General features: G+C 42.8%; 1 protein-coding gene and 2 long non-coding RNA genes across 10 annotated transcripts in view; 2 read left to right on the forward strand and 1 right to left on the reverse strand.

Moving 5' to 3' along the window:
- Window positions 1–6,646: 6,646 nt before the first annotated feature.
- On the reverse strand, window positions 6,647–110,750 carry LOC111090294. 7 transcript variants are annotated; one of them, XR_005371478.1, is made up of 7 exons: window positions 110,579–110,750; window positions 74,899–74,990; window positions 71,528–71,595; window positions 70,670–70,863; window positions 69,170–69,342; window positions 68,422–68,613; window positions 17,853–18,483 (listed from the first exon to the last, which is right to left on the reverse strand). It is a non-coding gene; the product is annotated as an uncharacterized LOC111090294 (long non-coding RNA). The 7 variants fall into 7 exon arrangements; XR_005371479.1 differs by lacking the exons at window positions 17,853–18,483; window positions 68,422–68,613; window positions 69,170–69,342; ... (2 more) ...; window positions 74,899–74,990; window positions 110,579–110,750 and adding exons at window positions 26,316–26,507; window positions 28,080–28,149; window positions 34,240–34,462; ... (2 more) ...; window positions 41,118–41,212; window positions 49,919–49,960; XR_005371480.1 differs by lacking the exons at window positions 17,853–18,483; window positions 68,422–68,613; window positions 69,170–69,342; ... (2 more) ...; window positions 74,899–74,990; window positions 110,579–110,750 and adding exons at window positions 26,316–26,507; window positions 28,080–28,149; window positions 34,240–34,462; ... (2 more) ...; window positions 41,118–41,212; window positions 42,957–43,100.
- Window positions 106,482–108,141, forward strand: LOC111090295. 2 transcript variants are annotated; one of them, XR_005371485.1, is made up of 3 exons: window positions 106,482–106,630; window positions 107,215–107,283; window positions 107,757–108,141. It is a non-coding gene; the product is annotated as an uncharacterized LOC111090295 (long non-coding RNA). The 2 variants fall into 2 exon arrangements; XR_005371484.1 differs by having other exon boundaries at window positions 106,483–106,630; window positions 107,760–108,141.
- A 31,605-nt stretch (window positions 110,751–142,355) lies between the features above and the next one.
- The window catches only part of DUSP26 (dual specificity phosphatase 26), a 9,263-nt gene continuing 7,439 nt past the window's right edge, over window positions 142,356–144,179 (forward strand). The window contains exon 1 of the mRNA XM_038560135.1: window positions 142,356–142,477. The gene's annotated coding sequence lies outside the window, so the exon portion shown is untranslated. The remainder of the gene's footprint in view (window positions 142,478–144,179) is intronic.

The raw sequence follows: 144,179 nt of genomic DNA on the forward strand, positions 1-144,179 counted from the left end.
TTGACTTGTGTATACATTCATTCATGAATTTATTTCTAAAATATATGCATGATTCATTGTGCTAGTGGGCTGTAAAATATATGAAGATAAATCTGAATATTCCTGAGTACAAAAGAATATATGAAGTAACATGAAATAAGTGCCCAAGTAACTATCGTGGTTGGTTGAAGAATTAAAAGTAATAATAATAATAATACAAAATTGCAAAGAAGTTCAAAGGAGGGTGAGTTGACATCAGATTGAAGGAGACAGGGTTGAGGGATAATCACAAATCATTACTTTTTGTTTTAAAAACATGTAAAAAAATGTGTTTATATTTCAGCCCTTTTACTCATATTTCAAGTTTCTGCCTAGTTAAAAGAAGCTAACAGCTGGATTCATGATCACTGGGCCATTCTCTTCTGGCTCCAAATTGTGTTGTTTTGGGGTTTTCAAACTAGAAAGAATTTCATCTCCATTCCAACCCTACCATGACAGAGAACTACGCAGCCTTAGGCATTGCAAATACAGCACATTTTGATAGGGCAAAGAGACTGATTTCTTGCAAAGGTTTTACCTGCCCAAAAGCCTGTAGCCAACCCTGCATAATTTATATGCACCTCTGAGAACAAGCCTGCAAAGAAGCCAGTGCTAATTGACTGAATTGACCATGTCAGCTGGCTTCATAGAAACCTGCTCACACATCCAATAAATTCACTGAGGGCGATAAATTAAAAAACTGATTATCTGATATTGTGTTGCCTATTCCCTGCTGTCCACTGCCTCTCCAATCCCTTCCCCTCGATTCTAAATGGTTGTTGGACTAAATTTTTCTGTTTTCAATTCATTTCACTGGTTCTCTGTTTCTATAACCTGTTAATATCCTGTAGTCAGCGGAAGGTGTGTTCGGTTGCCAAAAGAGCTTTAAATATTCCTGAAATATGGACATGAAGACAGAAACAGCATGCGTGTTCTACAGAGGGGCCTACAAAGCTAATGGCATTTTTCCCACTTCATATCCCAGCATCCAAGTGTTCCATGGGACACACTCAGCAATCATTGACATTTCCAAAATGGAAACTCTAGTGATATGAAGAGTCCCTCTCTTGTGAAGGTGCTGGTGATTTTTAAGCCTGGGCACAGATTCTTGGCCCAGTAGAGCTACATTCACCCTTATTGATGCAAGAGTTTATAATAATTAGGTTCAGGACCAGTAGCAACTGCTGCCATGAGAAACTTGTCTTCCAAATGTGTACACAAGGAGAGTCCAATTGCTCACTGAAAGGATTAGATCCATGCACTACTCTGAATCATGGGCACTGTTTCAACCTTCCCCAAATCATGTGAATCTGTAATAAGGAAAGGTCTGAAACATTGGCAGAGTAGGTATGAGTTGGGAAAGCAGAACAGATGAAAGTTTACACTGCCTATTTGAAACAGTTCTTTCTTTAGGTTGTTTACAAGTTCACAATTGGTGAGATCACATCACCCCACTGCACACTAGGTACAGCTTTAAGAAATTATTTCCCCGGGGATTTTAATAGAGACTATAGAGGACACACATGGAGCCAAGGCTCTACAATGCTCTTATGATGGTTAATTCCATGTGTGAACTTGATTGGGCCATGGAATGCCCAGATATGTGATTAAAGAGTATTCCGAATGTGTCTGTGAGAGTGTTTCTGAATGAGATTAACATTTGAATTGGTAGACTGAGTAAAGCAGATTACCCTTCCTAAAGTGGATGAGCCATAATGGTAAAGGCCTGAAACAGAACAAAATGGCAAAGGAAGAGAAAATATTCTCTTTGTCTGGCTGTCTTCAAGCTAGGACAATGGTCTTCTCTTGGCTTTGGTCTTGGACTCAGAATGGAACTTCCACTTCAGCTCTCCTGATTCTCAGGTCCTTGGACTTGGATACAACTACTCCATCAGCTCTCCTGGGTCTCCAACTTGCCCCTATAGATCTTGGGACTTCTCAGTCTACATAATTCCATGCGCTAACTCCTCATAATGAAACACTCTCCATCCTTCTATTGATTCTGTTACTCTTGAGAGCCCAGACTCACACAGCCTATTTCATACAATTTCTGAATGAGGACTCCATTTTTGATAGTGTAGGCTTTCACATGTTTGTTCAGCAACTAGAGATCATAACCACTACACTCTAAAAAGCTCTTTATTTTTTTTAAATAAATAGTATTTTTGTCTTTGAAAACTGTTACTGAATAACATATATGTCACTCAAGTGCAAAGGACCTAAAATAGCCTCATTTAACTGCCCCGCCTCACAGCATCATTGACACAAACAAAATATGTAACTCTCAAACCTATTAAACCAAATCCCTCAAGTGTTTGTTTCATTCTTTTTATTTTTCATTTTAATCTTCCCGTTTAATGTGCACAAGTCTTGACCTAGTCTGGTCTGACCCACTTCTACAAATCATTAAGCAATTGAGATTCACAGTCACCAAGAAACAGGGGCTAAGCCTTATCACTGAGCTTTCCAGAAAGGACAGTTTGAACAGTGATAGATCAACACCTTCATGGACAAGAGTATTATGAAACTAAAAAAGGGAGAATTTTAAAATCTATACAGGGGATTCTTGTTTAAATCAAAGTTGATTTGATAGAATATAGCTTTTAAATATATAAAATAGTATTGCTAATCTTTCCTTTTCTCCTGAAATGAAGATATAATAGGTGGAAATAAAATACTCATGTGTGAATTTCAAATGTTTGGCCATAGAAACCTTCTAGAAATAAAATATTTCTAAACTGACCTACTTGATGAAGTGGGTAAACTTTGTTCTCCAAGTAGTTGCCTTGCCCTTCTTGCCACAAATACATCCCAATGCATTCCTACCTTACCTGCAGTGGGGTCGGGGGTTGGGGGGGGGGCAGTATCTTTATTTGTTAAACTCAAATGTCATCTCTGGTATATATGACTGAAAGCACAAGTAACAAAGAAAAATATAGATAGATTAGACTTCACCAACGTTAAAAACTCTTGTGCTATGAATGATGAAAAATCAAACTTCACAATGGGAGAAAATATTTGCAGATGTCTTATAGAAGGGATTTGAATCCTACGTATATAAAGCACTCTTAAAACTCAATAATAGAAAGATAAATAACCCAGTTTTAAAAGGGACAAAGAATCTAACTAGACGTATCTCAAAAGAAGATGAACACATAGCAAATAAGCACAGGAAAAGATGCTCAACATCATTAGCCATTAGAGAAATGTAAATCAAAACTAGATTGAAATATTACCTCCTCCCTCCCCCATAATGATTGATAACAAAAAAAGACAGACAATAACAAGCAGTAGTAAGGATATGCAGAAATTAGAACTCTCATACACTGCTAGTAAGAACATATATGGTGCAACCACAGCTTGGCGCTTCCCCAATCTAGTAAGCAGAGAGTCACCATACAACCCAGCAATCCCACTTCTAGTTATGTACTCTACATAAATGAAAAGATGTGCCCACATAAAAACCAGCACACACCTGTTCATAGCAGCATTATTCATAATAGCCAAAAAGTGGAAACAACCCAAATGCCCATCAACTGATGAATGGATAAATAAAATGTGGTCTATCGGACAATGGAATATTATTTGGCAATGAAAAGAATGAGGTACTGACACATGCTACAACATGAATACACCTTGAAGACATTATGCTAAGTGAAAGAAGGCAATCACAAAAGATAGTGTATTATAGGATTCCATTTATACGTACTAACCAGAAGGCAAATTTAGAGACAGAAAGTAGATTAGCAGTGGCCAGGGACTGTGGAGTGCTAATGGACATGGGGTTTCTTTTTTGAAGAGATGGAAATATGCCAAAATTGATATGGTGATGGTTGCCCAACTCCGTGAATATATTAAAAACCATTGAATTTTACACTTCAATTAGGTAAATTGTATGGTGTGTGAATTACACCTTCATAAGCTGTTGTTGTTGTTGTTGTTGTTATTGTTGTTGTTGTTTCTAAGTCATCTCAAGATCAAATACTCTATTACTCTGTGGGTACTCATCAGAATTGTGAGTTGGGGAAACACTGCAGGAGAGTTCAGAGGGTTTAAATCAGCATTTGTGGAAGTTTGGAGGAGGACATGTGTGAAGTCTCCCGATATTTCTAACCTAACCTTTCTTCCTTACCATTCACTCAGAGAAGTTTAGAATCACTTACACAAAAACAGGTATGGGAAGAGCTGCCCAGAAATACCTGGAAGTCCTTTAATTTAAGACACAGTCAGAGGTAGGAGACCTCTGTACTGTGTGGCTGTGATTCTCGGAGTACCTCATGATTTTGACAGATGTTTTCTCTCAACAGGATGCTTCCCCCCATCACCCATCCAGTCTGACATGCTACTGTTGATACTCTCTCAAACCAGGAATGTTCACTAAGTCTCAGAAAATATTATAAGAATACAGTTTCCATTGATTTACTACTCCCAATTCTCACCCAAAAGTCAGGATCAAAATGTGTCCCCATTACTTGAAGCCACCCTAAGTAGCAAGGTGAGTATTTAAGTTAAGTTAACCCCAAGGACTTTCAAATGTCAATGCGCTTGCTCAGAGAGTCAAAATCCTGAGATGTTTTGCCACTGCCCCCATAGATTCGATTTAATTTTCAATAGGCATTGCCCCACCTCTCTTGTACCTTACAAGGACTCCTACTGAGAGAATAAATTGAATTATCATTTTCATTTAGTATATTGAACACTTACACAAAGTGAATGAAATCATTGCAAGACTAGGTTTTTCTTTTTTTTTTTTTATTTATGTACTTGAAAGAGAGTGAGAAGTGGGGAGCAGAGAAAGGGGAAAGCAGACTCCCCACTGAGCAAAGAGCCCGACATGGGACTCAATTCCAGGACCCCGAGATCATGACCTGAGCCAAAGGCAGACACCTTAAGCAACCGAGCCACCCAGGCACCCCGAGATTAGGTCCTTTTCTAAATGTTTAAATGGGGAGAAAGGATTTAATGTTCCTGTCCGGGTAGCAACATTTGATTTTACTGAAATTCATGAAATATTTTTGTAGTTCTTTATCTGCTGAAATATTCACAGATAAGCTAGATGATAGATATACAAGAGGCCTTCCTCTCCACAGCCCTCTCCCCAAATCTGGGTCATGGTTGAAGGAAACCATCCCAGGAAGACTTTGCCATCTGAAGTGTGGGCATACCTGCCACCCTGAGAACAGGAGGAAGGCACAGTGACTTTGGCAGAAACAGACCTTAGATAAAGGCAGCATTCAGGCACTTGATGGGGCAAGCAAAGAAAACCGAGCACTGCGTGTCTTGCTGATGAATCCTGGCAAAGCAGAGCAGTCGCTGGCAACAACAGGCTCAAATGAGAGTTAATAAAACACAGAATATACATTGCCCATTTACATTTATTGCACATTAAACTTCCTCACATACAAAAGATAATGACAGATGCAAAACAAGTGCTGAATAGTGCAGGTCTGTCGGTGAGGAACGGGCAAGGCGCCAGCTCCCCAGATTAAACCTAAGAGGCAATTTTGCACCGGGTCCTGGGACTGGGGAGGGTGTGAATCCAGGGCCTCTGGGCTGTGCTGAAATGGACATTTCCCTGAACCAGGAAGTTCAGGTCCCTTACTGGGACCAGTCTCTGGCTGCAGCTGTGAGTGGGGCAGCCCCCAGAATGTCGTGCACCTCACTTAGCTCTCAGATAGGCTCCAGATGGTCCGCATGGTGTGATTTGGCATTTTTGTGGCACATCTTCTGCAAAATTTTCAATCTAGACCAGGTTGCCTATTGGATGCAAAGTTCCCTGAACCCCAGAAAGAGCAGTAGCAGAGCTGGTACCTAGGGCAGGGGCAGGGGACAGTCTACCCGCGGGGGTGGATGCTGTGAGGCAGCCCAGTGCACTCCACAGAGAGCCCGCCTGAAGAGGTCTCTCACGTGGGTCCCTTGTGACCCCTCTTACTTCCCCACCTGGTGCTGCTGGTGGACTGAGTGACCTCTGGAGGTTCGGGAGTCCTTTCTCAGGCCCACTTCCTCAAGCTCTCTCACCAGCTTCCCAACGCCTCCCATCCTGATGCAACATTCCACACGGGCTTGCGATGCTGGGCTAGTGGGACGAGCGGAGGCTACTGAGTCACTCGGGGGGCTTCCCCTTTATCTGCAACTTTAAGTCCCCGTGATGCGACACCATCCGAGGTGCGCAGGCTCTGAAGCAGCTGCCACAGTCACGCTGGGGCCAGGACGGGGGGGGGGGGGGGGGTGGACAGGAAAGCCCTCCAGCCCCCCTCTCAGCCCTCTCCCTCTCGCTCTCCTCTCTCCCTGCGTCTGCACCCAACAGCAGCTCTGCAGGTACCCACACGGGGGGCCCTGATAACTCAATCCTGCTCATCAGAACCAGGGGTGCCCCCTTTCCTACCCAGCTGCCACCTCCCCTGGGCAGCGCCTGCCGGAGTCACGTTGCCATCCCCGACACTTCTAGAAGCTTGCAAGCTTCTGCACAGCTGGGAGCAGAGCCGCAGCCTCCTCAGCTGCTGCGGAGGAGAACAAAAGCTTCCAGGGGCTGAGAGATAATGAGCTCCCCGTCGCTCCCACCCGGGTCCGCGCCAGCCACGCCCCACCCCCGCGACAAGTGCAAAATCGCCCAGAAGCTTCTCCTCGCCTCCCCGGCATGCATTTATTTATTTATTTATTTATTTATTTATTTATTTATTTATTTCCTCAGGGGGGTTGATGGCGTTGCTTCCCATGCTCTTCAGAAGCTGAGATGCTTTGGCAGCCAAGAAGGCAAGGGTCTGTCTTAATTGTGCCCTCCCGGCGGGAGCCCAGGAGCCGGGCAGAGAACGGCTCGCCTGTTTGCGGCCCGGGCTGTTGTGGTGGCAGAGATAAACGGCCCAGCAGCGCGGAGCTGAAAGGAAATAGAGAAGAGGGGATGGGAGTAGTTTAATTACTTTGAATGGCTTTTTGTGTTCTGTGTGATTGCTTCCTATGATACAGTAGTTTCTCATTCTCCATGCAAGCTCTGTGTTTCTATTCATAAGAATAAGATTGAAGCAGGAAATTGGCTTTCAAGAGGAGGAGAGAGAGGGAGAGAGAGAGAGAGAGAGAGAGCTGAGAGGTGGGCTGTTTCCATCAGAGGAAAGCCAGGGTGGCGAGTTCCCACAGAGGCTCAACTCCACCAGGAGCTGGTCAGCTCCCAAACACCTGCGGTGGCTTCCTTGCCCTCGCTTGCCCTGCCCTGGGGCGCAGCTGACCCGGGCCCATGGAGAGTTACCCACTGGGGCAAAGATGGGGTGTCCCAGAGCTCAGGATGGGTCAGAGCAGGGTTGAGGAAGGGCCCGAGCAAAGTCAGGATCGTTCTAGGGCTGCAAGGCCAAGGCCATCCATGCCTCCTTCCTATCTGAAAAAATAGAGTGTGTGCATGTGCGTGTGTGTACATGTATATACATGTGTGCATGTGCGTGTGCATCTCCAATTCCTTTCAAGTTATCTACCATAGGAGAGATTTTAGGCTCTGGGCTGGAACCAGGGACGACGCTGCTTCTTCCCTCCGTTGTACCTATCCTTGCACAATTTTCATTTGCATAAACTGAGAGCTTGTGGTTCATAATAATAACAAGCCACCTTTCTTTTTTTTTTTTTTAAGATTTTATTCACTCATTCATGAGAGACACAGAGAGGCAGAGACATAGGCAAAGAGAGAAGCAGGCTCCCCATGGGGAGCCCAACACGAGACTCGATCCCAGGACCCCGGGGTCACACCGTGAGCTGAAGGCAGATGCTCAACCACTGAGCCACCCATGTGCCCCAACAAGCCACCTTTCTATATGACATAACTCTAGGATCAAAAAAGATACCCCCAGGCCATTAGTCACTAAGAGTTAAGTCTTATTCTACACAATCAATATGACTCTTAATCAAATTCACCTGTTTTTTTCCTGTGTAAATTATGTTGCCTTGTAAGACAAAAATAACTTGAATACATCCAAGGAGTTTGCTATCAAAGGAAGTCCGGTGATAAATCCTTTTGTAATACAAATAATATGTGCCGTAAATTCTAGCTTTATGTATTGGATTTTCTTAAATTACAGTAAATCTGTACCGGGGACATTTGAGTTAAGGACTGAGATTTACAAGCCCATCCAGAAAATTGAGTGTCCATTGTGTGCAGAGCATTCTTCAACAAGAGCGTGAAGTTCGGAAAGCAGGAATTAATGGCATCTCTACTCCTCTACTCCTAAGTTTACGATCATAAGAGAGGTAGAACCATCAGGTGCTTGGAACCTTTGCCCAAGCGGGCGGGCTGAACAGCTGCACGAGGCTGGCCCTGCAGACACACTTACCATCTTCAAAGTCCTATACAGATGATAACATCCACCATTGTTATTACAAGATTCTCATAAATGTAGAGATAAGAAGTTTGGGTAATAAATTCTTTGAGGCTCAAATGCTTCCCATAGAAAGAGCAGATACCAAGCCCTGAAATACTATGTAACGCACCCTGAATGCAAAAGGAGTCGACGTTTGCTTCACACTCAGAATCCCAAACAGCCTAGGCAAATGAGAAGAACATCAAAAGCCAGCAACAACCGGTGGGGAATTAGAGTTCACCCGGGGAGACTTGTCTGGGACGATGTGACACAGAATCACTGCTCACTGGTTCAAGTAGCAAGGTGTCCAAGAAGAGTGTGGCAGGAAGCAAAACAGGAGAAGCAGGGGGAACAGGTTACAAAACTATCAAACCAAACAAAATGAGGAAGAAGTGAACCAGAAACCGGGGGAGGAGAGATGTTATACAGAATGAACAACAGGCAGCAATGTGGTTCGGGGAAGAGCTGCCTTCTGCGGTGCTCTCCTCCTCGCTGTTCTCTACACACTCCTCCACCCACTCCTCCCTCCACCTGCTGTGCTCATGCTAATCCCGGCAGAAGTTCTACGTCCAGTCACCTTGACGGTCATTTTCCTCCCGTGCTCTCCTCTGAGAGGAAAGGACTAAAGAGGGAGATCAAAATGACAGAGTCGTAGCCTCTGGGCAAAAAGTGGATTCAGACTCCTATATGGACGGGACGCCCGGGTGGTTCAGCAGTTGAGCATCTGCCTTTGGGTCAGGTCGTAATCCCAGGGTCCTGGGATCGAGTCCCACATCTGGCTCTCTGCAGGGAGCCTGCTTCTCCCTCCGCCTGTGTCTCTGCCTCTCTTTCTCTGTGTCTCTCATGAATACATACAAAAAAATCTTTTTAAAAAAATAAATAAAGGCACACAAGAGATAAGAATTTGTTTAAAAAAAAAAAAAAACAGAATTCTATGTGGAAGACCAGCCGCAGCCCAGATCAACACCTGAAAGCAATAGATAGTAGAAAAGACCTCTCTGCCCAGAGTCATCTTCCCCGTAGTCGTGATTTCCACAGGTACACAATATTCACTTTTCCTATAACTGTCATAAGAGGAAGAGAGAGGAGAAAAACACAAATATGGGGTCCTGGGTATCTCAGCTGGAAATCGAATTTCCGATTCGAGTGCTACCTTCAGGGTCCCATGGCCACAGTATGCTTCCAGAACAGGAAGTCTTGATACAGGAGCCACGTAACAAGTTGATGGGACGGAGGGAAGGAGCAAGCAGCAGAAAGGGGTTACAAAAGTACAGTCCATCAAGGTCACACTGGTGTATCCGGTGACCCGAGGCAAGATGGGGAGCAGCACCACGCCCCTGGGTGTTTGGGGAGCACAGCCAGGAACACCTTCACCAGAATGGGAGCCAGAATGGAGAATGGAAAAGTGCTGAAGACTGGACTCTTGATATTTTTTGACCATGAACTTTTGACCACATGTAGAAAATAACAACAACAACAAAAACAAGAGTTGTCAATTTGCCCTTCGGCATTTGGAAAAAATGCTGGTCTGAGTCCAGTTCTAATCCAGACCTGTTATGCACGGTTAAATGATCTTCGCCTGGGGAGCCTGGGGTGGCTCAGTCGGTTAAGCGTTTGCCTTCAGCTCAGGTCATGATCCCCAGGTCCTGGGATCTGGGATCAAGCCTCACATCAGGCTCCCTACTCAGCAGGGAGCCTGCTTCTCCCTCTCCCCACTGTTCCTGTTCTCTCTTTCTCACTATCTCTCTCAAATAAATAAATAATCTTTTTTTAAAAAATGTTAAACAGTCTTCACTCTTATTATCTAAACTAATGGATTTTGTCAGGCATCTCTGTTACAGCTGTATGACTTATAAAGATTATATTTACCTTTTCTCCTTTTAAGAACCTAATGAGACCAAATTGGCTGCCTGTAATCCAAGTCTCTCTTTAATAATGTGATCTGACTTCTTTAAACCAGACTTTCTTCAGCCTATGGTAAGGGTGGCTTCTGACACTCTCTGATTCCATAATTGCTTTTGCCCTTTACTATATGTTGTTCTAGACTCGTTTAGTCTGGTCTAGGTGAAGGAAACAGACTTGCAGAGCAAAGGCTTGAATAAATAAACAAGTAACCAGAATATTGCTCTCCTAGTGGGATAGCTTGAAGAGAAGGTTTCACAAACCACCTGGAGGTCCAAGGTCTTGGGATATCAGCCACCTGGAAATGTAAAGACTAAAGAGGAAACATTGTCTCAAGCTATAAAATCTTCCATGGTACAAGTCAGGTGAAAACAGATTTATTTGCAAATCTCAAAATACTAGTATGAGGGGACACCCTTTGAAACTCTACAGGGGAAGTTGTTCTCCCAAACGGTAATAAACTTACCAAATGCATTATGCAGGCAGGTGGTACAGGAAGAAGATAAATGTATAAACGGCTTCCCACATGGTTTGGGAAGGTCTTATGAATGGCCAAGTCATTACAGAGGACTGAAAATATGGAAGGTTGACATCTGGGAAAACAGTAAAGCTGTCCCGCATCCCTAAGGTCCTTCTGAGTCCTATTAGAAAAAAATGAGTTCAATGTTCTACTTCTGAAAGGGCAGAAAATGTTTGTTGTGGCAAAATGGGAGGAACATCCTAACAAGGAAGGGATTCGCTCTAGATTAAGGGCAACCAAACAGGGTATAGACTCACAAGACGGCACTGACGTGAGGCCCTCGGGCCAGCAATGTCATCATGTGTTTCTATGTCTTTGGGGGAGACAATTGACAGGTACCAAATTCTAACTGGGTAATATCAATCCAGGTTGTATTTTGTGCTGGCTCCAAAAGGAAAATAACAATGTGAGTCCAAAGTATTTACTTCAGCTCTTGAAATGAACGAACTCATACTTTTTCTTCACAAATGGGGGGGTGGCAGTGGTGTCACCTAATCTCTGGTGCCACAGCGGTCCCCACTCAGCACACTCATGCATACAGAGCCCTTGAGCCCAACCCTACACTGTTGGAAAACTAAGCAAAGAACTCAGCCCTCATTTGCTGAGACGTGTGTCTCAACCCAGCTCGCTGTACGAGCTGCTGTTCTTAGGCTGAAAACATGTTAATGGGTGCTCTGCCTAGGTAAGGATTTTCGAAATGGGCTCTGAGTGCATTTACTTTTCTCCTTGCATTTGTAATCAGCCTGTCATTTCATTATCTGCATTCTGTGTTGGCTGTTTGGGATCATTAGGCAAAACCTAGCTATTGCTGCATATTACTCAGTACGTTTGCTCTAATAAGCTTTCGTAAATAAAACCCGAAGAGATGAAAAAGGCCAGTGTCTGATTACATGCAACCAATTTGGTCTCATTAGGTTCTTATAAGGAGAAAAAGTAAATATAATCTTTATAAATCATACAGCTATAACAGAGATGCCTGGCAAAATTCATTAGTTAAGATAATAAGAGTGAAGACCATTTAAATGTGTGTAACAGTTTGGTTTATGAAGCTGTTAAGTACTATTTCATCCATTATAAACTTTTACAAAACTCAAAGACATAATCAGGCAGAGGAAATCATATATTCTTACATGATTCCCTAAGGTTTGAGCTTAATAAATTGCTATTAAAACAATGATAAAAACTAATGCTTGTCTTGAATCTTTCAATTCAAAGACCCCCAAGTCTCTCTCATGCAACATTAATCTATTTTCCCTAGATGTTCAATGCCTGGACAAAGTTTGTTCAACCTATTTTACAGAGGGTACCATTAAGGCACAAACAGATCAAATGATAAACGAAAAAACAACTCCCAAACAAAACTGAAAGTGAACAGAGAAAAGGCTCTAAGGTTATTGCTTCTCAAGTCAAGGTAAAGTCAGAACTGTCATTTTAAAACAAACAAAGAGGAGGGCTGCTTTTATTAGTTTGCCCCTAAGCATAGCACTTTGATTTGATTCTGGGGTAGCAAGTAAGGCAAATGTTGATCAGTTAGACTTGAATATTATTGCTTCCCAATGGAGGAATTTGTTCAGGAAAATAATAAAGAAAACCATACCTAGTGAGGGAAGACCTTGGAGTTAAACAACCATCCTAAATTTGTGACCTTGAGCAAAATCACAGAAGTGAACCCAGCATCATCTTCGGTGAATTAAGAAAAACAATGCTGTGAGGAGGAAATGAGATTATCAGCACCAAGGGAAAAAAAGTCCCTACAAACTTTTTCATGCTTACCCACAAGGTACCTATTTTCCCCTGCGTCTCCTCCTCTTGTTCATTACATGCTATGATGTTTTAAGAATTAGATCTTATCTCCAGAAACTATTATTATTATTTTATAAATACCCTTAATACTGCCCTCCAGTCTTTGCCTATTGAATCAGTAGGATGCCCTGTTTCCTCAGCTGGGGAAACTGAGGCAATCCTAATGTGTGAGCTCTTCTTCCTTCCACCTGAACCTCACCACCTCTAACTAGATGTCAGAATGTAATTCTCACACTTGGCCCAAGCCCATCAGTCCAGGAGGAAACAGGTTTTCTAGACTGCCAGAAAGAAAGGAATGGGAGAAGCAGCAACTGGCTTCCCTCCCATCCTTTTTGCATTTCAGCCAGTTTGCCATCCTCCCGGTCCCACCACTGCCAAGCTGCTCCTTTCAGCCCCGGCTCCACTCCTAACCAGTGCCTCCCTAGAGGCCAAGGAGCCACTGGGCCCTGGCACAGTGTAAACGTCATGGAAGGGAAGACTGGGAGGACTGGAGCAGGGGTGGCAAAGTAGAGAAAGCAGCTAAGCTCTCCAATGATCTCTGAGCTTGCTATGTCCCTACATAGCAAAGCAAATAAGGGAAACACCGATTTTAAATAAATCATTTGAGAATAAATAACATACGGTGTCCTTGGGCAGGACGGAGGAGGTGTGCCTACGTAGAGCAGGTTGTGATGTTAGGAGGTGTGGGGGCAGGCAGGGGGGAGTTGGATTTTTTTTTTTTTCTTTTCTTCTTTCTCCTCCATCTTAAATAGCAGGGATGCAGCTAACCAAAGTGCAGCATCTGCTACAATAGATACCACAGTGCCACCTAGGGACCAAGAAGCAATTGTCCTCCCAGCCCACGAGAGGCCAGGACAGAAAAACATCATCCCCGGGGCCCCAGCAGGGCCTAAAGGAAGCTTCCACATCACAGCAGGACTGGGCTTGATGGCTGCTTCACCCACAACCCGCAGCAAGACTTGGAGTAACTGCTTGCAAAGCCAAGGCTACAAGGACTGTCTTTGCCGACGTTGGGCAGCCCACGGCAGCTCCTCTTGAGTGTAGTTCCAAAACATAAAAGCAGAAAGGACCTTCTGGATTATAGCCGTGGAGCCTCCCCCTCCCCCCCCCCAACCAAAATGCAAATTTCCTTGAGTTTTTCCTTCCTGTGTCCTATTCTTTGCATGTTAAGATAATTCATGCAAATTTTATGCATTTCGCTCAGAGGCATCTAATTAGACAGATTAGCTCGTCGACTCAGTAACCTTCTATTTTATTCTTCTGAAAAGAAGGTTATGTCAGTTAGGAACCTCTCACTCTTAATAGGCATCAGGCACAGAGTGTGTCTGTGTATGAGCAAGAGCTCACAGAGTCTTGTGGGTTTGGAGAACGTAAACACCCGCATTTTGTGTGTATGTGACCGTGTGTTTGCATCTGGGGGCTTGGAATGGCTTCGTGTCCCAAGTCCAACATAGGTACATGGGCACCGGTGCAATCAAAGTGCACCCCTCCCCGAGAAAAAGGGAAATGAAAAGTTAGCTCGCAGAGGTCCAAGAAGTCTGAACATCTGACTGGCATAACAGCTGAACAAAAGAAATGAAAGAGGAAAAAAAAAAAACATATATACGTTTCCTCCTTTGTTCAGAAAATGGATTTCAATTCTTGTTGGCATACTGCCAGTCTACATTCCCGAAGAAAAGAAAACTCACTTATCAGGGCAAGATAAACCGGAGACGCTAACAAGCTCTCAAATTGACAAAAGCATTGTGGGTTGCCATGGAAAGAGATCTTTTAAACTGTGAGGGTCATTATCCCCTGCCTCTAAAAATCTACCAGGTGTACCAGCCGAGGATCTAATTAGATGAACCAGATTCCTCACAGCAGCATCTGGGACGCCTTCCTGACACTCTTCCTGCTGTGAAGCGTCCCCCGATTCCCAAGAGCCATCCAGATGTGTGTTTAAGTCAACCGCTGTATAAAGCTCCCTGAAACAGACACCAGCTCGCCCAGCACGCAGCTGTCAGTGAAGCTTCTGGGTCGAAGGGGACGACTCAAATACCTGCCTGTGCCATCTGATTGGGCCCAGTTAGTGGGGACAATGGCAAGCCCAAGGACTCTGCTTGCCTGTCTGCAAAGAGAAGCCATGATTCAATCCTAGCCAGCTGTTGCCTGGAGGAGAGGCAGGCACACTCTTGCTAGGTTGTTTTCAAGAAAAGCCTGCAATCTCAACATGTTTGTGAAATCTCCCCATTTTTAAATATTGGCGGCAGCTCAAAAAGAAATTTAAAACCTGTGCTAAGCCAAACAAAATGTGGCCAAAGACCTGATTTGACCCAGAGAAGAACAGTGCAACCCCTGCCTTGGGTCATTCACAGCCCTTAAAATTCTGTGTTCAGACCACACCCAACTATTAATGCCTCCACTGTATAGTTAGGGCAAAAACTTCCACTCCTCTGAGTCTTTGTTTATCCTGTTTTCATTTGTCTGAGTTGGTCTTTTCCTCCAATGTCTGCTTGTCAAAATCCGGTATCAGGGGCCAACTCAAATGTCAATTCGTTTGTGAAGTCTGCCAGCATCACTGCAGTCAAAATTAATCATTACAATAACACTTGGTTTTTATCTCTGTTCTTGCACTTAGCGGAATCTGCCTCCCAGGAGGAGTCAGTGGTGTTGGTATGAGTCCCAGTTGTGGGTCCTTGAAACCTAGTAATGTAGCCAATACACATGCTCTCTCTGCCCGGCGCCCAGCACAGAGCCAGGGTTGACAGTTGCTCTGAATCTACATTGAATAAGTTACAAAGTGGGAAGCAATGCACGAGCTTCGTGGGCTTTTAAAATACGCCGGCACTAACCTGAATCCCAGCCTTGCATTGAACATGTCAGGTGATCAGATGACAATGACCAGGTACTTCTGAAATTGAGTCTACACGATGATGATTAAAACAACAGCTATTTGAACAAGATGTGTCTCTCTGCCAGACTCCAGGAATACGTTATTACTATCAGGCTATATTTTGACTTCCTACAGGGCAGGGTTCTTTCTTTTTTCCATGTTTTCATTCTATGTACCTACCACACTCTCTGGCACAGAGAAGGGATTCAATAAAGCACTGTGGAGTTTAATCATCATCAAAACAAGTCTATAACGAGCACCTACCTTGTGCAAAGAATAGCATGTTTTGTGGGGTGATGTGGTAAAAATGCCCTGGGGTAACTACAGTCTGGTAGGAAAGCAAAACAAATTTAAGTGAAAAAAAAAATTAGTTGCCCCATCAATACACGGTAAATGCTGAAAAGTGTTTTTTGAGCTCCAGCTCTGTGGCATGTCTCCTGCTAAGTGCTAGACCTCCAAAGAGAAGAAGAAGCAGCACTCATCCTCATGGAGATCAGGGATCATATGGGGGACTTTGAAATGGGAAAAACACTGTGGGCTCAGTAGTCCAAAAAAGTGCCACTCGAAATCCGAGGAAGCAGGAACCTTAAGAAGTTCTAGACGGAAAATGATCCTATTGTTTTAACACTAGGATGTTAATGGGGGAAGGTGTTGAATAAATTGAAATGTTACTAAAGGAAAATCTTCTAAAACAATTCTATTCCTAGATCCCAGTGGGCTTTCTGGAATCTAGGTATGTAAAATTCCCTAGCTGTCAACCTTGGGATCACACTCAGTTAAGAACTACATTGAAAGGGGCACCTGGGTGATCAGTCGGCTAAGCGTTTGCCTTCGGCTCAGGTCATGATCCCAGGGACCTGGGATGGAGCCCCGTGTAGGGCTCCCAGCTCAATGGGGAGCCTGTTTCTCCCTCTCTCTCTCCCTACCACTCTGCATATTTGCGCTCTCTCTCTCTCTCCTTCTCTGTCAAATAAACAAATAAAAAAAGGAAGCGGGGAGGGGTGGACTACATTGAAGCTCCAAGGAAGTAATGGGTCATGAGCACTGAGGGTCAGGAGAACTCTGCCCTGTGCCACGGTATCCCAGACTCTGACTGCTTCTGGGAACATCTGTGCTGTTGGGAAGAGATAGTGAGACAAACTCTCTGTTCTACCCCAGTGTCATCCCATTCCTCCTTTTCCTATCCCCAAAACACTACTCCTTATATGTTTTTTTCATTTGTTTTTATTAAAGTTTGATTTGCCAACATATAGTATAACACCCAGTGCTCATCCCATCAAGTATCCCCCTCAGTGCCCATCAACCAGTTGCCCCATCTCCCTACCCACCTCCCCTTCCACAACTCTTTGTTCATTTCCCAGAGTGAGGAGTCTCTCATGGTTTGTCTCCCTCTCTAATTTTTCCCACTCAGTTGCCCTCCTTCCCTTATAATCCTTTTCATTATTTTTTATATTCCCCGTATGAGTGAAGCCATATGATTATTGTCCTTCTCTGATCGACTTACGTCACTCAGCATAATACCCTCCAGTTCCATCCACATCGAAGCAAATGGTGGGTATTTGTCATTTCTAATGGCTGAGGAATATTCCATTGTATACATAGACCACAGCTTCTTTATCCATTCATCTTTCAACGAACACCGAGGCTCCTTCCACAGTTTGGCTATTGCAGACATTGCTGCTATATACATTGGGGTGCAGGTGTCCTGCCGTTTCACTGCATCTGTATCTTTGGGGTAAATCCCCAGCAGTGTAATTGCTGGGTCATGGGGCAGTTCTATTTTTAACTCTTTGAGGAACTTCCGCACTTTCCAGAGTGGCTGTACTGATTCACATTCCCACCAGCAGTTTAAGAGGGTTCCCCCTTCTCCACATCCTCTCCAACATTTGTTGTTTCCCATCTTGTTAATTTTCCCCATTCTCACTGGTGTGAGGTGGTATCTCATTGCAGTTTTAATGTGTATTTCCCTGATGGCAAGTGATGCGGAGCATTTCCTCATGTGCTTGTTGGCCATGTCTATGTCTTCTTTGGTGAAATTTCTGTTCATGTCTTTTGCCCATTTCGTGATTGGATTGTTTCTTGGGTGTTGAGTTTAATAGGTTCTTTATAGATCTTGGATACTAGCCCTTTATCTGATAGGTCATTTGCAAATATCTTCTCCCATTCTGTAGGTTGTCTTTTAGTTTTGTTGACTGTTTCTTTTGCTGTGCAGAAGCTTTTTATCCTGATGAAGTCTCAATAGTTCATTTTTGCTTTTGTTTCCCTTGCCTTCATAGATGTATCTTGCAAGAAGTTGCTGTGGCCAAGTTCAAAAAGGGTGTTGCCTGTGTTCTCCTCTAGGATTTTGATGGATTCTTGTCTCACATTTAGATCTTTCATCCATTTTGAGTTTATCTTTGTGTCTGGTGTAAAAGAATGGTCTAGTATCATTCTTCTGCATGTGGCTGTCCAATTTTCCATTAACTCTATGGTCAACTAATATTTGACAAAGCAGGAAAGACTATCCACTGGAAAAAGGACAGTCTCTCCCTATGTTTTAGTCTGTGTGAGCTTCTACCACAAAAACACCATCAACTGGGTGGTTTATAAACAACAGAAATTTATTTCTCACAGTCTGAAGTCTGAAGAGCTCAAGATCAAGACACGTGCAGATTGCAGGTCTGGGGAGGGCAGCCTTTTGCACTGACAACCATCACTGGGCAAAAAAGACAAGCTAGCTCTCTGGGGCCTCTTCTTATAAGGGCATGAATCCCAGTCATAAGGGGTCTGCCCTGGTGACCTAACACCTCCCACAGGCCCCACTTCCTATGCCATCACCTTGGGGGTTGCAATTCCAACCTGTGAAAGTGAGAGGGACACAAGCATTCAGACCTCAACAGGTAGAAACTCCCAACTCTCTCTTGGATCACCTCCATCTATGCACATACTTTACAATCCACGTGTACAGCTTCCCCATTGTGAGTAGCGAGACGATCACAACCATGACCATAGTTCACCTCTTCTTTTGGCCACCTTGAATCTGGTCAGCTGGTCTGAGAGAGCAGTGACAAAAAGAGAAAGAACACTGGTCTCAGGGTAAGCTTTGTCTTCCAAATGGGGAAAATAATATCATGAACTCTAGCTGTGACCCACGTAGCCCACCACGTAGAACAACCCAGCCACGATACATGAGAGCGTACTTATAACTGCCCTGTAAAATGGAGAAAACCTAGGGAAGGAATAAGAAAGAAAGGAGGGGGGAGGGAGGAGATGATTATGGCAAGTGAAAGTTAAAATGGGGACTTACTGAGAGAATCTGAGGTGGATCTGGAGCTTAAGATCAAGAATTGCTGGAGATAAACATAGAAGAACGGGGAAAAGAAAAAAATAGAGTCAAATGTCTGCTTTGCGAGCTCATGCTCTGCCAATAGTTTATCCTTCAAAAAGTAAGAGGCAGAAGGAGATCAGAAGACAGGAGAAAAATAATCAACAGGAAAGTGGAGGTGTCAACCTGAACAGATTTCAAACGGAGACAAAGAATTTATATGATTAGCTACAATTACACGGAGATATATAAACATCTTGGGCCAAATGGTACCGAGCAGCACTCTAGCACTTCACGGTGCCTTATGTATAGCTTAGTCTTTTGATACTTATTTTGCACTCTGCCAGCAAAATTTTTGTCATATCTGATGTGTTTTGCCAAGTCTTTTACTTGGGATGCTTCCTGATTTAAATATTTTTAGCTGCAGTGGTCTTTTAATCACGAGGGTATTGTTTCAAAAGCAATTATTTTATGTGCATCTAAAAGCAAAACTGAAGCCCGATCCAAATTCATCTGAGATCATCCGATAACTGAGGAGCACTGAAGGAGAGGGCAAAGACTGCCCTTGACCATTCTGTGAAAGGATCTCGGATTTCTCTTGTAAAATACGGTTAGTGGGGTGACCTTTGCGGATGTCTCCCGATGCTGTTGATTGGGAAGGGCAAATTGCAACTTCATCTGTGTTCATCAGAAAATGAGGTCCCTTCGCTCCTCCCACCCCCAACTCGAGCCTCTTTGCAATCAGCCAGCCTTCTGAGTGGCCTACAATTTGGATAAGAGGAGTGTAAATGGGTGACTTACTCGAAAGAAACGTAATGTCTTGCCATGTAATTTCTAAGGAAGGAAGCAGTGCCGCCCAGGTTTGGGGTTTAAGGCTTGGAACGAAGCACCTGGAAGGAAAAAGAACTAAATCGACCAGGCTGACCTAGTTGTGAGCCAATCCCCTGGGTGGGAGTCTTCCTCCAGAGCCCACTCTGCAGGGCTAGGAACAAGTGCATCTGTTCCCCAAGGTGGCTGCTGACGGTTTTCCTGCACCACTCAGCCTCACACTTCTTTGCCACACAAAAATTATGGAAAAGACAGAGTTGAGTGCTTTATGGCCGAGCAGGTGCATGTACAACTGTCAGGGAATAGAGAAACACACCCCTTCAAGCCTTGCCTACAGAGACATCTTGATTTCTCAGGTCCAACATGTTGGCATTGGGTTGCTTCTTTCAGAAAGTGCTTTGTTCCTTGTATATTTAAGTCAATCCAAGAAAAACATGGTTCAGAGAGGAAATGTGTAGGACAGCCAACGAGATCACTTCTACAGCAAATGAATCATGGGCCCGAAGAACAATGAGAAGTCTCTTTTCCAATTATCCGTCGGCGTGTGTTCATCCCAAGCCATTACCCCATGTGTCTGTCAGAGGGACTCTCTGCATCAGCCGTAACGAGGCGCGTTAACTTTCCGTCCCCACCGAGCGGTCTGCGCCCTGGCTGGGTGACAGGTCCAAGACCCAGGCGGGGGCTGCTGCAGACCCAGCGCTTTCCGAATCCGTAGCCAACCCGGCTGCAGTTAGTAGAGCGGCTCCAAAACCCCAGGCAAGAAGGAGAGAGCGGGAGTCAACCGAGAAAGGTCCATCTGGGAAAGGCCCTGCTGCGAGGTGCCTCCTGTGGGGATGGGAGAGAAGCTCCTGACCCCGCAGCGGGGCCTCCAGAAAGCCCCGGAACACCGGCCACCGCAGAAAGGGGGTGAGGAGGGGAAGCCCGGGTCCCACCCAGCACTTCCCCGCCTGCACCCGTTCTCCCTCCGCCTGACACTACGTCGGACCCAGGGCTGGTTTGCTCCCTCGTGATGTCACGGCCCTGCTCCCAGCCCCGCCTGGCTCCCACTGCCTCGGGAAGCCAATCTAAATCCCCACCCGGAGTTCTTAAGAACTGGCAAGCCCGGGCACCGCCAGGCCCTTCTGTGCTTTCCCCTCTGGGCCGGAGAGCTTCCGCGGCCCCCCCGGATCCCCAGGGGCTTTCTCCACCAGCTCTCCTCTGGGGCAGGACCTGCAGGAGCCCCACCAGCCCCCAGGGCCCCAAGGGTGGAGACCAGGGTTGGGCTTGGTCAATGGAGGGGGGGGGGGGGGCAGGCAGGTGGCCCAAGCGGTGAAGGCGGTCACAGTGCCGGCTCCCCCCTGGGGGGTCCTTGAGGCCAGCTGTGCCCCCCACCCAACGGGCACTGCTCCCCGGGAGGCGGCTTCCTCCAGGCTGAGCTTGCTGGTCCTGCTGGGCGTCCTCTCCCCTCAATCCCGGAGGTCTGAGGATGATGATGTCCCTTTCTCTCCCCGTAACCACCACGGCTCAGGGGTACTGCGCTATTACTCGTAAATAAATCCTCCTCCTCTTATTTAGACTACTCCATCCATTTCCCACTGAAACTCTCGTTCCCTCTTTCTACCTCCTCCTTACGGATGAGAAATTGTGAAAGCTAAAAGTAGTAGGACCAGGATTTGAGCCCAAGTAGTCGAGCTCCAGAAACTTCTCTCGTGGGATCCCTGGGTGGCGCAGCGGTTTGGCGCCTGCCTTTGGCCCAGGGCAGATCCTGGAGACCCGGGATCGAGTCCCACGTCGGGCTCCTGGTGCATGGAGCCTGCTTCTCCCTCTGCCTGTGTCTCTGCCTCTCTCTCTCTCTGTGTGTGACTATCATAAATAAATTAAAAAAATTAAAAAAAAAAAAAAGAAAGGCAAAGAGGCATTAAAAAAAAAAAAAAAAAACTTCTCTGGTAGCCCGAGAGCAATATGCACCGCCTCACTAACACGGGGCTAGTGTTGCACTGTCGCTTCCCTGCTCAAATCAAAATCCCCTGATCCCAGCAGGTAGCAGCCAAGCCACCCCTTGTTCATGATACATCCCTATCCCTCCATCAGAAGCTCAATCTCCAGTAAGCAGAGTGGCCCTGCCATCGCCTTGTACACACACCACATATTGCAAAAACCAATATTCTATCAAGATTCGTGGGCATATTCTTGTTTCCCTGAGGAATGGAAAACTTCCAGAGAGAAATTGTCGTTCCATGTAATCTCTGTTGTCCTTAGCCCAACCGCAGTGAATACAGTGGCCTCATCACTCAGCTGAATGAATGAATGGGAAGGAATTTCTATGGCTGTTTATATTGTCTGTCAAGATGAATAATTGCCCCTGTAATTTATGAATTCTTATTAAATTTAAAACTTAAAAAAAAATTGAACAGTGGAAGCGAAAGGTGGCAAACTCTAAATAAGTAACAGTTATCTAGAAGCAATTCTAGCATTTCCTTTCCCAGCAAACCTTGCTTAAGAGTCCTATAAAAGAATCATCATATACTAACTGCTGCTGAAGAGCCGTTATAGCCTGGTGGCTTACAAAGAAAATCCTGCAGCTCTACTGTCGGGATTCACATCCAGGTTCTGCTTGCTTGATAGCTGTAAATCTTAGAAAACAGCCATTTCATCTCTCTGCAGCTCAGTTTTCTCATCTACAAGATGGGGATAATGGTACTGACCCACTTCATGCTGTGAGGATTCAATGAATTAATACACATAAGCACCTAGCTCGGGACCCGGATGCACTGTGTGCAGCATGCGACCGTTACTATTGCTGAATATCCAACAGTTACTGGTTAGCCTGTCCTGCCAGCGCTCTTCCCAGGACTTCCTAACACCTGGAAGTTTCCAGGGAAGGCAAGATAATACTCTCTATCGCTTATTTACAACAATTCTACCGCAAGGAGTTAATAAGCTCCACAGATTTCATCTCATTCTGGAGACTAATGTGCTGATGAAGTATTTTCATGTATAGTTGGAAGAAGGAATAGGGACGCTATTTTTAGGATATTATACTATTTTACAATAGTAAAATGAGCCATCAAAGGCACAGGGGAGACTAATTAACTTATAAATGAGTCTTTACTTGGCACCTACAATGTACCCAGCTGTGTAGTCAAAGAGATGGAGGAGGCAAATAAACTGTACAGCACCTGTGTAAGGTGACCCAGTTGGTCACCTTAGTGCAATGTAGAGCCCAAGAGTCGTGACCAGTTTGCTGCCACGCTGTAGAGCGCTCAAAGGGCCAGGAGCAGCTCTGATTTTTGAGAACTAGCTATTAGTCTCTCGAGATAGAGAGTGGGTTTCCATCAAAAACACACACGCACACAAACAAACCTAACAACACTGGGGACACTGCAAATTCATCTAATAATCCATCTGACCGTCATTCACTCTTCTGATACCTGCCTGCCGCCAGCCAGTCCCCCTTCCCCATGTGCCGCAACGGCCGCGGAATGGGAAGAATAGGGTGACAGGAGAGCACAGAGGAAGCCTTCCTTCCTTGATAGGCCTCATTCTCCTTTATAATCTTACCTTTGTATTGCCTTTATTAAGCATGGCATGCACAGAGGGCCTAAAAAAGGAGCACGAAAGAAACAATTTGAGTGTGGGTTTTGCAGCAGCTCTCCCTCCCCTGAGAACTGAGCTTACACACATAGTTTATTACCTTCTCGTGCTCCTGAACACTGCTTAAAGCCATATAATATCTTTCGGTGGGTAAATGAGTAGCAGCTCTCTCTCATCTGTCAATCAAGTCCATTTCCCCCTTGAATAAGAGAAGTTAACATCTTACCCCTCTGACACTTGAGGGAAGTGAGCTTCATCTTGCTCTCTGCCAGGAATTTTATGGCAGGAGGAGAGAGGAGAGGTGCGTCCTGGCAGTCCAGGGGTGCCTTGGCTGTGCAGGCCACTGGGATGGGGAAGGGTCTCTACACGCTCCCCTGGCAGCACTAGCTAGACTTCAGCTGCTCAAGAGAAAAATCACAGCAACTCTAGTATTTCCTCGGGAGCCACAGCTTGGCCATATTGGTCTGATTAAGACAGAATCCAGATGGCAATGGGTTAGAGAGCGAGATGTGAATAAAGGAGTGAAGGAAATAGATTTTAAAAAAAAAATCTATCTCCTTTTCTGGGAAAAGCCACCCCCCTCCCCTTGCTGATGAAATGTTAGGTCATGTTTAATTCAATTCATGTCAAGAATGATTTACTAAGCCACTACTATGTATAAAATATTGGACTAGATTCTTGGGAGGACAGATACAATGGCAAACAAATGTGCTAACCATCTCTCCATGCTGAATTTGGGCCTCACCTCCTTCAGGGCTTGCTCAGACCTCACCTTCTCAGTGAGGGCCACACCAACCACTTTTTTTAACACAACTGCCCTATCCCCACCCCCTAGCCTTCCTGATGCTTCTTATCTCTACTTTAGCTTTTTTTCCCCATAACACATATCTCCTTTTGACAAACCTTCTTATTTACTTACTTTGTTATGTTTATTACTTATTTTCAGTTTCCAAACACACAATCCACCCCTAGGACAGGAATCTTTGTGGGATTTATTTCCTGATGCACTTTAAGTGCCTACAACAGTGCCTGACCCATAGTAAACGTTCAATAAATAGTTGTTGAATGAGAAAGAATTGTTTCTCCCAGAGCCCAGATACATTCTTAACTACTTCCTGAGGAAGCTTCCTGGATTTGTTGAGAACCTATAACAAAAATGGTCATTTCCCCCAGTGAGTGCTCCCGGGAGTGAAAGCAGTAGAAAGGTTTTGGTGAGTGAGTGGAGGCATTCTTGTAGCTCACTCATCTCATTGTGCAGCTGACTTTCCAGGAATCAATCAATATATCCCATGTTTTCCTTCCCAGGTCACCCCTCAATCACTATACAGCTGGATTATCCATCAGCTGGGTTCCGATGTTCCTTCTGAGACCAATGCACTACCTTTCCTTTTTGTATGTAAGTAAACTGGCAGTACGATACAGAGGATTTATTCCACTGCATGCCAACAAGCATGAATTTCAAATATATGTAATAGCCTTCAACATATTAGACAGTTTAGCTATTATTAGACTCCTACAGTCTGGCTCCATATGATGCCATAAATATCCACCACTCCCCCGGGCCCACCAGCCAGGTTCTAAACAAAAGACAGCTCCCATCCCCACCCAAATACACTCATTGACTAGGGCAGACACCAAATTGCTCCTAACCAACACCACTCACGCAGGCAAGTCTCTGAACTGGCACATCCCAGCCTCATGACAAGTTCTAGAACACCCATCCAGAAACTGTGGCAAGCAGCCAGATATTTATGCTTTATGATAAATAACCTGAAGTTTCCATATATAAAAAGGTTCACTCACAGTCACAAAACTGGCTCATGACAGTGAAAAGAAATAATGTTTCCTACATTGCTGGATTTCACAAGTGACCCCAACAACTCGGTGCTACCACAGGCTTTGATTTTTCAATCTTTCTTCTTCTACTGGTGCCCTACCTTTCATTTATGAGGGGATTAGTCCTGGGATGAGTAACGCCAGGAAAAATAGTGTCCCACCTGGCTGATGCTCCTATTTCCTTCTATAACTCCTCAAAGATTAGAGCTCTAACATCTTTATCTCTACCTTTCTAGAAGAAAATTTATGTAATTATGAAATTCTCTTGCCACTATGATCTGCCTTGCTTAGGTCCTAAAGCCATAGAGATGCACCTGCTTTGCAACATGCCTCTCTGTTTCTAAAGAGAAAGGATACCAGGAGAGGTAAAAAGCACTAATTCTCTGCACTGAAGAAGCATCATTCAAGGCCAGGTATATTTGCTGCATGGCCCTACAGTGAAAATACCTTTTAGGCTAGACCGGGTGATTGTAATTATGAAACCTTACACTAGCAGATGCTAAAATCAACGAAGTCCTTTTCTCTCATTATTTAACTCTGCTCACATATATATCAGAAGCTAGCTTGTGCCATGAAACAAACCACTCCAAACTTGGTTGCCATTTAGGTCATGCAATTTGGACTGGTTCTTCTAGGCAGCTCCTATGGTGCTCGTGTGTCTGAAGTCAGGGACTCAGCTTCTAAGTGTGAGGCTCACTGGGGCTCTGGGGCCACCACGTGCCTCTTATTATGCTTCAGACCAGTCAAGTCTTGCTCACATGACGGTTTAGGGTCTCAAGAGCAGCAGGGTTTCATTGTGCAAACATTTTTCAAATCTGTGAGTGTTTCATGTTTGTTGGTGTCCACTGACCAAAGCAAGTCACAAGTTTGGTTCAAGAGTTATGACTCACTTTTTAAAAGCAGCTACAAAGTCACACTGCAAGAGCATGAGTACAGAGAGGGAAAGAAATTGTGGCCATTTTTTGCAATACTCCATCAAGATATGTGTGGAAGGATTGAACGATATGTAAGTTCTGATAGAGGAAGAAGACTGGGAACTCAGCAATCACTAAATTACCTAGTCACACCTGCTCTCCTCATATGACTTTTGGCTTAGGGCACCTTATACACTCATTCATTCAGCAAGTACTGATTGAGCACCTCCTGTGTGCCAGCCTCTATTCTAGACACTTGTGATAGAAACACACAATGTCCCTGCTCGTATTAAGCTTAGAAACTAGGAGGGTACATTCAGACAATAAGTAAACAAACATAACAGATATGACTGTAAGTGCTATAAAAAACTAATAATAGTTAAAGGTGAGAATAGTAACAGGAATGCGATGTTATTTTATTTAGGGTAATCATGGATGACCTCTCTGATGTTGTCTTGAAGGAATCCTTGAAGAAGGGGGGGGGGGGGAGCAGTTGATATGGATGGCTGGAAAGGAGCATTCCAGGCAGAGGAAGGAGTAAATGCGTAGCTGAAGTAGGATCATCTCTGCTTCTTGAGTAACAGCAAAGAGGCTGATGTGGCTGGTGGAGGGTGGGTGAGGGGAGAGAGAGGATAAGAGAGAAGTGTCAGTGAGCCAAAAGGTATTGTGAAGGATAAGCCATGATAAGAAGCTTGGATTTTATTCTGAGTGAGAAGGGAATCCTTGGCTGGTTTAGAACACAGATGTGCAATGATGTGATCGCTCTGTTAACTTTATCCAAAATACACCCTGGGGAGTCAAGGGTAGAAGCAGGAAGCCAGCTGTGAGGTTGGTGCTCTGTCACACTGGGTTCCCAGGCTATATGGATCAGAGCTAATAAATGTATTACTCGGTTCTGTTTATGCTCTCCTATGTTGGATTATGGCTGAATTTGGCAAGATGGCCAGGGGAGAGAAATTCTGCAAGGTTTTGCTCACAAAGGAAGATATGAGCTTCTCTACACCCACCTGTTGGTGGCTGAGGAATAGAAGGGGGAGGAAGAACATGTCGGTCTGGACTCTAGCTATCCGGCCACTTAAGAATCTATCTCTGTCTCCTTCCTCCATTGAGTGGACCATGAGAAGCATGGTGGCTGATGAGCAGAAAAGGAAGGATTGGAAAGGAGTCACCACCATGTGAGGAAGGCCAAAGCAAGACAGATGGCTCAAGGTTATTGGTATTTATCATAAGGCAAAGCCAGTTCTGGCCTTTCAAGGCACAGGGAGCTCTGAGGAGTAAAAAGTCAGTGGGACTGACCCACAAGGAGACTGGCCCACTGGACCAGAGGAAGGAGTCGGTATCTATGGCCTGCTGCCTGTTTGGAAGCTGGATTTCACCAAGAGACATGACTAAAGACCAAAACATGTCTCATTTTTCCAAAGCTCACATCTTCCATCCTTCTGCTTCCATCTCTCCCCACATCCCAGTGCTCTCTGAGCCCCTTCACCTCAGGGTTAAAGTCAAGAAAAACTCATTGGGAACTGAGGACTTTCCATTCTCTTGTCAACTGGGTCCAACCAAATGGCATTCTCTCTACTTTCCCAGATCCCTCACCCTTTGCTTTTTCCTCTCCTCTATTGTCTCCATTTCTAACTTCAGGAAGGTCCTAAAGTGGGTTGCAGTTTCCAAATATGGGAGAAATGTCATCAACAGGAGGAACTGTGATGGACCCCAAGCACCAAACCCATCATTCCATCCCCACCCCATGTGAGGCATGCCTATCCCAGGCAGGAGTGGGAAGGCATGGAGTTTTTGCGAGTTGCAGTAGAACACACTGATCAAGAATATGGGCCTAACAGGGGTGCCTGGGAGGCTCAGTGGGTTAAGCATCTGCCTTTGGCTCAGGTCATCAACTCAGGGTCCTGAGATCGAGCCCCACATTGGGATTCCTGCTCATCAGGGGGTCTGCTTCTCCTTCTCCCTCTGCCACTCCCCACCACTCATTCTCTCTCTCTCAAATAAATAAAATCTTAAAAAAAAAAAAATGAATGTGGCCTAGCAGTCAGCGGGGTGGGAGGGTTTTACCTTACTTGGTCCCTTCCTGAACACTTACTTATAGTATAACCTTGGACAAATGACTTAACCTTACCAAGCCTCAGTGTTACATTCATAAAATGGTAATAACACTACTTACCCCACAGGGTTTTGGTGTAGATTAAATGAGAAATTACATATAGCATGCCTTTGGCATAGTATCTGACACACTGTAAAAAATGAGATATATTATTGTCATTAACATTATTTTATTAAGAAAGGAGGCTGGTATCCAGCTGCCTCTGCACAGAATGCCAATAAATGAGTGGTTGCGTGACCAAGAAATATGAATTGGCAGGTGCACACAATGTTCAGAGTGAGTTTGCTGGCAGTGAGTTAGGAAGTGAAGTTTATCTTCTCACTATTAAGTTCATTTAAAAATGAACCAGGGGCACCTGGGTAGCTCAGTTGGTTAAGTGTCCATCTCTTGATTTCAGCTCAGGTCATGATCTCGAGGTCGTAAGATGGAACCCCACATCCAGTGCAGACGCTGGGCGTGGAGCCTACCTAAGATTCTCTCTCCTTCTCCTCCCTCTTCCTTTATCCCTCCCCAATCCCTGCAAGTGTTGTCTCTCTCTCTCTCTCTTTCAAAAAAGAAATATATATGTATACTTATGCACATTTTTTGGTGACATGGTGGCAAGTGGGATCCCAATAACCAAAACCTTTCTCTGGTGGCCCTACCTATGATGGGTGGGGGTGGCAGGTGGCAGAGGGATGGGCTCCACAAGCAACCGCAGCAGCACTGTGCAGTAACCACAGCCTCTCATTCCCTGACCTTCCATCCTTCTTTGATTCTCTTCAGGTGGGCCAAATGCCACTACTCATTACAGTAAATGTCTCAAGATCCTTTTAAGAAATGCTCACAAAATGATCCTCCAGGATTTACTTCTGATGGCCAAATTAGGGGGTTGGAAGCTTGAATGAAGAAACTAAAAGGCCCCGAGGCCAGAGAACTAGAGAATCAGAGAAGCCACAATGCCGAGTTGTGGGACAGTTGCCTGCCTGCGCCTCCTCTACATGGTCTGGGCCGTTGGAGAGAAGCCTGCAGGAAGCTACCAGGCTGCCTAGCTCCCAGGCCCCACACTGCCACCAAGATGCTGGTTGGCTGAGGGCATCATGTCCTCTCATCTTTAAAAATAAAAACATTTTTGGGGTCACTGTTTTTCAAATGAGACACCTACTTCAGAATCACCTGGAGAGTTTGTTTGAAAATGCAAAATATGGGGCTCACTTGAAACCACTGGAGTTCAAGAAGCTGGATTGCAGGAATCTGTATTTGTCATTTTCCCTTCACAGTCAAGTTTGAGACTCGCTAGCCTGTGAGGGAGCTCTGAGACACACCACCGCTGGTTGTAACACCTCTACCCACTTGGAGGCAGACTCTAACAAGCTTTGTTTCTCTTCTCGGCCATGTGCAATCTAGGAGAGGCAGATATAATGGTGAGCCTAGCAGCAAACATAGGTAACGCCCAATCTTTTCTCCATGTTCTTCTCTCCCAGCCAGGACTTCCGTGTGGGTCACAAAAGCTGGCTGACTCTGGTAGCCACTGTTCCTACGTAACTCAAGTCCAGCTCCTACTGAACATGGACCACATGCGCAAGCTCACACACATGCACAAAGCAAAGGTTTATGGAGTGCTCATCTCGTGGCAGTCTCTCACAGGTATTCCTTAATTAACCATCACCACAACCCTGTGAGGCACATACTATCTTGTCTCCATTTTAATCATGACAACACTGCAGCACGAGGTTCAGTAATGCCCTCATGATCACCCAGCTGCAAAGGGGAGAAGCCAGGATTCCAACGCAGACAATAAGATGTCAGAGTGAGTGCTTTTATGCTCCCATCCATAACTTAATCTCCGCTGGTGGGATTTTAGGCATCCATTTTATGAGAGAGTCTTAAAGGATCACAAATCCCTACACTTCATCTGTGAAATAAGAATTGGATGCACAGATTTTAGCTGTTCTTTTCAACCTTAAAAGTCAATTAAACTGAACAAAGTTTGGTGACCCCCATTACCCAGGCCAATGGATCTCCATGTGGAGTAAGCAATCTGGAAATGTACAGGATTATTTTAGGTTGTCACAATGACTGGGGGCCAGCAGCATGAATGGTCTGCAGCTGCTAAATGGTCTGCAGCTCTCAAGCCAGGTTTGCCTGAAGAATCACCCTCCTGGGGCACCTGAGTGGCTCAGACCATTTAAGCGTCAAGCATCTGCCTTCAAGCTCAGGTCCTGATCTCAGGGTCATGGGATCATGGGATGGAGCCCACCTGGGGCTCCCTGCTCCGTGGGAAGTCTGCTTCTCCCTCTCCTCCTGCTCTCGCCCTCCCTACTTCCCCCCACTGCTCATGCTCTCTCTCTCTCTCTCTCTGTCTCTAATAAATAATCTTTTTTAAAAATTTCAAAAAAAAGGACTCGCCCTCATGCAGTGACAGCATCCACAGAGGAACTCCCACAGGCAATGGAGGTATGGTGTCCGGTTAAGGAGTTCTTTTTTTTTTTTTTTTAAGATTTTATTTATTTATTCATGAGAGACACACAGAGAGAGAGAGAGAGAAAGGCAGAGACACAAGCAAAGGGAGAAGCAGGCTCCATGCAGGGAACCTGATGTGGGACTCGATCCCGGGTCTCCAGGCAGGACCACACCCGGGGCTGAAGGCCACACTAAACCACTGAGCCACCTGGACTGCCCAGTTATAGAGTTCTAATCGTGCTCCCCCAAGACAGGGAGGATACTGAACAATCAGAGTCTCCTCCAGCCCTCTCTTACAGAGGAGTTTCAGCAAGTCAGACCATTCTTGTTACAAGATTCTATTTTTTGAGAACTTTGGCGATTTCAGACAAGGTTATCTCTATCAGGAAAAAAAAATCATACTGGCATTTGGGTGTCATCCCATCATCTACCTGAATTATACTGAATGTCTTTTTGTCAATGATGTACGTGGATAACTGGAGCATGAAAGATTGCACCAGCATAAACAAAGGCAGGATAAAAAATATGCTCCTTCTTTGAGCCTGCACCCAGTAATGGTTATATTAATCACCATTATCATTATAGCTACCCTCCCCGGTATCATCAGAATCAATTCAGCAACTGTTTCTCATGGTGACGTCTCCTTATTACAACACGGTATTAATTGTATCTGAGTTGATTTTCTGCTCCTACTGCTGAACAGCTGTGTGGGAGTAAATATCCTTCAGTGAAACACCAGCTCAGGCTGCCAGGACTCAGGAAATTGATCCAGATGTGAGCAGGATGGGGGGGGGGGGGCAGCTGTGGAATAGAATACCCAGTGTCTGTGCTAAATTTAGTAATCAGTGCAGCCAATAAAGAGTTAACAGCTTGAGTTTTGCTTTTTATTCGTTTAATCTAGGTCAGAAACATTCATCCTGAGGAACCTTGTCTAGTGCCTTCTTTATAAAAAAGGAGAAAGTACAACCATCAAGAGAATAACCACATGGATTCCCTAACCATCTGATTAAAACTATAACTATCCCAAATTTCTATTGTGGTTATTGGGAAACAAAGCCATCTCAGCACTTTGATTTTTTTTTTTAAGTACATTTCCACACACTTTAGTTTGTGACTTCTGCAAATTAGAGCTCTCACACTTTTTTCCCTAGATAGACTGAGCCAATTACACACCAGAGCAACAGTAATTTTGTTGCCTCCCCTTGGAGTCTCTAACTGGCCAGCAAAAGCACCAGAAGACCTGTTGATTTGTATCTCTCTTGTTGCTTCTTATCAGCTCCATTGCCTCTGGACATCACAAACTGTGTTTATTTTACTTTATTTTGTTTTAAGGATCTGGCAATGAGCTAAGACTCAGATTACTTAGCTGCCCCCCTCTTAACTGCTTATTTCTCCATGTGAGGTTGCCTGGACCACCATTTCTTCATCTTTTAAAAATGGCAGCAATACAGGGAGCCCAGGTGGTTCAGTCTATCAAGCGCCTGACTCTTGCTTTAGGCTCAGGTCATGATCTCAGGGTCCTGGGATAGAGCCCCCCTCCTTGCTCAGCAGCGAGTCTGCTTAAAGATTCTCTCCCTCTGCACCTCCCCCAACTTGTGATCTTTCCCTCTCTCTCTAAAATAAATAAGTCTTTTAAAAATTAAAAAAAAAAATTTAATGGCAGCAATTCCACTTCTAGAATATCTATCTGAAGAAAATGAAAACACTAATCCAGAAAGAGATATGCACCCTTATGTTCATTGTAGCATCATTTACAATAGCCAAGGTATAGAAACAAATGTCCATTGATAGGATAAAGATACGCTGTGTGTTTTTGCATTCCATATATATATATATATATGGACTACTCAGCAATAAAAAAAAAAAAAGAAAATCTTGCCATTTAGAACCTGGATGGATCTTGAGTGTATGATGCTAAGTGAATAAGTCAGACAGAGAAAGACAAATACCCCATGATTTCACTTCTAAGTGAAATCTAAAACACAAAACAAAACAAAACAAAACCCAGATTCATAGATACAGGAAAGAGTGGTGGTTGCCTGAGGAAAGGGGTACTGGGGGGAGGGGGTCAAGAGGGTGTAGGCATAATGGGTGAAGGTGCTCTAAAGGTATAAACATCCAGCTACAAAATAAGTCATGGGGATGTAATGTACAGCACGGGGAATATAATCAATAATATTGTATTAACTTTGAATGAGAACAAATGGTAACCAGACTTGTAGTAATCAATTTACAATGTATACAAATGTCAAATCACTAGGCTATATACATAAAATTAATTTAATATCATATGTCAATTGTTTTTATTCAATAAAAAAATTGTTAATTCTAATTTTAAAAAAGAAGAAGAATAGCTGGTCTTTGCTCACTAGATGAGCAGCAATAAGGCAGGCAGGAAATACCATAGGGCTAAGCTCAGTGTGATAAGCCCACTGGAGTCTTCTGAGAAGGTGTGGAAAAGCTTCTGGAGGTCATCTGCAGTGCATGGCAGGAGCCTTACCATGTTTCTTTCAACCCTACTATCCTCCTTCTAAGAAAATGTCCTAGGAAAGGCTGTAATGATGGGCTCACAAGTCTTTACATACAAATGCAGTTTGTTTCAATATTTACAATGAAAATTTGCAACAAATTTAAATATCAGCAATATAAGATTAGTTAAGAAAATTATAAAATATTATATAGCCATTAAATTATGGTTTTCAAAAATTTGGTAATGCCTTTGGAAAAACTCAAACAACTAGGTTTAAAACAAAAGTTTAGAAATCATTCTTTTTTCCAAAATTTGGCACAGCCACACATATAGATAATCATAGTGATGTGTGTGCATGTGTATGTATAACATGTATATTGGTATAAAAGGAGGGAAGGAGAGGAGGAAATTGAGAGAGAAATACACCAAAAATATTAAAATTGATTATCACTTGATGGGCTCTTCTGTGATTTATGTTCTTTATGTTTTCAATTTTCCTAATTTTCTAAAATTACTTTTATAATCAAGAAAAACAAATACTTTAAAGCTAAGTTTGTGTGAAACTATTTTTTCTTAAGATTTTATTTATTTATTTGAGAGAGGAATAGTGCACACATGATCCAGGGGAGGGGCAGAGGGACAAGTAGACTCCCCACTGAGCATGGAGCCTGACACAGGGCTCAATCCTAGGACCCTGAGATCATGATCTGAGCTGAAGTCAGACGCTTAACCAGCTGAATCACCCAGGCCCTCCTGTGTGAAGCTATTAAAATTATATTTTAAAATAGTTTCAAGATGTGGGAAAATGTCTATACAAAAACTCAAGGTCAATTCTTGTTTCATTGAGTGATGTACATTTAAGTCTCCTCTATGCCTTTTCATGGAGGATAAATTCTTATGGTTGCAACTCTATCGAAAGTCATGAATGAAAAAAGTAAATACCTCAAAATATTAACATTGGTTATTTCTGAATGACAGGATTGGGGTGATCTTAACTTCTTAATTTTTTTAAATTAAAACACACAAACAAAAATATGTTTTCAAGAGTTAAAAAATCGGAAGCCCTATTATTGGCAAAAATGTGCATTTTTAAAATTTGATATTTTAGATATTAAAAATATTTTTAAAGACTTTTGTGTACCCAGTTATACAAATTCCCTTTTCATAGATTATATATATACATATATATGTGTATATGTATTCTAATATATGGAATGAAGGGACTTTCTGAACCAAGTACCATGTGCCAAACAAAATATCTCAGAACCCCAGAGAATAACCAGCACAACCATTGCCCCAAATACCCACCTTGCAATCCAGCCTGGACGTGAAGCCACCACGCCCATCAATGCCAGTGAAGCTGTGAGCTGCTGCTCCTTACTACATCAATACCTAGAGAGACTGGTTGAAGCTGACAAGTAAGAAGTGGAGTATTCAAAGGTTTCCTCTCAAGATCCGGCATCAACTATTCCCAAGCCTGTTTCTAGTAGCCTCTTAACATTGCCTCATGTCAATGGTGTGGAAAATCAAGCTGTTATTAATTAAACATATAATTCCAAATGAGACAAACATTACTTCTGGGCCTTGAGAAATGTTACAGAATAGAACAATCATTTTAAGAAACATATTTTTTAAAAACAACTGAATCCTGGGGACATATGAGTCATTGCCCACACTCTGTAGAATGTACCTGTCCTTGCAATCTATAATCCAAGACTGCACATGCATACATTTGTACCTAAATTGTAAGTTTTAGACAAATGGGTATAAATTATTCATATTTGTCCAATATGTATTTTTGGAAGGAGAAGGAAATGACAAATTCTATTAAAATTGAAGTTGAATTTTAACTGTAATAAACATTTTTGAGATTTTTTTTTAACCTGTACAATGATATAGGGAGTTTGTTTTTTTTTTTTAGTCTTTGGGTTTGTGCCTCTGTCTTGCCTGTAACAAAGGACTTGGACCCTCTCAATCCCTAGCTCCTCACCCCAGTTCAGGCTGGCTCCTGTGGTCTTGGGTCTCGCTCTTTCTGAGCACAAAGACAACTGATCACTCCATATGTGACTGGAGGAGCTGTCTACCCAAAGCATATGTATTTAATCAACTTTAATACCCCTGCAGTCCGGAGGAAATGAAATGCCTGGGACTGGGAATAATTATCATTTCCATTACATTAGCAAGGTTTGCTGGAGTGCCAGAGGGGCAGGCCCCTCTCCATCACTCTGCTAACACTGCCTGGCAGCTTAGGGGAGGGCAGGCGTGGACTGCCCAGTCAGTAACTGAAACACATGCGCCTCAAACCTCTTCCCTTTCCTGCTCTCAGTTGTCCTCCTTCAGTTTTCTCTTCTACCTTGAGGTCACAGAACCTACTATGATTAATGAAGAACGTGGCTGATCTTTCATATTTTCTTCAATGTGTCCTTAATATTACTCTTCATTAAAAGAGGGAAATCAAATCTGTGGCCTTTAGAGTGAAATATTAGTAGGCATATAGGCAGCCCAAATAAGAAAATTCCAGAGAGCATCTAGAATCTCACGAGATGGGCCAGCAGCAGCTGAGCCAGGCTGGGGTCCCCAACTCCACAGCACCTCTCAGATGGGGAATCCTGGGTACCCTGGCTCCCACACTGTTCTCTCCAAGGGAAATATCTGGAGGGGTACCTGAAAGCAGCAGAGAAGACACAGAGGACCTATCTTTTCCGAGCTCTCTTGCAAACCACGCAAACTGCCTGAGTCATTTGACTTCTCTGAGTTTGATCTTCTCTTCTGTAAAGTGAGAAGAAAATATCTACCCTTCCTACTCTTGGCATTGCCACGAGGATCAAAGGAGATGATATTTGTGAATGGTCTTTGTACAGCATAAAAAGTACAGGATAATAACTAAGAGATGGCTTAAAGGAGTATTGAACTTGCCTCCCTCCAAATTTATATATGAATTTATATATGAATATAATTGGATATCCAATTATATTCATACATATATATGTATATACATATATGTACATGTATATGTATATACATACATATATATCCATTGTGGCAGGGTGGGGGAAAATACATCCTCTCTTACACTGCAGAAATAAGGATAAACGTATAAATTTTTCAAATGCCTGATGTATATCAAAAAGCATTTAAAGTGTGCGTACCCTTTGGCCCAAAAAAATCCAATACATTGCTTTTATTTATTTTTCAGTCATAGCATGTTAGATTGACAATGTAAATTGGTAGCACATAAAAGGATTACTGTGGTTGAAGTCTTTTTTGTCCTTCAACCTTAATAACATGACCCAACTCAATACTCTTTTTTTAAAGATTTTATTTATTTATTCATGAGAGAGAGAGGCAGAGACATAGGCAGAGAGAGAAGCAAGTTCCCTGAGGAGAGCCTGATGCAGAACTCGATCCTGGAACCCTGGGATCATGATCTAAGCCAAAGGCAGACACTTAACCATTGAGCCACGCAGGTGCCCCCCAACTCAATACCTGTTAGAGTAATTCTAGTATTGAGAATGTTGTCAGTGACATCTGCGTTCCAGTAATTTCACATAAAAACAAAATATATTACATAACTTAAAATTTATGGCTTTTCATTCTTAAAAATGATAACACATCAACATATGCCTATTGTGTGTATATATGTATATAAAAAGCTCAGAAAATGTAGTCGCAGGAAGTAAAAGAGGTTGGACATAGGAGACAAAAGGAGAGCTTTCTTTTCATCTGAAAAGCTGTAGCTTTGAACTTGCTTTACAATGTATATATTTGCTTTTGTAAATAAGAAGCCACTTTTTAGACTATAACATAAATCAGTATACAATTGATTATCCACATAGCACTAATCATAACTGCTGCAAGAACACAGAAGGGAAAGCCAACAAGAGTATGAGCTAGAAGAGTGGGTATGACTTACTAGTGACAGAGGAAGTCCAAAGGAACAGTAGGAGAGAGAGAGAGAGAGAGATGATAGATAAGAACCGATATTGCTGAAGAAAAATTTCTGTCAGGGAAGTCATGGACAACGACATTTGATAAGACAGAGGCAGAAGGAAAAAACTTAAATTTAACCCTATCAGCAAAAAATGGCCCATTGGCCATTGTTGAGTTTGTATGTTCAATTTTCAAATATGGGTAATTAAGATGTAGTTATATCTATTCAGATATTAAAGTAAGATTGCAGGTCTGTAGAGACTTATGAGTAATGAACAGAAAGGACTACCTGAGCCATTTGAGCTGCTCTCAGAATCCTCTGACATTGGTTTCTTCCTTGATCGAGACTTTGCTCCATCTATAGAAAGTATGTTTTGTTTACATCTCAAGTTTCCACTTTGGTGGTTTCTAGTACTTGCGTGAAAACCTAGAGCACCCCTCATAGTGTTTCCTAGCTCGGGCTCCACACCCCAACTGGTTGCCTCGGGAATTCTAAAAGTCTTCCTGATCCTAGAACTAAGACACTAAAACCAGTGTTGGCTAGTGGTTCCCAAACCTGGCTGAACATCCGAAGCATCTGGGTAGATTTTTTAAGTGCACATCCCCATATGGATCCAGACTCACTAATCAGAGTGTAAGGATGAGGCCCAGAAATCCCTAATCTCCCAGATGATTGCCATGTAGCCAGTCTGGCTTATCCGGAGCGTCCAAACCCAGGGACCTGTAAGTTAGCTGATTTCTGCCCAACCATTCTGTCACTGTCCCACGGGCCCTCCTCTCTTTCCCAGGGACACCATCCCAGCTGCAGTGTCGTCCCCATCAGCTCTAAGGCCCCCTCGGTGCGGTGGCACCTCAGACAGGACTGTATCACTTTAGGTATCAGTAAAAAGAGGGAAAATGAGGCACCACAGAGTGTCAGTTATTCAACAAACAGAACAACTGCCATGATCCTTGGCACTCTGTCGGTGAAGAAGGAACAGCAACACAAGGTTTCAGGAAGCTTCAAGCAAACCACGAGTTAAAATTTGAAAATGTGTAGCCCATCCCTGAGGCACTTTGCAATTTCTGCTCAGTGCCCCTCAGGAATTCGAGAGTTGCCCGGCAGCAGGTCTGTTGTCAAGCGCAATCATTACACGGGTCAAAAGGTAAAGGAAGGCTCACTGCTTGTCCTAGACCAGCGCCTTACTGTCACCTTTCCAACAAATATTGTTACTTGTCATTCTTTGAACAAATACATTTTAACAAATGTATTTCTAAACGAAGCAAGAAAGCCTTCTCAAAATATTTATATTTCACTTTTCTGTGATGCTATGAAGAAATGACAGTCTCAGATGAAGTTCATGACTGATCTCCTGAAGGCTGGCTCTCCTTCGTCATGCTCTGCTTGGTCATCATGGGCGTTTTAAATTTTTTTTAATATTTTATTTATTTATTTGACAGAGAGAGAGTACACGCATAAAAGGGGAAGGGCAGGTGCAGAGGGAGAAGCAGACTCCTCGCTGAGCAGGGAGCCCGATGTGGGGCTCAGTCCCAGGACCCTGAGATCATAACCTGAGCTAAACTGAACTGAGTCACCCAGGCGCTCCCAGGTTTTTTAAAAATTGTGCTAGTATCTTGAAATTCCACATAAAAATTTAGATTTCTGGCATTTTCCTGAGAAGTCAGGAGACTGAAGTCCCTGGGCTCACACTTGAAGGCCACAGTCATCTAAGATGAAGAGGATTTTCTCTGGCAGATGTGACCTGAGCTCCCCAATCTGCCACATTTCCTGTATAGCCTGGGACAAGGCCTGTCAACTTCCCGGTCCCCAGGGCATCTGAGTCTGCCTCCTGTGCTCAGCAATGGGACCTCTGTAGAAATCAATACACAAGATGATCCGGAACATATTCTGAGAGAAACAAATATAACAGTATCATGACCTAGGAAAGATTTAGAGCAAAGAAGAAACCAAAGTCAGCAAAATTATAGCAGGGACCAAATGTCATGAGACCAGTAGTCTCAAGTTCTACGCCCTTATCTCCACTCTGCTGCCCAGCCAAGAGAGACTCCAGCCACATCACTGAATGTCTCTGAGTCCTCACTTGTGACTACCTTCCCAAAGGAAGGAAGCAAACTGACATCCTAGCATCTCGTGGCTCTAAGACTATGGTCAGCAAACTGCGACCCACAGGTCAGATCTAACCAGCTGCCTGTCTCTGCATGGCCCACTTGGCTAAGAATGTTTTTTGCAGGTTTCCTTGGTCGGGGGGGGAAAGAAAACATCAAAAGAAAAATAATGTTTCATGGTACAGGAAAAGTAGATGAAATCCTAATTTCAGCAGCCATAAATGAAGTTGTATTGAAACACTGCCACATTCGTTCATTTACATACTGTCTAAGGCTGCTTTCAGGGTACAACCAGCAGACATGCAGAGTTGGAACAGAGCCTGTGACCCACCTAGCCTAAAATATTTACTTTGTGGCTCTTTACAGGAGAAGTTTGCTGGCCCTGGTCTAAGGCATCAATCTAAGCTGTTCCACTAATATACAAAACTCCCCCAGAGAGTCCCTCACTTGTATTTATATAAAGCTTTCTTTCTAAAAGAATGTGAATTTTCTGGGTGATTATTTCAATAGCAGGGTGTTTTAAATATGACCAAAGTATTTGCATAGGCCTTTTTTCCATGGGAATATCAATAATAGCAGCTATTGCCTATTGAATACACACTAAGTTCCAGGCATTTCACAGGTGTTACCTCATGAATGTCCTCTGCAAACCCTTGAGGTAGCTTTCATCATCCCCTTCCCTTTTTAAGCTAAATAAACCAGGGGGGCCTGGATAAGCTCAATTGGTGAAGTGTCTGCCTTCACCTCAGGTCATGATCTCAGGATCCTGGGATTGAGGCCATGTTGGACTCCCTGTTCAGCAGGGAGTCTGCTTCTCTCTCTTTCTCCCTCTACTACTCCCCCTGCTTGCCAACCCTCTCTCTTTCTCTCTCTCAAATAAATAAAATCTTTATAATATATATATGGTAAGTAAACCAAAGCTTAGGAAATTTAAATAATATTCCCAAGGTCAAACAGTTAACAAATGGCCAAGTTCATTATAAGTCCACAGCTGAGTTCATTACAAATGCCACTGCTTACACAGCAAATGCCCATCCCCAAGGACATGAGGCCCAAAGAAAAATTGGGAAGAACTCTGATGCAACCTATTCTTTTTTCATAATCTCATCCCACCCCTCATTCCAAAAACCCTACCTATATAGTACATTGCCTTGACTGACTTTCCCCTTAAATCTCATCTTTTTCATCAAAAAGCATTGCCATAAAAGCTGAGGATATTCAATGTCCTTCGATATGACGATAGGATGCTTGGTCCTCATGAAACCAAAACCCCATCCACTACTGATATGTTCAGCCAGTGGAGGTTCACCATTCCACACTGACATGGCTTTGAAATCATCTTCTTTACTGCATTCTCAGTGGCCGTTCACTTTCATCCTGGCAATATTTTTTTTTAACTTTTTTTAATTGAAGCACATGTTCAGAATAGAGGGACACTCATCAAGCTTACACCCTGAAGCAAAAATAAACCACAAGTAAAAAAAAGGGTGAAGTAACAAGAGAGTAGAGACCTGGCAGTGGCGAAGATGGGCTGACAGGAGTAAAAAGACATGAGAACAGGCATCCCGTGGACTAGGAAAGCAGAGAGATGGATGGTTGGATGGATGGATGGATGATGGAAGAAGGAAAAGAAAAAATAAATAAATAAAAAATAAATAAAAAATAAAAAAATAAAAAAAAAGAAGAAGGAAAAGAAGAAGGATGGCCAGTGGAAGAGACATGAAGAAGAAAGAGTATGAGAAGTATGAGAAAACAAAAGGAGAAGAAGTCAGAGTCTGTCATTTTTCCCAAAGGAGAAAGAAAACATCCAACCACCCTATTTCCCTAATCCTTTTCCCACCTGGATCCATCTGCAACAGTTTCAATTTGAATCCAAATAATGTCTGAGATTTGGGATTCACTAGTAAACTAGCTCTGATTCCCTAATCCCAACACCGGATGTTTAGGGGTGTTGGGATTTAGAGTTAATTAATTCAGCCACCTGTAACACTCGTTCAGATGTTGCTACCTTTTCATCTTCGTGCAAACTTATTTGCAGATGCTGAGCAAATACTTTCCCCACCCCTTCCTTCCACAGCCCTGAAGAGCTCCCTCTCAGCCTTCCTAGGCAGACTCTTGAGCTCCATGCTCCTTTATTTCCAAGTGCAGACCTTGAACTTCATGTAGAGAGAATTTATAGTTGTCTATATTCTTTAGGCTTGTTTACGTGTGACCTCTTTATTATGCTGGCTGCTTGTCCATCTTGCTATGGAAAAAGGAGAGAAAAACCTATAGTAAGTAAAGGATGCAATTGAAGTCTCTCAAGCAGAAGTGCTCATTCCTTTGTGAGATAAAGCAGATTTTCGCAAAGGGAATTGGGGGCCAGCCTGATGACACTCCCTCAGCTTGCCTTCACACAGATGTAGAAGCCTGTTAGTCAACAAAGTGACCCCACTGGGTATCTCCTCAGATTTTTGCTGTCATATCCAAGTAGAGTATTTATAGATATTCACCCTGCAAACAGTGATCATAGCCATCAGAAAGTTTAAAACTACTAAATTTCTTACACAGAGTATTAACTGAAAGCTTTAAGAGACACAATATTTAGAGGAGCCTGAGTGGCTCAGTTGGTTAAGCACCCAACTCTTGATTTCAGCTCAGGTATGATCTCAGGGCTGTAAAGTCAAGCCCCATGTCTGGCTCTGCACTGACCAAGGAGTCTGCTTAAGATTCTCTCTTCCTCTCCCTCTCCCCCTCCCTCACTTCTTTCCCCTTTTCTGGAAAAAAAAAGAGGCACAATATAGAGAGAGGTTTGTCTGAAGGACATCGATTAAGATCATTCCCCCAATATTTGCTGAGCACATGCTAGGACCTGCTCTGCCCAAGCTAACACATGGGGGTCTTTGTGAGCCAAGCAAGACATCAATCAAGTGCTCTACTGTTTTGATCCCATTTAGTAGTTCCCTTCCCCCACCCCAGAACCCTTCTGGTACATGTTCCCTACCTAGTTCATAGAGAATTGAGAATAAAGAAACCTGTGGAAGAATTAGAATTAAAACTTTCATCCCTGACTCCAAGCCCATTGTTCTTGCACTATATCACATTCCTCCCACCTTTAGAAAGAAAATAATTTCTTCCAAGGACACAGATTCCCTCTACTTTGTAAGGTAGATGTTAGTCTGACCAACAAGCAGTTTAAGAATCTCAAGAAATCTCCTTCCATCTTTGAAAAACAAGGCTGTAAGGTAAACAATCTAATCAAACATAGAATTTGTAATATCCGTTGGAAGTTGAAGGACATTAAAATTGGTGGCTTCTAATAAGCAAGCCGGACTGTTATCTGCATGGCAAAGGATCTCTTGGGAGAAGGGAAAAGCTTGGTCAAGCACAATTATCTTGTATAACAGTGAAAAAATTTTAACCGCTCCAATATGTTGATGGTGAGATTTAATCTTAGTGTAAAGATACCTTTATCAACCGTCGGGATTCATCATGCACACAAAGCAATTTAGACATGCATGGTTCTTGCCTTTAAGGATCTTTCTAAAATGGAATTCCTCTCCATGGATACTCATTTGTATTGGTGGAATTTCTTGCTAAGAAAACAAAATGTCTTTCAAAATCCCAGGTTGTTACCAACTTGTCATATTGGAAAGATAATACAATTTCAGCTGAATATTCCCACTCCAGTCAAAAGTTAATGAGATAATGAGCTCAGTTTAATTTCCTGGTAAGGACACCCTTTTCACATCACGAAGTCCCCAGACGATTCTGGATTTCTCACTGCCTTCATTCCTGGTGCCCTTCCTTTACAAAGAAACAATAATAGATGCAAGTTCCGATTTTTAGCACACCCTGCCCCAATCTTAATTTCATCTTAGTCTATATTTTATCCACCTATCTGGTCCCACTGTCCATCCCCTTCATTAAAGAGAGAGAGCAAGCGCACAGATGCACAAGAGTGAGCCTGCAATGGAGAAGACATTGCACTAGGGAGGAAGAACACATACCTGGTAAGAGCCTGTTCTTAGAGCATGCAACCTAGTGTAATAACTGACTGATCCACCCTAAGTATTTTGTGCTGAGAGAAGAGGTGTGACCTTGTGGGACCAACATGGAGGAGCATTTAATCCAGCTTGGAGGAATCAGAAAAGTCTTCCTAGAGGAGATATTTTGAACTGAACCTTCAAGGATAAATAAGAATACCCAAGGTGAAGAAAAGAAGATACAAGTGCTCCCAAAATTCTCTTAAAAATTTTATTTTTAAGTAACCTCCACACCCACATAGGGCTGGAACTCACAACCCCAAGATCAAAAGCCACTGCTCTTCCAGCTGAGCCAGCCAGGCGCCCCTCTCCCTAAATTCTTGACATGTACCAGAGACTTAGGATGTATGACAGAAAAGTAAAAGAGGATGAGTATATTGTGACCTGATGAGGGACTTAAATCTTATGTGAAGACGTTGTGCTTTATCCTGTGGGCTAAAGACAAGGTTATCGTGGATTTTTCAGCGAGGGAACGACAGCTTCAAATTTGTATTTGAGAAAGAAAACCAGCAGTCATGGTTAAAGTAGAAGTCAGCGAAACTTGTCAAGGGAAATTTCAAAGACAGACTAGGAGGGGAAGCAGGACATTGGGAGCGGGCAGGGGAGAGCAGGGTGTGGTGACATTCTCCTCCTTCCTAGTATCACCAGCAGATCTCCAGCCAGCACCCTTTAAACCCTGAACTGTTTCTCATCCCTCATGCACACTTTAGCTGAGCTAAAAACAAGGATCCCTGCATTTGTTTGAATCTCTTTTTTTTATGTTTTGAAAATGAAGATGGGCAGATAATAATATCTCATCAGCTCAATTCCCAAAACACCAGCTGCTGGCCTCTTTCTAAGTGATCTGGAACCAACCACAGAGAACGTGGTTGACTGTGTTTGCTGCTGATTAAGGCTAAGTCCAGGTTCCATGGGCTGCCAGAGCCAGCTGGGATGCTCTTTACCTTCCAGCAGCTACTCCACTCTATCTTCATTTGCACTGAGGGTAGAGACTCACACCTTTCATCAGAATAATGAGCAAAGACATTCACAATAAGGAAATTGGATTCTTTTGTGTGATGGCGTCTCTTCCTAATCCCTCCATCCCTACCAGTTCTTCATTCTGGCTCTCTATCACGTCAGACGGGGCTCAGTGACATGAATACCTTCACCCCCCCCCCCAATATCTCCCAATTCAGATTTGGAATTAATTTTCTGAACTTGGTACTGCAGTCTTTGGGATATTTTAGGGCAGGGGCCTCCAAGCAATATAATAGAATTTATTGACAGAGCTCAGTGTTTCCAAGTTGACTCTCTGCCCTATGGTTCTTGAGGGATTTCTCTGGAGATGTAAGCATGGCTTGATAAAAATGACTCTTGCTCTGTGCTCTTATCTTACACCCCAGGATCTTAACTAGTTTTTTTTGTCATGGCTTTCTTGAGCTATGACTTGCATTCCATAAAATTCATTTTTTAAAAGTATACAATTCAGTAGTCACTGTATTCACAGGGCCATGCAACCATCATCACCACTTAATTTTAGAACATTTCACCACCCCACCAAGAAAGCCCATCTCCTAAGTTATTCTCCATCTCTCCCTTCTTCCAGTCCCTGGCAACCACTAACCTACTCCCTGTCTCTTTGTACTTACCTAGTCTGAACATTCCACATAAATGGCAATTATATATGGCCATAAATTGTCAAAGTCCATCCATATTATAGCATATATTGGCATTCCATTCCCTTTTATCAATAAACAATATTCCATTTTATGAATATGTCAAACATATTCGCTTGACAGACATTTGGATTGTTTCCATTTTTTGGCTATTATGTATAATGTGCTATGAACAGCTGTGTAAAAATTTTTGTGTGGACGTATATTTTCATTTGCCTTTGATATATACCTACAAGTAGAATTGCTGGTTCCTATGGTAACTCTGTGTTTAACATTTTGAGGAACTGACAAATCTTAAAGTGGCTGCACCATTGTACATCCTCACTAGCAGTAAATGAGGGTTCCAATTTTCTGCACTCCTTCATCAACACTTGTTATTATCTGTCATCTTTATTCTAGCCATGTCACTGGGTGTGAAGTCATATCTCATTGTAGGTTTGATTCATGTTTCTCTAATGACTAATGATGTTGAGCATCTTTTTAAATGCTTATTGGCCATTTGTATATCTTTTCTGGAGAAATGTCTATTCAAATCCTTTGCCCACTTTTTTTCATTGAAGCATAGTTGACGCACAATGTTACATTAGTTTCAGGTGTGCAATACAGCAATTGGACAACTCTATACCTTAAGCTGTGCTCACCACAAGTGTAATTACCATCTGTCACCATACAATGCTATTACAATACCATTGACTGTGTCCCTTATGCTGTGCCTTTTACTCCCATGACCTATTCATTCTATAACTGGAGGCCTGTATCTCCCACTCCCCTTCACCCATTATGCCTATCCCCACCTCTTCCCTATGGCAACTATCAGACTATTCTCTGTATTTATGGGTCTGTTTCTGCTTTTTTTTTTAAAGTTTGATTTTTTGTTCATTTGTTTTGTTTTTTAGATTTCACATGTGAGTGAAATCATATGGTATTTGTCTTTCTCTGTCTGACTTATTTCACTTAGTGTTATACCCTCCAGGTCCAATCATGTTGTCACAAATGGCAAGGTCTCATTCTTTTTTATGGCTGAGAAATATTCCAGTGTATATATATACATATATATATATATACACACACACACCACATTGTCTTTATCCATTCATCTATTGATAGACGATTAGATTGTTTCCATATCTTGGCTATTGTAAATAGTGCTGCAATAAACAGGGGCACATGTATCTTTTCAGATTAGTATTCTCATTTTCTTTGGATAAATACCCAGTAGTGGAATTACTAGATCACACAGTATTTCTATTTTTAATTTTTATTGTTGTTTAGAGAGCATGAAAGTGGGAGGGTGGGGCCAGAGGGAGAGTGAGAGAGATTATCTTAAGCAGGCTCCACACTTAGCACAGAGCCAAGTCACAGGGCTCAATCTCAAGAACCTGAGATCATAACCTGAGCTGAAACCAAGAGTCAGACTACTAACTGAGCCACCCAGGTGCCCCTCTTTTTTTTAATTTTTTGATGAATATCCATACTGTTTTCCTCCTTTGCCCATTCTTTAACTGGGTTATTTGGGTTTTATTGTTGGGTAGTAAGAACTCTTTAAATGTTCTAGATACAAAGTCCTTATCAGCTATATGATTTGCAAATATTTCTTCCCATTCCATGAACTGATTTTTAATTTAATTTTTATGTTTTTTACAATTTCTTGATTTCATTTGCAGCACAGAAGTTTTTAATTCTATGACGATCAGTTTATCTATTTTCATTGTTGTTGCTTGTGCTTTCGGTACTGTATCTGAGAAACCATTACCTAAGCCAAGGTTACAAAGATTTCCTATTGTATTTTCTTCTAAGAGTTTTATAGCTTTAGATTCCTTTGGAGTTACTTTTTGTATATGGTGTGAGATGGGGGCCAGGATCTTAAAATTAATATATAAATTATTTTCCTTTCTCCCTTCCCTGTGACCCCAATACACAAATACACTTACACACATGTATTCTCTCTCTCTCTCTCTTCAACCTTGCCTAAAAGCAACATCACTCCATTGAAATGCAAGCTCCAATTCTGCAAAACTAGAGCATTCTGGACCTGTTTTCTCAGCTATAATATAAGAATAAACATAGTGTAGGATTGCCAGAAGATAAAATACAAAGGCCTTTTCTCTCATCTTCATCAAAAACTTCACTGCAGGGATCGCTGGGTGGCTCAGTGGTTTGGCACCTGCCCTCCACCCAGGGCGTGATCCTGGAGTTCCAGGATCGAGTCCTGGTCAGGCTTCCCGCATAAAGCCTGCTTTTCCTCTATCTGTGTCTCTGCCTCTGTGTGTGTGTGTGTGTGTGTGTGTGTCTGTCTGTCTGTCTCTCATGAATAAATAAGTAAAATCTTAAAAAAAAAAAAAAAAAAAGACCTTTAAAAACTTCACTGTAGTTCCTCCTAAGAGAAACTTTGAGAGACTATAGTCCTAAGCTAGCAGTTGTCAAACTTGGCTGCACATCACACTCAGCTGGCAAGCTTGTTAATATACAGATTGCTGATCTCTACCTACTAGTTTCTTAGTCAGTAGATTTGGGGTGGGGCTTGAGAATCAGCATTCTTCTATTGATGTCCCAGGTGATGCTGATGCTATGGGTTCAGGGACCACAGCGACTTTTGGAAATCATTAGGAATATTAAATGAATGGTAGAGAAGAGATCACTCCAGAACAGGAGAAGAGCAAACTCCCAGGACTAGAAGGACTTTCCTATAGTGAACTCTAAGGGCCAGTAGAAAGAATACTAAAAATCATCATGTGAATTCAAATCATATGTTTTATGTCTTTTCTGATGAAGGGCACCAGGAGATAAACTAGGAAAATCATATTTCACATATCCCCAGAAAATATATAAATCATAATGAATCTTTATTTTGTCTTTGAAAGTAGCAGTATAGTTCTGATAAAATTATTCTCTAAATATTTAAGGCAAAATTGGAAAACTTGACCTAAACCAATTTCATCCTTGCCTCCTCCCTTTGGATACCCTGGCCCAGGTGAGAGTCTGCACATCATTGAGCCCAATGCTGATTAACCCACACCTTACAGTAATTATCCAATATAGGGTCTCCCTTTTTCCTTACTTGATCTAACCTGTACTTGCCCAAATCTCCTCTTTGAAATCTTATCTCACCTCTAAGACCCTGTCATTACTCCTACTTCTGACTTTGCAGCATTCGTTCTTAATCTCCTTGTTGTGTAAAACATTTCCACTTCTTGTGGATCTCGACTTGCCTCATCCCTCCAGCTCCAAGGATCCCATGTCTCCTCAGTGTAGAATTCTTTCAATTGTAATAGTAAGATGTTCACAAGACGTTTTTAAAAAACTGCCTAATCATATGTGTGACATGATGTTGTATTATAAAATAAGTATATATAATGATGCCTGGGTGGTTAAGCATCCAACTCTTGATTTTGGCTCAAGTCATGATCTCAGGGTGGTGAGATCAAGCCTCACATGAGGCCCCATGCTGGACATGGCCTCTACTTAAGATTCTCTATCTCCCTCTCCCTCTGTCTCCTTCTCTCTCTCTCTCTCTCTCTCTCTCTCAAATAAATAAATAAATAAATAAATCTATCTAAAAATTACATGTCAAAAATTTGGGGTATTGTCACTTAGGATGATTTTATATATGGGAGTGTTTTTGCACTTCCTTTTTTTTAGTTGTATAATTAAGATAATTAAATACCTTAATGAGTACCTAATATCAAAGCAACTGACAATCCAGATGAAAATGGCAAAGGACTTTAATAATTCTCTGAAAACACAAGTGGCCCTTAAACATATGGAAATAAGCTCACTTCATTTATCCTAAGAAAGCTGAAAAAAAATCCAAAAATTTGACAACATATCCTAATAGCAAAAGTTTTAGAGAAACATACATTTTAATACCATGCTAGAGGGAATATAAATTTGTTCAACCACTGTGGAGGGCAACTGGCAAGAACCATCAAAATAACAAATGCATTTATCCTTTGACTCAGCAACCTCATTTCTGGAAATTGCTCTTGGATACATTTGCATACGTACTGAATGGTTTGTGTACAATTTTTTTCCAGAATTGTCTATAATAACAGCAAGTTGGAATGACCTAGGGGTCCTTCAATGGGGGGGGCTGTTTAAGTAATTTGTGGCACATTTGTATAATAGAATATTATTCAGTGTAATGTAGAATGAAGAAGCTCTCTGTACATTATTATGGAAAGAACTCCAAAATACATTGTTGTGTGGCAAAAATAAGGTCCAGAAGACTATATACTTGTATAAAATGTCAAACGCTGGGTGAATAAAAAGAGATGTTAACATTTGCAGAGGATGGGAACTAAGTAACAGGGGCATTAATAGAGTACAGGTTGTTCAACATGCACTTTTTACGTTGCTTTGATTTATGCTCCATCTGCATGTGCTACTCAATCACGTATATACATGTATATGTGTGTGTGTGTGTGTGTGTGTGTGTGTGTGTGTGTGTATATGTGAGAGAGGAATTGGCTTACTTGATTATGGAGGCTAAGACCCACGATCTCCCATCCCCAAGCTGGAGACCCAGGAAAGCCAGTGGTATAAATTCCAGCCTGAATCCAAAGACTCAAGAACCAGGAGAACAGATGGTGTAAATCTCAGGCCAAAGGATCAGAAACCTGATGTCTCAGATCATTCAGTCAAGCAGAGTGAATGCTCCCTTCCTCCCTTTTTGTTCTATTCAGGCCTTCAATGGATTGAACACCTACTCACACTGGGGAGAGCAATCATCTTAACTGATTCAAAGGCTAATCTCATCCAAAAATAACCCTCACATATACCCCCAGAAATGATGGTTCATCTGGGCTCCCCATGTCCCAGTCTAGTTGGCATATAAAATTAACGATCACAAGTACTGACTTGTACACATCATTATCTGTCTCAATTCTTGTGTTCTGTAAAGCAAAAGAAAACTCCATGTATTTTAGTGTGTGAGGGGTGGTGTATGAGAATGTATGATTAATAAAGTTAATGGTATAGGTAAAATTCTTGAACTTATTTAAAATAAAAATATTATATTACATGATGGTGAATAATAAAAAATATTATTTGTATATAATTTAGAAAATATAGACAAACAAAAAGGAAACAGTCTCTCCCACAATCTTTAGTAATTTGGTTATTTTATATTCTTATAATCTCTCTAAAATACCTATTTATCTTTAAAAATAGAAATATGATTATACTATAATATTGTTTGTAACCTGATCTTTTTGTCGAATGATTTTTTTAATTTAAATTCAATTTGCCAACATATAGTATAATACTCACTGCTCATCTCATCACATGCCCTTCTTAATGCCTGTCACCTAGTTACCCCCTTATTCCACCCTCCTCCCATTCTGCAACCCTTTGTTTGTTCCAGAATGTAGATGTTTATAAACATTGACATAGTAAAAATAGAAGTCAGGAGTGGGGAGGGGAGGGGAGGGGAGGGGAGGGGAAGGGAAGGGAAGGGGAGGGTTGTTCAAGGTGCTAATTCCTCCATTTTTATAGCAAGGCATCCCTCAATATTGTCAAAACCAGAAGCACAGAGCTATAAAACACACACAAGGATTTCCATTTCTTAATTTTTTTCCATAGTCTTTTCTCATAACCTTAAAAAGATCTTTTAAAAACTAGAAACTCTGGAGGTAGAGAAACATTTATGTGAGTTCGGCACTTCCTATAAATCTACTTGTTTCTTTTTTTCTGTTGGCTTGATATAAAACTGAAGTTAATATATTGTGCCAAAAGCAACTTACTGATCTGATTCTACTTGATGATCTTATTCCTTTCTCTCTATCTACATGTACAGTGCATATGAACAGAAAGATGAATTCAATGCTACTATTAAAAACGTCTAGGTAGTGGAATTGTGGTGCAAGAACTTTTATTTGCTTCTATGCCTCTATAATTTGGCAGAAAATCTTCATCAAAAGTACAGCGTGTAGATATACTCAAACAATTTGATTCTTTCATCATGAGTCAACTTAACTTAGAGCATTTGCTAGTGTTTACCTAGGAAGAAGGGAAGTCTTGAGTTATGCCATTTCCTCATTGAAGAATCTTCTTTTTATTGCAGTGAATTTGAGATAGTCAGCCTTCTTCCTGGCACAATGCCTATTAACTGATAGGTACAGAGTAACTAGTCTCTCAAAAGAGAGAGGACACCAGGAGAGGTGCCTTATTCCATATGGTTTCAAGATTTAAAACAGTCTCTCGATGAGCACTGAGTGTTATATTGTATGTTGGCAAATTTAATATAATTTTTTAAAATCATAACTAATAAAATAAAATACCTCTTGGTATGGACGACCTCATGGAATTTGATGGCTGATTATATTATGAATTGGAAATCAGCTTAAAAGATCAGGAATAAGAAAAAATAAGCACTGGAACCTAGTTGTGTTACTGGACCTGGTATGACAATTATTCTTTTATTTTTCTACTTATAAGAATTCCAGTTCTTAAGCTAACAACAAAGATGGCTGCCTTCTTTTTAAAATCTCCAAAAGAGAGAAAACTTTCCATCAGTTTCTTGACAAACCATGGCCAAATTTCTAAATTCTGAAAATCAGGAATTCTGATGAGATGAGCATTTTCTCCTCTTCATTAGCAATTTCCTTAACCATTTTTGTAAAAGCTTTCTCTTCTATATATCCAAACACCCAGCACAGTAAGTAGCATCCGCCAGTGAATGAATATTTAGCAAGCTCACTTATTAACTTATCAATCTGTAGGAGCCTGAAAGAGCAAATATGGTGTGTGCCTATTCTTTCCAAATTTACTTAATACTTATCAGGTGTTGGAATTCCAAAATAGGAGCCAAAACAGAGCCAATTGAATTTAACAATTGGCTCAAACACCTCAAAGTGTTTGTTTGTAAACCACTCATTCAAGTCACTGACTTAATTGACTTAAGCATTGCTACTTACATTTCTTAACCATTCAATACTCCCATGTGAAATCAAGACTCTCTGTCCCTAATCTCCTAGGAGAGCACATGGAAAAATATTGAGTATGGATTGAAAAATTTTGTAAATGGCTTATGTGTTTGATAAATACAGGGTCTGAATAATTAATCATTAAATACCACAGAATCATCACAATAGAAATAACCCTAGGTTCTAATTTCCCCACTACCCATAATTCTTCTGTTAGCCAAATGGCTTCGTTTTTCTGACTCTGCATTTTCACATTTCATATTTCACACAAATAAGCCCTTTATGTGCTTTCTAACTCTAAATTATAAATTCTGATCCAACTAAACCAGGCAAGTAAAGCGTATTTCTGGTGGGGAGGCAGCCTGTCCTAGTGACATCACTATGACAGTAGGCCCAGGGAGACACCAGTCAATGCCACCATTGCTTAGTGGACTTGTCAAGGAGGAACAGCAGGACACTGAGCACTTTCAACAGTTACAAATGTCACAGCAGGAAACCACATAGAATGTGAAGCATGTCAATGAAATGAAGAGCCCAGATTAATACTTGTGGTTCACATTAGCACTCAAAACAAATACTTTCCTGTAAAACAGTCACCTCAGAGCTGGAAGGCTGCTCTCTATTTATTCATCTGAAAAGGACTCTGTCCTCTTCAGAATAGGTAATAGAATCCTTTTTGCCACCATAGCCCTGCCCCCAGTGCTCCCTGATAAAGGTGATGTCAACAGAAGCATGGGCTGAATCCAAGTTTCAGTGAAATCTAGAACAGAAGCAATGTTTTAAATTGTCCTTGTTTAGTTGAAAAGAATGGAATAATTCAAAGTAGGCATTTTACCACCCTATATCCACCACACTCATATGTTGCTCACCTCTTCCCACAAACCCACACATACAGCTGCAGGTATACATACACTCTGACATGCACATTGTGAAACTGAATAAAGGAAACCTTATTTTAAGTGAAGTCAGGAAGCCAGAAAGGGGAGCTCTCGCACACTACCACTCTGTCAAATGTAGACCCAATGGGCAGATTCTTACCTTGCCTCCTTGTCCAGCAACAAGCTCTGCCAATACAAAAATACTGCTCAACTATTGAGAAACCATCATCACCCAGAGCTCTTGCTTTGCTCCCATGAACTTCTTCTCAAAGCAGCCCCTCCTAACTTCCTATCTTTTCCTGTAAAGTAACGTTCCTCTCCTTTGGTCTCCAGACTAACTATGGTTTGTCATAGCTTGCATGTCCCTAATTCCAATTCCTCTGCTATTCCCCAATAAACCCATCTTGCTGGCAAAATAACTGGCTGTTATACTCTTAAAGTGGACAACACACACAACCACTTCTCTTTTGAATCTCTTGAAGATGCATATTTACCTTCTCAAAAAAAAAAATTATGCATCGGATTCCATTGAATACCCATAGAAAAACCCATTGGACTTTCAGATGACCAATGCTATTGTCATCAGGCCGACAGAAGAATAGAGAGTGGACATGGAAATATTAGAATAAAATGATGCAGACTGGCCAGTTAACCATGGTTTCTCTGCTCACCAGAATCTCCAACAGAGAAGCACATGTAGGAATTTGTTAGCCAATGACAAAGAGCATGCACCCATGCACCAATAGAGTATAATCAACAGAATTCTGGCACTGGACTGCCGAATGGAGATCTGGAATAGGTCATGAATGAGATACACTAGTTGAAAATTTTCAGAAAGAAAATTGCATTTCTATTCCTATCTTAAAACTTATGACTTACAGAGTTCAAAGTATCTGTAGTCTATATTAGATTTATTTTCAAAACTCCAAAGATAATAGCTCAGAGTCAAAGAAGTGAGAGTGATTATATGAAACTTCACATTAGCCTGAAGCACTCTTCCTTTCCTCGTTTGTTTATTATTTATTTATACCTGGCCTCATTCTGAAAAAGAATTCAATACTGAGTGGGAAAAATTATACAGAACAGCCAACCTTGTATCACATGATACTATCTCCCCGACTCTGGTTCTTTAGGTTGACCCTAATAAGCATGGCAGGCACCCTCGGTAGACAGTAAACCACACAGATCTAGGGGTCTCCTCATGTTCGCTTCAACATTTTTTTCAATTTTCTGGATCTATAAGATCCAAGGGACTCCCTCTGGTCCTAGTATTTGGTGTTTGTCCCTGATCTTCACAGCATTCAGAACCTGGCTTCTTCCAGTTCTCAGCATTTCATGATTCCTCAGCTAAAATGTTCATTCTAACTCCAACTCCACAGGAGCCAACATCTAACAGAGTCTTTTGGCCTCTGCCCCTTTTGAGTCAACTCTACTCATCCAGAGAAGAGGATATTGAAGACCAAACTGGATGTGTTGGACTCATCTTTGAAATTCAGCCCCTCTCTCTCTCTCTCAACTTTGTTCCAGACCCAGGCTTCAGCTTCCTTATTTGCAAAATGAAGATTATAGTATCTACTCTGCCTATACCCAAGTTTTTTAAATTGATCAAATCTACTGAAATACTGACAGGAATTTGCTTTAAAACATTAAAAGCTTTAACAAGTGTAAATGAATAAAATACTTCCAAAGCTTCAACTTTATTTTAGTTAATTTTACATTTGAAATACTGCACTACAGAAAAAATTTCTGCTGGAAAAAAAAAAAAAAGAAAGAAAGAAAGTAACCTGCGTTTCGATCCTTGTTCTGTTACTGATTTGCAGTGTAATTTTGGATAAGTTCCTCGAACTCTCTGAACCTCAAGGTTATCATCTGTACTCTTACTCAACACTCTTTTCCTTGTAAGTAACAGAAGCCATCTTTGATTTGAGGAAAGGGAAGGTGCAAAAGAAGAGAACACCAGGCTATTTTACAGAACCAAGGATGGGAAGAGCAATCAGGCCTCACAAGCAAAGAGGACTAAGAAACATTAAATCCTCAGGAATCCAGGAGTTTTGTCACTTCACCTCCTTTTGACCTCACGTGTTATATGAGTTATCATGTCTGTCTCTTTATAGACTGGTTTTGGTTTTTTTTTGTTTGTTTTTTTAATGAGATTTCTAGAAGTCAAAGTTCTTACCTCAGACTTTAGTGACATGGTATAAAACTGCTCTCCAGAATTCTATCATCATTTTTTACTCAATTTTGTAATCTAACTGTGCACTATTTCTCAATACCATTACCAACCCCAAATACCGTTATTCTTTTTTTTTTTTTTTTTTTTTTTTATGATAGTCACAGAGAGAGAGAGAGAGAGAGAGGCAGAGACACAGACAGAGGGAGAAGCAGGCTCCATGCACCGGGAGCCTGATGTGGGATTCGACCCCGGGTCTCCAGGATTGCTCCCTGGGCCAAAGGCAGGCGCCAAACCGCTGCGCCACCCAGGGATCCCACCGTTATTCTTTTAAATAGTGGTCATTCTCACCAGTGAAAATTGGTATTTCAATCTAATTTCCATTCCTCTTTTTTTTTTATTCCTCTTATTACTGATAAGATTGAGAAGCATTATGTTTGTCTCACTGTCTCTTTTTTTAATTTTTAATTTTTGAGATATAATTGCCATATAACATTATCTTAGTTTCAGGTGTACAACATAATGGTTTGTTATTTGTATATATTGCAAAATGATTGCCACAACGAAGCTAATTAACATCCATCACCACACATAGTTTCAAATATATTTTCTCTTGTACTGAGAACTTTTAAGAACTACTCTCTTAGCAACATTCAAGTATATAACTAATATTATTAGCTATAGCTAACATGCTGTCCAGACTGACTTTCTCAACATTCCATGCATACAACATAAAATGACTGCCACCACTCGGACTAACTGGTACCCCGTGTGTCGGTCCCAGGAAAGAACAGTTGATGGGCCCAACTTTGGTCCAGGACCTGTTCCTGGCAGATCAAAGGTCATCAAAGATCAAGATAAAGGTGTCAGAGGAAAACCCAGCACTGGGGCCTGCACTATGAGAAGTGATTTTCAGAGATGAGGCCATGGATTCAAGGAAGACAAGAAATGTGTTTGGAATGACCAAAGCCTTTGTTGTGACTATATAGTGGCCCAACCTCTTCCTCTACCCAACTCCTGCTTCCTTTCTTTCCCCATTAAACCCAGGAACTCTCCCCAATATATTCCTCATACGCCAGTCTCCAGCTCAGAGCCTGCTTCCTGGAGAATCCCCCTGTACAATCTGTGCACGATGTCTGCAACAGAGAGATGTGATTTGTAGGGTGGTAATGGCTGTCATAGGATGCATGTATAAGGCACTCAGTGTATGTTAGTTGCTTTTCCTTCTTCCGCTTTTCCTTCTTCCGCTTTTCCAGAGCAAATCTTGCTACCAAACTCTCCAGGATCAGGGCCCTAGTTTGCGTGACTCAGATTTGAGGTCAGAAATTAAAACCAAGCCCAGGATCAGCTTCTCTCCACCAGACAGCAAAATGTAAGCAGAGCATCAGCAGTTGAGCCAAAAATAGGAGTCAGGAGATGTTGCCTCTCAAAACCCTGGGCCCTGTTTTTCCTACTCCTCCAGGACCACGCATGCTATCCCACCAGGCTTCAGGAGCACACACATGGTTTTCAGGAGGTTAATCAGAAACAGTACATCCAGTGCCCACCCTGTACCAGACTCACATCTTAGGCAGATGATGACATTTGCATTTATAAAAGTATCATCAGCAACACAAGACACAGTTATGATGGGTAAGTGTCCAAGCCTGGAACAGACCATAAATAAAGGCACAAGAAAAGGACAATATCATGTCCTGCTAAGAGAATAAAGGAGTTTCATGGGAAGATACCTCCTGGGCCTTGAAGAATAAAATAGATTAATGAATTTAGAGCTTTTGATAGGCAGAGATGATGGAGAGCATCCCTGAAGCAGCATCGGGGCGGCCTGATTGTCAACCCCACGTGTCTTGAAACTCGTGAAGCCCAATATAGAATTGAGGCCCCTGAGGTAGGTCAGGCTGTAGCCCAGGACGGAGCATATTTGAGGAAAAGTGAACAGTGTGTGGTGCTGATGATTTAAGTGATTGAATGGCCCTGGACTGAGAGGGAGGGAGGTGAGAGGGAGAGATGCACTAGGTCTAGAGAGACTGCACTCAGCTCCTCTTTATGGAGCCCAGTGTGGCCGGCCACCAGAATTTGAGTTCTGTAATCTAGAACCATATTAGGCCACATCATTTTCTTCAACCATCTTAGGAAGCAGAGAGGACTTAGTTGTCCCTGAGACCCTTGAGAGCTCACTCAAAGATCAAAACAGAAGGAGACTTGCTCCGAAGACTGGATGAATGTTCTGAGCAATATGGAGTGGGCTGGGCCCTGAGCCAAGGGCTGTAGAGACAACACAGAACTGGATTCGTATTCACAACTGCCTGATGAAGAAGGTGCACATTATTCCCATTTGCAGGTGGGGAAATCAAGGCACAGGAATGTTATGTGACTTTCCCGTGATCCAAAGGCTCAAAGCTGCCCAGTCCACTGCCAAGGCCCATGCTTACACTTCTTCATGTTACAGCAAACTAACTTCCCACTTCGAGGAGACAGCAGTAGAGCCTAAGGCCTAGAATAAGGCCTAATATTATGTGCTGGCTCAACACCTGGTGACATTCTTGAATGACTCATCAGCAAGTCCCACTCTCCACTGTGTTCCCGTGGATAAAACTTAGCTACAAGACTCTCCTTGTAGTGGGCATCACGTTATTTTCTATGTATCCCAGAGAAGCAAGTGTCAGATACCTGTCAGCCCACACTATTATTGAAATAAGCCAATTGCTTCCTTTTAGGGTAACTCTGACCTCTAGACAACACAAAGTCTGCCTCCCACAGCCCCTGGATATTCACTGGGTTCCCAAGCCCAGCTGCCATCTGGCCCTGCAAGGCCCAGTGTTCACCTCCTCAGGGCAGGGAGTGTCTGTGACTCATAAAGTACCATTGAGCTCATCTGGCCTATGTCCCATTTCATGTACTTGGCCATAACCCCTCCCTCACCAACGGGGTCAATAGGAGACAATTAAAAACATGCCAAGCCAAAAGTGAGGGGCAAATGGCAGTGGCCAGTGAAATAGCACAGTGAAACAGAGCATGAACAAAGGTAAGAACAAAGAGAGAAGACCAGATAATGGTCATGCATCATTCAGAAGAGTGTGTGTGTGTGTGTGTGTGTGTGTGTGTGTGTGTGTGTCTATATTTGTGAGTGGGGGCAGGAAGGAGGGTAGAAGCAGGCACATTCACTCCATCAGCTTGGTGAAGCTGAGATAAAGAAAAACATTCAAGTGAGGCAGGAATGAGTAATTGACGAGCATAACTGTGATTATAAGGCATAATTACAATTAGCTGCACAAGAGTGTTAATCATGAAAATAATTACATGTCAGCTTTGCTCCCAAAGAAGAGAGAATGTAATTAAGTGGCCCAAAGGGGGCGAAGAAAACACGCCTCCGGGTGCTAGAGGTATAGGGTGAAGAGCTGATGTTTTAAAGGGTAAAGTTTTCTCGGTGTTTCAAAAGAGTCAACTCATTTCTCCCATCAAAAGACAGGGAAATAGGTAAGAACAAAGCGTGGCTTGAGATTTTTGCTTCCAAACAAAGCAATCCTAAACTTAAGGTATAAAGCCAAACAACACAGAGATTGAAAGCCAGGCAGGGGCAGCCCAGGTGGCTCAGCGGTTTGGCGCTGCCTTCACCCCAGGGCATGATCCTGGAGACCTGGGATCGAGTCCCACGTTGGGCTCCCTGCATGGAGCCTGCTTCTCCCTCTGCCTGTGTCTGTGTCTCTGCCTCTCTCTCTCTCTCTCTCTCAATGTCTCTCGAATAAATAAAAAAGAAAGAAAGAAAGCCAGGCAGTCTTGAAGTCAAGTTTTTTTAATTTTTTTTTTTTACTATTATTTTGCTAGTTACCAGCTCCACGATATTAAACAGACTATTTTCTCTTTCTCCAGGTGTTAGTTTCCTCAATAGCAAAACAATCATCGTACATGCTTCTCTGACTTGTGGGGAAGTAAAGAACGCAAACCTCTCCCGTTGGTGCCTTACATGCAATAAGGTCTCAGTAAATGTCTGCTGTTGTTGGATAACAGAGCAAGAAAAACAGGCAAGAAAGAGAGGAGTGTCTGTCCTAGAGAGATGCTAGCTGAAGGTAGTGCCAAATTCCCACGGGCTGTGAGGGGAGTAAGGGACCAGCCACAGTACAAGTATCTCTGCTGCAAGAAGGGAATAGCTGGTAAGAGCCCAGTAGGAACTGGGAGATGAGCCTCCAGAGGACCAACCAGAGTAACGTAAGGGAGGAAGATTCTATTTTAAATATCTGCCAAGCTTAGAGAGCTTGAAGCCAGCTTCCAACAGTGCCCATTAAATAATATTCTGTTCCCCTGGTCCTTCCACCTGCCTTCTTGTCTCTAACCTAGAGGGGTCAGAAATAACAGGTAAAAAATAAAAATTTTTTTTTTATTTTAAAAAAAGAAAAAGAAAAAAAAAGAAATAACAGGTAGTCAGACAAGGCAGGAAACAGAGGAGAAGTGGACCACACACCTCTCTCCCCGCTGGAAACTGGCTGGAGCTGGAGGCGGTGGGAGAAGTCTTAATGGGGAGACAGAATGGACTTACTAGTTATACTGAAGCGGTCCACATTCTACTTTCTGAAACTAGGCTGTTTGTTATTTCAAGTATTGGTTGGATTTTATACTACCAAAGAGTTAACCAGAAAAGTCAGAGTTGTTATCTGGTGGCAGGACAACCAGCTCTTGTGAATAGGTTTAAAGGGATGGGGGGAGGAGTGCTGCTTTATGGTTAATTCCCATGAATCTCCATCATGCAAAGGACCAGATACACATGCCACCCTGTAGAATCCTCTGGCCACTAAAGATCATGTTCTAGACTCCATTTCTGGCAGACTGCATGCATCATTTCTAGCTTATATTTAGCATTCTCTTCTCCCTTCAAAAATAACCTACACAACAGAACCACCAACAATAACAAAAGCCAAGCACAACAAAGCTAAACTCAGGCCACTTGGGGTATTTGCTTAAGTCACATCAGTTTCCTTAGAATGCCCAACATTGATGCTGGGATTTAACTTGACAGTGGTCCTTAAGAGTGTACCTCTTCAGGAGCACACTCCCAGCCTGTCCTGTCATTTAAATTCACATCACCCCCACCCCCACCCCTGCTCCTTGAGCAGCATCCTTGCGGCGAGGTCAGCAGGCCACAAGTCATCAGTCAGTAAGGCAGGCCCTCTCCCCACTTCAGCCTCCCCAGGGGCAAGTGCCATGAATCACAGAAATGTCATCCCGGGGGAGCCAGGGTGGCAAGGTCCTGTAATTTATCTCACATGAAATGAGCTGGATTATTTGAATAGGCTGGAAGAAAGCAGTCCATTAATTCTCAGAGATAACTCTTGGCTCTAGAGGGTTTTATTCTGTGCCCATACGACTGACACCCCATCTCCTTTACTGTCTCCTTTACTGTACCTTCAAGGCATGCCCATGTGCACTCTCCCCGTACCCCCATCCATGGCCTGACATTAAAACAAAGCATAAGGCCACATTTCATGCAGGGAGAATGAAAGGGATGCTTAGTCTTTTAGTGTTTTGTGGTTAACCTCCATGTCCCTTCCATACCATTACTCCAGCCAACTCCTACCCTCCTGTAGAGATTTCATCTGATACCTAAAGCATAGTCCATCAAAAGAAAAATTGACAAATTGAACCTTAATAAAATTAAAAACTTTTACTCAGGGTGGGGAAAGAAAGCCTATAAGGAGGATGACAAGATAAACTATAGAGTAGGAAAAAATGTTTGCAAACTACATATCCAATAAAGGCTTTATATCTAAAATATATAAAGAACTCTCAAAACTCAACAGCAAGTAATCCAATTAGAAAATGGGCATAGTACATAGAGACTAAGAAGGATATTCAGTTGCAAATAAGCACATGAAAATATGTTCAATATCATTAGCCATTTGGGAAATATAAGTTAAAACCACAATAATAAGTCACTACAAAGCTATCAGAACTGTTAAAATGATAATTCCCAATGCTAGTGAAGATGCAGAAAAACGGGACCACTCATACATTGCTCGTGGGACTGTAAAACAGCTCAATCACTCTGGAAAATAGTTTGGCAATTTCTTATATACTAAGCATTACTTACTCTAGGACGCAATATTGTAGTCTTAAGCATTTATCCCAGAGAAATGAAAACTTATATATTAAAATAAAACTACTCACAAATGTTCACAGAAATAGTCAAAACTGGAAACAACCAAAATGTTCTTAAACAGGTAGTCAAACAGTGGTATATCTACATCATGGGAATACTACAGAGCAATAAAAAGGAATGAACTTTCATATGTGTAACAACTTTAATGGATCTCGAGGACATTATGATGAGTGAAAAAGAAATCAATCTCAAAAGGCTAAATACCCTATGATCGAATCTACAGAACTTTCTTAAAATGACAATATTATAGAGAACAGAGGAGTGGTTGCCAGGGGCTTGGGATGATACTTGAGAGGGGCATGGGGGTGGCTATAAGGGTAACACCAGGGGTCCTGGTGGTGATGGCACAATATCATATCTTGATTACAGTGGTGCTTAAACAAATGTGCACGTGATAAAATTGCATAGAACTATACATGTATACATATCCACAAATAAGCATATGTAAAACTAGTGAAATTTGCATGAGCTTTTTGGACTGCACCGATGTCAATATCCCGGTTTTGATATTATACTATTAGCTATGTAAGATGCTACCCCCACTGAGCAGGCAGTCTGACACGAGGCTCGATCTCAGGACCCTGAGATCATGACCTGAGCTGAAGTCAGACACTTAACTGACTGAGCCACCCGGGTGTCCCAAGATTATTTCACTTGTAATCATATTAAAGACAGTTTCAAAGATAATTCCATTTGGACTTGTTTATTATTTTCAAGTTATAGTTTGCATCCAGTTACAGAACTTCCTTCACTAAAAACTAATCTTCTTATTCTTTCCCTGTCTTTGAGCATCCTGGTCTCTTGGGGTAAATTATATAGAGCAGGGCCTTGTAAACCAGGAGGTAAGTATTATTAATATTATTAGTTGCTTCTTCCTGGTAGGGTGTTTGAAGGATGAGCAGCCTCATCCTGTAAGAAGACACAGAAAGGTTTTCTGTGCTGAGTCACAGAGAATGAAATTATAGTTAATATAAATGTAAATTTTGCTTTCTTTCGGAAAGAAGAAGAAAAAAAAAAGAGCACCTCTCCCTACCATCGCAGGCCCAGTCGTCAGAGAAGCAACAAGAATATATAAAAAGGGCCATTCTGATGACACCAGTTCTAGAGTTTCCCTTAATACATTCAAACCCCCGTTATACCACATTCCAGCTCTGTGACAGTGGGCATGTTACTTAACATCTCTGTGCCTTTGTCTCATCATCTTTAAAATAGGGACGCGTAGGTGACTCAGTGGGTTGAGCATCTGCCTTTGGCTCAGGTCACGATCCCAGAATCCTAGGATTGAGCCCCACATTGGTGTCCCTGCTCAGCAGGGAGTCTGCTTCTCCCTCTGCCTTCCCAACCTCATCCCCCCACTTATGCTCTCTCTCTCTAGTTCTGCTCTCTTATCTCAAATATTTTTTTTAAAATAAGAATAAAAATAGTCCCTTGCTCTATATGTTTGTCATAGGGATTGATAACATCTGCTTATAAAGCCATGACCAGGGCCTGATGCATAGTATGTGTCCTATAAATGCTGATTCAATAACAGGTAATTAAGTCTCTAGCAGAAAGAAAAAAAAATTAAGACATCAGGTGGAAAAAGGTGGCTACACCTAATGATAAATTCGCTCTTACCATGGACCCAGCCCTAATTCCCCCATCGTGACCTCCCTGATACCAAGAGTCACCCATGTTCCAGACTTTTGCCTCCTTTCCCCTTTTCAAAATCTTCCTCTGCATAGGATCCCATCACCTCTTAATATAAATGGGCAGTAATTGGAGCAGCAGATCCTGAGCAGGTTTGTGCAGGACCAAGCGGGGTAGGGTAACCAAAGAGGGAAACTAAAAACATGGTTTCGGGCCTGACTCTTCTAGGTATGGCCAAATGGCCAGGGACAGGTCACTCTCCCTCCCAGGTTCACTCCTTCATAGGACAATATAATGAGCGTGTCTGAGTTCTAACAAATTTTTATTTACAAAGACTAGTTTGGCCTGCCTGCTATTGGTTGTTGATTCCTGGTCTAGATCAGTGGTTCCAAATGATTTCTCCACTAGAAATTCCTTTTTATTAGGCATCCCCTTATGGATGCCATACTTAGAAAAAAAATGTGGATAGAATTGGGCCTCCAGCTTTATTATAAATATATCATATATATCACATATTTATGCAATAATAAGCTCTGATTTTCTATATAATACATATGAAATGTCCATCAGAGCTTTCCAGTTACATGCAATAGCCAATATTAACACACCAGGTTAATATATTTCTAACAAAAATGATAAAACCCGACATTTTAGTTAACCTACTTGACCTTAACGTGGGTAAATACAGGTAGCAGAAAACCACTCACAAATCTAATAAAACCTTCAAGGCACCCTAGAGGTCTGGAGATCCCACTGACCCAGACCTTTTATCTTACCTCCTTTAATGTCAGAACATCGATTTGTGATTGACGGCATGGCTGTGAATAGGTCTCATCTAATTTCTGGCCCTCGTTTTCTGCCTTACAGAGAGGAGCTGGTCAGTGATCTCTACGACCTTACTGGCCTTGTCATTTAATGATTATAAGACTCTAACCTTTCAAATATGTTTGCTGGTTTAGGAGACAGCTCCCCCAGATAACAGGGTATTATAAATACCATCAAAATACGGGTCTCCTTCCTAAGGACCCTTCAGATCTATCCTGAAACGTGTGACTGTCAACTGTCAGACTTCAGCCCCTGGCAGGGAATAGGATATGTGGGGTAAAGTTGGTTTATATGAATTCTTCCAATTATACCAAAAAGACCTGTCCAGTCCCCTGAGGCTTTAAATTCAAAGCATTTATCTGAGCATTTCCCTGAGTGAGCCCACATCTGTGATCGGCAGAAACTACACTGATTTTTATGAGGCTGCAGATTCCTTTCTGCCTGAGGGGTGTTCACAGAAACATGCTAACTCAAACACAATAAACAAAATCCCTTCCCATCAAATAAAATTGCAATTCCACCTCTTGTGCTCTGGCATCTCGCTCCCTGCCATCCTGCTTGGGAAGACCCCAACACACAACTGTATTCCACGATCAGGGAAAGACAGGTAGGAAGCCCGAGGACAACAAGGAAGGCCTCAAGCAATCCACACACTTGCCCAGCAAGGAAAGCCTGGTGCTCTGACAGAGAGGCAGTGCAACGCTATGCACCAGTTATATGCTGCAGTGGAAAAAACACAACAGGGCTGTGTTCTTCATATAACTGACGTGTGAATTTAGGGAAAATTAGAGCTGTGAGTCACACTCCACCACCCCACTTATGTTCCCCAGTCTTCTTATCTGCCAACTATAAGAGATCTTGCAAATTCCCTTTCTCATGTGTTTAGTGGTCTTGTCCCTCCTGATTGGCATGGTTGCCTTTGGAAGCCCCTAACAGAGGTCAGGACAACTTTTTTGTCAAGAGCCAGAGAATAAATACTTTAGGCTTTATGGGATATATGGTGTCGGTCACAATTCCTCGGCTCTGCCATTGTGGCATGAAAGCAGCCACAGACAATGTGAAATGAATGGGTATGGCTGAGTCCCAATAAGACTTTATTTACAAAAACAGGTGGCAGGCTGGATTTGGCCCATAAGCTCTAGTTCGTGGGTAACTGCTCTATTATAATACTTAATGTTATTATTTATCCCCCACAGAAAAAGCCCATGCAGGAGGTACCCTTATCATCCTCACTTGACAGGTAGGGAATCCAAGGCACAAAAACATGAATTACGTGCCCAGGTCACACAGCTAGTGAGTGCTGGTGCTGGGCTCATGCTGAGGCCATCCACCCCCTTAATCATTTACCACAATCTTACAACCATCTCCCTGGGCAATTCTCATGGCTGCCTGGTTGTCCATCCCAGGGGGTCTCTAACCTATACCAGGGAGCTATAGCCATAGGGTGGTTGGGCCATTCTGCTGCCTCTGTGCAGAGCCGTCTCTAACCTCTCCCAGCCTCTAGGGAAAACTACATTGCCAAGAAGAATGAATTGATGGTTTCACCTCTGTAACTAGAGCTTTATGGTCAGTGCCCTCACCTTCGGTGACTCAGGTTAGCAAACAATCTAGAAACCAAGAAATCACAACCTTGCATGTCTTGTGGATGTTGGCTTGTTCAACCCAGACTGGAATAATCTCTCGTCCATCTCCAGGATTGATTTAACTCATTTGACAGCAATCGTTTTCTCTATCATTGATATGACCACTTATTTAAGAATCTTTTATATTAATTTATCTTGAGAGAATAAGAAACTCCTTCCTTCTTAACGGTACCATTCTGTATAATACTCCACTCTGTGCTCAGTTGTATCTAGTGCCATGGCTTTCTCTGGATATCAATAACTATCAGTCACCTGATGGCCTGCTGTTGGAAAAGTCTCCCTCCTAAGCTATCATTTGAAGATCTCTGGCTTGAAGCTGGCTCACAGGGGTTTCTTTTAACTGCTGGCACCACCTCTGTGAAACTTTTAAGTGCACCGTCTGTCTCCTGGTATCACTCTGATGCATTTCCCTGAGGCTCCAGCTTTCTCTTCCCCCAGCACCAACCACACATCAACACTATGATTTTTTAATTAGCTCTGTGAAACATAAAATCAAATCCCAAAGAGAAACCAGGACTCATGGAAGAAAGGAACTGGGATGTTTTTCTGGAAGTATGGACTGAATCTTGAGTTCCCGCATGATGACAGACAGGCAACCAAGACAACCTTTTGCCACCAGCATCTGCCTCCATTTCCACAGGTCTTTCTAAGCTACCCTTTGGAAGGTGGTCTTTCCATTCCCTGTTTGCTACTTTCCTCCCAAGTTTAACCCAAGACCACATACAGCCTCTGCCACTACTTACTCTTTAAGGAAGAATCACTTTAAAGTCTGATTCTACCCTATACTCCACACATAGTCCCCTCTTATGAAAACTCCATGGAAGTCTTCATTGACAGTGAGTCAGGAAACATCCTTTAGGTTGCAAAGTAATGCAAAAATTCAGAAGATGCCAATGGAGGTCTTATTCCAAGGATACTGCCAAGTTTCTAAAAAGCAGTCCATTGCAGAAGAGACAGCTGTATTTTTAGACTAGATAGATAGATAGATAGATAGATAGATAGATAGATAGATAATCTTTATGAATCACCTGAAGGCAATGTACAAATATTTTTAGCTCAAAAGGAAAGATGGAAAAATATGGCATTAACTCTTAGTTCCCGAGGAAACAGAAAACAACAGTGCCTTCTCTGTGTCTTAAGGCACAATTACAACAAATGCAATACAGCCTGCATCAATTAAGCTTCTTCCATGTACCTGGCACCATGCTAAGAGATGAATGAGCATGTGCCTGCCTGACAGAGTTCCCAATCTAGCAAAGAAGAAAAAAAAAAAAAAAGAAAACACCAACAAATAACTATAATATAAGGCAGACTAGAGTAAGTGCTATAATAAAGACACAAAAGTGCAGAAAAATAATAGGGTTGTTTGCTGTGTTTTTTCAAGGACCACGAATTTTAAAAATGTACCGAGGCATCCAGTGAGGGCAAGGGCTAATTGGCAATCTTCAGAGCTTAGCAACAACAAATGAAATGAAAACAGGATTTCTCATTCCCCAAAATAAAACATACTGAATTATGACCATAGATATCTTCTCAGTACTCCGGGAAATGATCTAAATGCCTCTTCTTCATTTATGACCTGAAAAAATGCTGTAATAATAGGTCAAAGCCTAGAGAAGAAACCAGAATAAAATCTCACCATCGTCTCATCATCATCCCTTTGTCTCTACCTCAGCATCCCCAGGTCATTAAAGGCTTCATTTCTAGGTTTCCACAGGAGAAAGGATTTTTGCCTACGGGCCAACCTGAAATGACTCAGGATAATACCTTCTGAAAACACAGTAAAAGTGTTTACTTCTTACATTTATTCAGTCTGCAAATGCACATGAAGTGCTTGCTCCATGCCTTATACTGTACCAGACTCTGAGACCAAGGGAAAAACAAGACTTGGGCCCTCAGCTTCCATAAGGTCACAGGGTAGCAACACTGAGAAGAGAGGAGGGAACAAAGGGCAAAAGTGATGAATGCTCTAATGGTTTTATGTCTAAAGTATTATAATTATGTGAGCATCCAAATACTATTTCTTATGCACAGGCTAAAGAAAGAAGCCAGAAGATCATCAGATATTTTCAGATATTTTAGAAAAAATCAAGTAGTCTAGTATTTGAGGTTTGGCTTCCTAACTGACGTCTTATCTCAAAGCTCCTTTCAAAATCATCTTTCATCCCACCATTAGTTCACACTCTCAAAGCTTCATTCTCATTGTGTTAGCCCTGGGCTCACAGACTTGTAATGCCACTCCTCTGGATTATCGAGTAAAGTCTAGACTCTGTAGTGTGACACCCAAGTACACCAAAACCTAGCCTCAACCCGCTACTCCAGCCTTGGTTTTGTGGTCAACAAATAGCTTTTAAGTGTCACGTACTGCTCCGGGCATGGAAGATACTGGGAAAATAAGACAGTCCAGATTCCTAATTTTATAGACTAGGAGGAGGGAAACAACTCAAGCAGGCAAACCAAAGTTCCAAATGGTGATAAGTGCTTTGAAGGAAAAGGAAACTGAGTCACAGAGAATGGCAGGGAGATGCCATAGGATGGTTGGTTAGGAAGGGGATCTAAACAAGTGACACTGAAGCTGAGACCTGAAATAACAAGCAGCAAAGCCACGTGACCCTCTAGGGGATAAGGATGTCAAATAAAGGAACTAGCCAAGACAAAGTCCTGGTGGAACCAGAAGGAAGACCAGAAAGGGTAGAGCTCCAAGTACATGGGAGAGAGAATGGTAGGAGGGGAGAGTGGAGACAGGGCAGTTCCTGGACCACATAGGCTTTGTCAGCAAACTGGGAAATTTGGATTTCTATTCCATCTCTGAGGAGAAGCCATTCGTAGATTTTAAGCCAAGAAGCAAACTAACATGATATTCAGCCTAAATGGGTCAGTTTGGCTACTCTGAGGATGGGCAAAAGATGAAGCAGAGAGAGCCCATTTGGAAGCTCTTGTGGAGTCAAAGTGAGAGATGATGGTGGCTTGGAACCAAGAGGGAGCAAAAGAGACAGAGAGAGGTAAATCGAGTCATTGGGGACATACACTGGATCACATGAGGGAAGCAGAGGAAAAAGAAGGAAAGACATCAGAGCTGACTCCAGAGTGCTGGGCTTGAGCAAGTGGGCAGGAAGTGGTGCCATCTGAGTCGTCCCCAGGTCTGCTTCTTTGCCCCTGAAGGTCCCAAACACCCTGGAGTCAAACTGGATAGTACGTCACCTCTTAAGCACAATCTACTGTTTGCTAACATGTTCCATTGGCCACTTCCTTCATTTCTACATTTTTGAAATCATAATTCAAGACTCAAAGCCACTAGTATGCTGAAATTGTCTCTTCTTCTATTCACCATGCTTTTTCTACCTCAGTTACCACATCTATCCCATTCCACCTTATAGTAGTATTATTAATATTAATAGCATTGTGTTAATAGTATTATTATTCATGCATAACTGTGTATTATATGTATATATGTATAATATAATTATATTAATTATGTTAGTATTATTGTGACCATGGATGCCACCTCCACCCACAAACCATAAACTGCCTCTGTGCCCAGCTTTTCTTCACCTTTGTATCCTCCATGAATCTTTGCATCCACAAACATCTGTTGAAGAAGGTAGAGATGCTGTCAATAACGTTGATGTCTGTTCTTCATTTGGTTCCTCGGTCCTAAACTGCCTTTTGATAATTCTCAAGGAGATGGGGTGGGGGACTTCATTCCAGTTTTCCAGATGAGAGAGTCCGGTTTGAAGAACTTGTCTAAGTGACACAGGGTACTGAAATTAGAACTGATGTCCGTGGAGTCTAAGAATATTGCAGAGGGCCAGGTGAATTACAAAGCTCTCCTCTTTAGATCCCTACAACAAGCCTGTATCCTTTCCCATCAAACCTAAAATGCCCATTCTAAGACTCAATATTATTTTATGGAACACTAAAAAAGAAAAAGTGAAGTCAATTAAACTGTGACACATGTTCAAACACCATCCGTTAAAAGGGCATCCCGATTTCAGAGATGTGAGAAAATGCGAGGAAAAAAATGTATCTTAAAACTCTCCATTTCATAAGTGAAAGAACTAAAGCTGAGAGAGAGTGGGCACTCTGGCCCAACACTCAGACACCAGACCTACGAGGCAAACTCTCAGCTCCAAGAACTGTCATCTTGCCATGTTAGCCGTGAGTCCCCACCTGAGCATCTCGGATTTTTCAAAAGAGGCATGATCACAACGAGTGAACATAAAGAAATAAAGATCTAATGTGGAGGCCAGGCTAAATCTGTGTCCTACACTAATGTACTCACCACAAGTCCACAACTTACTGGCCTTTATTGAAATTAGGAGGGGGAAATCTGGCTGAGCGCCTTCTCTGTGGGTGGCACTGTCCAGGATTGTCAGGGATAATGGCAATTTATGTTTTCGTCCACACCTGCTCTCTTCCCTGCTTTAGTCAACTGCTAACACAGCTTCTCTCCAGGGGAAGATGAGGGAGGGGCTGAAACGAGGGAAAGGAAACAGCTCTTGTTCACCACAGCTCAGCTAAATTGCATTTGCCCTCTTTTGCATAGAGCTATAAAGTGTTATAGAAAATGCAGCATGGATTTTTAATTTTCTCCTTGTCACTGGGTGCTGTAATCACATAATTAACCAAGTGGTAGAGATAGTCATTTTTAGCAAATGGGCAAAACAATCTCAGAGGTTAGCCACCCAGGGACCAAGAAGGTTACGCCTGCCTCTCAAAAAGGCATGTGTGGACAGACAGCCTCCCCATCCCTTGGCTGTTGGAGAAGCGACATCTAGAAAACACAGCATCAGAGTAAAGGAAGGGCATTGAGTTTGTCCTTCAAGACAAGTGAATTGCTCTTGGCTCCGTGGTTTGGAAGGTTTGAAATGTATGGGGTAGGGATGGGAACCCAGGGCCCCAGGCTCAGCAGCTCCATACATGTCCCCTACACTGCCCTCCATCACACAAGGCACCTGCTATCCTGATAAGTGTCATTCAGGCACCACCCTCTGTCCTCAATGCCCTTCCTGCCTGCTTCCTTCAGGCACAGCCCAAACATTCTCTTTTGGGAGCCTCTCCTCCCTTCCACTGCCAACCACCACCGCCCCCCGCAAACAGTGGCCCTCATTTCTTCATTTCTACCACTGGTGGGGCGCTTCTCATAACAGCAACAAATATTAAACATATGTACACAAATATAAATAATATGTATAATGATCCAAACACACTCCCTCCACCACCACCACCACCACCAGATTATGGGCAGAAGCGAATAGAACCCTGTTGAGGTCCAGAAAGGGTTCTGCTGACCTGCCTTCTCTGGTAGAGAAGCCCCTCCGTCACGGAGCAGGGCAACTGCAAAGATGGTACAAGTACCCACTTTCCAGGATCCAGGGATGAGAACCAGAGAAGTGATTTTGAGGGAAGGTTTGACCAACACCGGAAAGCTCTCCCACATCCTACCACCTCTAACTACTTGGGCCACGGCAGCCTGAACGTCCATCACAGGTATCAAGCTTCCTCGTCTCCACAGAATGTTCCCTCTTCAAATGCAACACCCAGGGGCGCCTGGGGGGCTCAGCTGGTTAAACATCCGACTCCTGGTTTCAGCTCAGGCCATGATCTCAGGGTCTCAGAGTCATGGGATTGAGCCCCCTCAGGCTCCACACTCAGCAGGGAGTCTGCTTCTCACTCTCCCTCCCTCTGCCCCTCCCCCTGCTCACACTTTCTCTAAAATAAATAAATAAATCTTTAAAGATTAATTACTTAATATGCAACACCCACAGCATAGGTAGCATTTGGACTTATGCTAATTTACCTTGAGGTTTGGGGCACAATATCTTACATCTTTCTTCCCTAAAACATGAAGTGCAGACAGCAGAAGACACTTCTCAGCTGAGAAGGCAGGTCAAGGGCCAAGTAACTGGTAAGGAGGTTCTAAATGACATGCTAGGTAGTAAGTACTTATGGCGTAGATCTTTCCGACCAGGGATGATCCATCCTCCTAGATGGCTAGAGCCATGGAAACAGGGATTTATTATTATTATTATTATTATTATTATTATTATTAATGTTCATTTCTCAGATGACAAAGAAAGGTTAAGCAATTTGCCCAAAGTGGAGTTGCTCGAATTCAATCGTGGGCCCATCCGAAGCCGAATCCACACCCTTGCCCGACACCAAGGATGCACAGTGCGGGTCTGCTCTCCCCTCCCCTACCCCACCCATCCTGCTAACAGGGCCTCAACTGGCCCTTAGGCTTTTGCCTCTCTCTCCATCAGAATTTGCTCAAAGGAAAGCATCTAATTACGAGTCATTTCTACCTTAGAAATGAGATGAGATGCAGATGGCCCCAGGAGTAAAGACAAACCCATTAACTGAAGATCATATGAAATATGGTAAGATACTCTTAAGTCTCTTCCAAAAGAGTGCCAGACCCTGGGAAGGGAGGAGAGGGCTAAGGTCCTATGTGAGCCTACAGCACACAAGGAAGGGGTGGGGAGGGGTGGGGACCCAGGGCAGAGAGGGCTACCAGGATACCGGGAACTATCCTGCCTCAGTGGCCAAGCTGAGAACACCTCAGTGGCAGAGTATTTTTGAATCTTCAGAAGCAGCTTCTCAGAGGCATCTGGTAATCTTTCTCAATCTTCTTAACTTCTTCTTAACCTCTACTTACCTTCTTACTTCATGTAAGAGAGGAAAATGTCTTATTCCCCTACTCTTCTAAGTTCTGGGCTGGGGCCCCTAGAACAAAAAACAGATTACCAAGAGAAAAGCACAGCCATGTATTTAATAGATGCTTTATGTAACAAGGAAGACTTCCTAAGGAAACAAAGACCCAAGGAAGTGGTTAAACCTGAGCATTTTTTCACTAGGTTTGATGAAGAGTAGAGAGTCGTGGGGAAAATGTGATAGGATGTGATGAGCTGAGAGTAGTAAACTGGGAAAAACTCATCAAGAGCTGTCCCTTCGGCATCCCTCCATCTCCAGAGAGAAGGATGTTCCTTTCTTTCCTCCTGGTACAGGGAGGGTACCCCTTACATGAGGGTCTCGTGAACTGCTTCAGCAGCAGGTCAGGAAATCCTTCCAGCTCCCACCATTTCTAACATTTTCTCACCTTGAAGCATTCAGTATGCCAAGGTCCCACATTTGGGGGTAGTGTGTCCTGAACCCTTTCCCCTGCAACTCTTTCTGAAAGACACACACTCCCACAGCCTTTAAAGGAGGAAACGCAGGACCTCTCTGTTGAGTATTCCCACCAGCCAAGAAGTTTTAGTGGAGTCCCAAAGGATAGGTATAGTTTTGTCTTCCCATCAGAAACTATAGGGATGCCTGGGTGGCTCAGAGGTTGAGCATCCGCCTTCAGCTTAAGGCATGATTCTGGGGTCTTGGGATTGAGTCCCACATTAGGCTCCCCGCAGGGAGCCTGCTTCTCCTTCTGTCTAGGTCTCTGCCTCTCTCTGTGTCTCTCATGAATAAATAAATAAAATCTTTAAAAAGAGAAATTATAATTTGATATTAAACATGCTTCTTTACCCCTTCCAAATCTGATTTGCTCTATTTGTTCTAAGATAGTTTTCCCTCCCATTGGCATCTTCCAACAGTTCCACCCTCTGAGGAAGACAGAGTATAGGGCTCCAAGCACTCCATCTCGGTTCTATTTGGGGTGAAGGAAGTGGCCCTGATAGAACAAGAAGTAGGGGAGAAGTCCCCAAATTCATGTGTACTTTTGGTGCATGGAGCTCTTGCTCCCTAGGTGAGCATTAAGCTAAGCACAGAGATCTTGTGCCCTTCCCCTAATGTGGAAGCTTCTGCCACATGGAGGAGCCTGGCCCACAAGTCTGACAGATACCACGAAGCCCTCACCTCAGCACCAACCCTACCCGGCCAGCAGCCAGCGTCTGCACCAGTTCTTCAGAAGCCATTATAAAGCCATTAATATTGACGACACTCCATCTGCATGCCAGGCCTTTCCATCAATTATCTTATTTCAACCACAAAGCAATTCACTCAAAAAGCTATGTTTCCCCATTTTATTTTATTGTTCCTATCACTAACTGAAGTTATAATGCCTGTTTACTGGTTTACTTGTTTACAGTCTGCCCTCCGCTCAACTGGAATATAAATTCCATGAGACACAGGTGGTGGTGTCCTCGCCCTCACCATATTCCCAGAAGCTAGAAAGACAGTCTGGGCTTAATGAGTATTTGTTGAATAAGTAAAATTTACAGGTAGGCAATTGAAATTCAAATAAGTTCAATAACATGGTCAATGTCAATCAAGTACAAGAGAAGAGCTAAGAATTGAATAGACCCAAGCTTGGTAAACTCTAAAGCCAGGCATGCTCTTTCCATGATACCATGTAGCCTTCCTAAAAAGACAAGAAGTTCAACCCTCACCTCCTTCTTGCCTTACTTTGTTTGAAAGGAGCTTAACCCCTTCTGCCAGGGCCTTATGGATAGAAGTATCACTTCCCATTGGCGGTGGGATCGTTTTAGCTCAGAATGCCCTGAGCGGGAAACGTCACCTCTCATACTGGTAACGCTTCAGTTCCATAGATTGTGGGATAACACAAATCAGAAAGATACAATAATCATGACTGTGAAGGTCTGCACATGAGAAAGTTTGGGAACAGCTGGTTGAGAGCAGTGATTCTCTCTTTTTTTTTTTTTTTCATTTTTTTAAAAGGTTTTATTTATTTGAGAGAGAGAGAACATGTGTACAAGCAGGGGAGAGGGAGAAGCGGGCTGCCCATCAAGCAGGGAGCCTGATATGGGGCTCCATCCCAGGACCCGGAATCATGACCTGAGCTGAAGGCAGCCACTCAACCAACTGAGCCACCCAGGCACCCTGAGAGCAGTGATTTTCAAAGTGTGGTCTCCGGACCAGCAACATCAGCATCACTGGGGAACTTGTTAGGAATGCATAATCTTGGGCCCCACCCTGGTTCTACTGAATCAGAAACTCTAGAATGGGGCCCAGCCATCTGTGTTTTAATAAGCTCTTTAGGCTATTCTGATATTCTCCAAAAATTTGAGAATCACCTGCGTAAGGAAAGGAGGAAAATGCAAATGTTATCAATATATATATTTTTTGAGAGAGAGCGTGAGCACAAGCATGGGTGGGGGACAAGCAAAGGATGATAATCTTTTTTTTTTTTTTTAAAGGGTGATAATCTTAAGCAGATTCCATGCTGAGCACAGAGCCTGACATGGGGCTCAATCCCGTGATCCTCCTTTTTTTTTAAAGGTTAGGATTTTTTTTTATATTTTATTTATTTATTCATAAGAGACACAGAAAGAGAGGCAGAGACACAGGCAGAGGGAGAAGCAGGCTCCATGCAGGGAGCCTGACACAGGACTCGATCCCAGGACTCCAGGATCATGCCCTGGGCCAAAGGCAGGTGCTAAACCGCCGGGCCACCCAGGCTGCCCTCAATCCCACGATCCTGAGATCATGACCTGAGCTGAAATCAAGAGTCAGATGCTTAACTGCCTGAACCCCTAGATGCCCCCAGATGCCATCAATTTTTTAACAGTTGTACCCCCAAGTGAGACTCCAGTAATAATTAAGGCAAGGAGAGATCCGTGCAAATAGAGAACATGAGCCTGACAGAGGCTAACTTTCCCTTCATTAGGCTCCCTTTCTTAGAACACACCGAGCCATAGGCCAGAGACCTCAGTGCAATGGAATGCAGTAAATTCAAACGATGCCTTTGAGTACCCTGGATTTTAATTTTCCAGGCATGTCCTTCAGGCCAGCTTCACCTAGAACAAGCTCAAGCTCAGAGTCTCCCTAAAAAGAGAAAAGAAAGCTATTACTTGGCTCCCTACCCCCACCCCTTTGCCTTGAAATTGTCTTCTTCCATCCTAGCCCGCTGGCTTTAATTAGGAGGAGTAAAGCAGCATGCAGACTGGAGACAGCAGGCGGTCTTAGCACAAAAATGTGTTCAATAAACAGCTTTGGATAATCAGAGGTCACCATGTCTCTGTGTCTGCATTCTCCTCCTTCTTGCTGGCTTCTCCTTCCCCATCTTGTTTGTCTTACCATTTACACCTCATTAGTCACAAGGAAGCCACCAGCTCCGAGTTCTGTGCTATGAGCTTCGGAGGGGGTCCATCTTCACAAGAGGTGGAGGGCTGGGAGGAGGGAAGTCAGAATAAATGAAATCATATTGCATGTGCACAATCAGCTATAATTAGGCATCTTATAAATACCTATTACACAAATACATTACAGTGACAAAATTAGGCATGTTTAAATGCCTTTATACCCTGGGCGACAGAGGGCAATTTTTTGGACCCAAGAGGAATCTGCTATATTAAAAAGAGCATTAAATGCATATTACTAAGCGAAAGAAGCCAATCTAAAAAAGGCTCTATGATTCCAGCTCCATGACTCTCTTTTCTCAAAAAGGCAAAACAATGGAGGCAATAAAAAGATCAGTGGCTTTCAGTGGAGAGCGGGAGGGAGCACAGAATAGAAGAGCTCAGAGGATGCTTAGGGCAGTGAAACGGCTCTCTATGATCCTGCAGTGGTGGGGATATGCCATTAATACACTTGTCCAGACCCATGAGATGTACAACCCTAAGAGTGAACTCTAAACTATGGCCTTTGGGTGATAACAATCTGTCAATGCAGGTTTGTCAACTGTAACAAATATGCCACAATGGGTGGAGGTGGTTGTGCTTATGTGGGGTCAGGGAACCCTGTATTTTCTGCTCAGTTCTGCTATAAAACTTCTCCAAAAAATAATAATAATAATGTTTTATTTAAAAAAAAAAAAAAAAAAAAGCTCCAAACTTGGTCTCAAAAGATATGGACTTTAACCCCCTCTTGGTCTCTGTCACGTACTGACTAGGCAATCTTTGGCAAATTACTTGGCTTCTCCGGACCTCAGTGACACCACCAGGAAGACAGTGGATTAGCAGCTCCAAGAGTGTCTCCAGGGGCACCTGGGTGGCTCAGCGGTTGAGCATCTGCCTTTGGCTCGGTCGTGACCCTGGGGTCCTGGGATGGAGTCCCAAATCAGGCTGCTGGCGGGGAGCCTGCTTCTCCCTCTGCCTAGGTCTCTGCCTCTCGGTATCTCTCATGAATAAATAAATAAAATCTTTTTTTAAAAAATGAGAATGATAATATTTTATCTTCCAGCTAGAAATGTTCCAGCAAAGGTTAAAATGAAGTTCTGTGTATAAACACAGCCAGTGTTTGTGTAGTCAACAATAATAGGAAAATAATATGTAGAATTTGGGGCACAGAGTAGGGCTAGGCTTCTAGACCACTGCTCTGAAGCAGACAGGGCTAGCTACCCTTGTCGGCACTACCTGTATGGTAACCTGACTGAGGATACAAATGTCTTCCTCTACCACTGAAAAATGTCTGCCCCACTGGCCTGCTAGAAACCTAAATGGTGACTCCTGGGAGCAGCACATTTGGTTTTTAGGACCAAGCTATACTGCATTGTAAACACCTCCAAGGGGGAAAAAATGAATAACATCTTAGCATTGATTAATGAGTTACATTATCTACTTAAAAGCAACGTCCTAAGAGAACAGAACACAGAATATGTAAGTTTTGATAAAGGGGGTTGACAGAAAATCTGAAAATCACCAGAAGCTCGAGGCACTACCTGGGAAGGTAGATTTAGTTTAGAAGGTCAGAACGAGCAGTCTGAGGAGAGTTTTTAAGGCAAGCCACCAAACTAAGAGAAGAAATCAATCACAAAACAAGCCACAAAGATACTGAGCCCCTGTGATGCTCTTCCCACCATTGTTTTAGGTATTTGGAATACATCACTGACCGAAACAGGAATTCACGAATTTATTTTATTTATTTATTTTTTTTTTAAAGAGAGAGAGAGAACACAAGCAGGGGGAGTGGCAGGCAGAGGGAGAGGGAGAAGTGGACTCCCTGCCGAGCAAGGAGCCAGACTGGGGCTCAATCCCAGGACCCTGGGATCATGACCTCAGCCCAAGGCAGCCCCTTAACTGACTGAGCCACCCCAGAGCCCAGGAACACACAAATTTATATTCTGATGAAAGGGACAGACAAAAAAACAAGTCAATAAATAAGCATAATAGCTAACCTTCCATAGTATATTAAAAGGTAATATATTCTAGAAAGAAGAAAAGATAAAGCATGGCAGCAGGAATAAAGATTGGGAGATCCCATTTTATTTATTTATTTTTTAAAGATTTTATTTATTCATTCATGAGAGACACAGACATATGCAGAAGGAGAAGCAGGCTCCCCTCAAGGAGCCTGATGTGGGACTCGATCCCAGGACCCAGGATCACGACCTGAGCCAAAGGCAGACACTCAACCACTGAGCCACCCAGGAGCTCCAGGAGGTCCCATTTTAAATAGGATAGCCAGGAAATCACTCATTGAGAAGATGACAATTGAGTGAAGAGTTGAGAGCCAAGCAAGTCTCAACAGGGAAGAGTTTTCCAGGCAAAGGGCGCACATCTTCAGCAAAGGCCCAGGGTGGCAGTGTTCCAGGCTCTCCCAAGAATAATAAAACCAGGATGGCTGGAGCTGAGTAAGCAATGAAAAGAACAGAGGAAGGAGGTGAGAGATTTTTAAGGAGTCCAGTGATGCAGGGCCTTGATGCTACCTACCATAACGATGTTGGTTTCTCTCTTGAAATAGGAAATTATTGCCAGGTTATGAGCCAAAGGAGTGGCCTGATCTGGATTATGTTGTACATGGATCACCCTGGCTGTTGTGCTAAAAACAGACTCAAGTCTATGGGGACGAAGATAGAAGCAAGCGAGCTTCCAGAAGGCCCTTGCAGTTGAACTTGCCAGGTAAGCACTGACAGTGGTTGAACCGGGGTGAGAGCAGTGGAGGCATGAAGAGCCTCAGATCTGGGCCGCACGCTGAGGGCAGACCATCAGGATCACCCGAAGGACTGGCTGGGCAAGGCTGGGCCCTGAGCTACTGGAATGACGGAGCTGCTATCATTTTTTTTTAAGATTTTATTTATTTATTCATGAGAGATACACACAGGCAGAGGGAGAAGCAGGCTCCAGGCAGGGAGCCCAACGTGGGACTCGATCCTGGGTCTCCAGGATAACACCCTGGGCTGCAGGCGGCGCCAAACCGCTGAGCCACCAGGGCTGCCCGGAGCTGCTATCAACTGAGGTAGGGAAGGCCGCCCTGGAGTAGGTTTGAGGGGAGATAGGAGTTGGGAAGAAAATGGCAAAAGGAGGAGGAGATGTAGCCCACATTTCACTATACCTTAGCCTGGGTATGAGAGGGATCACACCATCGTGTGACATGTTCAGTAGGAATCATTCAGAAGCATTTCCTAAGCCCTCAGTTTCCCCCAATGCAATAGAACAAACAATTCTAAAGAAACAGATTGAAGGAGACATTAGTGTATTTAGTAACCCTCTAGATGAGCATTCTCCCGTCCCATGCCCACCCACCTCTGCCCCCACTGCCTCCCCACCAAGAGGACAGCCAAGTCCCCAGGAGTCACATTCAACGAGAATTGTGAAATATTTAATCAATTCCCCCCTAGAGAACAATGCTAGTTATCTCCTAAAGAATCTTGTGCCCACCACCCCCAATTGCCTGCTCCCTCAAAACATGATCACAGAGAAGATCTATCTAATAAACCAATTTGCAGTCAGACACAAATGATTTTTTTTAAAAGCTGAAAATAGGGATCCCTTGGTGGCGCAGCGGTTTGGCGCCTGCCTTCGGCCCAGGGCGCGATCCTGGAGACCCGGGATCGTATCCCACGTCGGGCTCCCGGTGCATGGAGCCTGCTTCTCTCTCTGCCTGTGTCTCTGCCTCTCTCTATGTCTATCATAAGTAAATAAATCTTTAAAAAAAAATAAAATAAAAAATAAAATAAAAGCTGAAAATACTGGGGATAGTTTAAAGCAGACAACACCCTAAAGCAAGGGACCAGGTTGTGAAATATCAGCCATCCCATTGAGTGAACTTAAGGGTCAGTGGCCTTGGACCCACATCACCCTGAAGCCACATCCCAAGATAATAGTAGGGCCACAGCCACAACACTCACCCCAAAAGGAGGAAGTAAGTTCATCTGGGGGTAAACACACACACACACACACACACACACACACACACACACACATTCTTCCCTCTGTTCTGTGACTCTGATCAAAGAAACAGAGCAAAGACTCACTCTCCCTGCCCTTCACCGTGAGACCCCAATAGACACGATGTGGGCATGTGTGCATGTGGGTGGTGCTTGCACACTGACTTCCAGAGATCTTAAACTATCTGGCCAACGAGGGGGTCTGCTAGGCAACCGCAGTACGGGTGAGGCAGGCCGGAGCCTCTCGCTCTGAGCCAGCAGGAGCCCCTCCAGGGGTCTCTCAGGTACCAGTCACTCACTCAGCGTGAAGCTGACAGCCACCTCCAGCAACAATTACAGCTGCTCCACATTTTTCGGAGGCTGTAACATTAAATCAATCAATCAGCTCGGACTGCATCACTTAAGAGATGGAGGGAAGCAATCACCACATAAGCTCCTTCTTGCAAGCTCCTTCTTGCAGTTTTATTCGAGTCCAGCCCACTTGGCAAAGCCATTCCGTAGCAGCCCTCCGAGGCGCTTCTCCCTCCCGCTGGGGCTTGATGCCGCACTTGGCAAATCAGTTACTCCCGGACAGGCCACAAATATTTGGGAATGCATCCACACAGAAATACACCCCCCGGAGAGGAAGCGTCCTCCAGCAGATACACGGAAAGACGGGTACACCCGGGTACTGGACCCCTGCCACCCACGTCACCTTTTGGACCAGGTCACAGGACTCAGCCCCCAAAGGAAACCTGAGAAGAGACCATGTCAGAAGGGAAAAAAACATGGATCACCAATGCTCTCTCAAATAAAACAATGGTTTTATTTGTTTTTATTTTGTTTTTGATTTTTAAAAAACCAGCAAACCACAATAGTCCAATGTCTCACTGTTTTCAGGCTGCACTTTTAACTACTAGGTGACTGTCATCTTAGCCCACTTTTTAGGAGATAACAAATCTCTGTTTTCGAGATAATTAATCTTCACTCTCATGTTTTCTCCTCCAAGCCCATCTTCGTTTTCTATTCTCACTCACCTGATGTCCATCCCACCCACCCAAGACACAAATACTTAGAACAAGTCCAACATCCTTCTGGAAGAGACCAGACGTTGTAATATCCTCTTGATTCATTCCACTGAAGCACTGGGGATTCATAGTAAAAATTAATGATTAAGAAAAAGAAGGAAATTTAGACTTCTAGTAACTGATTTAAAAAACAGCCAGACGGAAAGGAGACAAAAAGACACAGATCTATGGAAACTCCACACAAATAGGCTATGTACACACATTTATGCTTCAAAACAAAAAACACACTCCAGGCAGTGAGCTCCACCCCGCGCCCAAAAACAGGCAAATGGCACGTTCCGGATTCCAGCTTCCGTATTTAATTTGTTAACACGCGAGACATCAGAGGCATCACTTTGAACTGCAGACATCAATATGATTTAAACGGCTGCCACTTAATGTGGTGAGGAGGAATCAATTGTGCCCTGAAAACAGAAGACAGGGAGGAGCGTCATCCTGTCGGTTTCCCGGGAAATAATGAGCTCTATTAATAGGTGTTAACATGAATCAACGAATCACTCCTTTGTCAGCGGCTGCGGCTGGGCCCCAGAGTCCATCAGTGAAGAGGAAGAAAACTGACGACTCAGGAAAAGTCTCAGCAAGGGCAGGCGGCAGGGCACTGGCCCCTCTGCCACGGGGAAGGAGAGGAGGACTTGGCCCAGCAACCAGACTCCAGAGGGGGATGCACACCAGTTAGAGACCAAACATCAACCAGAGAGCCAGTGTAAGGCCTCATAGAAGAGGAAGACTGCGACCTGGAGGGCAGGGATCCTCCCCTAAAACCAGGAATGTAAAGCTGCTACTATCATGCTAATGAAAGGGTCCCTGAGGCCCTGGTTGAGCAAGACCAGCAGGTTGTTTGGAGAAAGGCTGAGTGATGCTGGTGTGTCCTTCCCCATCCCCATCCCCCCCCCACACCCTGCCAGGCATGTGACTGTACAGGTGCCTTTTCTTCTCCATTTCCCTCCATTTAAAATAGACCCACACAAACCATTTTGCAACATACACATCAAAGGACAAATAGCCTTGGGCAGCCCTGGTGGCTCAGCGGTTTAGCGCCACCTTCAGCACAGGGCCTGATCCTGGAGTCCCAGAATGGAGTCCCACGTCGGGCTCCCTGCATGGAGCCTGCTTCTCCCTCTGCCTGTGTCTCTGCCTCTCTCTCTCTCTGTCTCTAATAAATATATTTTTATAAAAAAAAAAGGATAAATAGCCTTAATAACTAAAAAGCTTGTAAGTTCTTGCAAACCAAAAATAAGCAAGAGATCTCATCAATAATAACTGATAGTTAGGAGACACTTTACTACATGCCAGGCAAAAAAAGCTTTATCTAAATTATCTCCTTTAACACTCTCAGAAACTCAGAGATAGAGATTATACCCATTTGACAGGTGGAAAAAACCGAGGCTCAGAGTATTTAACTAACTTGCTTGAGATTGTACTATTAGCAGATGACCAAAGACTGATTCAGAACCAGGTTTGCTGTTGAAAGTCTACACTTTTACACAACGCCATATTAATTTCTCACAGGCAGCCCCCAAAGGGAGAAATACCAGTGACCACTAAACATTAAAATATATATATTTAATTGTGAGAGTAACCAAAAGGTCAAAACCAAAAAATTCATTTACTTTTTGCTTCCCAGGTAGACGAAGATTAACAAAACCTAGTGTTAATGAGCTAAAGAAACAGTGACTTGCTTCTGCAGTGTTGTTGAAAATTCAAGTTGTAAAACTATCCGGGAGGATAGTTTTTCCAAAACAAATAAAAATGTAATATATATATACTCTTTGAAAATCTCTACTCCCAGGAATTACCTTTATGGGATATTTAAATGAGTAAGATAAGATCAAGAGGCATTAATCACAGTATTGTTTTGAAGAGCTAAGATATTGTAAACAACGTAAGTGTCCATTTATAAGAATTGCTTAAGTAAATTATGAAACATCCATACAATAGAATATTACTCAGTCACCTAAAATGATAGTGTTGATCTATATTTACTGACAAAAAGATGTCTATGAAAAATTGTCCAGTCAAAAAAGCAATTACAGAAACATATAAAAAGATATAAATATTTATCATATGTACATGCAAAGCAAATTTTCTGGAAGGGTGTTTGTAGAAATGATAGAAAGGATGTTAGTGCTGATTTCTAGGTTATAGAATTTATGGGAGCTTTTACTTTCTTCTGTGTATTTGTATGTATTATTTGACGCTCTTTGAATAAGATCCACTGCTTTTACAACAATAAGGTTATCTCCAAAAGAAAAAAAAAATCCGCATCTTCTATTTTCTAATTTAACTTTGTGTAAGATAGCACTGGACCGGGGAACATTTTAAGATGATGAAACATAATGGAGAGAACGTGGGCTTTCAAATATGACCTCAGGTGCGATCTTGGCTTTTCCCAGCTTTGTGACTATATTAGCTTTCTATTGCCGTCGTAACAAATTATCACAAACTTAGCAGTGTCAACAACACAAATGTGTTACCTTACAGTTCTGTAGGTCATACCTACAGACTCACTGGGTTAAAAGGAAGGTGTTGGCAAGGCTGTGTTCCTTTCTGGAAGTTGGAGAGGAGGAGGATCCATTTCCTTGCTCATTCTTGTTGCTGGTGGATTTCAGTTCCTTGCAGCTATAGGACATAGATCCGTGTTTTCTTAATTCCTGGTTCCCTTTCCCCATCTTCAAAGCCAGCACTATGGAGTCAAGTCCTCACTCATAAGTACTTGACCCACCTTCTGCTTCCCCTCTTCCACTTTAAGGACGCATGTGATGAGACTGGGTCCACTCAAATAATCCAGAATCATCCTCCCTTTCAACACATCTACAAATTCCCTTGTGTCTTGTAAAGTAACCTGTTCACAACATCTAAGGATTAGGGCTTGGACATCTTTAGAGAATCATTATTTTGCCTAGCACGGTGACTTTGGCAAATTACCAAAGGAACACATTTTCAACTCTAAAGGAGGTGTAGCAGGATACCTTATTGAGTTACTGCTATTTTGTTTTCTTTGGTTATTGTTGCATTTTTACCTTCCCCTTCTAAGAAGGTATCAGGCCCTCCTCATCTCAGGGGGAATGTACGGTGGCTGAAGACAGCTTTACTCCTTGGTTTCCATTTTCCAAAACCTAACCCGGCAGGGTCCCTAAGAGAATGTAGAACAGATGAAAGTGGTGGCAGGATGATCTGGCATAAAGGACCCTATGCACCTCTGAGCCCACTGTTGACAAAGATGCCTTTAAAAATCCCATGCGGCCCTGAAAGCTGAGCAAATAAGCTGTGATCCGCATGAACAGGAAACCATAGAGCTTTCTCCAAAGCTTCCAGCTGAGGTAAGACCCTTCAGATCTTTGCACTGGCCCAAAAGAGGGGCTGGTAAAACAATCCAAAAAATGACTGAATTTCCTGCCATTCCAATGGGATAGGGGTACATGAAATCAAATTGATTTGATTTAGAGAAAATAATATGACATCTTTGACACCCTGTCTGTGACATAACAAGCATGTCTACCCACTACATGGAAATAATAATAACTACCATGTGGGAATTTGAGCAAGACAAATATGTGTAAGGCACCTGGCACATAAAAACTGTTATTGATAGAGGGTGTTATGACATTGAAGATGAGTCAAAACATACAAACAATATCCTCCAAAGAACTAAAAATAAATAAATAAGTGATATGGGTACTTTTGGGATTTTGAGCCATACCCCAAAGTCTAGTGAAAGACTCATCTCACATTATTCAATTTAAAATACTCTTTGGCTTCCAGTCTTGCCCCATCTTTCCTTCCTCCAAAATGCTCACCTCCAAAATTCTCACCTCCCTCCCTGCCTTTGCACAGGCTGGCACTTCTTTCTGGGATCACCACCCCCCCTTTTCTTCTCTCTCTACTCAAGCTTAAGAGACATATCAAATATCACGTCCTTTGTTGGACCACCCCAGCTCTCCCACACCATCATCTCCAGCTTCTTCAGTCCTGTCAGAGTACAGAATACAATGCCCTTCCCACACTGTCTTATCTCTCTGCTTATTCCCTCCAGTAAGCCAGGAACTTCATGAGTGCACAGCACAGTGTCTTGGTCAATTTTGAATCCTTAGTGCCAACCCACTGTCTATCTTACAAGAGGTACTCTCAAGCATTTCACTAGATAAAAGTCAGAGCAGGTGCTATTAAGCTGTGAGGTTCCTGGTAGCGGTGATGAAATGGAAAGGCCAAATTATGCCTAGCATGGTTCATTATTCCATACAGACTCCTGAGGGGACAAATGCTCTTTTTATCTTCATCTTTCCCTCATATGCCAAACCAACAAAAGGGCACATGTGAAGAAGAGATGGCAGTCGGTGAGTAAATCAAAATAAGGAAATAATGAACTGGCAGCATTTAACTCAGCAAGCATTCCCTGAGGATCCGCCCTGCCAGGTGTACTAGGGCCCGGGGTTATATGGTCCCTATCTTCAAACACCTCACGATCCATCGCAAGACTCAGGCAAATAAGCCACATGAGATGGTATAGGGGTGGAGTGGGCAATAGAGACATGTGTACAGATGTTTAAAGGCAGTGAAGGGGCGCCTGGGTGGCTCAGTTGGTTGAGCAACTGACTCTTGATTTCAGCTCAGGTCATGATCTCGGGGTCGTGGAATCGAGCCCCCAGTCAGACTCTGCACTCAGTGGGGAGTCTGCTGGAGATTCACTCTCTCCCTCTGCCTCTGCCCCTCCTCTCTCAAATAAATAAAGAAATCTTTTTTTCTAAAAAGGCGATGAAGGTACCACTCCACACCAATTAAGATGGCTCTTAAAAAAAAAAACAACTGTGGGTGACAAATTAGAACTCTTGTGCATTGCCAGCGGGAATGTGAATGGTGTAGCCACTATGGAAAGCAGTTTGATGACCCCTCAAAAAGCTCAATAATGGGGGACTGGGGTGGCTCATTTGGTTAAGCCTCCAATTCTTTTTTTTTTTTAATTTTTATTTATTTATGATAGTCACACAGAGAGAGAGAGAGAGGCAGAGACATAGGCAGAGGGAGAAGCAGGCTCCATGCACCGGGAGCCTGACGTGGGATTCGATCCCGGGTCTCCAAGATCGCGCCCTGGGCCAAAGGCAGGCGCCAAACCGCTGCGCCACCCAGGGATCCCTAAGCCTCCAATTCTTGATTTTTGACTCAAGTCATGATCTCAGAGTCATGAGATCAAACCCTGTGTAATGGCTTTCTTTGCTCAGTGTCGATTCTGCTGGAGATTCTCTCTCTCCCTCTCCCTCTGCCCCTCCCCACCCCTGCTCACACTTTCTAAAATAAATAAATAAATAAATAAGTTCAACATAGATTTATCACATTGAAAGTAAGGGCTCAAAAAAATACTGTACACTAATGCTCATAGCAGCATTATTGATAACAGTTAAGAGATAGGAAACAAGTCTCCGTCAAAAAAATGAATGGATAAACACATGCACAATCTCACACACTGGAATATTATTCAGCCTTAAAAAGGAAGGAAATTCTGATACATGCTACAACATAACTGAACTATGACGTAATGCTAAGCAAAACAAGCCAGACACAAAAGGACGAATACTATATGAATCTACTTATATGATGTACCCAGGATAGATAAATTCATAAAGACAGAAAGAATAATGGGGACAACCGGGGACTAAAGGCAGCAGGTGGGGAGTGGAGGAGAGGCGTTTAGTATTTACTAGATGCAGAGGCACTGTATGAGATGATGAAAAAGTTCTAAAGAGAGATGGTAGTGATAGTTGCACAACGTTGTGAATGAATGTACCTAATGCTGCTGAACTTACTTAAAAATAGTTAAGATGGTCAAGTTTATATCATATACATTTTACCACAATAAAAAAAGAAAAAAGCAATGAAGGAAAATGTTCATTCTGTATAAGAATGGGATTTAGGGGGCAGCCCAGGTGGTTCAGTGGTTTAGCGCCACCTTTGGCCCAGGGCATGATCCTGGAGACCGGGGATCAAGTCCCATGTCGGGCTCCCTGCATGGATGCTGCTTCTCCCTCTGCCTGTGTCTCTGCCTCTCTCTGTGTGTTTGTCTCATGAATAAATAAATAAAATCTTTTTTAAAAAATGGGATTTAGGAAGGCCCTGATAACAACAGTTATTGAGAAGTCACGATGTGTGAACCAGGCTCTGAAGGGTGAATAGGAGTTCATTGACCAGGAGTCAGAAGTCTGATTTTAAGGGCTAGAGCTATCACTTACTTTATGTGGTTTCCTTTCATCGTCTGTAAAGGTGAGAAAAGACCTACTGTATGCCTGTGGTGAGGATCTCATGAGAGAACATGTGTGAAACAGTCTACGCAAGGATTCTCTGCTATAAAGCCACTGATCGCAAAGGACAGGAAGTATAATCGTGGCAGGCAGGACCTTGACGTGTACATGATATCAGGATCGGCCCGCTGAGGCTGATTCCTAAAGTCTAAATGCCATAAGCACTCCCTGTCCATGCAGGATGAAGTTCAGAATGATATAAAGACAGACAAGAACCAAAGGTTAAAGAGCAAGGCTTTGAAAGTATGTTATTTTAATGCATGAATGTTACCCAGCCATTAAAATTGAGAAACAAGAAGAGAGAAAGAAGAAATGTGAGAAAACATTTAGAATTCTGCTCCTTCACCTAATGTATGATAAACGGCATACATCTGATTTATAACAGGATAAATAGATCCCAGAACAAGAGCTGGAAGTCAATATGCAAACGTGAAAATGGTACTCGGTAGAGATCAGGGGCTATGGGTCACATATGCCTGGTCTTTTAATTTTGTTTTATTGTTTGGGGAGGGAGACCAATAAGAATAAGAGAAAAATTATCATACTCCCTTTTTAAATGTTTATCACCTGGTTTCTTTGCAGGCTACGCGCCACCAGTCCTTGTCCCCACCAACTTTCAAGAGGCTCGGCCGCAAGGGAGGCGGGTGGCTGTGCCTTTAAGCCCTGGGGGCCTAGAGGGTAGCATTTGCTTCCAGCAATGACAGAAGCTTGCAGAGAACAACTGGAAGATGCTCCAAGGCCCCTTCAGGGTAAAGAGCGGCCTCCTTCTATAGATTTGTGACTCCAGGGCTCCAGAGGACACTGAGGGCACAGCAAGAGCCATCAAATGGTGTTTGGCCTTGGGCTCTGATTCAAAGGCCACGGCTTCCCAGGCTCTCACACTTCCCATTCTGAAAGAAAAGGCACCGACTCCAGATGCTTGCGGCCCTGCTTTGCACTTGCTCAGATGAGGCTGAATCAGCGCAAGGGCATCATTTCTCCGAGCAGGATTGCCTGGCGGCCTCTCCCGTCAGAAACGGCCCATAAACTACTTCGGCGGCTCAGCTCATAACTAGATCAAGCAGAGAAAGTAGGAATGGCAGGTTGATTTGATGCCCTTGCACTATCTCTCCAGTCTATCAACCTGCAGAACCAACAAGTATTAGCACCCCTGACATACATCAGAAGCCGTAGCCTATAAACAGGAGAAAGGGACTCCCAGAGACATCTCAATTTCGCTCTGCAGGTAGAAGGCCACTCTCAGAGAGAGAGGAAAATTGACCCTGTAGCTCCATGGACTGCTGCTCCCTTTAGCTGAAGTGTAAGATTCTTCCAGAATCCTGGCCTCAGCTCCCAAGGTCCTACATACAGGTTGCTGATGCACACGGGTGCCTGGCTAAGCAGGAGAGGGGACCTGACCTCCAGCACATGGCCCACTCACCCAGTCACGTCCCTAGCACGGGGACAGCTGGCTCGAAGAAGCACGCCTTCTCTCCCAGAACAAGGCACACCTTCTCTCAGAGCAGTTTGTCAGGTGGGTTCTGTTTGGTTTTGCTTTTTTTTTTTCCAATTCACAGAAAGCAGCGAATGTGCTAGCAGCGGTCCTACCTGAGCAAAAAAGGGAAAACCATCCTGCATGAGGTCTATGTGTCCTGTCTCTGAAAAGCACAGAAATCTGCCTAAAAACTATACATCAACTGTCCAGTTAGAAAAGCCTAGCATTTCCTTTTATTCTCTTATGAAATTTCTTTAGATGCCAACAAACTACCCCAGGCTTCACCTAGCCAGATTTTCCTTTTCCATCCGACAGTCGATAATGCTTCTATTTGCAAGACATTCAGGAGTTTGTCACAGTTTCCACTGCATTTGACTCCTGACAAATGCCAGCCCCTACTTTCTTCTCTCTGACCCTCTGACTCCGATCCTTCTTCATTGGCCACCCTCTCTCAAAGCTTCATCCCTGCCCTGCCTAGCACCTTCCTCCATCCCTAGTGATCCTTTGAGAATAATGTCATGGATTTTAAGCAGGCTCTCTGTCTGAATTCAAAATTTTAGGACCATGTTATAGAGCCCTGCAACTATATGGTAATTCAGGAATGCACCTAACGCGATTAGTTACATAGAAATAAAAATCCAGTTTCTGGAAGAAGCCGTAGCCTTCATTGATGCAGTTTTTTAAGAGAGAAAATGAAGGAACCAGGACTAGAAATGTTAAGTGACTTACTCAAAATCACACACGTGCTTGTGACAAAAATAGGAAGAGAGTAGAGCCCATGCAATCTGCCCCTCCTCAAGACTTGCATTTATTCATCTACCGAAGAGCAAGCAAGCTTCTGTAGAGAGAAAGTGTCTCTGATATTCTCAAGAGAGGCAATACCCAACAGATGGTGATAATGAAGGTGTTGTGCTTTCATGCATGGCTGGTAGCATAGGGCCCTCAGGGGGCCTCTGCTGGGAAACACAGCAAGGTAGGAGGCATTGAAGGTGGATATAAGAGTTCACTGGCTAGGTTCAAATGCCTCCTCGGCCATTCTCCAGCTTTGTGACATGGAGTACGCGCTTCAGTTTCCTGATCTGTAAAATGGGAACCAAGATTAAATGAGACAACCTATGGAAGAAATGTTTAACATGGAACCGGCATATAATTAGAAGAGGTCCTTCTGCCTTCAATGAATAACCTCCCAAGACCTATCTACTTTATAAACATGCCATGCCCAGGTGGGTCATGCTAATGTGAGAGTCTAGGATTCCGTCTGATTTTCATGACCCCTGGTGTCACGTAGCACATTCACAATCCTCCTAGAGGAAAACATGCACCCAGCACAGTCAGTAAATACAAAAACTGCTTAGTCAAGTTCATTTTAAAACCACATGGTAATTCCCTAGTAATTCTGGGTTAATTGCATATTAATTACCATCTTGTTATAGCATCAATGAGCCATACATTTGATGTGGAAACCTGCAGCAGACATCAAAGGCTAAAATGGACTTTCTCTGCGGCAGGAAATGATCCCTGATCACTCCGTATCACCAAGGCTTTTCAGAAAAACTTTCTAGGTTCCTGCTTCTTTAAAAAGCTCAGTAATAATCCAAAGTACCCTCCAAACTTAAGTTTCCTCAAGCATGGGTATGTAAAGAGCTCCCAGTAACATCTGCCACCGGTGACTGACTTCTCCCCCTAGATCCACTGGATCAAAGTCTTCTGAGAGGGCAAGCCCCAACCTACTGACCTCTTCTGGGGTGATGGTTTAATTGGCTACAAGTGTCTTAGGATGTTCGTAAGGTCCTTGCCTCCACCTCCTTGCTGGGCCTTTAGAAGCTGACTTCACCACGTTTCCTGCATTGAAATATGATCCCCCAAATAAGTCACATGAGCCCAGCTGAATTTCTTGGTAGAGGAATTATGTATAACAAGACGGTTGGCAAGGTTATATCACTCCATGAAAGCTGTAATTTCCCTGCAATTGATTTCCTAAAGATAACTCACTGTTTGCGTGCAGTGAAAGCTAATTTAACAAGAAAGATGAGTCTCTTCAGAACACCTTGATTGGCAATTGTGATAAATTCCTATAATTACTATTGACTCGGAGGCGGATTCTCATTTGTTAAGATGTTGCTGTAACGACAGGCCGGTGATGGTTTTAGAGGAAATTGGGACACCACACACTGCTCCCATCTTCCCAAAAGAAACTTGAGGGATCAACATAGTTGCAGATGTTTCAGAAAGCCCATGAAGACCCTACTGACTCTCAGAGAGACCTCTACATCCTCCTTGGTGTGTCCATGTGGACTAAATATTCCCAGAGTAACCATCACTCAGAGATCCAGGGAGTCAGGCTCATCCTCCTCGCAAAAAAACAAAGTTGGGTCTGGATCAATAGTTGCAGAGTAGAAGCAACAAAATCTCAGTATTCATGTTAAAAATTGAATAACACTAGGAAATTGGTTAAATCAATTAGTATAAATCCAAATGATAAAATATTATACAGCCATTAATATGACTTTATGGAGAGTCAAAGACACAGGGAAATGACTGCAGGATGTTTTTTAGTATAAGAGGTAGGAAGCAAAATTCTATGTACAGTTGGGGTTCAGGTGTGTAAGCAATACACACTAAAAAAATAAGAAGGAATGTGTCCTAGAATGTTGACAGTGACAGGTACTAGATCTCTAGGTAGTGGGATAAACAAACCAATAATGAAAGAATAAAAAGAAAGAAATTCTAATTTTTTTTTCTGAAATTCTACTTTTCAAAAAGTCCACACCTGGGGCACCTGGGTAGCTCAGTTAGTTAAATGACTGACTCTTAATTTCGGCTCAGGTCGTGATCTCAGGGTTGTGAGATCAAGCCGTGCATCAGGCTCTGCACTCAGGGAGGAGTCCGCTTGAGATCCTCTCTTCTCCTCCCTCTGCCCCACCTCACATGCTCTCTTTCTCTCTCCGTCTCTCTCTCTCTCTCTCTCATAAAGAAATAAATCTTTAAAAAACCAAATTAAAAAATTAAAACACTATACCTATGATAAAGGGTTATCCGTGATACTGATTTGGGTTGGCTTACTTACAGGAGTCAAATTATAGGTATATCTAGTTCCCAAGTAAAAAACAGTTCTTTACTATTTGGGAATATTGTCCAGGGCCGTCTCAACTATCACCAATCAGTCCATCAGCACCATAAATTTGTTCTTTGTGTTTCTACATGACACATACAAAAACTAAACAAGAACTACTTGCCTTCTAGGATTTTACAAGCTAGGATAGTCTATTCTGACATAAAGCATAGATCTTCTATATAATTTGCCATGTAAATATAAGGCACTACCAGTATTGATCATCATTTTATATTAATCATCAATATTCCTGAGTTCTCTCTTGTCATTAACTCATTCAATCCATTTAATTATTCCAGGAGACACAAAGGATTATTATCCTCACAAAGGTAATGAAATGATGGCTCAAAGATATGGAGTAATTTGCATGAGGTCACAAAGCAAAATAATCATTTAAATCCAAGTCTTCTGTCTCAAACGCTAAGACTCTTCCTACCATACCACATTTATGGTAAAATTTTACAAATGAGGAATATTTAATAAATTAGAAACTGTTTACTAAATATCCATACTACTCAAAGCAATCTATAGATTCAATACAATCCCTATCAAAATCCCAATAGGGCACTTTTTTTCAGAACTAGAACCATTCTAAAATTCATAAGAAATCTCAAGGGACTCTGAATAGTCAAAATAATCTTCAAAAAGAAGAACTAAATTGCAGGCCTCACACTTCCTGATTTCAAAACATATTGTAAGGCTACAATCATTAAAATGAAATGGTACGGGGATGCCTGGGTAGCTCAGTCGATTGAGCGTCTGACTCTTGATTTCAGCTCAGGTTGTGATCTCAAGGATCCTGGGATCAAGCCCCACATCAGGCTCCCCACTCAGCGGGAATCCTGCTTGTCTATCTCTCCTTCTGCCTCTCCCTATGTTCTCTCTCTCTCTCTCTTAAATAAATATATAAATCTTTTAAAAAGAGAGAGAGAGATGAAATGGTACAGGCATAAAGACAGACATATATACCAGTGGAATAGAACAAAGAGCCCAGAAACACATCTTTGCATATATGGCAAAATGATTTTCAACAAGGATGCCAAAACTACACAATGGGGAAAGGACAGTCTCTTCAATAAATAGGGCTCAGAAGACTGGACATACCATGCAAATGAATGAAGTTGGACTCTTCACTTACGCTATACACAAAAAATTAATTCAAAAAAGACTGAAGATATAAACATAAGACCTAAAATTATAAAACAAAAAGAAAACATTGGGGGGAAGCTTCTAGACACTTGGACATGACACCAAAAGCACAGGCCACGAAAACTAAAAGAGACAAATGGGACCACATCAAACCTAAAAACTTCTGCACACCAAAGGAAACAATCGACAGAGTAAAAAGGCAACTTATAAAATGAAAAATATATATATTTGCAAATCACATATCTAATGGGATTAGTATCTAGACTATCTAAGGAACTTTCACAACTCAACTACTAAAAACCAACTAACCCAATTTAAAACTGAACAGAGGGCTTACATAGACAGTTCTCCAGAGAAGATCTAAGAATGGTCAACACACATATGAAAAGATGTTTAACATCACTAATCATAAGAGAAATACAAACCAAAACCATAATGAGAGGGGCACCTGGGGGGCTCAGTCGGTTAAGGGTCCGACTCGATTTTGGCACCTCAGAGTCATGAGATTGAGCTCGACATCAACCCAGCATGTGTGAGCCTGCTTAAGATTCTCTCTGTCCCTTTCCCAATCTCTCTACCATCCCACTCTCTCTTAAAAATATATATATTTTTTAAAACAATGAGATATCACTTTACACCCATTAGGATGATTACTATCAAAAGAACACAAAATAACAAGTGTTGACAAGGATGCAGAAAAATTGGAAAACTATATTTTTGGTAGGAATGTAAAATGGCACAGTCATTCTGGGAAATAACATGGAAGCTCCTCAAAAAATTAAAATTAGGGATCCCTGGGTGGCGCAGCGGTTTAGCACCGGCCTTTGGCCCGGGGCGCAATCCTGGAGACCCGGGATCGAATCCCACATCGGGTTCCCGGTGCATGGAGCCTGCTTCTCCCTCTGCCTATGTCTCTGCCTCTCTCTCTCTGTGTGTGTGTCTGACTATCATAAGTAAATAAAAATTTAAAAAAAATTAAAATTAAATTAGCATATGATCCAGCAATCCCACTCCTGGGTATATATCCAAACAAATTCAAAGTAGGATTTCAAAGGGATATCTACACACCCATGTTCATCTCAGCATTATTCACAATGAGCAAGAGGTAGAAGCAACCCAAATTAACAGATGAATAAAGAAAACATAGTATATACACATGATAGAATATTACATAGCCTTTAAAAAGAAAGGAGTCCTGTTGCATGCTACAATATGAATGAACTTCCAGGACATCGTGCTAAGCAAAATAAGCCAGCAGCAGTAGTACAAATACTGTATGATTGCATTCACACGAAGAATCTAACGTAGTCAGAATCATAGAAAGTAGAAAAATGGTTGCCTAAGCCTGACGCAGAGCAAAGGAGTAGAATTACTGTGTAATGAGTAAAGAGTTTCAGTGTCCCAGGGTGAAAGAGTTATAGAGATTTGTTGCACCATGATGAGTACATTTAACTCTACTGGATGTACACTTAAAAATGGTTACAATGGGTAAATTTTATGTGGTTTCTGCCACAGTAAAAAAATGTTTGCATATCATTAACTCTCTTAATCAAGAGCTTTTGGCATTTCAAATGGATTTTTTTTTAATTCATCGTTAGAAACATTAAAAAATACAAGCAAATGCTACTTTGTTTCCTGGTCCAACAAATATGATTTCAATTTGTTAAGAGCCTCAAATAAAATTTTAATTAACTACAAACTGGATTCACTGCATAATGACAAAATATGATTTTTTTGTTGTTGCTCTTGGACAAGTTTCTTTCTTAATTTTTAACCGTGGTACAAAGAGTGACACAAAATTGACCATCTTTTCCATTTTGGGTGTACAGTTTTTTTTATTTTTATTTTTTTTTAAGATTTTATTTATTCATGAGAAACACAGAGAGGAGAGAGAGATGCAGAGACACAGGCAGAGGGAGAAGCAGGCTCCATGCAGGGAGCCCGACGTGGGACTTGATCCCCGGTCTCCAGGATCAGGCCCTGGGCTGAAGGCGGCGCTAAACCGCTGAGCCACCTGGGCTGCCCTTGAGTGTAGAGTTTAATGGTGGTAATACAGTCACATTGGTGAACCACAAATCTCCAGAAATTTTTCATCTTAGAAAACTAAAAAAAAAAAAAAAAAAAAAAATTCTGTATCCACTAAACAACTCCCCATTTCTTCCCTTCCTTAGCCCCTGGCAACCACCATTCTACCTTCCACTTCTATGAATTTGATGGCTCTAGACACCTCCTGGAAGTGGCATCAGACAACATTTGTATAAATGACACAGTACATTTTTTTTAATATGTGAAAGCCTGCCTTGCATCAACTTTTGAGGACCTCACACAGTCAGCATTCTGAGGAATACCAAACCAAAACCCCATTCAGAAACCAAAAAATAACCAAGATTATCATTTCCTGAAAACTTTCCAGAGGTTAATCTCTCTGCCTCAGTTTCCGCATCTATACAATAGAGATAATAATAGCATCTTCCCCAGAGCATCCTGTTAAGAATGAGATGTATTAATAAACAGGAGGGATTTGGAGCAGTGGCTGGCATAGAGTAAGCCCTCAATGAATATTAAATATCACTATGTTCATCTATCCTGTCAGTATTGGGGAATACACCATAATTAAGATGCAAAGGCTACTCTCAAGGAGCTCACAGTCTAAGAATTTATATGTTTTGCAGAAACTCAGAGCATGGTAGAAATTTTGTCAATTATGATCATTTAATAAGGCATTATTCACTAGAGAGACTCAGGAAAATAACATAGACGCAAGAATAACTTCTCTAGCTGCAAACCAAGAGCACAGGACCTCAGCCAACACAATGAATATTTCCAGACCATAATCTCGCCAAGATGTAGCCACTAATATTATTTTGTAAATACAATTAAAAGCAGTAGATCTATTTTCACTGCGGGCAAGAATTAAATTCTTACCTCTGGCTTTGAATTAACCATGCAGTAACTTAAAACACTGCTCTCTTCTTTGTCTGCTCTAGAGACATGTGGAAAATGGAAAATGATTGTAATAGCAATAAGAGTAGTCTTTCTCTTCTTAATGAAATTCTAAAGAGCTACAGTCTCCTGTAATGCAAACAAGCGTTTCTGCCTTGGCAGATTCATCACCCAGACTCGGCCAAGCGTGGCCGGGAGGGGAGCGTGGCCCGCAATGATGCCACCTGCTGGCTACGCGGGAAATTGCTTCCCTCCCAGAGAACGAATGTGAAAATGCACCTGGTGACACAGGTGAGCTGCTGGGTTTGGGTCAACAGCTCTTACTCCGGGAGCCCAGCACATGACCGAAATAGGTTGCTCCTCTGCCATCTAACTCACCTGGCTCTTTTGCTAACCGACCCCTTGCTTAAGTTATTTAGCTTACTGACCCCAGGAGGTTGAGCGCCTGCCTTCAGCCCAGGGCCTGATCCTGGAGTCCCAAGATCGAGTCCTGCTTCAGGCTCCATGCACGAGGCCTGCTTCTCCCTCTGCTTGTGTCTCTGCCTCTCTCTGGCAGAGACAAAGAACAAAATCATTTATTTATTCATGAGAGGCGCTCAACCGCTGAGCCACCTAGGCGTCCCTAAATAAATAAAATCTTAAAAAATAAATAAAAAACTTGCCCCATTATACAGCAATTTGGCTTTCTGGTTTCTTGCTTTCACTCAAAATGGATTACTTAACATGGAAACACTGTAGCATCAGAATTTTTAATGATGAGCCCCGAGTCTCAGGACAGCCTGTGTGCGAGAGAGCTCGTGGTAACAAGTCTATGGCAGATCTCTGTTTCTTCTGGGAACATAAATAAGTACCTATCACATAGGTCTTCTCAAGTTCTGTATATGTACGTACCTAGCCATATTGACTAGGAGACTTTTTTTTTTTTACGTATTTATTTGAAAGAGAGGGAGTGGGGGGAAGGGCCGAGGGCGCCAGAAGGAGAGAACCTCAAGCACACTCCATCCTGAGTACAGTGCCCCACAGGGGGCGGGATATCACAACCTGAGCCAAAATCAAGAATCAGACACTTAATGGACTGAGCCACCCAGGTGCCCCTAGGAGAGTTTTTTTAAAAAAATATGTAGACATAAAAAATATTCAGCTGAATGTAGACCTGTCCAGATTCTCTATTGTACCTGAAATGTACACGCACGGACCTGAGTACAATTAAGGGAAAGAAAGGTGGAGCAGATTTCAGAAAATTTATGACATAACCAAAGTTGATCTTCAGCACTCTGTTTCTCTTTTGGAGATGTATTTTCCCTTTTCTCCTGCTTTCCATACCCACAAACTTTTGATGAGCATTAGTTGTCCAAATCATCCTTTGAGATCCTCAGTGAAGCTCATTAGGAAAAACCTGGACCTCTCAGGCTCAGGACCTTTCCTGATTCCTCCTCCACCATCACCCCATCAAAACATTCTATTCATTTCTATTCCTGAACGATCTGCTGATTTCTGCCAAATCACCAAAACCAAGAGTCGAGTTATTGTGGGTAATTATTTAATATATGAACTACCCTCCAATGTTTGCTCACTTAATTAAAGCCATGAATAACTGGCAGGACAGAGCCAGTAGGGGAGGGTAGGTAGATGGATCAGACAAGTGAAACTTTCAATGACAAGGCTTTAAGTCATAGAATATAGATAGCAGCCAGCTGCTCTAACTACGTCTATGAAATCCCAAACACACATAGATACACACATCTCTTTATGCCATATATGCATACACACCCCCACCTCCACACCTGCGAAAACTCCGAGGAAAGAAAGTGCCATCTACCTGTAAACACAAGCATCTTAAGTGTCTCTAGACACCATTCGCACAAGAGAAGAGAAGCAATACCTGCCCCAGAGTTCACACGTTCTTTCCATGACACCATAGCCACCTTACACCCACACAGTGACTCAGGTAGCAGAATGGGAAGACTTTAGGGAAAACATGAATCATCCGTGGCATGCAACATCAGGTGACTGCCTTCATCATCTTGGGTTAATGTTCCATAGCTTTTTCGCTGAAGTTCTACACTGAAAGCAGGAGGTTGTCCCTAGATCTCAACATGCCCCTTTTAAAAGACTTATCCCACCTGGTGGAAGCATGGAAGCAACCCCTATAAGAAAAGAAATCCAAACTGTAATGGAAAACTGTGTGGCAAGACCCTGTGCCAGGTGATTTTTCTTACACTTCTGGCAGAAGTCGATTACAAGGTATCTCTTATGAAAATTATATTATAGCATATAATTCTGGAATTTGCTTTCCTAAACTCAGAGACTGATATTATTGGCATATCAGTGTTCAATATTTTCCCCTCGTAAGTAACCATTCACTCACCAACTTGGAATAGGTAAGAATAGGATTCCTATAAGGTTGGTTATACAGTTAAAATAAAATCGTGTGCTCTGAGCTTTAACCAGGGAGTCTCCCAGAAGTAAGGATCACTCTGCATACAGAAGTACCTCTGACAACAACAGCATGAACAAGGAAAATGGAAAATCCAAGGTGCGGATCTAGGCAATAATCTGTAACATTATTTACTCGCTATTCACATTCTCTGGTTTTGCTGCTGAGTTCAATGGGAGCAGGAGAATCAATTTCAATATGTATATTGCATTTATTATAATCTGCATTTCATGTGGGGAAGCAGAGAGAAGAGAACGAGATTCTTAACTTCAAAACACTTAGGCTTGGTATGGTAATTCATTTCCCCAGTTCCCACCAGGCTAAAATGTGCAATTCCAGATTCATACTTCCAGTCATGGTAAAGGTTGACTCATAGCACCCACCAGAGAAATCACAGCCCTCTGATAACATTTCTCCTTCAGGGGTGCCCTATATTTTTAAATTCAGTCTTGACAAGAAATGTCATTGAAGCCAAAGGCTACAAAACCTAATTAACAGCATAATGAGAGCCCTTGAAGAGAATTGGAAGATTGAATAGGAGCTTTGGGAAGACAAAGTATCCAACCAGATATTCCATCTTGTTGGATTTGAGGAAAAGCAGAGCAAACATTCACATACAACATAGAAAACGTAAGTCATCTGTAGATTTCATCTGTATCTTGTAGGCATAACATTGAGTTCCGTCTAAGGACATCTACTAAGAATGGCAAAGAACTTCCACGTAACACTGAAAACTTTAACAGTCCCAAGGATCCTTGACTCATACTTCTGATCCTATAAATATTTGTTACAGGAAACTACATTTGTTAAAATGTTTGCTCTAGTAAACTGTTGGATCACTAAGGTTGTGAACTGGTTTTGTCACGGAGGGCTTATTTTTTAACCACCTACCTTAGGACACTGCACTCATTTCTATGACTTCACTGTCTTATTACTTCATTTGCAAATAAGCGAATCAGCATGCCTTGTTCCTCAAACAGCACTGCCTTCTTTATTTTTTTAGACATTTTCCCTTGTAGCCCTTCTTGAGCAAATCTATGTATTCTAAAAGTTTCACCTCTCAAATGGAATTTAAATTATTTCTATTTTTTTCATTTTTTATATTTATTATTGTTTTCATCATGGCCTATATTACTGCCTTGGTATATTTTCCTCTAGTCATTAAACTAATGAAAAGATATCACTCATCCAAAAAGACTGAGTAAATCAAAAAGTACTTGTTGAGCACTGAGAATACCCTGTCTGAACCTTTGTAATGATAAAAATATGTTTAATTTTTGACTTCTGTGCCAAGAGTTAATCTAATCATACCCTTCAACTCCTGGCACACTATCATAATTATCTACAAAAGGATCCCCTTTTTAGTTTATATTTACTTTTATTACATCCCCCACATAGCAAACATTCTAAAGTATCTATCTGAATGAAATCTAGCAAAAAATAGATTGTTGTTCTATGTACGTGTATTTACAAAGATGGTATGTGTTCTAAGTCTTACTGCATCTGTTCCTTTCTTCACTCAGCACCTGGTTTTAAATTCTATCTATCCATGCCTGGGTGGCTCAGTGGTTGAGCATCTGCCTTTGGCTGAGGTCGTGATCCTAGGGTTCTGGGATCGAGTCTTACATTGGGTTCCCCTCAGAGAGCCTGCTTCTCCCTCTGCCTGTGTTTCTGCCTCTCTATCTGTGTCCCTTATGAATAAATTTTTAAAAATCTTTAAAAATTAATTAAGTTCTATCCATGTTGATTTACATATATCAACACTGTATAATACTTGGTTTCAACACTATATAATACTTGGTTTAAAGACCAAGAAAAACTTTAAAGTGAGGGGTTAGGACTTGTCCATAGTGATGTGTTTAGACTCCCCCCAAATCTGAGTCTGGGAAAACACTGCCCCAGACTGGTGCATGGGGAGGTGAAGGGGCGGGCATAGTTATGTGGTGGGTTAGAATTCACCCTTTCTCTGCTGAACCACTTCTAGATGGGTGTGTCTCATCTGGGAAGATTGGTAAGTTAGGCCTCTAACTGATTTCAAAATGGTGAGTAAGGCTGTAGATGACAACGAAGCCATAAAACTGGCCTAAGCAGAAGGGGCATTTGATTGCTCATCTCGCTGGAAACTGCCAGGGTGAAGAAGGCTGGAGGTCGTGTCCTCAGGAGTAAGCTTCTCTCCATCTCTCAGCTTCCTTGGCAGGTTTCATGTGGTAATTTCTGGCAACTGCAAGGTAAGATCTATTCAAATTGAAGTTCAGCAGGAAGGGAAAAAAGCTCTTTTTTACAGTTCCTGCATAAAGCCTAGGACTATGATTGGTTCAGAGTGAGATTACCAAATCACAGTGGCACAGAAATGAAGTCTGCCAATTGGCCAAATGTTGGTCATATGTACTTATTGACTAGCCACTAGACTAGGGAATTGGTGGGGATCATCTAGCTTTGGCTACATAATTCACTCTTGATCTAGGAGGGGATCCCACCCAAACCATGTATCCTCAGAATAGAAGAGGGTTGTATTCCCAAGAATAAAGGGGGAAATGTGGGATAATACTGCATTTTAAAAAAAAAAGAAAGAGGAATGTATTCAAGGCCACCAAACCAATTACTTCACAAAAACTGAATAGTGGGTAGAGGATGAAATTTCTCCTAAGTAGAATAATGTCATTCAAAGCCACAGTTAGACAATCACCATGAGGTCTCTGGGCTTAATGCTTTATTCTAACACTCCAATAATTATCATAATGATAATCAGCATTTTAGTAATTACCATAATGATATGGAATAGATTATTTTGTGATACATTTTCTCATTTTATGTATATTAGTCTTGACAACTCATTTTTAAACTTTTTCATAACTACTTTTTGGTCCCTCACAAAGGCTGACAGTCATATTCCTCTTTTCCTTAACATATTAATTTTTTGGCTCAATAATTAGAAAGAAAATACATGAATCACTTCTAACACTATAAACAACAGTATATTTTGGGTCTTAAAAGCCTAACTATGAAAGTAAGACTATATGTCTGAGGAGGATACATAACAATGTTTTGGGATGAGAAGAACATTTAAACAAAACCTTTTCATTACATCAAAAAGAGGATTTATTTTCAATAAAACATACCACAGGCAAAGTTTACAGACAGAGGAAGGATTGAGAGAAGATATTTGCAATGTCAAAAACTGACAAGGGAATATTTTCCAGCATATACAAAGAACTTCTGCGATTCAACAAGAAAATCCCATAAACACTGATGAAAGAGATAGGCAAAGCACACGGAAGGGGTGTTCACAGTTCACAGGAGAAGGCAAATAAGAGATGTTAACAGAGACATGCAATTTAGAAAAGTAATGTACCCCTCCATCATTGCTGAACAAGTGAAAACTTGAAAGCAGTTTTCAAACCTTGGTGGTCAGGTGGGATATGAGTACAAGCACATCCTGCCAGTGAAGGTACAGACGAACATCACTACTCAAAAGAGCAACCAGGAAGTACCTAATAAGTCACACATTTACCCTGTGATCTAGCAAGTCTGTTTGGGGGTATGTATACCCAAATAAAATTTCAAGTCCATCAGGGGATATGGGTGAGGATGTTTGTGCACTGTTGTTTGGGGAGGTGGTATACCTCTTCCCAGTCTCCTCTCCCTTTTTGAAAATGGTGAAAAAGCCATTGCCAAAAAGAACATTAAATAAAAAGGAATCAGAAAAGGGCAAAGAAAGGGAAGTCAAAGGGAGAAATTTAGCTCTACTAGCAAAGGCTTCATTAGGCTCTCAACAAAGAGCAGCTCAATTTCTTTCTTATTGACATTAATGAGTTTGATGTGAGTCCAACATAAAAGCCAGGCAAATCTGCTTGCTCTTACTGGGGTCCTAGTATCTCTGCAGCTGCTTGCAAATTGCTTAATTCCACAAAAGGTCATCTTTCTTGATTGGTTTTCATTCCTTTCTATGTCCAACCAATCAAGCGCAGGCCAAGCAGATGGCTCTGTGCCGGTCTTGATGGGCCAGGTCAGCAGCTGCAGCCTCACCCCAGAAGTTGCCCACCCTCCCCATCATGGACATCCTTCTTCTAGCAACAGCTCCTTAACTAGCAACCACAGGGGCCCAATGGATATTTCCTGAATGGAAAAAGGTTACTGAATAAACTCTGTGCATAACCCGGTGGTAGAGGCTGGGAATGAAACAAAGAAATGTGACTCAAAGAATAAAATGAAAACAGCTTACACAATTTTACAAAACAACAAACAAGGTCAGTAGCAGGGCTGGGGTTCAAACTCCCATTTTTATATCCAGAGTCCTTTATGCCAGGAACATGATGTCTGTCAGGGATGGAAAGAGGACAAGAAAAGAGGAATCTAGTGAAGAAAGACAGCCTGGGGAGGAACAATTAAACATAGGATGACCTGTTGGTTTTCTTCCATGTGGCAAGCATCACACCACAACGACCACGTTATATTTGAGCTTACTCAATCCTTACAATCAGAAAGGTAGCCATTACTAACTCTGCATTCATTGGTAAGATTGCAAACTTCAAAGAAGCAAACAGTTGTCTGAAGGTTGTCTGAGCTAGAATTAAAACATAGTCCCATCCAATTTCAAAACCCAAATGCCTTGGGGCACCTGGGTGGCTCAGTTGATTAAACATCTGCCTTCAGCTCAGATCATGATCTTGGGGTCCCAGGATCAAGCCCCAAGTCAGGCTCCTTGCTCAGTGGGGAGTCTGCTTCTCTCTCCCTCTGCCCCTCTCCCCTGCTTGTGCTCACTCTCTCTCTCTCTCTTCCCTTTCTCAAATAAACAGATAAAATCTTTAAAACAACAAAAAATCCATATGCCTTCAATGCCAAGCTAGACCATCCCTTCCCACTCAAGTACACCTATGTGTTATATACGTTGCATGATAAAGGCCTGACATTGTGCCCATTCGCTACTACATTTTTTAAATTTTAGACATGTTGCTGTCAATATGACTTAATCATGGAGAAACAGAGATTTATTTAGCATCTACTTTATTCTGAACATGCATTCAGTAATTCAACAAACATTTATTAAGAACCAGGCAGTCTGTGATGTCTTAGAGAAGCTAAGACAAGTAAGACCTGGTCCATTCCCTCAGGAGCTTGGAGATCACTGGGGAAAAACAGATAGAAAAATCAGTAATTACAAAAATCATGTGCTTACTACCCTTCGGTTTTCTTAACCTCTTAAGCCTCTGCTTTATATCCTAGCATATTGATAGAATAATAGTGTCCACCAAATCAAGTTGTTGTGAGGATACAATGAGAAATCTGCATTCAGTACTTTACGAAGTGATATATGGTAGGGAGACCAGTAAACGTTACGGTTAATATCAACAGCACCTTAAAAGGTGGAAATTATGAACTAAAGGAAGTAAGAATGAAGAAAGATGAATCTACTGAAGCTGAAGACAGATGGTATGTGAAGAATAAGAAAGAGGAATTAAAGATGATTCCAGATCTCTGGGTTTGGCAGTCAGGGCTGGGGAAGAATGGTGACTGTAGAGGTCGCTAATAGGCTGCATATTATCTGTTCTCCCCATCTTGTGTGGTAAGAGAACTTCAGCTTTATTCAGGGTGACAACAAATACCATTAACATTCATGGATCCCAGTCTCCCATACAGCCTTAGCTGACCTTCCTTATTTCTTCCTGCTGCCTAGACTCCCACACAATGGCAGGACTTGCTGCTGGCAGCTGACTTGGACCATGAGGTGACCCTGAAGACAGAGAACATGTTGTTCTGCAATATTGGGGTAGAAAGATAGAAGTCGCCCAGATGGGTGATAGCTAAGAAGCTATCGAACCACCCTTGATTGGCCTAGCTGTGCATTTTTTTCTCATGAGATCCCAATGTCTATTTTAATGCACTGTTATTTGGGGTTTTTTATTTTTTGATCCTAATCTAATACAGGGTGGACGCTAATATAGGGGGAATAGTGATGTTGTTCCCCAAGAGACACTATAAGAGGAGACACTTTGGTCTGGTAAAGGTGAAAGATGACTTCAGTTTAAGACAAGGCCTTTTTAAAGTGTCTATGGCAGCAAATAGAAGCCAAATGTTCATTGAGCACTCATAGCCAAAGAGCTCTAGATAAAGACTTTGAATGGGAGTGAGGATATGCCACCCTAAAATATGCCACTTAGGCATCAGATGTATTTTGAGCTGAAGGCAGCTGAAAATCTACAGACACAGGGAGAGTTCTCTGGCCCCTCTTATCTGTCTGAAGGCAGGGCATACATTTCCCTTGTGAAGTGTCCCTCTCTCCCATACCACGATAAAGGAGAACTACTCATCACTGGAGATGGAGAGAACTTTGTACAAATGAACCTTCCTACAATTATCCTTATCTTCCAATAGCTACTCGCACCCCCACCTCAGCCTTTGCATCTCCTAGCCAATTCCCCTTGATTTATCATCCCCAGAAGCCTAAACCCCCTCTCCTTTGTTAAAAATGGTACATAAGCCCCCAAGTCTAACTGTGTTTGAGTTTCATTTTCCATGAACCCCCATGCAAAAAAAAATCAATTTTTTACATGTGGCATTTCTATATCTAATAATAGTACATTGAAATATAGAACACCATTGCTAACATAAATGAGTTAAGCCTTAGCAGCTCCAGTTGGTAATACGTTCTAAGGTTAATTAATGAATATACATTTAGTTTGCCACAAGACATGAGACAATCAGCCTTTTTCTGACAAATTCTAACTACATCAAGTTAATTAAACTTATAATTAGCTGGAATTCAGCTTTAAGTCCAGGGCATCACACATTTGCCACCTCCAAGAAAATGATATTTTCACTGCGATTGGTTTCAAGATTTCGTTTTTTTAATAAAGAAAAAAATCAGCTGAAGATTTTTAAATTTCTAATTCCTGTTTTAATTTCGAATTCTGGCCACTTGAAGACTGTAGATACACAGTCTAGTCAAATAATATTAATGGCATCATACAAATATTTGGTTAAATTTGGAAGAGCAAATTTATTATACATGAGCATCTACTCCCGTCCATGGCAGATATGACTAACTGATCTTGGCTCTATTTCTCACTTATCCAGGACACAGTATATCAACTAATTTGCTCCAAATGGTTACTCTCAATAAAATAGAGCTCATTTAGGAAAGGAAGCTTACTGATTATTGAGGCCCTAGAAGAACCACAAGAAGGATGAAAAGGAAAATACTTGTAAAAGAACTGGGAGAAAAAGAACAGGGAGAATAATAGCAATTTTAAAGGAAAAATGGAAAGAGAATCACCTCATTAACATAATTTAAGTTGGCCAATAGGGCTGATAGTCTCGTATCTTCAAGTAAATCCTATCATTAGATACTCATTCTTTTCAAAGCAATTCCTCTTACTCAACAGGGAAGGACATAAAAATATCAAAAACACAACATCAGGGGATCCCTGGGTGGCTCAGCGGTTTAGCACCTGCCTTTGGCCCAGGGCGCGATCCTGGAGTCCTGGGATCGAGTCCCACATCAGGCTCCTGGCATGGAGCCTGCTTCTCCCTCTGCCTGTGTCTCTGCCTATGTCTATATAAATAAATAAAATATTAAAAAAAAACATATACCAGTCATTAACAATTTTATCATTTATTTTTTTATTTTATTGAGGTATAAATGACATACATTATATTCAGTGCAACAGAATTCAATATTTGTCTATATTCACAGAGGCTAATGGTGTCTCAACAAAGAGAACAGAACAGACTCTGACCTCTCAGTTACCCACTGGCAGCCCAAAGCCTGGCATCTTGTACCATAAACACACCGTCAAGATAATGTTTGATCCCCTCAGCTGATCCCCTGCTGAGCCTGTCACAATAAACTGGGGAATCTGGGCCTCAGCTGAACCAGGGGACAAAAAGCCGAAGCATTTAAACAATGCGATGCCAATTTTCCTTTCCTGTACATTTGTTTATTTAAAAAATAGTGTAGGAAATGAATAAAATGGTACCTAAAAAGTAAATTTAAAAAAAAAGTGTATATTGTAAAGTGACACCTACATAAGTCTAATTAACATCTGTCACCATACATATAGAATTTCTTCTCTTGTGATAAGAACTTTAAAAGTCCACAGTCTTAGTGACTTTCAAATATGCAATATAGGATTATTACAGTCATTGTGCTATATATTAAATCCTAGTTATATAAAATTATGATTTATTTTGTAACAGGAAGTTTGCACCTCAGGACTCCCTTCACCCATTTTGCTCACCCCCCATCCCTGCCTCTGGCAACCACTAATCTGTTCTTTTTATCTATGAGCTCGGGATTTTGTTTTGTTTTAGATTCCATATACAGGTGAGAGAATACTACTTTTGTCTTGGTCTGTCTGGCTTCACTTAGCATCATATCAGGGTCCATCCATGTTGTCACAACTAGCAAGATTGCATTCTTTTCTATGGCTGAATACTATTCCATTGTGTGGTGTGGGTGGGTGGGTGCGTGTGCATGTGTGTGTGCATGAGTTCTTGCCACATTCTCTTTATTGATCCACTGATGGACCCTTAGGCCGTTTCCATATCCATATCTTGACTATTATAAATAATGCTATAATGAACATGATGGTGCAAAGATCTTTTGAAGTTAGTGTTTTCATTTTCTTCAGATAAATACCCAGAAGTGGAATTGCTGGATCGTAAGGTAGTTCTATTTTTAATTTTTTGAGGCACCTTCACAGTTTTCCACAGTGACTGTACCAGTTTACATTCCCACCAACAGTGCAGGATTCCCTTTCCTCCACAATTTTCTTCTCTAACACTTGTTAATTGTCTTTTTTTATAGCAGCTATTCTAGTAGGTGTGAGGTGATATCTCATTATGGTGAAGTGATAATTTCAATATTTTTCTTTCTTGTATGTCATCCCTTAATATTTCCCTATCAATGGCCCAGGCCCCCCCATTAATAAAAATAATGTGCCTTTTCTCCTGTTTATCTGTCTTTTGTTAGTTAAATCCGCAGACTCCTTGACCCTAAACCCAGGAGTGCAAGGAAACTCATTTCCTCCCTAACTTCTTTCATCATAATGCAGAAGTCATGAAAAAACAATGAGGAATCAGGGAAAGGTCATAAAGTAAGAAAAAAATAGAACTCTGGAGAATTCAGTATTTCCATGACAGCAAAGGAAGAGAAGCCACTAAAGTGATATGAGGAATGACAGAGAAAGGACAAGAAAATGTGGAGAGTGGGCTCATGGAATTCAGGGGAGGTAAGGGTTACGGTGAGCGGCATCGGACACTACAGAGGTCTCCAGTTAGATGCAACTGAAAAGCATCCCTAGGATTTAACAAAATACAACTGGAAACATCATCCTAATTGTTTCGACAGCGATGGGAAAGCTGAAAACAATCTGCAGGCAGACGAATGAAGGGAAGATGAGGAAGGGGTATTATTGCTCCCTACTGCCATTGTAACAAATTACCACGAATTTACTGACTTGAACCAACATAAGCTTATCCTCCCATAGCTTGTACGTCAAAAGCCAAGAAGGCAGCTGCAGGTCTCAGGAGACTAAATCAAAGTGTGGGCTGGCTGGGCTCTTATCTGGAGGCTCCAGAGGGGAAAGTTACTCTTTCAGGTTGTTGGCAGAATTTGGTTCATGTGGTTGTTGCACTGAGTTTCCCACTTCCTTGGGGGCTGCCAGCCAGGGACTGGCCCCAGCTTCTAGGGGCTGCCTACATTCCGTGGCTCCATCTTTAAAGCCAAGAATAGCTGGTTAAATCTTGGTCACACTTTGAATCTCCCTGACCTCTCCTCCTGGTTCATCCCTCCTATCTTTTCTGCTCATAACAGCTCCAGTGATCACAGCTGGTCCACTGAGATAATCGAGGTTAATCCCTCTACGTTAAATTCAGCTGATTGGTAAGCTAATTCTATCTGCAAAGCCCCTTCACAGAAGTATCTAGACTGGTGTCTGATTAAGAAGCCAAGGGATAGGAATCTTGGGGTAAATATCGTGAGAATGTTGGCTACCACAAGTGTTAACAATGAGTATATCCACTCTTTCCAGAATTGGCCTACATATATTCAGGAGGCAGACTGGTGTCAAGGAGAAGTTTTTTGGGCTTGGTATAAAATAAGACTAGCACATGCATATCCAGAAGATAAAGAAAATAAGAACATTTTGAAAATAAAGGAGAAAAAAGTGAAAAATTGAACCACCTCTGAGGAGGTAGACAGATTTGGGACCCAAGTCACAGGTGGAAGCAATGAGGCTTCTGTTGAATGTTACAGGTGGAAAGAAGGGAAGGGTAGGAAATGTGTAAGTGTCAAGAAGTGGCTGTAGTAGCAAGTCATTAAGGTAGTTCTGTTAACCCTTATTATCTACTCTAAAGCAGCTCTCAAAGTACTGTACCTGGACCAACAGCATCAACATCACCAGAGAACTTATGAGAAAAATAAATCCTAAGATCCTACCCCACACCTACTTAATCAAAAACTCATGGAGTGGGAACCAGAAATCTGTGTTTCACAAGCCCTCCAGGTGATCAAGATACAGCTCCAGTTTGAGAACCACTCTAACAGTCAAAGACCAGATCTTGCCTGAGACTGAGAAGGAAGGGGCACCGTAGAACTTGTAAAGAGAATGTAAAGGTTGGAAAGAGCTGTGGCAAGAAAAAGAGAGAAGACTGAGAACATATGGAGACCACTATCCTGCCAAACTCCTGGTACCAAATTCCAGTCCTGGGTGTAAAGACAGAGTGGGAGATCCAATAGGCTTTTGACCAAAAAAAAAAAAAAAAAAAAAAAAAAGAAAGGAAAGAAAAAGAAAAAGAAATAAAAATAAAATAGGGTAATATAACCACTTGCAATAGGAAATTACTGGCAATATATAGGAACAACGGAAGTAATTGATGAATAGAGAGGCATGCTGGCCAGAGGAAAGAGCACTGCTCTTAGAGTCAACATTATATGGATTTGTGCCCTAGCTCAGCCACAGAGAGCCTGGGGAATTGAAGAAATTGACTAATCTCCCTGAGCCTGTTTCCTCAGCATGGGGACAGAAATACAGCAGAGGTGTGGAAATCTCACCCGTGTTAAATATAGCACCCGGAAATTCTTAGCACAGAACCTGGCACGCAGATGAGAGTGGTTATTGTTCATTGGGGTATCTGTCAGATTCTGTCATATTAATAGATGAATGCCCTATCATGTTCTTCAATCCTATTACCTTGCTTGGTTTCCTCCAGCTGGGCTGGACTCCACATGCCTTCTCATTTCAAGACCTAAATCAATGGAGCAGCTCTGCAGATAGGCTAGATGCTCATGACAGAGAGCAGGGTGCAAAAATGTGATCACAGGAACAGCAGTGGCCTTGAAAGCTTCTGTCTGGCATGGTGTGTGTTAGAACCATCCACACTCCACTGGCCAACTCAGGTCAGAAGGCCAAGACCAAAGCCAGTCAAGTGGGCCTGTGAACTCTGCTCAGGGAAACATGGCAGGGGTGAGAAAGAATAAATAATTGGAACAAATATATTATCATAATGACTCTGAGTAATAGAAATTGGGTGAGGCTGGACTGTTGGGGATAAAGCTCTAAGGCAAAAGCCAACGGGGTGCTCAGAAGGCAACCCAACTCTCACCATGATGGGAAAGGCTTTTTCACATTCTGAAAACTCAATGACTTTTGCAACATGCATGGTTGTCATCTCTGACCACACAGTCAGTGTAGGAGTTTGCTAGGGCTCCTGTAACACGGTGCCACAACTGGGTAGCTTAGACAGCAACATAGTCTCGACAAGCGTGGAGACTAGAAATCCTGTCAGCAGAGTTAGTTCCTTCTCAGGGCGGAGGGAAGGAGTTTTTCTAGATCTTGCTCCTTGGCTTGTAGACGGCCATCTTTTTTATTATTATTATTATTATTATTATTATTATTATTAAGGGACCACCCTTCTCCACAATGACTACTTCTTAACTAAAAACAACTGCAACAACCCCATTTCCAAAAAAAAGGTTATATCCTGAGCTTCTGGGGTTGGGCTTCAATAGAAGAATTTGGAGGAACATAATTCGACCTATAAGAGGTAACATTCAAACCTTTAAGAGACCTGCCTTGTTTCTAAGTGACAGCAAGAAACTGGATTGTGGCTCTCCTAGTCCATGGCTTTTTTTCTTTTTCTTTTTATTTTTTTAAGTCTTCGTGCCCAACATGGAACTCACAACCCTGAGATCAAGCCCTGAGCTGAGATCGATAGACACTCAACCGGCTGAGCCACCCAGGCACCTCCACCACCACCACCACCACCACCGCCCCCTGTCTTTCTTGCTGAGAGAGGAACACCAAGTAGTGAGTTTTAACCACTCACAACAGAGAGCCACGAACTGGCTCCCTTTAGCACATTAAACCGGGTATGGACGTCCTCACCCACAGTCAGACCAGGGCACACCGCATGGGTGGAAGAGACAACTTGTGTAGAGACACACATATCCCTGGGGACTCTTGGCCGAGTCAAACTGCTTGCCTATGCTGCATACTCCGTGTGCACCCAAGCTCCTTCACACTGGGACCAAACAGACTCGGTGCTGCCTGTTTGGGATGACCCAGCACCCGGCGGGCCAGCTGTCCTGCAGAGGCCGGTGGCACTCATGCGGGTTGCCGCCAGCAGGGAAGGCCCTTGCTTCCAGGCACCTCCCATGATCTCACCAGCACGGTGTCTCCCTCCGGCCTTTCTTCCTCTCACAGGAGCCACACTCTACCTGGCACTGCGAAGAGCAAGGCCTCTTCTTCCTCCTCCCCGCCTCTCTCATCGAGTCTCTCATCCCTAGAGAGCTTACTCCTTTCAATAGGCAGACGCTGCTAGGTGTCCTTTCCTAAATTAGCATTGTTCACTTAGGTAGGATTTACTGTCTCCCTACCTCTGTCTCTGTTTCTCTCCCACCCTTTTGATTCTTCTTTTTTCTTTAATATTTTATTTATTTATTCATGAGAGACAGAGAGAGAGAGAGAGGCAGAGACAGGCAGAGGGAGAAGCAGGCCCCCCCACAGGGAGCCAGAGGGGGGGGGACTCGATCCCTGAATTCCAGGATCACACCCTGAGGGGAAAGCAGAGCTTCAACCACTGAGCCATCTAGGCGTCCCCCACCCTTTTCTTTTTCGTTTTCTTTGAAAGCTCTTGCCCTGCTCCCATGCGCACCCCCCCACCGCCCTCCTCCTTACCTGCACCCCGGTTCACCCACCCCTTAACTGATAAAGGATGAGCTCGGCAGCTCCGAAAAGGAGGGGGCGGCTGCTGCCGCACCTGCTCCTCTGCTCGCATCCAAGGTCACCAGCTGGTAGCGACGGACACCCCGGTGACATTCCCAGCCCGGGCTCCAGGCCGAGCTGCAGTACACACACCTCCCCCAGTCCCTTTCTCTTTCCTCGCAAGGCCCCGGGCAGTCCCTGGGACGGACAAGGTCAGGCTGGGTCAGCGCAGAAGTGGTTAACTAGGGAATGACCACAGGCTTTGGGTGGGTTGTTTTTTTTTTAAGATTTTATTTATTTATTTATTCATGAGAGACTCAGAAAGAGAGGCAGACACAGGCAGAGGGAGAAGCGGGCTCCCTGTGGGGGAGCCCAATGTAGGACTCGATCCCAGGATCACAACCTGAGCCAAAGGCAGGTGCTCAACCACTGAGCCACCCAGGGGTCCCAACCACAGGTTCTATTCAAGTTCCGGACAGCAGAACTAAGCTCCCAGCCCAGTGATGTTCCTCAGGACCCACAGCCTAGTGCAATATTAAGATAGCACCTCTAACCAAACCTCAGAAAGTTCCTCCCACAGAGCCTGAAGAGCATATTAAAATTTAATAGGGGGCTGGGGGAAGGGCTGGGGAGGGGACGCTACGACGACAGGCCCACCTGCATTTCTCGCCCTCCTCTGAATCCTCCTCCAGGTGACCCTGAGTCAAGCCATCAAGGTTCCTCTGTCAGGGGTATCTATCCCCTGACATATCTGGAAGGTCAGTGTTGTCTTCAGTACTCCCCCCACACCTTCTCTGCTCAAAATCATCTTAGGAGCAGAGACAACACGCCTAAACTCCAGGCAGACGTGAACTGCCCCCTAGACCCATCTGTGTCGGAGTCCTGTGGAATCACAGCACCAGGTGTCCCAGACTAAACTGCCTCCGATCCCCCACAGCCATCACACCAGCTTCCACCTGCCCAGCTACAAGCTCCCGCTCCTGCTCCCCCACACCTCACACTCACACCCAGTGGACCCCCCTCATAAACGCTGTGTACTGGGTCCCTTCTCCACCCACCACCTTTACCAGGCTCTCCTCATTGCCCATTAAATAGGATCATGAGGCAGTGGACAGGACATTTGAACTAGGGAGACCTGTGCTCAGAGCTGAATCCTTCTGCTAATCTGCCCAGTGGATCAGAGCAAGGTAATGAACTTGTTAGCCTTAGTGTCCTCACATTTAAAATAGGATCTAATAATGCCTTTGCAAGAGGGTGGGAGGATGTAATGAGGCCATCTATGTAAAGAAATGTTTATCAATCTACTTGACTTCTGAATTCTGTTCCAGTGCCCTTGACATTATACTCTAAATGAATAGTATCCCTGGGGGGGTGGGGAATAGCCACTCTGTGGCCTTGCCCCTTAAACAATAAAATGGAATCTCAAACTTTATAAAGGCATTTCACCATTTTACTTAATCTTCGATATTTAAGTGATTTTATGTACAAAGAATATTATTTTAGCTCTGTATCTCTTGAAAGATTATATAACAAAGTTTATTTAAAAACAGTCATTGGGATGCCTGGGTGGCTCAGCAGTTTAGCACCTGCCTTCGGCTCAGGGTGTGATCCTGGAGTCCCGGCATCGAGTCCCACATCGGGCTCCCTGCATGGAGGCTGCTTCTCTCTCTGCCTGTGTTTCTGCCTCTCTCTGTGTGTGTCTCTCATGAATAAATAAGTAAAATCTTAAAAAATAAAATAAATTTAAAAAAAAAAACAGTCATTATAGGGGCACCTGGGTGGCTCAGTTGGTGAAGGATCTGCCATTGGCTCGGGTCATGATCTCAGGGTCCTGGGACTGAGCCTTGAATCAGGCTCCCTGCACAACAGAGAATCTGCTTCTCCCTTTCCCCCTGCTTATGCTCTATCAAATAAATAAATCTTTAATAAAAACAGTCTTAATAGTATATATTCATTTATTCAATAAATATGAATTGAGGTTGTAATGTGTGCCAAGTATTATTCTAATTCATAAGGGTGCATCTGAACTTATTTCACCAGTGATGTGTTTATTTTAAATTACACATAAAAAATATTTTTCTTGGGGTACCTGAGTGGTTCAGTGGTTAAGTAAGTGTCTGCCTTTGGCTCAGGTCATGATCCCAAGGTCCTGGGATCAACTCCCGCATCAGGCTCCCTGCAGGAAACCTGCTTCTCCCTCTGTTTATGTCTCTGCCTCTCTCGTGGTGTCTCTCATCAATAAATAAATAAAATCCTTAAAATATATTTTTTTCTTGACTAATTCCAAATTGATACCATATCACATGATTTGAAGACTGAATTTATATCAAAATTTGTATTCAAATCAACCTTATGTTAAGCCATCAAAATTAGGCAAAACTGCCTTCACCGCCTCTAAAATGCTGCATTTGTTTTGCATTAAAATATGAAGGGGTTTAATATTTGTACATTTTATTTCTAATTGACAAGATGTGAGAAGGTGTGATATTTGCAAGTACTTTGCAAATAACACATTTTGGGTATGGATAGCATTTACTCCCATTTAATGAAGAGGAAAACTAGGATATAAGCACCACTATATTTTCTCCTCCTAACCTATATTTTAGTCCAAAGACACTCAACATGTCACTAAAACATTTGATCAGCAAAAGATAACTCAAACTGATGACAAAGATCTACTTGAAGGAAAAAAAGACAAAAAGATCTACTTAAAGGGAATTGGCAGAAATGTTTTCAGTTCCCACTCCTAACTTGCTATATTTTAAAATCCAACTTCCTAACAGTTCCCTTCTCCAACCAATGCCATGCGATGGGAATAAATAATCACTGACAGAGTAAAAATCACAAGTACATAAAGCTCGCCAGAGTAGCTACTGCTATTCAGCTGAGGGTAACCCATCGGCCACGTGGGGGAATCACAAGGCATCTTTAAAACACATCTAGAAGATCTCATGCTGTTTCGTTTCTAAGATAGACATAAATACTATTGTGTGTACTTGTTCAGAGACCTTGGAGTCTACTACTGCTGTCTGTAGTGATGTGGCGACTCTGCAACACTTCTGCAAACCACATACCTGGGAGCATTTCACAGGTGGTAGCTCTCACTGTGGCCTAGGAAATCACCCTTTCCATCCATTCTAAAAATCTGTGATACTAATTCTCCTGCTTAAAACCTTTTATTAGCTCCCCAGAGGTTTGGGGATGAACTCCAAGTCCCTTTGCAGAAAACATAGGTCACCAGACACGACCAAGTGTCGCCTTTCCATCCATTCTTTTTGTAGACCCCATTCTATCCTGCACATCTCTACTTTTGGGGGTAGAGAGTCCCAGTCTCTGCTGGGAAGTGTTCCCTCTGAAGTTCGAAGTTCACTTTTACCAGGAACCTCCCTTGACCCCAATAGGCTGTCTTTCCTCCTCCATCCCTCTCCTCTGCCCCCATGAGCGCTTCCTGTTCCAAAATCATCCACAACACCACTAGAGGGAACCTGGGTGGCTCGGTCAGTGAAACGTCTGCCTTTGGCTCAGGTCAAGATCCCAGGGTCCTGGGTGGACCTCTCCCTCCCCCTGCTCATTTTTTCTATGTCTCTCTCAAATAAATAGTTAAAAAAAAAAAACCTAGAATTCTTGCCTTAACATTTAAGGTAACGGAGAGCTCCTGAAAGATGCCTCTCTTCTCACCTGGATTATGGAGCTAAGGCTGGAACAGCCAACACCAGAATCTCGAAGGCTAAGAATCACAGAGATTGTTCTTGCTACCTGCCAGCAGTGGGGGGGTCCAGCTGGGGTTCCACCCCTCATCTTCTGGGGTCTAAGTCAGAGGAACAGTCTCCATCTGGGTTGTACTTACCTCTTGGCAGAAGGAGAGGAGCCGGAGAGCTGGAGAAATATTCTGATGGTTGCTGAAGAGTCTAATGGGAATTGGCAGTAGACACAGCCCTTTTCAATCATACTGGCCAAATCAAACCATATGGCTACGCCTCATACAGGTGAGGTGGGGAAGTACACTTCTCCCAAGGCAGGCACAGTAAATCTCACAATAGGTAGAGCTGTATACTCCTCTTACGGGGACAGAGAAAATAACCCAGAACAATAATGCGATCTGCTACAGGCCAATAGCTTTCCTCCTCCATCTCCACTAGTACAAATGAAATCCGTGTATGGTTGTGCTGTGCTGGGGAGGCCTGAGTAAGCAGTAGCTCCAGATTTCCCATCTTCTTCTGCTGGGCCCCCAAGAACTTAGATCTTGTTTCTCCAGTCCCTCTCCAAAACTGGTTTTATTTTACAGGATCCTCTTCCCTACTTCTCCCAATGCTTAATGTGCAAAAGAATTCACTTTCCCTTCTTGCTCCTTCTTAACAGTTCATACCAAAATGACACACAAGCCCTTCTCCCATTCTTGTTAAGCATTCTTGAAAGCAAACAGAGCAGTGACAAATGACCAGCTGTGGGAAACCAGTGGGGTTCACTGTTTCCAGAGGTCCCCAGTCATAAACTGACTGCTTTCTCAGAAGACAGGCAGAAGCATCAAATACTATCTGAAGATGGACTTCCCTACCCTCTTCAATCTCTCACTCTCCCTATCCCCAACCCAAAGGCCTAAAACAAAAAAAGCAGTTGGATTGGGTGAGAAGCCAATAAAATACAAGCAGCAGGTTTCCCTAAGCCACTGTAAAAAATTACCACAAATTTGGTAGCTTCAGAGCATAGTTAAATACCTATTCTTTCATGGTGTTAGAGGCCACAGCCTGAAATCATTAGTAGGAGGCCCAAATCAAAGCATCAGCAGGGCCACACTCCTTCTAGAAGCTCTAGGGGACATTCGTTGCTTGCCCCTCCCAGCTTCTAGAGACCCCTAGCATTCTTGGACTTGAGGCCACAGCATTCCAGTCTCTGCCTCCGTGGTCACGTTGCCTCATCTCCTTCTGCCTGGTTCAACTCTCCCTCTGGCTCCCTCTTAAGATGCATATAATGGCATGTTGGGCCCAGCCAGATAATCCAGGATAAATCTCCCCATGTTGAGATCCTTAACTTAATCACATCTGCAAAGATCCTTTTTCCATCTAAGGTAACGTTCACAGGTTCCAGAGATTAGATATGAAATCTTTGGGGGGAGACCATCTTCCACCTACCACCAGGGCCCTCGGATATGTAGGTTCTTCCCCATACCTGGGAGAGTGGGTTGCCAGGGCTGGCTTGGCACCTGGTACTTGCTGGGCCAGAAGCTTGAAGGGAAACTGAGAAGGGTCACTGCCAATGAGGGTTCGTGAGCCAAAAGGAGATTTTCTGAACAATCAACCATCGAAAGAAGAACAAGATGGCCCATCTCCAGCATGTTCTTACATGGGGAAAACCTGAAATCATTAAATCTAAAACTTGTGTCTATCTATCTGTGCACAAAATAGAATTATGAAGAGAAAAAAAAAAAAGATCAGCCATGAAGAACTCCCTGGGACCACCTATACTAGAGGAAACTCTGAATTCATTTTCCATCCATACTGTAGAAAATATAGCATCATTCTTGCCACATAAAGGGGTGATTCATGGAGCAAGAGCCAAAACCTGTGAAAACATTTCCAGTCTGTTGTTTAAATTCATAAACATATTATCTAGATTTTGGATCTGTGAGTCGTTTCAGTTACAACTTTGTGACAAGCTGGGCTTGGTCGGGATTCTTGTTCTCAGGATGGCCCATAACACATGGGCTCCCAGTTATCCCACCAAACCCTAGCTGAGAGGCAGCTGTGAAGGCATTCAGCTGCTGGAAACTTAAGTTTCTTTTTTTTTTTTTTTTTAAGATTGTATTTATTTACTCATGAGAGACACAGAGGGAGAGGCAGAGACACAGGCAGAGGAAGAAGTAGGCTCCCTTCAGGGAACCCAATGGGAGACTTAACCCCAGGACCCTGGGATGACAGCCTGAGCCAAAGGCAGACGCTCAATCACTAGCCACCCAGGCGTCCTGAAAGTTAAGTTTCAAATCCTTGAGTTGATCAAGAGAGATCAGGTGCTGGTCGGGTGTGAGTTGATCAAGCTGAAGCCCTCTCTAAAGCCCATGGCCCTTCACAGGGGGTCAGAAAGTGTGGACAGCAGAGGGAAGAGGGCTCAGAAGGGGAGCTTCTATGAGCTCTCTGACACTCTGCTCAATGCAAGCAGCCTACCTGTGAAAAATGACAAATATCCAGAATATTTCCCTGAGGGCTGGAAGCTGGTTAGACCAACACTGGGTGCTTTGGATCAGAAAATGAAGGGAAGTTGAGAGAGAACCTTATGAAGGAAAGAGACAAGCAGAGTCTCTCCAGCTGCCTCCATCGTCAGGAATCCTGCTACATCTGCACGATGTTTCAAAAGCACAAAGCCATCAGCCAAGAGCTGTGTGAATACTGCCTGAAAGGAGCTACACAGATTCACGCCTGATTGCTAAGTGGAGAACATATGATCATGAGAACATGAGTTGCCTGCGGTGTATTCAGGGTCTGGGATGCCAACCCCAGAAGCAATTGCCCGTCCTGCGTTTGCCAAAGGGGGCAGGAGGCAGGCAGGATGGTGGGGCATGTGCTTTGTGGCTGGGGGGGCTGAGCTGTTCTCCTCAATGTCCCTGTGGCTGGATTCCTGCTCTGCCCTGGATTGTGAGTTTGATCGTGGCCAGGGCCACGCAAAGGCTCCACCCTCCTGAAAGAGATCTGTGGTGAGGACACCAGATCTGTCATGGGTGCTCTGTGTCCTGAGCCCAATGTGATCCTCTCCCTCCCCTTTTCCTGGGTTTCTCCCAACACACACACCTGGCCCTTCCCAGCAGAAGCAGTGGGCCTCTGCTGCCTCTGAGCCAGATCTAGAATTTCAAAACATTTGGAACCTTGATCTCCATCCCACCTAAAAGACAAACGGACACTCTCTCCATATACTCGAGAGACTCCTTACTGTCCGCAAACCCAAAGTCCTAAACATAAAAAATGAAAAAATAAATGAATAAACAGTCACCAGAAAGCTAACACTGACTCCTCCCACCTTAGCATCCTGACTATGCATGAGGACTAATCATGGGACTTTGAGCAACTGTCAAGCAGCCTGTGCTTTCAGATTCTTTCCACTAGGTGGCATAAGCTGAGCCTTTGAAAAAAATAAAAATCAAAGATTTTGCATAAGTGACTATTTCCTTCCAAGTACAAATAGGAATTTTGCTTTCTAGGAATGGGAGGCTAAGCTCAGGAAAAAGAAAATTGAATTCAGATCCAAGATTATGGAAGACTTTTTTTTTTTCCCAGACTTCTGCCTTCTGCTTTCTCTCTGGAACTATCACTGATGAATGAGAACAGAGATTTCCCCCTGACCTTTCTGCTTAATAAGTGGTTAAGCTTTTCAGTGATGAGTCACCTGTGTTCCTCAAGTGCGGGTAGAGGGAACTACTGTCTTTTACCAATAAAGGTTACCTGCTTTTCATGAGCCCCAAATATTCATGCTTAAAAACAGTCTTGCCCAAAACCTTGACTTACACCTTATCATGTAAAAATAGCATAAAGATTGCCTTGTAGGGGTGGCTTGGTGGATCAGTAGGTTAAGTATCTGCCTCTGGCTCAGATCATGATCTCAGGGTCCTGGGTTGTAGCCCCACATCAGGCTCCCTGCTCAGCGGGGAGTCTGCTTCTCCCTCTCCCTCTCCCCTCCCCACCACTCATGCTTGCTTGCTGTCTCTCAAAAATAATATCTTTTTTTTTTTAAGATTTTTATGTATTTATTCACGAGAGACAGAGAGAGGCAGATACACATGCAGAGGGAAAATCAGGCACCATGCAGGGGGCCCGATGTGGGACTCGATCCCAGGACTCCAGGATCTTGCCCTGGGCCGAAGGCAGGCGCTAAACTGCTGAGCCACCCAGGGATCCCCTAAAATCTTTAAAAAGAAAAAAATAATTGCTTCATAGTATAAGATGCTTAACAACCTACAAAGTAAGAAGGCACCCTGGAGTCAAAAGCCCTGAATTTCCTTGGTACACCTGGCTGGCTCAGTTGGTAGAGCATAGACTCTTGATCTCAGGGTCATGAGTTTGGGACCCACACTGGGTGCAGAGGCTACTCAAAAAAAGTAAATTAAAAAGTAAATAAAGGTAAAGCTTTAATCTATATATTTTTTAAAAGTCCTGAATTTCCATGCTGGCTCCAACTTTTTAAACTGTGAAACTGGTCAAGTCACAATGCTAAGATTCTCAGTTTCAATGTCCAGAAAATGGTGATAATTGTTTGAAAACTAAGTGATCAAATGTGTATGAAATCTTAAGGCCTGAAATGCCCAATATCACTAGTCATTAGGAAAATACAAATCAAAATCACAATAAGGTACTACTTGATAACCCACCAGGATAGCTATTATCAAAAAAATAATAAATGTTGATGAGGATATGGAGAAATTGGAACCTTTGTGCATGGCTGGTAGGAACCTAAAATCATGCAGCTGCTGTGTAAAACACTCTGGCAGTTCCTCAAAAGCTAAACATAGAATTCTCATGTGATCCAGTATTCCGCGCCTAGGTATGTACTCAAAGGCATTGAAAGCAGGAATTCAAACGGATGTTTGTACACTAATGTTCATAACAGCATTATTCACAATAGCCAAACAGCAGAAACAACCCTAGAGCCCACCAACAGATGAATGGATAAACAAAATGTGGTGCATCCACACAATGAAATAGTATTCAGCCATTAAGAGAAATGAAGTCCTGACACATTACACCATAAATGAACCTTGAAAACATTATGCTCCATAAAATAAACCAGACATAAAAGGACAAATACCATATTATTCCATTGCATGAGGTGCAGAGAATGGGCAAATTCATAGAGACAGAGTAGATTAGAAATTACCATGAGCTGGGAGATGGGGAGGTTGAAGGTCATTGCTTTAATGATTACAGAGTTTCTGTTTGGGGTAACAAACAAGATTTGGAAATAGATCCTGGTGGAGGTTGCACACCATGGTGAATATAATTAATACCACCGAGTTTTACACTTTAAAAAATTAGTTAAAATGGTAAATTTTTTAATGTATATTTTGCCAAAATAAGGAAACACAAAATAATAATAATAGGTGGATTTAGAGCAATTTAGTTATTCAAAATCAAGAAAGATTTGGGGATGGCATTTTTCTAAGTGACTATATTTGGTGATTAAATTTCCTCTTACACACACACACACTCACATGCACACACATACACACACACACAGTCCGAAGGCCTGGCACATAACTCATTCAAATCACATTTGTATTCAGCTTGTGTGTGTCGAGTTTGTTCTGGCCCGTTTCATCCTCCCGGCAATCCTGCGAGGCACCCAAGAACCACAGCCAAAAAACCTGCTGTCCCTACACAGTATTATTCCAGAACCCCTTCTAGGTATAGACTCTTTCTTAGTCTTAAGGCAGAGAGGACAAGAGCAGAACATGACACAGTGAAGGCAAAGACATAATATTCAGTGAGTGCTTTGTATACCAGGTGTTTTACATGGGTTCTTCATCTTGAAGCCCAGATTGTACCTCTGCATTTTCCCAGATCTCTCCTTCGGAATCACATTCTCTATATCTGACATTTTCAAGCCTTGCTAAGACATTTCCACAATCTGCTCTAATATAACAGTTATATCTGGGTGTGTCACATTTAGCATATCACGAAAGTTTGTATTGATTTGCCTGTTTTCTCCCCTAAGTTGAGAGGTCCATAAGAATAGGGACTGTTTGTATACTCAGAACCACACTCAGAACCTGGCACAGGACAATTGTTATATATGATAGGCACTCAGCAAACATCGGTTCAATGGCTATGATAGGTATTATTTCCCGATATTTTAGAGATGAGGAACCCGGGGCTAAGGAGGTTTGGAAATGCGTCCAAAGACATGGAGCCGGCAAGCAAAGCACCTAGACTTGAGCCCTGGTCCTTGCAGCCTGTACCAGAAGCAAATCCCTCCACCAAAGTACGTGAGAATTTGAATTAATCAAGGACTATTCAGAATGCTCCACTGGAATCCTCAGTTCTTTTTTTATTTGACCATAATGGTCCATCAAAACTCCCCCTCTCTACCCTTCAAAAATTCTTACAACTCGGGGATCCCTGGGTGGCTCAGGGGTTTGACCTCTGCCTTTGGCCTGGGGCGTGATCCTGGAGTCACAGGATCGAGTCCCTCGTCAGGCTCCCTGCATGGAGCCTGCTTCTCCCTCTACCTGTGTCTCTGCCGCTCTCTCTCTCTCTCTCTCTCTCTCTCTCTGTGTGTGTGTGTGTGTCTCATGAATAAATAAATAAAATCTTTTTAAAAATTTCTTACAACTCATATTTACAAACATAAATCAAAGGCAGGAGTTGCATTGATGAGGCAGAGAGGGCAAGGGGCAGGCAAGGGAAGTAGAAAAAAAATAAACGGCATCTCCTTTTCCTGTGGTTTTTTTTTTCCTCTTTCAATTGAATATGTTTTGAGGGCCCTGATGTCAAATAACAAGGCTGACAAATTTGCTGAAAACCTTCCCTTTTAGCTGATATAGAAGAGCCAATACAATGGACTGGTTGGGTTGCCCATCTACTTACTCTATGCCTGAAGCTCTTTAGGAGCTTTGGGGTCCCTGTAGAAGCCACAGTTCCATTTCAGGATAAGGGCATTTTCATAAGAACTGGATGACTTGTCATGAACTGGATGACAGTAGTGCCTGCCAGAAAGCAGCCTTGTTTCAGTGTAAGGAGCCCAAGGTAATCCCAGCTGTGCCCATTATGCTATCTATTGCTGTGTAACAACTACTCCCGCAATGAAAGCTTAAAGGAGTGAACTTTTATTATCTCTGTGGGTCAGGAATTCAAGTGACTTAGCCGGATGGCTCTGGCACAGGGTATCTCAAGAGGTTGCAGTCAGGAAGTTGGCTGGCACCAGAGGATCCACTCCTCAGATGGCTCCCTCCCCTGAGCTCTTTGCTGTCCTTTGGCAGAGGCCTCAGATGCTTGTCATTTGAGTATCTCCATAGGGTTGCTGGAATAGCCTATGATTCTGACACCAATCCCAATATGTGGGTTCTTTCCCCATGCAAGCAATTCTCCAAGACCAGTTGAGTGTCCCACAATTCAGTTCAGTTTTGACACTACCTATATGCAGATTGTGTCCGATCTCACAGGTTAAGGACTCAGTCTCACTAGACTGTCCCACTTCAGACATAGTCAGAAGTGCAGGCAGTCACCTCTGTTTCTGACTGACCAGCTAGCTATAAATCAGAGGTTCCCAAAACCCCATCCTGAGGTTTCAATGAATTTGCTAGAACAGCTCGCAGAACTCAGGAAACTGTTCACTCTCTAGATTCCTGGTTTATTACAAAGGCTATTAAAGGATGCAAACCAACAGCCAGATGAAGAGATTCAAGACAAGGTATGTGGGAAGATATGCGTGATTTCTGAGCATGGCACTCTCTTTGCATCTCTGTGTGGTCAACAACCTGGAGGCTCTCCAATCCCCATACTTATGTATTTACATGTTTTTATGGAGAATTCATTACACAGGTATGATTGATTACATCATTGGCCATTGGTGACTGACCTCATCTCCAGCCCCTGCCTCCTCTCTAAAGGTCAAAGGGGGTGGGACTTAAACTTCCACCTCCCAATTACATGATTGGCTCCCCCCACAACTAATCCCCATCCTTAAGTGACCTAGAGGTTTTCCAAATGAGACCTCTTTCACATAACAAGACACCTTTTTATTACTCTCATCATGTGAGAAATCACAAAGGTTTTAGGCATTCTGCGCCTAAACATAAGGACAAAGACCAAATATGCATTTCTTATTATAAAGCACAATATCACCCTCACATGGCAGCTGGTTTCTCCAAAGCAAGTTATCCAAGAGAGCACAAGAAGGAAGCTGCAGTGCCTTTTATGACTAGTCTCCCAAGTCACATGCCATCACTTCCACAACATTCGATTCATTAAAAATCAGTAAGTACAATGCACACTCAAGGGGAGGAGAATTGGGCACCACTTTTTAAAAGAAGAAATATTGGGGCACCTGGCTGGCTCTGTCAGTGGAGCATGTGGCTCTTGATCTTGGGGTCATGAGTTCAAGTCCCATGTGGGGTGCAAAAATTAATTCAAAATTTTAAAAATATATTTAAGAATAAAAATAAATAAAAGGAGAAATACCAAAACAAGTAATGGATATATTTTATGACACCACCTCTGTCAACTTAAGAGAGCATTCATTTAAAAACACAAACCTCTGGGGTGCCTGGGTGGCTCAGTCAGTTAAGTGTCCGCCTTTGGCTCAGGTCATGGTCCCAGGGTCCTGGGATCAAGCCCCACATTGGGCTCCCTCCTCAGTGGGGAGTCTGTGTCTCCTGCTACTCCTCTCCCCTGCTCCTGTGCTCTTTCTCTCTCTCTCACCCTCTCTCTCTCAAATAAATAAAATCTTAAAAACAGAAACAAGCAAAACAACAACAACACAAACCTCTTCCTCCCACTCAGGAGATCTTACCTCTCCCAATTAAGTGACCCAAGCTGTCCCAGGTCCTGAGACATTCTCACATATCAGGAATTAATGATTTTCTTGATTCTAACACCCATTTATGAATGGTGTGAGCCCTTGCTCAGTCTAAAGTGTCAGTCGTTCACTATTGAGTACAATATTTACCAAACACTCTCTATTTCCCAAGTACTGAGCAGCTAGAGGTGAATGCAAAGACAAAAGACAGTGTCCCTGGTTCAAATGGCTCCAAGTTGAACTCAGATGAGAAGTAAGTAACCACTTGTCACAAGGCGATGGTAAAGTATTATGACAAAACGATGGTTCTGGGGCTCTAAGAACACACAAAGGAGATAACTACACTGGACTAGAGAGTGAGGAGAGGAAAAGAAACGCCTGCCAGATAAGATAATCTTAGAGATGAGTTTTAAATGATGAGTCACTATAGCCATGTTAAAAAGAAGGGGCGGGGAGGGAAAACTCACCAAGAGATCCTTGACTTGCATGATGAGGCAATGACAATGAGAAAGAACACAGACTGAATATTTTAGAGTGCATGGTTCCTTAGGGCTGGTATACGATCGGATTGAGTGGGAAGTAAGAAATGAGTTCAACAGGCTGCCAAGCTGAGCTTGGATTTTTCTCTGAAGCCAGCTGGGAGCCATGGAACTACTTTAATCAGTGTGGGCAAAAATGAAACATGCACTTAAAAAGGTCCCTACTCAGGGCACCTAGGTGGCTCAGTCGGTTAAGGTCTGCCTTTCACTCAAGTCATGATCTCAGGGTCCTGGGATAGAGTCCCATGTGGGGCTCCCTGCTCAGGAGGGCATCTTCTTCTCTCTCTGCCCCTCCCCTTGCTCCTACTCTCTCACATGGGTGCATTCTCTCTCTCTCTCTCTCTCTCAAATAAGTAAATAAAATATTTTTAAAAAATAAGTAAAATAAAAAGGTCCCTACTCAGCAATTTAGAAATATATTTGAAGTAAATTCAAAATGGAGAGTAGAAGGCCAGTCTGGAGGCTGATAGTGTAGTCGAAGAAAGAGATGAGCAGGACCAACCCAAGGACACAATGACAGTGGGGCAGAGGGGTGACCTCAAAGATGAAGGATAGAGAACGGACGTATTTGGTGACCTGTTGAATAAGGTGAGCACAGGGAAGGAACCAAGGGAGCCTGAGTTTAGGTCTTAGGATTATGCCCTGGACGAAGGGGATCCACTTTGCTAATAAAACAGGAAATAGAGGACTAGAGAGAAGAATGAAATCAATGCAGCTTAGAGAACATTGGGTTTGAGTACTTATAGGATAAAGCCCTTCCATTAGTTTGGGCTTACTGGGCGGAGAGTAGTTTGAGTTAATAGAAAACTAAATTATAGTTAGTTCTCAGAGCAGCCAAGTAGAGCAAGCAACTCTTGATCTCACAGTGGTGAGTTCCAGTCCCATGTTGGGTGTGGAGCCTACTTGAAAAAAAAATGAAAAAAAGAAAACTAAGGTATTGACTTTTATATGAAAAATTATAATTGTGTTGTGTTTTGCTTTATTTTTTTATTAATTTGCCTTTTTGGGGATGCCTGGGTGGCTCAGTGGTTGAACATCTGCCTTTGGCTCAGGTTATGATCCTGGGATCGGGTCCCACATTGGGCGCCTTGCAGGGAACCTGCTTCTCCTTCTGTCTGTGTCTCTGCCTCTTTCTGTGTCTCTCATGAAGAAAGAAATTTTTTTAAAAAATTTTTAATTTGCCTTTTTTTAAATAATCTCCACCCCCAAAGAGCACTCCAAATCACAACCTTGAGCTCAAGAGTCACATGTTCTACCGACTGAGCCAGCCTAGTTCTCCTTGCTGTGTCTTGTCTTGATCTTACCTATCTCCTATTTGACCTGCCTTATTGAATCTTTTTTTGTGAACATGTAAGAATTCTATCATTGTGGATTTAAATGGTTATTTCCAAATGCTCAAAGGTACTGAGAAATTTCATTTGCTGCACATTTTTTAATGTCCCTTTCTAATTGGTTACACTGTGATATATTCACACGGTGAAGTACTGTGTAGCCATTTAAAATGGTTTGTATTTAAAAATATTTAATGAATGGTGAAATCATTGAAAGTTCTCCTAAGTGAAAGAGGGCAGGTTACAAAATAGTACATACAATCTGATTCTAATTTTCATAAGAATATGTGTGCATCTATATACATAGGGAAAAAATGGAAGGCAAAACAGCAAAATATCATTCTGCCTATCTGAGTGTTGAGAATTTGAAATGATTTTTTTATTTTCTTGTTGTGCCTTTATGCATTTGCCAAAATCAAAACAATGAATATTTAATGTCCCGGGGTTTAAAAATTCATATTGTTTCCAAATGCTTTGCCTTATAAATTTATTCCACACCCACAGTGGCAAATCTTAAAACTGAAAATAAATTCCACAAATCAGCAGAAGTTATCTCTGGATCGTGCGGCCAACAGCAATAGATTTTCCTTATACATTTTTGCACTTTTCCCCCATAATGGAAAGGTTTATAATTAGAAATAGGTTTCTAGGAGGAAATACATTTCTTTCCTTCCTCTGGCCCATAAAAGTTCACTATCAGGAAAGAACCTGATGTTACTCATTTGCACCTCAGTGAGAAGCTTCCCCTTAGGTTCTCTAATTAGAAGGATGTCTGCCTTCTACCAGGGCAGGGGTCCAGTGGCTCAGCCCACCTACTGCTCCACCGGCCTTTCACAAGGAGTTACGGCCTCATAGGAGATCCCTTCTTCATGCTTTCTCCTGCTCCCCTCAGGGACTGAGAGCCCTGTGTCCACAATTTCCTCCTTAGGTCATATTTCTGTCCTAGTTTTGCTCTTCGGTGTTCAGTGTAAGATTCCATGGCTAGGAAAGCACATTGACTGCATGGAGCTACTTATAAGAAAAACCAGAGCAACCTCCAGTGGCTGAAGAGGTGAATTCCTCCTAGAACTCTTTTCTTTTTTTCTTTTTTTTAAAGATTTATTTATTCAGGAGAGACACAGAGAGAGAGAGAGAGGCAGAGACACAGGCAGAGGGAGAAGCGGGCTCCCTGTGGGGGGCCTGATGAGGGACTCCATCCCAGGACTCCAGGATCAGGACCTGAGCCAAAGGCAGATGCCCAACCACTGAGCCACCCAGGCATCCCTCTTTTTTCTGACTCTTGGCCACAAGCCCCTTCTTTTTGCTTTTTTTCTTTTTTCTTCCAGTTCACTCACTCCTTTACAGCAAGGCCTGGATTTTCTGAGGCAACGCAGTTACAAATGTCTTGTGCCCTGATCCCCTGATGGACCCTCATGCTTTTGTCAGCTCGAGCATGCTGATTCTTGGTTCAGGAAATGTGGTCACCAGAGATGACCTCCCTGGGAGCCTCGCAAGGGCCACAGGCCGCATAGAGATGAGAATTCCCCATCCCTCTACAGGTGAGGAGGTGAGGCTCCAGGAGATGAAGTGGTTTGCCACAGGCAGTGAAAATGGCCCCGAGCCAATACACAAGCCCTGCGTTCCTTTATTTACTCCTGCTTTCCTGTGCTCTGCAATTCCCTTACTAGACACAGAACCTTTCATTCCATCTTTGGAAAGAAGTCCTAGATGCCAGCTGAACTTGAAGGAAATGACTCATTGTGAACAGCTGAGTTTCCTAGATAGCTAAGGGCTTTCTTCCCTATCACCCATTTCCACTCCTTCCTCCTCTCTATCCCCCTTCCTCTCCTCTGTTTCCCTCGATTACTTTTAAACTCTTTGGAATAGTCATATATCTGGCTACCTCTAAATGTGAGCTAGAGCCTCCACCCTATCCACAGGGCTACAGCCACGGCCCAAGTTCCCTAGCAGAGCACACGGCATGAGTCATAGCAAGCTGGTTGGTAGGAAGGGGAGAAAAATTGGATCTACATTTTTCTAGAGCACAAGGGAGGCACCAAGCTTTCAGTATTGCCTTCAAATCCAGCACAATATATTGCAAAGTTTCTTGCCTTGGAAATAAAAGAGCTGAATGTGTGACAACACAAGAATATCATGATAAATCTAATTATAGGGGCACCTGTGTAGGTCAGTGATTGAGTGTCTGCCTTTGGCTCAGGGTATGATCCTGGGGTCCTGGGATCAAGTCCCACCTCAGGCTACCTGCAGGGAGCCTGCTTCTCCCTCTGCCTGTGTCTGTGCCTCTCTCTCTGTGCCTCTCATGAATAAATAAATAATTTTTAAAAATAAAATAAAATAAACCTAATTATAGCTAATATATATTTAGTGCTTACCACGTGCCAACACTGTGCTAATTGCTTTGCATATATGCATTCTTTGATCAATATCAAGGCACTCAGTCATGGTGCAGTGGTGTGAAACAGCAACGTTTGAGAGACTATTGAAGAATGGGGACATTTGCCTCTAAACTTTTTAATTCTTGGATTTGTTTTCCTTTTTCTGAGTCTCCCATTGCTATTAGGTTGCTAAATATTATTGTTCTGGATTTCTGATTTGCTTTCTTCAATCTCCTACAAATTTAGAAGGATAAGCCAATCATGCTGGAATTCTATCCAGTAAAAGGTAAGTATGGTTGATAAGGGCACATAAGTTAAATATAGTAACAATAATGCATGTGTGGTACCCAGATAGAAATATACTTAATATATCTGTTTCATTCATTTTAGGTGCCAGAACCTTTATTTTAACTTTTTATGCTGAAATAATTTCCAACTTACAGAAAAGTTACAAGAACAGTGCAAGGAACTTCCATATACTTTTCACCAACCTTTCACTGACTCTGGCTGGAAGGATCTCAGTGAGTTCACGGGGTACAATTTCTCAGGATCACTAGTAAAGAATGTCGTCATTCTAAGTATTGCTTAGTCTGTCATACATTTAATCTCCTAATTTTTCTTCCTGCCTTAAGTGATTAAGATTTAGCTAAATTAATTTTGCTACCTATTTTGAACCTGAAATCAGAAGTATGGAAAGCCCTAGAGGTATTAAAGCCATTGACCTGATGACCTACAGAAGTTAAACTATTTCAGACTGAAGAAAATTAATCCTGGCTTGTAGCTACACTATTTATTTATTCATTACAAGTATTTATTGCTAGGAACATTTTGTAATGGATATAACACTGTCAGAAGGCCTTTCTATCTACTCTTGTCCTCTAATATGGAAGCACATCTGACTTCATCAAGGATGGAGGGTATTCTGATAAAGCAAAAAATAGAGAGAAATTAAAAGTTTTCTTAAATATTTCTTTCTGCAGCCAAATTATTCATCACTGAAGTTTTTGTTTTGTTTTGTTTTTAGTGATCTTATTTTCTAATGCCTGGAATCTATGTTGCTAAAATGAATTTTAAAAGACTGACGGGGCGGGGGAAGGTGCCTGCGTGGCTCAGTAATTGACCATCTGCCTTTGGCTCAGGGGGAGATCCTGGGGTCCTGGGATGGAGTCTCACATTGGGCTCCCTGTGGGGAGCCTGCTTCTCTCTCTGCCTATGTCTCTGCCCCTCTCTGTGTGTCTCTCATGAATAAATAAATAAAATCTATTTAAAAAAAAGAAGAAGACTGAAAGGTAAGGACTGTGTATTTCAATGGTACAGACTTTCACTGCATAAGCTAATGCTGAATTAAACACCAAGCTGATTTGAGTTAAATGTTGAATATACATTAAATACCAGGAGAGTTCGACCACTGGTTAGAAAAATGTCAAGATGATCTTCCTCATGGTTTCTCTAAACCATACTCCCCTTCATGCAACCCAAAACCCACATACTTCTTAAATTTGTATTTATTTAGTCACTCATTCATTCAACATTTGTATGGTAGGGTATCTTTCCTCTTAAGACAAAAACAAAAACAGTGCTGCCACCATAAATGATGATTTGAGCACATCCTGAAATCTTATCACTCCTACTCAGCTCAAACATATAAATCCGTTTAATGTAAAATTATACCTGAAAAGTATATGGCCATTTCTAAAGTGTTATAATATGAAGTAGACATACCACCTAGGAAGTGTCCTTGTCAAAAACATTTAAGACCAAAAAACAAATAGGGATGCCTGGGTGGCTCAGCAGTTGAGCGTCTGCCTTTGACTCAGGGTGTGGTTTCTGGTTCCAAGATCAAGTCCTGCATCAGGCTCCTTGCGAGAAGCCTGCTTCTCCTTCTGTTTATGTCTCTGCCTCTCTCTGTGTTTTCCATAAATAAATAAATAAAATCTTAAAAAAATAAAAGACTGAAAACAAACATTCAAGACTAATCACAGATTTATTTATTTATTTATTTATTTATTTATTTATTTATTTTAGTAATCTCTACACCCCACATAAAGCTCTAATAATGACTGGAAGTTCAAGAGTCACACGCTCTACAGAATGAGGTAGCCAGATGCCCAAGACTGATCACAGCTTTTGACATAACTCTAAGTTACAAAAAGTACAGGGGTAAAAGAAAAATTTAAATAATACTATGAAGAAATAGTCAAACAAGTTCAGTACATGGGATATTTTTTAAGACAATGGCCTGGTATGTCTAATAATAAGCCAGTGTAATGGAGGGGAAATGTGGTAGAGGGATTATATTCTAAGTTCAAAAGTCATAACAACCATACATAATTCATGATAGTTGGTTAAGCCATAGTTGAAAAAAATGAGCTATACAAATTTCTCCTTAATTGGAAAAAAATGAGCTTACATATTAAAGTATGTTGAAAAATTATTGTCAATTCACTTAGGTTTCACAATGGCACTGTGGGTATATATGAGAATATGCTTATTTTTTTTAAGATTTTATTTATTCATGAGAGACACACTGAGAGAGAGGCAGAGACACAGGCAGAGAGAGAAGCAGGCTCCATGCAGGAAGCCCAATGTGGAACTAGATGCTGGGACTCCAGGATCACACCCTGAGCCGAAGGCAGACGCTCAAACACTGAGCCACCCAGGCACCAGAGATTGTCATTATTTTTAAGAGGTACTGCTAAAGTATTTGGGGTGTAAGCATGCTGGAGTTCACAAATTAATTTATATTTATATTTATAAAACAACAGAAAATTATGTGTGTATGCATAATATATATATAAGCAGGGAATTAGAAATAAATCACATACATATTTACATAAACATATGTTTGCATGTACACAAACAGAGAGAAAAAGCAAATGTGACAAAACGTTAACAACTGTTAAATCTAAATGGTGGATAGTATTCATTCCACTATATTTTTAAATTCTCTTTAAGATTGAAATTTTGTATCATAACATGTTGATGAGAAAAACACATAGCAAAAGGAAAGATAACCTCTACACACCAGCAATGGGAAGAGTGGTAAGAGGGGGCTGAAGCCACGGGTCCCATAGTGGGGCAAACACCAGGCAGAGACCACACGGGCTGAGTGTTCAATGTCTGAGCAGAAACAAGAGTTGTCCCCACACGTCCACCAGCTGCTGCACAGAAATAGTGGACAGTCAGGAGCTGGGAGGAATAATCATCCAACAAAAAGAGCAAGAAATCTGATGCTTGTGGAGATTGAAACAAACATCCTCAGAACTTTGGAGGTTGAACTGAATGTTCTCAGAAGCTTGGTATATGATTGGGATCCCTCAAATAGCAGTGAAGATCCAGACTAATCACACCCCCAATACTAATGGCCCATCAGTATCCCCAAGCTCAGACTGGAAAATGAACACAAGGGAGAACAATGAGAACCAAAATTGTCTTTTTTTTAAGATTTATTTATTTATTTATTCATAAGAGACAGAGAGAGAGAGGCAGAGACATAGGCAAATGGAGAAGCAGGTTCCCTGTTTTCCAATTCTGGAAATTGATCCTAGGACCCCAGGATCACCAGCTGAGCCAAAGGCAGATGCCCAACCACTGAGCCACCAGGAGTCCCAAGAATCAAAACTGTCTACACCCACATAGTTCGGTGTCTTCATTAACACAACTTTGGTATTCCCTTGTATTCATTAGCATAATTTTGCTAACCCAAGTGACTCTTATCTAAGAAAGAAAAAATTGCAAATAAATAGTTCACTGTAGGAACTTATCAAAAGACCCAGCAATTCAAGAAAGCATCAACAGACAGTTTATATGCCAAGACGCTTTGAATGCCTTGTCCCAAAACCTTCACCTTGCTGTTTCCACAAGTCCTAAACTCTTTTATTTAAGATTTCATTTATTTATTTATTTGAGAGAGAGAGAGAGAGAGCATGAGAAAGTGAGCACGGGGTGGGGAGGGGCAGAGGGAGAAGCAGATTCCCCACTGAGCAGGGAGCCGATAGGGGACTCGATCCCAGGACCCTGAGGTCATGATCTGAGCTGAAGGCAGACAGGTAACTGACTGAGCCACCCAGTCGCCCCATGAAAATTCTAAACTCTTATTATCATGATAATTGCCCAATTCTAATCAAGTCCCTGATTGAAAGACCTGCCTTAAACCAGAGTTCAAAATCTCAGTAAATCAGGACTTGTAGAGAAGCTATCTGTGAAGTTGGCATTCTCTCTCCCTCTAATAAGCAGTAAATACAGTTTTGTGTTACCAAGAGGTTACTTGGGTACTATTTGGGAAGCCAGCATTCTATAGGGACAAAGAGAAAATTCCATAGCCAACAAAGGAAAAAGGCAGCATACAATAAAGTAATGGCAAGGACACTGAAAAAAAAAAACAAAAAAAAAAAGACTTCTCATCAGCAAAAATAAACGCTGGAAGACAATGAAGTAATATCTTTGATGTGCTGAGGAAACATAATTGGAACTGAAATTTCTAAAGTCAGGCAAAATATCATTTACAAGTCAAGGCAAATTAGAAAAATTTTTTTGACACTCAAGCACTTAGAAATTACTACTAATAGATCCGTACAAAAAGAAATACTAAATTAGAAAAAAATGAACCTAGAAGGGATGAAAAGGATAAAGAAGCAAGAGTATGCAAAAGAATTGTTAAAATATGCTGGTAAGTCTAAATAAATACTGAATGTGAAAAAAATTACAATATCAATCATTTTGTGTGTTTTCAAAAACCAGCTGGCATTCCCAGTTAAAGACAGCATATTAAAAGCAAGCATTTGATTCTGCTTCTTCCTGAAACCCCACAAAAATTACAGTCAAAGGATTTTTTTTTTCAAACATAAAACCCACCAGAATGAAAAGAACAGGAAATATTTCAGTAGCAACAAAATGTTGGGTGCTGAGAAGCAGAAGGCATGTCAGTTGGGGAATACTGGTGATCAATCTGATTTCACCACAGAGCGCCCAAAAGGCCAGGCAACTGGCAACACCAGCTCTCCCTAGGGTTAAGTCTGAAGATGGACTAAACCCACACACTTCCCTGGAAGTCTGTTTAAGAGAAACTCCACAGATGTCCTCTCACTGCAGTCAAGCAACTGCTCCTTCTCTATCCTAGCGTGAGACTGGAGGCTTATTCTCTGAAGAGATAAAACACAGGGTCTCTGGACTGGGGGACTATCAGGCATAGTTGAGCATGCTGGTATCCTACTAAAAACAGGAGGGAAAAAGAAAAAAAAGAAAAAAATTAAAAAAAAAAAAACAAAAAAACAGGAGGATGCCCAGAAAACCGGGCTTCCAGAGGCGAAAGGAATTCCTTGTATGAGAATAAGAGCAATCCCAGGGTAACAGCTCAACTCTAGAGTAGAGAGCAACCTGTCTGGAATGGGACAAGTCAGAAAGTTCCAGGAAAGACTTATGGGGGGGTGGGGGGAGGGAAACAGAGGCAGGGAATGACACTGAGAAAGTAATTGATATGCTTGCCAAGAGGAGATTCAGGCAACTGGGGTAAAGTATGGGGCTGAATTAGTGAGACATTCCTGAAAATTAAGCATACAAATAACTATTAATTGGAAGGAAAATAGTTACACAAGAGGGGTACCTGGGTGGCTCCATGGTTGAGCATCTGCCTTTGGCTCAGGGTGTGATCCTGGGGTCCTGGGATCGAGTCCCACATCGGGCTCCCTGCATGGAGCCTGCTTCTCCCTCTGCCTGTGCCTCTGCCTCTCTCTGCGTGTCTCTCATGAATAAATAAATAAAATCCTTTAAAAAAAATAAATATAAACATTTAAAAAACAAAGTACAAAGTTTATGCAAGAAAGGAAAAGTAATAGCAAACAAACAACATGGTTCAACTGTGAATCACAGTTCTATGGTTTTAACATCTTAAACATTGACTACTTATAAACAAAATTACGACATAGCTGTTTAAAAAATATATAGAAAGGGGAAGTTTACACATACCTTGTGGGGGATGGAATAAAGAGAAAAGAAAAAAAAATCTCAGTGTTCATCTCAAGAAATCAATAGGTAATGCCTAAAACTGAAAACTCAAAAAAAAAAAAAAAAACCCAGCAATATAAATATATTACTGAGAAATAAAATGAAAGAAATACCCAGTGTTTTTCAATACGTTTGCTTCCAGAAAGCAGGGAGCGGGAAAAGATCACGGAGAAGGAGGAAGACAGGGCTCTAGGCAGAAGGGTGCTACTGTTTTGCAAGTATTGCACAAAGTATCGATCTTTATGCATGTTACAGGACTGATGACCATAAAAACTAAGAAATTTTTCTAAAGCTGGATTCAAAATACTGGATAGTAATAACAAAGAATATGGGAGAAAAAGTATTTCCAAAGGAAATTGAAATAAAAATCCTCTTGCAGAGGGTAAAAGGACCAATTAAATGTAGGCTTTGTTTAAATAAAGTTGACAGAGCTCAGTAAAGAGAATTCAAAACACTAGACAAACCCAACCCAAGAAAGGAAAAAAGAAAAAAGAGAAGCCTCGATAAATTAAAAAAAAAACCCACAAAGTAAGATGGCAGAAATTACTTTAAATAGATCAGTCATCACAATAAACTTAAAAAGAGAATCACTATTAAAATACAGGTTGTAAAAAAAAATAAATATAAAATAAAATAAAATAAAATAAAATAAAATAAAATAAAATAAAATAAAATAAAATAAAATAAAATAAAATAAAATAAAATACAGATTGTGGGGACGCCAGGGTGGCTCAGTCAGTTTAGTGGCCAACTCTTGATTTCAGCTCAGGTCATGATCTTAGGTTGGTGAGATGGATCTTGCCTTGGCTTGGAGCTCAGTGGGGAGTCTACTTGAGATTGTAACCCTCTCCCTCTGCCCTTCCCCCTACCTGAGTTTTCTCTCTCTCTCTCTCTCCCTCTCTCTCAAATAAGTAAATAAATCTTTTTTAAAAAAATAAACCAGGGGATCCTGGGTGGCTTGGTGGTTTGGCGCCTGCCTTTGGCCCAGGGCGTGATCCTGGAGTCCCAGGATTGAATCCCATATCAGGCTCCCTGCATGGAGTCTGCTTCTCCCTCTGCCTGTGTCTGCCTCTCTCTCTCTGTCTCTCATAAATAAATAAATAAAATCTTTAAAAAAATAAAAATAAAATACAGATTGATTTTTTAAACCTAGTTATAAACAGTTTATAAGAGGTACACTTAAAATAAAAAATATATATACATGTATTATTCCAGACAGAGATTGTGTTTAAAAAGTCTTAGAGAGACAACCTATCAACTAAAAAAAAAAAGTTATAAATGATTTTTTTAAAGCTGTGAATTTTATGTAACTAATAACATAATTCGGTACTATCCCAAGCAAAAATGGACAGAATTAGGCAAAGGAATTAACATGCCCATAAACCTGGGAGATTTTAATCCATCTCTCAAAAGTTAGTAAATCAAGATAAAAAAATAAGGACTTAGAAAATCCTTTAGAAAACCTTACATAGGAGGAAAATAAAGATAGAAACTTGCATTCCAAAATAGAGATTAAATATCCTGTTCAAGCATGTGCAGGACATTTGCTAAAATTGGCCACATAGAAAGCCACTAAGGAAATCTCAACCAATTTCATAGAACTGACATTTAAAATTAATTCATAAGAATCCAGAAATGGGCCCTCAACTCTATGGTCAACTAATATTTGACAAAGCAGAAAAGACTATCCACTGGAAAAAAGGACAATCTCTTCAATAAATGGTTCTGGGAAAATTGGACAGCCATGTACAGAAGAATGGAACTAGACCCTTCTCTTACACCAGACACAGAGATAAACTCAAAATGGATGAAAGATCTAAATGTGAGACAAGATTCCATCAAAATCCTAGAGGAGAACACAGGCAACACCCTTTTTTAATAATAATAAATTTATTTTTTATTGGTGTTCAATTTGCCAACATACAGAATAGCACCCAGTGCTCATCCTGTCAAGTGCCCCCCTCAGTGCCTGTCACCCATTCACCCCCACCCCCCGCCCTCCTCCCCTTCCACCACCCCTAGTTCATTTCCTAGAGTTAGCAGTCTTTACGTTCTGTCTCCCTTTCTGATATTTCCCACACATTTCTTCTCCCTTCCCTTATATTCCCTTTCACTATTATTTATATTCCCCAAATGAATGAGACCATATAATGTTGTCCTTCTCTGATTGACTGATTTCACTCAGCATAATACCCTCCATTCCATCCATGTCAAAGAAAATGGTGGGTATTTGTGGTTTCTAATGGCTGAGGAATATTCCATTGTATACATAGACCACATCTTCTTTATCCATTCATCTTTCGATGGACACCGAGGCTCCTTCCACAGTTTGGCTATCGTGGCCATTGCTGCTATAAACATCGGGGTGCAGGTGTCCCTGCGTTTCATTGCATCTGAATCTTTGGGGTAAATTCCCAACAGTGCAATTGCTGGGTCGTAGGGCAGGTCTATTTTTAACTCTTTGAGGAACCTCCACACAGTTTTCCAGAGTGGCTGCACCAGTTCACATTCCCACCAACAGTGTAAAAGGGTTCCCTTTTCTCCGCATCCTCTCCAACATTTGTTGTTTCCTGCCTTGTTAATGTTCCCCATTCTCACTGGTGTGAGGTGGTATCTCATTGTGGTTTTGATTTGTATTTCCCTGATGGCCAGTGATGCGGAGCATTTTCTCATGTGCTTGTTGGCCATGTGTATGTCTTCCTCTGTGAGATTTCTCTTCATGTCTTTTGTCCATTTCATGATTGGATTGTTTGTTTCTTTGGTGTTGAGTTTAATAAGCTCTTTATAGATCTTGGAAACTAGCCCTTTATCTGATAGGTCATTTGCAAATATCTTCTCCCATTCTGTAGGTTGTCTTTTAGTTTTGTTGACTGTATCCTTTGCTGTGCAAAAGCTTCTTATCTTGATGAAGTCCCAGTAGTTCATTTTTGCTTTTGTTTCTTTTGCCTTCGTGGATGCATCTTGCAAGAAGTTACTGTGGCCGAGTTCAAAAAGGGTGTTGCCTGTGTTCTCCTCTAGGATTTTGATGGAATCTTGTCTCACATTTAGATCTTTCATCCATTTTGAGTTTATCTTTGTGTATGGTGAAAGAGAGTGGCCTAGTTTCATTCTTCTGCATGTGGATGTCCAATTTTCCCAGCACCATTTATTGAAGAGACTGTCTTTCTTCCAATGAATAGTCTTTCCTCCTTTATCGAATATTAGTTGACCATAAAGTTCAGGGTCCACTTCTGGGTTCTCTATTCTGTTCCATTGATCTATGCGTCTGTTTTTGTGCCAGTACCACACTGTCTTGATGACCACAGCTTTGTAGTACAACCTGAAATCTGGCATTGTGATGCCCCCAGATATGGTTTTCTGTTTTAAAATTCCCCTGGCTATTCGGGGTCTTTTCTGATTCCACACAAAACTTAAAATAATTTGTTCTAACTCTCTGAAGAAAGTCCATGGTATTTTGATAGGGATTGCATTAAACGTGTATATTGTCCTGGGTAACATTGACATTTTCACAATATTAATTCTGCCAATCCATGAGCATGGAATATTTTTCCATCTCTTTGTTCCTCAATTTCTTTCAGAAGTGTTCTATAGTTTTTAGGGTATAGATCCTTTACCTCTTTGGTTAGGTTTATTCCTAGGTATCTTATGCTTTTGGGTGCAATTGTAAATGGGTTGACTCCTTAATTTCTCTTTCTTCAGTCTCATTGTTAGTGTATAGAAATGCCACTGACTTCTGGGCATTGATTTTTGTATCCTGCCACACTGCCAAATTGCTGTATGAGTTCTAGCAATCTTGGGGTGGAGTCTTTTGCGTTTTCTATGTAGAGTATCATGTCATCGGCGAAGAGGGAGAGTTTGACTTCTTCTTTGCCAATTTGAATGCCTTTAATGTCTTTTTGGGCAACACCCTTTTTGAACTTGGCCACAGCAACTTCTTGCAAGATACATCTATGAAGGCAAGGGAAACAAAAGCAAAAATGAACTATTGGGAATTCATCAGGATAAAAAGCTTCTTCACAGCAAAAGAAACAGTCAACAAAACTAAAAGACAACCTACAGGATGGGAGAAGATATTTGCAAATGACCCATCAGTTAAAGGGCTAGTATTCAAGATCTATAAAGTACTTATTAAACTCAACAGCAAAGAAACAAACAATCCAATTATGAAATGGGCAAGAGACATGAACAGAAATTTCACCAAAGAAGACATAGACATGGCCCACAAGCACATGAGGAAATGCTCCACATCCCTGGCCATCCGGGAAATACAAATCAAAACCACAACGAGATACCACCTCACACCAGTGAGAATGGTGAAAATGAGCAAGACAGGAAACCACAAATGTTGGAGAGGATGTGGAGAAAGGGGATCCCTCTTGCACTGTTGGTGGGAATGTGACCTGGTGCAGCCACTCTGGAAAACTGTGTGGAGGTTCCTCAAAGAGTTAAAAATAGAACTGCCCTATGATCCAGCAATTGTACTGCTGGGGATTTACCCCAAAGATGCAGATGCAGTGAAACAGCAGGACACCTGCACCCCAAAGTTTATAGCAGCAAAGTCCACAGTAGCCAAACTGTAGAAGGAGGCTCGGTATCCATGGAAAGATGAATGGTTAAAGAAGCTGTGGTCTATGTATACAATGGAATATTCCTCAGCCATTAGAAATGACAAATACCCATCAATTGCTTCGACGTGGATGGAACTGGAGGGTATTATGCTGAGTGAAGTAAGTCAGTCGGAGAAGGACAAACATTATATGGTCTCATTCATTTGGGGAATATAAAAAATGGTGAAAGGGAATCAAGGGGAAAGGAGAGAAAATGAGTGGGAAATATCAGAGAAGGTGATGGAACATGAGAGACTCCTAACTCTGGGAAACAAACAAGGGGTGGTGGAAAGGGAGGTGGGCAGGGGGATGGGGTGACTGGGTGACAGGCACTGAGGGGGGCACTTGATGGGATGAGCACTGGGTGTTATGCTATATATATGTTGGCAAATTGAACTCCAATAAAAAATAATTTAAAAATAAAATGAATTCATATACACTAGAAAAATTGGGAAATGTAGATATTTTAAAGCACAAGGTAAAAATTTTCTGTCATCCCACTCTAGCTAGAGCTGCCCTCTTTAAAAATTCGGCATAGTTCCCTTTCAGTCTTTTTCAAAATGTGTATTTATACCCACTTTTCTTTTTCTTTCCTTTTTTTTAAAGAGGGATTTGCTGCATATTCCTTTTGTATTTTGTTTTATTTGCACGTAGCGTCCTGGCTTATTTCTGCTATAAGGACACTAGCCTCTGTAGAGTTTATTTTCATTCCAAAGGCAGGCTAATGGAAGGAATATCGGCTCGTTGCGATAATGTGTGGCTCTTAGAAGAAAGTGAATATTCCGAGCGGTACAAAGTGTTCATCCTTAGGTAAACCAGAAGGAACGTGGCTACAGAATGCATTGCAGGAGAGATGAAGAGCAAGGCATGAGAGTTCAGCAAAAGCCGGATTGTCCCTCGACCCACCAATTCAGAGGCTCCTCCACCCCCAATTCACAACTAGCAAGAGCCCGCGGAGGGAAGGGCCCACCAGTCCCACCTGCCGACCTGGGGGAGAGGAGGTGCTACCGAGGGCCCGAGGAGGAAGCCCTGGGACAGGCCCTGGGGGATGGGGATTTGGGGGAATAAATCACAATCAGCACGGGGCATCCCGAAGGACCGGGAGGCTTCCGCTCCGCCTCCCCTCACCACAGGCCCATCGCTAAATAGTCACCACGGTCTGTCTTCTGCTCCTGGACCCTTGAGGGGGAAATGCTGTTTGAACCCGCGGCAGAGGTGGGGGAGGACGAGCCCGGGGCTGCTGCTCGTGCCTGTCTGCGGGGGGAGCCGGGCACCGCGGCCCCCGCTCCGGCCCAGCTCCTCCCGCCTCCCGCCGCCCGCGCACCCTGGACCCTGCCACCGGCGAGCCACACCCCCAGGGGACAAGGACTCAAGGTCTGGGAATGCCTGCCGTCCTGGAATTTCTGCCCAAAGCCTGCCACACAGTAGGACTTGGTGCATTTTAACTATTGCTGTTCTTTATCTTCAGGTATGCCTACTTGGCACAGGCTTTGGTTTAAAAGAGTCCTGGTTTAAATCCATGCCCAAATCCCACTTATTAGCTACTTGGCTGCTGCAGAGTGGATTTACCACCACTCTACACCTGTTCCCTCAACTGTAAGATGGAATTAATACCTACCTTATGGGATTAAATTAGCTAATGTATGTAAAGCATTTAGCATAGTGCCCAGCCTGTGGTTAATGGTAGGGGTTAGGCTTACCATTTAACACATGGTTGTTGGTGTTTCTTGGGGTTTTTCTCCCCATTCTACTTCTTCTCCCTCTCTCTCTTATTTAAATATTTTGTGGGGAGAGAGGCATTTCTTTTGATACCACCTGGAAATCTATTCCTATTTTTTAGTAACCTCATTTTTTCAAGTCTTAGTTCATCCCAGTATAGTGAGTGTATCCATTCATGCCTTCTAGTATGGAGAGCAGAGATGTAAAGAAGTACAGAAAGAAGTGAAGTTAGGGATGTCTGGATGGCCAGCTGTTGAGCATCTGCCTTCAGCTCAGGGCATGATCCTAGGGTCCTGAGATTGAGTCCCACGGGGAGTCTGCTTCTCCCTCTACCTGTATCTCTGCCTCTCTCTCTCTCTCTCTCTCTCTATCTCTCATGAATAAATAAATAAATAATCTTTTAAAAAAAGAAATATAGCTCATGGTTCCTTTGATAGATATCTGTATCAACACAAATGAGGAAGAGACAATAGAAAGTAGATCGAGAAAGGTTTTATAAAGGAAGTGACTCTTCAGCTTCATCTTGCAATACAAACATCTGGAATCAGAGAGCCCTGTGTTTGGACCTGTGCTCTGCCATTGACTAGCTGTGGATAAATTAACTTATCTGGCCAAGCATCAGTCTCCTCATGGACTCAGTGAGGATAATAACACCCACCTAAAAGTTGCGTGGGATTAAATGAGTTGATAAATGTGAAAGCCCAAGGAATTGACAGTTAATAAATTATTAATACATGCTGCTTCTACTAGCTTCCAACCCTCTCCTGTCCTACCTTCTGCATTTCTTTCTCTCTATGAACCATTTCCTCTATCCTCCCTCCACCTCTCATCCTTAGTTTAGTTTGGTGTCACCTGGAAACATAATAAACCTCTTAGCCACAAAGAAAAATATAAAGCCACCTGAGTTGTGGTTTGTTCCTGGTAATAATGGTCCTCGTAAAGATAGTGATCCATGGACAACGTCTGTGATTACCCATAAACATCTGCCCGTGTCACCCATAGCATGCTTTAAAGCATATTTTTTCCAGATTTTTGAGAAAATGAAATGCAGGGTTGAAATGGAAGTCTTCCCAAAGATTAAGATCAAGCTCACCTGCAACATCTTCTTCTCACCCTACCAACCCTAAGGATCCTATTACTTAAAATGAGGTTAGTCTAATAATACGTGCTCTTTCACGATTTGACTTGTGGCCATTTTTTACTGACTTTTCTTGGAATGACAAATTTCAAATTTCAAATTTCCCCAGCCAGTCCTTTGTTTTCAGTGATGAGGATTTCATTTCTTCAAGTAAACCACCATGCCAAGAAGGCATGGAAAGGAATTGAGTTTGCTTCTCTGGAGAGGAAAAGGCTAGGAGGGAAATTACCCCTTGCCGGCAGCCTGTGATGGAAACTCCTCTTTAGCACAGAACTGACCTGAAGATTATGTCACTTTGGCCAGTAAGTACTTTCTTTAACCAGAGATCAAAGCCTCGCCTACTGCCCCTGCTGGGACCCTAGTCAATCCTGATTTCAGCTACGGTTGCTAAGGTCTTCTCATCTGAAACCAGGTCCAGCCTGACCTTGTCAACTTCCTGCCTCCCTGCCGCAGACAGCTCTCCTAGAGTCCACATCTGCCTGGTTTTCAACAGCATCATCTGATGAGGTTCATTCCCCAGGCCACGTTCCCCATCACAGGATGGACTAGAGACTGGGGACAGTAGTGCCACCCTTGCCTTGGGAGTGTTGACCATCCCGGAACTGACAAGGCGTGGAAAAGCAGGTAAACCTCAACATCACTAAAAGGCAACACAAGTGAAGAGGTAGGGACACGCGTTACGCATTCCTGCCAGAGTCAGGGGGGAAAGGTGCTCGCGAGGAGCCAAGCTGGTGCAACTGGCTTCTCTGTGGTGTGGGGTCACTGGTTTGTTTTTTGTTTTTTTAAGATTTTACTTACTCATTCATGAGACACACACACAGAGAGAGAGAGAGAGAGAGGCAGAGGCACAGGAGGAGGGAGAAGCAGGCTCCACGCAGGGAGCCCGACGTGGGACTCGATCCCGGGTCTCCAGGGTCAGGCCCGGGCCGAAGGCGGCGCTAAACCGCTGGGCCGCCCGGGCTGCCCGGGTCACTGGTTCGTAGCACTTAAGGACATGAACTTGGGGTCAAACTGCCAGGGCCTGGAACTGCGCGCCGCCCCTAACGAGCGAGCGGCCCGGGCAAATGACTTCTCCTTCGTCCCCGGGCCTCGGTCTCCTCCTGTCCTGCTACCTGTGTCGCAGACCTGCGGTGACGATGAACCGAGTTAAGCGAAGTGGAACACGTGGTGCTCCGCAAACCCTAATACGGGTGTGGCCCAGGGTCACTGAACGCGGAGTTCCTGGTCGTAAGAAGGGGCAGGCGGGTCGGCGCGGCCCGGGCACCTCCGGGCACCTCCGGGCACCTCCGGGCACCTCCCCGGCGCAGGACGCCCGGCCGTGGCGCGGCTCCGAGCTCAGCCGCCCGCCGGGCGTGCACGCGGGGCGGGGCGGGGCGGGGCGGGGCCGAGAACCGCCGCGCGCCGACCCCCGCCCCCCGCCCCGGCCGCCTGGGCCCGCTGCGCGCCGCGCCTCGCTGCCCCCGACACGCACACGCGCGGCCGTGAACCCCGCTTCGACGTGCGTGTCGTGGCTTAAAAATAGCGGCTAATCCGTCAGCCGGTGTCGCGGCGGCGGGCGGGGGCGGCGGCGGCGGCGGCGGCGGCGGGAGGAGAGTCATGGCCGCGGGGCCCGCGGCGCCTGCGATCGGCCTCCGGGACTGAGCCCCCGGCCGCGGCCGCGCCGAGGTACGGGGGCTGCGGGGGGCGCGGGGCGCTGGGGCCCGAGGCGCGCCGCCCCGGGGCGGGGGAGGGGCAGGGGAGGGGGAGGCCCCGGGGAGGGGGCCCCGCGGGGGGGGGGCGGGGCGCGGAGCTGAGCTCCCGGGGCTCCCCCGCACCCCCCGCACCCCCCGCACCCTCAGCGCCGGCCGCGGCCACAGCCACGAACCTGTTACAGCCGCCCCGGGCGGGCCGGGGGGGAGGGGAGGGGAGGGGAGGGGAGGGGAGGGGAGGGCGGCCCGGACGGCGAGGGGGGGGGGCGGCGTTGGGGAGCCCGACCGCGGCGGGTGGGACTGCAGGGGTGTACCCCGGGGACGGAGGGGGGCTGGCTCCTCCAGCCCCGGGGGACAGAGTCTCACCGAGCTCCTTCCCACACCTGGGTTCCTCCCCGCTCCCTTTCTACCGCTTGGCATCACACCGGCAGCAGAACCTATTTCGAGAAACCACTGTTGGGGAATAAAGTGATGATGGTGTCTTTAGGCCCCGAGGAACACAAGGCAGATGATGATGATGGTGGTGGCGGCGGCGATGGTGGCCATGGAGGCTGTAGTGCTCTGTGTCCGTGCCCCTCCTGCCCCAGCCTTTGCCAAGATCTCCCCGAACACCCTACGATCCAGGCTCCCCTTAGCAGGCCTGATCCTAACGCCCCTGCTCCCTGAGGCCTGTACAAGCACGGTCTCCCCTGGTCTGGGGAAAGGAGAGCCCGGACCCTGGCTCACAGCAGGGATGGGTGGCAGAGTGTGTGCAGGTCAAAGATGGCCTCTGGCTACTGGACTTTTGGTTGAGGCGCCTGGGGCAGAAGACCAGGAAGGGAGTGGAAGGGGAATCCTTGGGACCAGCCCATCCTGGTCGTGGGAGGGGGAGAGGGAAGGAGAGAGGGACTCTTGCCTGAAGGACCCAGGACAAGTCTCACAGGCTGGCACCTCCCAGCTGTGCAGCTCTGCCCAGGCTCCCACTATCAGAAGGGCCAGCTGTCCCCGGAGAGTCGGAGGCACACCCGCTACCCTCACCGCCAACCCCATGCCCTGCATAGGCTCACGGGACTCCAACAGTAAGACAGACGGCAATTTCAGCCTCTGAGCCTGACAGGACCCCTCATCCTTTCCTTTCCTTGGACCCCAGCCTCCGCCTCTCCCCCACACACCCAGACACATTAGTCCAGCCCTGCTTGACTCAGAAATCCTCACATTGGAGATGAGGTTTGATCAATAATTTCTGTGTGCTGATGAAAGGAGAGTGGTTTGGCTGTTGTGCATATAGATTGGCACCTTCTTCCTCTAGTGTGTGCATCCGGCAAGTATTTTTCAAAAACTTACGCTTCATCTTTATTGCTATTCCCCACTCACCTCAGCCCACAACATGCACTTCCCATAGTGGGCTCAACTCTAAGGCAGTGGTGGGGCAGGAATGGGTTAAAGCAGCCCATGTCTCTGTCGCTGAGGAGACAGGCTTGGCATATGTCATGGCCCCAGCTGCTGTCTTCTTGCTAATTCTCCCTGGATGGATCCAGAGCCACCCCCCATTCCCATCCCAGCTCCCTGGGCTCTCTGCCTGTAGCCCCAGACAGATGAGACCCAGATTCAGGCTGGCAAGAGTTCCCGCAATGGGCACTGCCACCCAAATATCAAATGTGTGTGTGTGTGTGTGTTGGGAGTGGGGGTGGAGTGGTGGA

The sequence above is a fragment of the Canis lupus genome, chromosome 16 (genome assembly GCF_011100685.1).
Source record: "Canis lupus familiaris isolate Mischka breed German Shepherd chromosome 16, alternate assembly UU_Cfam_GSD_1.0, whole genome shotgun sequence".
Taxonomy (NCBI): domain Eukaryota; kingdom Metazoa; phylum Chordata; class Mammalia; order Carnivora; family Canidae; genus Canis; species Canis lupus.